This window comes from Cnephaeus nilssonii (genome assembly GCF_951640355.1).
Source record: "Cnephaeus nilssonii genome assembly, chromosome: 1".
Classification (NCBI taxonomy): Eukaryota; Metazoa; Chordata; class Mammalia; order Chiroptera; family Vespertilionidae; genus Cnephaeus; species Cnephaeus nilssonii.
Window position 1 is genome coordinate 59,301,965 of NC_137072.1, and position 144,179 is coordinate 59,446,143.

Consider the following 144,179-nt stretch of genomic DNA (forward strand, 5'->3'; position numbering starts at 1 on the left):
ATTACACATATATGGTTGTTAACAAAATATTGTACACATTAAAACACAGTTGTAAGGTCATTAATTATTTCAAATGTTGACAGCCAAGATGTACCTGGCAATACTGATGCAATCTGATAGGGATTTTTTGAAGCTATTCTAACTGCCTTTTCTGAAAGAAAAGGGAAGATAATTATTTTAGACAGAAGAGATGTTAATGCTTTCAAATACTGTCATCTCTGATTTAACTTTGGCTCTTCTAATTTGTTTCAAATATTCACACTTGCTTAGATTTCTAGTTGAACATATGATGGCGTATACTGTATACTATAAATGATTGAATTCTACCTCTTTCAGCCTCACATTTTGATGCCAATCATTTCTTCAGGAGTTGTAATTTTAAAGACAATAAAATTGAATGTTTTTAAACAGATTATTTTGAGAAATAAGTAATAGATACGAGATACACTTGTACCAATTCTTCTTTTAGGTAGAATCTTCTTGATGTATGACTTTTCTTCTTGTGTTTTTCTACCTAAATGAAAGTTTTTATAACTTCACTCTTTTTTTATCCAATAGTAGCTTTTCTGTATCCAGAACTAAATCCATCCTTTACTTATACAAGCATTATTTTGTCATATGAAGCATTTGTTACAGGAAAAGAGCAGTAAAATAATTATTCTTCTTGTTTCCCCCCTAAAATATGTTTTATAAGTTAAGTAGAATTAGTTCTTTCACATGTCATCATAATAGTTATTTACCTACATTAGTTCCATCCATTTTCACAAATTTATGAGGTAGATATAGCTAACCTCTGTCTCTTAAAGAGCAGAGAGAAAGTGGAGAAAAGGTCAACTGCAAGTATTTGCAGCTGTATTGTGTGCTGTTTAGAAGAAAGAGTACGGGGAAAGTGTACCTCATCATTTACCAGTTGTGTCATATATCACATAAGGAGTAAGTGGCCACAGGTAAGTACTTAATCAGGAACTTTTGCACTGCACATTAATAAAAGCATTTTATAGAAAATGCAGGAGCATTCTTAAAACTGCATTTATAAAATACATAAAATACATCTTTAAGTATATAATGTTTTCTTTGGATATATTTCTAGAAGTGAAATTGCTTAGTCAAAAGGTATGATAAATTGCATAGTGAATTATTTTGATACATATTTTTAAATTAATTTTTAGAAAATTTAATTTTTAATAAGAGAGTCAACAGGTTATCACATGTTGCTGGACATACTGATATTCTACAGGCATACCTAGTGGCTTTTTGTTGTTGTTTTTAAATATGTTTTTATTGATTTCAGAGAGAGGAAAGGAGAGAAAGAGAGAGATAGAAACATCAATGCTGAGAGAGAATCATTGATTGGCTGCCTCTGGCACCCCCCAATTGGGAATCAAGCCCATAACCCAGGCATGTGATCTGACCTGGAATTGAACCTCCATCTCCTGATTCGTGGTTAGATGCTCAACCACTGAGACACACCAGCCAAGCTATGCCTCATTTTATTGTGCTCTAATTTATTGCTCTTCACAGGTGTATTTTTCACAAAATATAGGCAATACCCTCCAAAAAATATAGATCATGACTCACTTTATTACAATGCTTGCTTTATTGCTTTGGTTTGGAATTAAACCTGCAATATCTCTGAGGTATGCCTGTATTTGTTTTTTTTTCCTTTTTCCCATATACGTTTACATACTTTTAAAAAAAATGAGCATGTACTACTTGTGTAACAAAAAATAAAGGAAAATAATATTTATTGAATGTTATTTCAGTCAGTCCTGTCATGGAAATCCAATTTAATTTTTAACATATCTCAAGAGTGTTATTTTTAACAATTTAAAACGGTCCCTACTGGTTAAGACCATAATCCAAGATGATTAAGGAGATTAAATGCTCATTTAATTGATTGCTGATACTCATCCAGAGAAAAACTAAGCCAGTAAACACAGGCTCCTCTTACATTTGAAAAGTCTTGGCAAATCTTTTCACTACTATTCTTCATCTGCAGTATATGTTTATGTGTGTATATTATATTCTTTTGTCTGTATCTTAATGATCATGTAGGCATATGCTAGTTCCTTACTTGAAAATCAGCAGTACAATTTGAGTAACATCAGAGAGATTTTTTATATGAATTAATTTTTCTTTCTTTCATTTAACCTGTTGATTAAATGATGTGATATTTAAACACTATGTTTTCTTTGTTATAAATGTATTTAAAGACATATCTGTGAAATATCAAGTTAAATTTTCCTGTAGAAATTGGAAACATATATTTAACCAAATCTATTTCTAAACTTTAAATATTAATAATATAAAATAAAAACTTAAAACTTTACTTTTTGACCATTCTGAATACTTGTAATTTCTCCTTATCCTGACCCAAAGTACCCAAAACAAAACAATTTTTAGTCTAACAGATAATTTAACAGGAATTTAAATAGGAGTAGACTGACAAAAGAATTAGAGACACTTAAAGAAAGATCATGGTTTATCATAGAGAACTTGATTTAAGGGGAACTCAATAATATTTAAATATTTTCAAGAATAATTTGACTGAATATATAGGCAAGCTTTTGTCCTATTCTTGTGAATATAATTAAAAAGAAATTGAGCCGAAGCCGGTTTGGCTCAGTGGATAGAGCATCAGCCTGCGGACTGAAGGGTCCCGGGTTCGATTCTGGTCAAGGGCATGTACCTTGGTTGCAAGCACATCCCAGTAGGGGGCGTGCAGGAGGCAGCTGATCGGTGTTTCTATCTCATCGATGTTTCTAACTCTCTTCCTCTCTGTAAAAAATCAATAAAATATATTTTAAAAAAGAAAAAAAAAAAAGAAATTGAACTCAAGGAATTTTCATAAAATTTAAAAATAAATTAAAAATAGATAACTGATTAATTGTCTACCTCATACAATGTAATGTTTTATTGTAAAACTAGTAGCCCTGCTCACAAATCCGTGCGCCAGTAGCTCTCTGCGGGGCCTGGCCACTCTGCGCCCGCTGCCCAGAGGCTCTCCGCAACCCAGAGGCCCATCCGCGGCTGGGCACGGAACGCTTGCCTCGTCGCTGGGGCAATGACACAAGGGTTCCCTCCCAACCCCCTCGCCACTCTGTGCCCGCTGCCCAGAGGCCCTCTGCAGCCAGGGTGGAATGCTTGCCTTGTTGCCGCCACGACGAAGCAAGCATGCTGCCAGGCCGCTCACGCTGCCCACTCTCAGCGGCCGCCCCCCGGGACTGGGGGACTCTGGCGGGGCTGAGAGGACTGGGTGCCGCCATCTTGTGGCTATAGGCGCTGCCATCTTTTGTGATGGAATGATGGTTAATTTGCATATTACCCTTTTACTAGATAGGATAACACCACAAATCTGTATTTGTTAATGTGGATATGTTTTAATATTAAAGTATTTATCAAGTAACCATTAAGAAGTAATTTCTTCTCTGAATAATTTCCTTTTCTTAATCTCTTAATAATAAGGTGGCGTAACAAGCTTTCAAAACATTAATGATATGCTTTTTAAATAGTGTTGAAGATAATTTCTTAAATGCCACTTCATGCTCTCAAATATAAAGAAGGAAATACATTAGATGCCTGGGTAATTGTGATATTATATAAAACATGCTCATGTTATTAAATTGTCATGATTTCCCTACTTACAAAGGCATTATAATTTTAGTTCAAAATACTACACAAAATATTATAAATTTCTTTGAAATTATTTTTTTATCAATTTATTTTTCTGCCTTTCTGAACACAAATGCAATTAAAAGAAGAATTAGATCTGTCACTCTCTTATCAGTCTTTCCATTCTCCACGCACCAGGAACATTAGAGGCTGGTTTATCTCTGAATTGGATATTCCTTCTGAAGCCTTTCAGAGCCACTGTCACAACAAGTCTGGCAAACTTGGGATGCCATTTGTTACATCCTTGATTTTTCTACCTTGACAAATAAACAATTCACAAGGAGCTCGGCTGCTGCCCCTTTAAAGAAACTAGGTTCCAAGACTGTAAAACAGTTAATAAATATAAAGAATGCTAATTCTATCACTGTCTCTATATTTCTTGAGGCTACTGATGCAAGCTGCTGTGAGTGATGTTACTGAAATCCATACATTAGGGAGAAAAAGGAATAATTAGCAGATTTTACATTAATAACTCCTACCAATGCTCCTTGAATCTCCCCACTCTATCTCCTCACAAATTCTATCCCTGGTTGGAAATATTTTACCTACCTAGGAAGCCAAAGTTATTGAAGGAGAGGCATCAGATCCCTGAAGTATGTTTGGGGTGGGATGGGAGGTTGGGAAGGGCTGGGAATAAGGTTGAAAACTACTTCCATGTGGAAAGCATTTTCTAGGGCACCTTGGAACATGGGGGCTAGGTTATAATGACTACTTGTACTGAGAGATTACACTGTGCTTGTTCTTTGCTAACATTGTATTTATTCCCTAAAACCATATTACATATTCCCTACAACAATCACACACGACAAGTAAAATATTATCCCCATTTTACAAATGAGAAAATTAGAGATTAGAGAGGTTAGATACTTGCTCTGAGTCACTGCTACCTAGTTTCTCCACTCAGAAGTGTCTATGATGCTCCCCAGAGTTTAGTGAATTTCTTGAGCTCAGAAATATGTGTTTCCTTTTAATATTAAAGGCATTTTGAACTTTTTAGATCCTAAACTATTTAAATATATTTTCTATCTGACTTTAAAGTCTTTAATCTTGGAATCTTACATGTCTTCATATTTTTAGTACCACAAAAGTCACAGGGATATTTAAAATTATATACAGTTTGGCCAAGGGACATATAAAAAGATGCTCAACATGGAACAGACTGTTGAATCTCAGGCGGGGGGAGAGTGGGTGGATGGGAAGAGATCAACCAAAAAACTTCTATGCATATGTGCATAACCCATGGACACAGACAATAGGGTGGTGAAGGCCGCGGCGGGGCGTGAATAAGTCAGTGGGGGGGAAAGGACATATGTAATACTTTCAACCATAAAGATTTATATTAAAAAAGAAATATATAAAAAAAAAAGATGCTCAATGTCATTAATCATCAGAGAAATGCCAATTAAAGGCACAATAAGATATCACCTCACACCAATCAGGATGGCTGTCATCAATAAGTCAACAAACAAGTGTTGGTGAGGGTGTGGAGCAAAGGGAACCCTCCTGCACAGCTGGTGGGATTGCAAGTTGGTGCAGCCACTATGGAAAACAGTACAGAGGTTTCACAAAAAATTAAAACTATAACTACCTTGTGACTCGGCTATTCCACTTCTGTGTATTTATCTAAAGAAATCCAAAACACTAATTTGAAAAGGTATATGCATCCCTGTGTTCACTATAGCATTATTTACAACAACCAAGATGTGGAAACCTAAGTGTCTATCAATAGATGACTAGATAAAGAAGAGGTGGTACATATATACAATGAAACATTACTCAAGCATAAAAAGGAATGAAATCTTACCATTTGCAACAATATGGACGGATCTAGAGGGTATTTTGCTAAGTGAACTAAGTCAGACAGAGAAAGACCATATGATTTCACTTATTTGTGGAATCTAAAAATGAATAAATAAATGAGCAAACAAAACAGAAACAGAGAATAAAAAAACAAAAACAAAAACAGAAACAGATAGTTGCCAGACAGGAGGGGGGTTGGGAGACTGGGTGAAAAGGTGGAGGGAATTAAGTACAATATGGTAGTTATAAAACAGTCACAAGAATGTAAAGTACAGCATAGAGAATATAGTCAATAATATTGTAGTAACTATGCATGGTGCCAGGTGGGTACTAGATTTACCAGGGGAATCGCTTCATCCTATATAATAAAAGTGTAATATGCAAATTGACCAAATGGCAGAACAACCGGTCAGTGGGGGATGGGGCTGGCGAGCAGACGGTGCCAGGCCAGCCAAGGAGCATGCCAGCAGGTAGAGGGAGGGGATGGCGATGGGGGGGCAACAGTGATCAGAGGTGGTGGAGGGGCAATCAGGGGGTGGCAGGGCCAGCCACTCGCCGGCCAGTGCTTTCCCTGAGGTGGCGGTGGCAAGGCAATGGGGGGTGGGGCTGGCTGCTCACTGGCCAGCGCTGTCCCCTGATTGGCCTGCAGGTTGCCTCTTGCAGAGGGAGGCCAGACCGTGGCTTAGGCCCACGCGGGGAGCAGGCCTAAGCTGTCAGTCAGACATCCCCTGAGGGCTACAGGAATGCGAGAAGGCGCAGGCCAGGCTGAGAGACCCCCCACCCCAGTGCACGAATTTTCATGCACTGGGCCTCTAGTAAGTTATATAAATGTCTACCCACTATGTTACATACCTGAAACTAATATAATATTTAATGTTAACTGTAATTGAAAACTAAAAAATATATAAAATGATATGCAACTTAATTTTACATATTTTGCATGGCACATTCTTGTCACAATTTCTACATTGCTGAGCATATACTAAAGTACTATTTGCTAAATTACATTGTACTGTAACAAATGTCCATTTACTTCATGCTGCCAATGAATGATATTGTGGGAACATGAAGTTGTCCATGGGATCAAACCAGAGAATCTTTTTTGAAAACTATACTCCCTTATCATTGCTCTTCATATTTCTTTGGAGTATTTGGAGTAATCCTATTGCCCTGTTTGAAGCTCAGCCTCTTTCCAAGATTGTACAAAATGTCATCTCATCTGTATGCATTAGGCTTTCCCTCTGTGCCCACTATGAAATTACAGGAGCAGCCTGCCGAGATCTCACTACCACATGTTTTTCATACATTTGCAGAAGTGAGAGGAAGATGCAAATAGAGGATAAGAAACAGATTAAAGCCTCTTTAATCACTTGGTCATATGCAGCTTCCTTATTTTTATTTATTTATCTTTAGTGTTGAAAGTATTACAGATGTCCCCTTTATTTCCCCATTGACACTTTCTAGCTTGGTCTCACTCCCCACCCCAGGCCTTCACCACTCTATTATCTATATCCATGGGTTATGCATCTATACATTTAAGTTCTTTGGTTAATTCCTTCCCATCCACCCACCCACCCCAGCTTTCCCTCTGAAATTCATCAGTCTGTTTCAGGTTTCTATACCTCTGGATCTATTTTGTTCATTAGATTCCACATATGAGTGAGATCATATTGTCTTTCTCTGGCTGGCTTATTTCCTTAGCATGATAGTCTCCAGGTCTCTCCACGCTGTCTCAAAGGGTAAGAGATCCTTTTTTTTTTACTGCTGCATAGTATTCCATGGTATAAATGTACCATAGCTTCTTCAGCCACTCATCTATGGATGGGCACTTGGGCTGTTTCCACATCTTAGCTATTGTAAATTGTGCTGTTATGCACCTAGGGGTGCAAACATTCTTTCTGGTTGGTGTTTCAGGTTTCTTAGGATATATTACTAGAAGTGGTATCACTTGGTCAAATGGCAGTTTCATATTTAAGTTTTTTTGAGGAAACTCTATACTGTTCTCCATAGTGGCTGCACCAGTCTGCATCCTAGCAGTATACCAGGATTCCCTTTACTTCACATCCTCGCCAGCACTTTTCATTTGTTGATTTGTTGATGGTAGCCATTCTGACAGGTGTGAAGTGATACTTCATTGTCCTTTTAATTTGTATCGCTGTGATGGTTAGTGACAGAGCATTTTTTCGTATGTCTCTTGGCCAACTGTATGTCTGCTTTGGAAAAGAATCTATCTAGGTCCTTTTCCCATTTGTTAATTGGATTGTTTGTCTCCCTTTTGTTAAGTTGTATTAGTTCCTTATATATTTTGGAAATTAACCCCTTATCAGATGTATCATTGGCAAATATGTTCTCCAATACAGTAGACTCCCTTTTTCATGTTGCTGATGTTTTCTTTTGCTGTGCAGAAGCTTTTTATTTTGATGTACTTCCATTGCTTTATTTTCTCCTTTGTTTTCTTTACCCTAGGAAAACATATAGCTATGAGAGATGTCTGAGATTTTGCTGCCTTTGTTTTCTTCTAAGATTTTATGGTTTCATGACTTATATTAAAGTTTTTATCCATTTTGAGTTTATTTTTGTGTACGGTGTAAGTTGGTTTAGTTTCTCTCTCTCTCTCTCCTTTTGCATGTATCTGTCCAATTTTCCCAACACTGTTTATTGAAGAGACTATCTTTACTCCATTGTATGCTCTTGGCTCCTTTGTCACATATTAATTGAGTGTAATACCTTGGGTCAATTTCTGGGGTCTCTGTTGGGTTTCATTGATGTTCCAATGCCTGTTCTGTGCCAGTACCAGGTTGTTTTGATTACAGTGGCTTTGTAGTATAACTTGATATCTGGTATTATGATCCCTCCAACTTTGTTCTTCTTTCTTAAGATTGCTGTGACTATTCCGGATCTTTTTTGATTCCACATAAATTTTTGGAGTATTTGTTCTAGATCTGTGAAATATGCCACTGGTATTTTAAGAGGGATTGCATTGTATTTATAGATTCAGTGGGTAGTATGGACATTTTAATGATGTTAATTCTACCAATTCATGAACACAGTATATTCTCCCATTTGTTTATATCTTCCTCTATCTCTTTATTCAATGTCTTATAGTTTTCCAAGTACAGGTCTTTTACCACCTTGGTTAAGTTTATTCCTAAATATCTAAGTGGTGAAAGCCAACATCCCTGTCTTGTTCCTGTTCTTAAGGGAAATGGTCTTAGTTTTTGCCCATTGAGTATGATGCTGGCTGTAGATTTGTCATATATGGCCTTTATCATGTTGAGGTATGATCCCTCTATTTCCACTTTGCTGAGAGTTTGTATCAAAAATGGGTGTTGGATTTCATTGAATGCTTTTTCTGTATCTATTGATATGAGCATGTGATTTTTGTCTTTCAGATTGTTTATGTGATGAAATCACATTTATTGATTTGTGAATATTGTACCAGCCCTGCATCTCTGGAATAAATCCCATTTGGTCATGGTGTATGATCATTTATTGATTTGTGAATATTGTACCAGCCCTGCATCTCTGGAATAAATCCCATTTGGTCATGGTGTCTGATCATTTTAACTTATTGCTGGATCCAATTTGCTAATATTTTGTTGAGGATTTTAGCATCTATGTTCATCAGGGATATTGGCCTATAATTCTCTTTCTTTTTAGTGTCTTTATCTGGTTTTGGAATTAGGATAATGCTGGCCTCATAAAGAGTTTAGAATTGTTCCTTCCTCTTGGATTTTCTGAAATAGTTTGAGGAATATAGGTGTTAGTTCTTTGAATATTTGGTGAAACTCCATCTGGATTGGGCTTTGGTTTGCTGGGAGTTTTTGAAAATTATTTCTATTTCATCAGTTGTTATTAGTCTATTCAGATTTTCTGATTCCTCCTGATTCAGTGTTGAGAGATTGTATTTTTCTAAGAATTTGTCCATTTTATCCACATTGTCCAGCTTGTTGGCATATAGTTGTTCACAGTATTTTCTTACAATACTTTGTATTTCTGTGGTGTCAGTGGTTACTTCTCCACTTTCATTTCTGATTTTGTTTATTTGGGTCCCCTCTCTTTGTTTCTTGATAAGCCTGGCAAAGGTTTATCAATCTTGTTTATCTTTTCAAAGAATTATCTCTTGGTTTCATTGAACTTTTGTATTTTTTTTTTAGTTTCTATGTCATTTATTTCCACTTTGATATTTATTATTTCCTTCTACTTACTCTTGGCTGTTCTTATTGTTCTCTTTCTAATTCTTTAAGTTGTAGGGTTAAACAGTTTATTAATAATTTTTCTTGTTTTTTGAGGTAGGCCTGCAATGCTATTAACTTCTCTCTCAGGACTGCTTTTGCTGTGTCCCATAGATTTGGAGTTGTTGTGTGTTCATTTTCATTTGTTTCCAGGAAGTTCTTTATTTCTTTCTTGATCTTATTAGTAACCCATTCACTGTGTAATAGCATGCTATTTAGTCTCCAGGTGTTTGAATGTTTTTGAGTGTATTTACTATAGCTATTTCTAAATTTATGCCCTTGTGATCTGAGAAGATACTTGATATGATTTCAATCTTCTTGAACTCGTGGAGACTTCTTTTTTGTCCTAACATGTGGTCTATCTTTGATAATGACCCATGTACATTTGAGAAGAATGTATATTCTGCAGCTTTGGGTGAAATGTTCTGTAAATATCAATTAAATCCATGTAGTCTAGTGTGTCATTTAGAGTCACTGTTTCTTTGTTGATTGTTTTGTCTGGGATATCTATCCAGTGAAGTGAAGGCAATTGCTCCCCCACCTCTTCCCCACCCTCCCCACCCCCGCAACCTCCCAGGCAAAAGCTTCTTGGAATGTAAAGATCTGCCTGAGAAAGATGTCCTCTGCAATATGGGTACGGTGACCAGAAGTCCCGCTTTTGGCGGGACAGTCCCAATTTTTAACAATTTGTCCCGCGTCCCGCAGCGTTTTAAAAAAGTCCCGATTTTTGGAAAGAATGCATGACAAGCTAAGGAACGGCGGGAGAACGGGAAGGGAATATACGGTTTTCGGTGGCCATGTGGCTATTTAGCCAGGATATGAGTTTTATATTATTTTTGTTAATTTTATAATGTTAAACTTTAATAATAACAAATAATTGTTGAGAACTGATTATTGAGAACTGCTTATCAAAGTTCGCATTGTTGATCAGTTGTTAGAATTCGACCACCATTGTTTGGACTTAATGAACAATGGCATTTTTGGGGATTGGCAACGACGAAAACATTTTGTAACTGTCTCTCAGACGATACACATCGTACTGCGTGCTAGTAAGCTAGTTAAATAAGTGATGTCATTACAAATCAGCTATTCAGATAATTTAGGTAAGTTATTTATTTATTTCATAAATACATAAATTTTCTTGAATTTAGCAGACAGTACTCGTATTATTTATATTTTATAGTGGCAGCAAAAAGTCTAGCGCTGGCCTTGAAAGTGACACTTACGACTTACGTTATGGCAAATTCAGAGGAAAAATAATACAAGTTAGTATTGTTATTATTTAGAAAGAAATATAGGATTAAAATAATTTTTAAAATATAGTTACTTTATAACAATCAATTTAATTTATAAACTAACAATAAAATATGTTCATGTAATTATGTACCTACTTACTGTGTTTTTAAGCAATATGTATATAATAATTTATAATATAATTTTAAATTATTTTTTTTAGATTTTTAACATAATGAGTAAGAAAAGAGGATGCAAATTCAACGATGATCTAAGAAGTGAATTTCCTTTTATTAAAAAAACCAAAAGCGATTACAATATAGACCAAATTTTTAATCAAGAACTCCCCCCTGGGCCGAAACCGGTTTGGCTCAGTGGATAGAGCGTCGGCCTGTGGACTCAAGGGTCCCAGGTTTGATTCCAGTCAAGGGCATGTACCTTGGTTGCGGGCACATCCCCAGTAGGGGGTGTGCAAGAGGCAGCTGATCGATGTTTCTCTCTCATCGATGTTTCTAACTCTCTATCCCTCTCTCCTCCTCTCTGTAAAAATATCAATAAAATATATTAAAAAAAAAAAAGAACACTCCCCCCCCCCCCCCCCCCCCGGTCAATGGTGTCCCGCTTTACCAATGTTAAAATCTGGTCACCTTAAATATGGGGGAATGTTTCAATACAGGAAACTGGGATGGCTGCCTTCGGAGCTCTAACCCCAGAGCCCCCAACCCTGAAATCTCCTCCCACAGCTCTTGTCCACTCTGCCCTCCTTCTGCCAGAGCTCAAGGTGAGTGTTTGCACACAAAATTTTATGTATTGGCCCTTTCAGAGGCCCTGCATTTTCAGCTGTCTCTCCCTGGCAGACAGCAACCCCATTGGTTTTCACAACCAGATGCTGTGTGGGCACCTTTCTCAGTTCTGGTGCTCTGGGCTGGGGATACCAGCTTGGGGTTTAGACCCCAGAGTTCTCAGTGGGAACTCCCCATAGCTGAGATATCCCTCTAGAACTTTAGCTGCTGCCTTTGGAATCCTGGACAGCCCCCTCTCTTGCCTCTGCACTTCCTACCAGTCTCTATGTGGTCTCCACTTTCTGTCCTTGGTTATAAGGGTTCTCTCCAGTCAGTCTTCAATTCATTACTCAGGATGGTTTTTATTTTCCCTATATTTTTAGTTGTAATTCCAGTTTTATCCTAGGAGAGTGTCAGTGTAGCTTCCACTTACTCTGCCACTTTTTTTTCTCAGCTTCCTTATTTTTTATGCCATTTTATTCTACAGCGCAAGCTTACCTCATGGCACATCTAAAAATCAGTTGTTTTATGAGGAAGACAGAGAGAGTTTAGGTTTAATCATGCATTTCATAGAATGTTGCTCTGTTAGCTAACTGGCTGTATTAAACACAAATAAAATAATACTATGAAAAATAGCAAAATATTCAGAATTTGTTTATCAAAGAGAAAACCAAACATGTATGATTGTGATGCTGTTGTAATAACCCAGTTATTATTTAACAGCAAAGGAAGAAAGGGAAGACTGGACACAATCATGCTATTTATACAGCTTTGCCAAACATTCTCAAAGTCTGTTCCCTGCTGATCGATGGCAGAAGGGACTGGACACAGGCAGTTTAGAGGCGTGCCCAGCCAGGTCTAAATGATGTGGGGAGATGCCTACCTGTTTGCCAGTCACACCTAGGAACCAATTAGTGACCATGATGGGCATGGCTACTGCAAGCCAGCTAAACGTAAATATTTAAAACTTCCAAACAAAGGAAGTTCCTGCTCTTCACTTTCTCTTGGCTCCAGGGCCCTGGGCTCCTGTGACTCCTGTTGCAGTGGGCTTTGCCCCTGCACCCATGTAGCTCATGGCCATGTGGGGCTCCACACATGGACTAATGGACTTTAATTAGCTTGGATGCTGAACCCCACCTGGTGGCAACATGGAATGGAAGCTCTGCACACTGGCCTGGTGTCTGGCTTTGCTGAACACCCAGCTGCCCCTCTTTCAGGACTGGCTTGAGGGAAATGGGACATTGCAATCTGAGGAATATAACTCCATGCCAATAAAATCACCTCTCATTCTCCTGTGGGGACTTCTGAAAGTGCCTATTTCAGCAGTGCCCTAAGAACCCCACTCACATGAACAATGGAGGAGTCCCACTCGTGTACTCCTCTGGTAGCAATTGCCTTAACAAAATGTGCACATTAGTAATACTTCCCAATAGGTTGTTCTTCCATATACCTTATGAAGTACAAACTATTCAATGAGATTAAAGTTTAAAGTTATATTTAGAGAGTTAAAATTTACTCAAGGACATGCTTTTAATCGATGAAAAAAAAGATCTTTATTAATTTCCAGTTCCCCTCTTTGTTCTTGAGTAGTTCTGCCTCCTTAAGAACACAGAGCTAACAGACTACAGTTAGAACAAAAGCAATGTCATTATCAGTAATTAAAAGTTTATTGAATGCTTACTGTCTGCAATGTACTTTAAAGGGTGAAAAGAAGAATAAAACATAGAATTATAATTTAAAATGACAAAAATTATTTTACAATTCTTCTTTTTTTCCCCTTTGCTGTGGGTGGTAAGAAATCATCTCCCCCTACTTTGATTAACAACATTGAAAAGGTAAAATTTAAAATATGAATGTACTGTTTTATAATAAAATAAATTCTTGATTTTCATTGCCATATCCAAATTAAAAGGTCAGTTCTAACACAGTAAGATCTCACATTTTTTCTTCTGTCTGAAATTACACCCATTCTGTAAAATTTCAGAGAGTAACAGCCAATTCCAGAGATAAATATGCCTTCTGGAACAGTCCCTGCTAGATTATCTCAGCTCTGCCACTTCAGAGCAAGAGAGTCTAGGCCTGTTACTGAAATTCTTTGTGCCTCAGATCCCTGTCTATAAAAGGTACATGATAAAACTTTACTTACCTATTTGTTATGATTAAATGATACAGTATGTGATTCCTTTGCCAAACATGAAGTACTATTTAAAGGTATGGAATCATGTTATCCTATAACAAACACAAAACAGTAACTGCTCAAAATCATATTTTCACTAGTCTTCAGTGAGTGGGGCCTAAAACATCTATTGTATTCCCCTCTTTGTTTTAATGCCCTGGGTCTCAAGGAGGTCCCTGTTATACTATAAATATGCCATATGAAATAATATATTAAATACTTGTCATAAAAGTCTGTCAAGGTACCTAGTCATGATGGGCCACAGTGGAAACCACTTATTATTGGCAGTAATAAAAAGAAACAAGAGCAATAAAAGGAAACAAACTACTGATACTTGCAGCAACATGAATGAACTTCATAAATATTATGCTAAGTGAAAGACACCGACAGATACAAAAAAAAAGTCCATACTGTATGATTCCATTTTTGAAATTCTAAAATACATACAACTAAGGAGGGCATTGAGGGAACATTCTCCAGTGATGAAAATCTCCTATGTTTTCCAAATGATGTGGGTTACACTAATGCATGTATTTTTTAAAAACTGATGTAAAGGAACTACTTAAGACCTGAGCATTTCACAGTATATAAAATTTACTTAGCTTTTTAAAAAAGACCATCTAAATTATTATGGTTATTTTTTATTAATTCTTATATTTTATGGGTGCCTGCTGAAATATATACAAATGAAAAAGATGTATGTAATTCTTGGAATTTAGTAAAAAAAAAATGTAGAGGGGGTAGTGATAAAAATTGGGAAGTGGGTGGGTATAAAGATGAAACATGATTAGCCATATGATTAAAAATGCTGGAAGTTGGGAGACATACACAGGGAGTCTCTATTCTCTCTACTCTTGTATATTTTTGAACATTTTCCATAATAAAAAGTTGAAAACAGAGGCATCATCTGGGTTCATCGCATTATAAGCGAAAACTGAACAGAAATAGGACAGAACTTGTTCAAGGTCTCAAAGCCAGACAATAAACCCACTTTCAGGTTTAACCTTGAAACAAATGAAACAAAACATGAGTGTTTTGGAAAGACTATTTTTAGAAAGGGCAGGTCAATAATAGAAGGAATTGGTTAAGCATATACTTATTTCCTGTCCCTGTTGGTTTCAAACGGGTTGTTTTTTAGATTTCAATTGCATATGATTCGAATTTCAGACCCAAGTCACTGCAAGGGTCAGAGAAAGCATCCCTCCACCCCCAAATAAACACAAAAACAAAATAAGAACACAGCCAAGAGTTGTTGTTGTTGTTGTTTTTTCTCCCAGTGCTAAAATCATCCTCCCAGGCAAAGCAAGCAAAGGCATTGGTGAGAGGGAGGAGCTTGGTTCTCCTGCTGGTGTGATGGGGAACAGCTGTGTTCCCGCCAGCTCCGAGGGAGGTGAAAACGTGGTAAGCGAGGCAATGATCGTCCTGAAACCCGCGCGTGCGTGCCTGTGGGTCTGTGGGGGAGAAGGGATGGGTGTCAGCCCGAGGCAACACTATTAGGAAGTCAGGAAGGTGAGAGGTGTGCCGCTTTCTCGGTTTCCGCAGGGGCGAAGGAGAAACTGGATGCGATGGTCCAGGAGAATAAACCCACGCCGGATTCGTCTCCTCCACGCAGGCACTTGAGTGTGGAAAGTCAATCCCATTTCGAGAACGAAAACCCTAACGACCGCTTGGTTTCGACGGCTGGGGAGCATTTATTCCTGGTTCAGCTGATGGGGAAAACCGGTGCCTGGCAGCCCCTGATTGGTGGAAACGAAAATGGTGACGGTGGGGTGGAAAGAGGATTTGACCAGCCTCCTCCTGCCTCCTCCACCTGTAACCCATCCCTTCGGGTCTCCTCTCCACCCGCGGGACCCTTTCGGGCGCAGGCAAGGTCAAGGGCAAACACAAATCTGGAATATGTTTAAGCCAAAGCAACCTTAACCTTGGGTCCCACGACCGTTCATCAAACGGGAGCGATCCGAGGGAAACGTGCTCCAGGTGGTGCGGCTGGGAGCGCCTTTCGGAGCCTCCTGCCGCCCCGGCAGCTTCCCGGGCGATCGATCGGCTCTACCTTTGGTGGCGGATCCCCAGACCCCGCGCCCCCAGGTGGGCTCTGGCGCAGGGGTCCCCGTGAGGAGCCAGACGCAAAGGCAGCGGGGAGGAGGGGGTGGGAGAGAGGGAAAGATGTCAGCCCAATCCTAGCCGCTCCATCGCCACCCGAGGCCCCGCGACCCTGAACTTGAGGTGAAGCGCAGAACACCCCCACCTTTCTGCTGGAGCCGAGGTACAGCCTCCTCCCCCCCCCCCCCACCAGCCCCACCCCCACCCGAGGAGAGGAGTGAAGCGCACCCGGCGCGGAAGGCAGCTGGCGCGGGGCGAGGGGCGGGGAGAGGCGCTGACAAATCAGCCGCGGGGGTGGCGAGTGGAGGGGAAGGAGGAGGGAAACGAGGAGGAGGAGGAGGATCCCGACGACCAGAAGGGGACCCAAGAAAGGGGGCGAGCGACCGAGAGCGGCGGCGACGCGGGGTGAGGTGTGTGCTGGCTTTAGAGCAGACCCGGGTCCGAGGCTGGCCTTTAGCATCCTTCGCTTTCTCCCCGCCTTCCCTTCCGACCCCCCCCCCCCCCCATCTGTTTCTCTGGGGTCCTCTCGTGCTGGGGACAGGGAGTGGCCATTCGACGACAGGTTCGTGGGTTCGCCCCCCCCACCCCCACCCCACGACCCCAGCCTCTCATCGCTGGGTGGTGCCGCCTGCAGCCTCCTCTGGGGACCCCCCCCCCCCTCTCCGGGTGCGCCTTCTGCCCTCCTGGCGCGCTCCGAGTTCCCCCTCTTCCCACGGAAATCCTATTTGGGAATTGTTTCAATGTTTTGAAGAGGGAGGGGCAGTCGGGCGTCTGAGCCGCAGAGGGACGGAGGTAAGCACCCCGGTTCTGAAGGGGCAGCCTGGGAAACCCCGGCGCACCCTGGTGGGAGCGGGGTCGCCCGGACCCCTGGCCGGGGCGGCGCGGCCGGAGGACCCCCGCGGGGAGTCCCTCTCCGAGTTGGGTGCTGCTCTCCGCGCCGAGCTGGAGGAGAGTAAGTTGACCAGGCTTCCCTCCGGCTTCCGACATTCCCTTCCTCCCCGAGGCTGAGAAGTCCGGCTGCTCCGAGAGAAGCTTCTCCTTTGGGAAAAGCGAGGATGCTGGAGGGAGCGGGAGCACCCAACTTTCTCTCTCACCTTCCACCCCCCCCGCTCCTCCCTCTCGGTTCTCTCCGAAAACGAGCTGTGTTTTCGGCAACTAGTGAAATGGAAGTGCAGACCGGGCAAGTCAACAGGTGAAGGGGTTAACAGGTGCGGGAGCGGGTGGACGCGAGCTCGGAGAACGCCCCCTCCGGTGGCCGGCGCGCGTCTCCGGAGTGCGGGCGGGCGGCGGGGCCCCGCGCCTGTGCTGGGTAGATAGCCAGGGACTGGGGTGGGTGGTGGGGTGGATTAGAGCTGGTGCGGGTGGGTTCCCGGTTGGCCTGAGGTTCAGCCACACCCAGGGTGCGCAGTTCTCTTCCCTCCCCTTCCCCGATCTGCCCATTAGACCTCTTCTAGGATTCATTTTCAGAGCGTCCCTGACCCCATGCCTCCAGCTCCCTTTCTCTTCCTGGGATCTGTCTTCTGCACGTTACTTCTGACTGACACCGTCACCGTGCGGACCCTGGGAAGTTGAAAGAGGGGTCCATCTTTTCATGCAACTCCACTTGGGAAATGCAGTGAGAACAGCTGAGATGATTCATCCCGATCCATGTTTAGGCAGCTAGACTTGTAACTAGCCAAGATGGATGGGGTATGCTCAATTTTTAATGCAAAAGCTAAAAAAAGGCTTCTTTGTCCAATGGTTGAAATAAGGGTACACTTAAAAGAGCCTCAGACTTTGGGGAGTTCTACTGATCTTTCAGGGTGTTCCTAGTTTGGTTTTACCCCAAAGTTCTCATTCCACATGTATTTTGTGTTCTGCAGTGTGGTGTAAAGGAATTCATTAGCCATGGATGCATTCATGAAAGGACTTTCAAAGGCCAAGGAGGGAGTCGTGGCTGCTGCTGAGAAAACCAAACAGGGTGTGGCAGAAGCAGCAGGAAAGACAAAAGAGGGGGTTCTCTATGTAGGTAGGTAGCCCCGAGTGTCATTTTGATATTTATTTATGACTGAGGCGTTAAGATGATTGATGCTCTAAAGGCTGATATTTCTCCCTTGATTCATTTTTGTGTCATCACTTGTCAAAAGGATGGATTGAGTCAGTTATGTGTGGGTAGGTAAATGTGTATATTTGAGCTAATAGTAAAAAGTGAATGTAATCTTTTGGGGTTTTTTTCCAGAGTACTGAATTTTGCAATAATTCCAAGGACTTTCCTTGTTTTGTTTTTTTTTTTGTAAAAAATGTTTATGTGCATAAATGACTATTTTGGAGGATTTTTAAACATCAGTATGTTAATATATGATCAAGAATATTTTTAAGAACCAAAATCATTCAGGGGTTTTTTTGGTTTCTTTTGTCATTATGAAGAATATTTGCTGATCTTAGAGTATTCTTTTTAAAAAATAAGACTTTGATACGGTCCTGGGGTACCTGACAGACCAGAAAAGGAAAGGACAGAAATGTCTTTGGTGGAGTGATTCCTTGAGGTCACTTGGCAAACTGGAGACTAAGAGCTCAAGAAAGTACTTGAGGGCTGCTATTAACATCTCAGAGACATTTATATAGTTCATTTCTCAAATGATACACAAAATAAGTAATGAGATTGATGCTTATCATTTATACCTTTCCCTAAAGCCCCACCTTGGAGTATTCATGAAGACCTTGACTCTCTTTTTCTTATCTTAAACTATGTTAGATTGTGTATTTTACAAACTTCAGGTTCTTTGGGGAAGGAACAGACACACATATATACACACGCATCCACAGGGACACAAACGCATACATGCACATGAGTGCACACATGCACGCATTGCCCATTCTACCTCTCCTCTTTCTCCTCTGAGCTCCCCCACAGTCTCTGGTGGGCCCGGTAGCAGCAGTATCCACAGGAGGAGCAGGAGGGTGGGAGATAAGCCTATGGGGTGGTGTAGGGTTCTCTGCCACCTCTGTGGGGTGAAAGAAAGCTACGCTGTCTCCAATAGGGATGGGCTGGAGAAAAGCTATTCTTAGGATGATTTTTATGAATGTTTCTCATATTATTTTTTTTCTCATGGTTTATAGACTCTTTTATATTAGTTGATCTTAACACAAACCTTCAGTTTAATTACTTACATGATCTTAGAACATATTTTCAGGAACTCATTGAATTAAAGTGTTACAAGAGAACAAAATTGATAAGTTAACTTCAAGTCCTTTCTTGTGAAGTGTAAATTATGTCTTTTTAGATGGAATTTGTAATACTGAATCAGTGACATGCAGGTAATCACTATCTTTACAGTTGTCCTCAGTTTTCCAAGTTAGCTACATGCGTACAAATATTCTTTGATTTCAGTTACTTTATAACTTAGTAACTTTAAAGGTTTCTTTTTAATAATAACATTCACTTGATTAGTTTTTAGTGAGTCCAGAAACTATTAAATATTAAAGTAATACATTTGCTCTTTTCTAGGTAATGAACAGGTTTTTCTTATCTGGAAAACTTTTTATTTCTTTTCATTGTTAATTATGAGTTTGGACAAATAAAATTTTATTTTCAGAGATTCTGTTACTCACTCTAAGATTATTATATAAAATTGTAATTTGTTTACATGTCATATTTTTTAAAAAACCATCTTCAATGTCTATTATGGTATTTAACATATAATATGTTCTATAAATTATTTATTAGTTGTCACCTAATTAAAAGTTGAACTCAAACACAGAATTTAGAATGAGAAGTAACTATGAGAAGACATAATGGTATTGCACAACTGTTGGTAAACTTTTTATGTAAAGGTCTAGATAATACATTTTTAGGCCATAATATCTCTGTCTCAACTGCTCAGCTCTGCTATTGTCATGTGAATGAAGCCATAGACAATACTTAGTGTGACTGTGTTCCAAAAAAACTTTATTCTTACCAAAACTGGTGGTGAGTTAATATAGCTCATAGAAAAAAAAATATATAGCTCATAGGCTGTAGTTTTCTGACACCTGGTAAAGTAGAACATAAACTTTATATTAGACAAAATTGAATTCTAGTCCAGACTACACTACTTATTACCTCTAGGATACTAGGGAAGTTATGTACATTTCTCAGTACCACTTCTCTCATTTGTAAAAATACAATTTAGACAAATGTAATTACCTTGCAGATTTTTTGTGAGAATGTTATGTTAAAACATAACATATGAGTAACAAAGCCTACTTTAAAAAATTTAAACACTTTATTATTTAGAGCAGTTTTAGGTTCAGAGCACAATTGAGAAAAAGGAACAAAGGTTTCCTATGTACCCCCTAACCCTACCCATATATAGCTTCCCACATTATCAACATCCCTCACCAGAGTGGTACATTTGTTACAATTAATGAATTAATTGACAGAGCATTATAACCCAGAGTTCATAGTTTACCTTACAGTTCATTCTTGGTGTTGTACATTATATAGGTTTGGGCAAATGTATAATGACATGTATCTATCATTATAGTATTATACAGAGTAATTTCAATGCCCTAAAAATCCTCTGTGCTCTGTTTATCCCAGGGCAGAAATTTTAATGAAGCCTAGTTAATTGATTGTTTCTTTCATGGATTGTCTCTTCAGTGTTGTATTTAAAAAGTCATTGCCATACTCAAGGTCATGGAGGTTTTCTCCTATGTTACATTCTTGGAGTTTTATAGTTTTGCATCTTACATTTGAGCTATAATACCTTTTGAGGGTTTTTATTATTGTTGTTTTGTGAAAGGTGTAAAGTCTCTGTCTAGATTCTTTTTTGTTTTTTTTTGTTTTTTTGTGTGTGTTTTTCCATGTAGGTTTCCAGCTGTTTCAGGATCATTTGTTGAAAGGATTATTTGTGCTCATTGTATTGCCTGCATGCCTTTGTAAAAAATCAGTTAACTATATTTATGCAGTTCTATTTTGGGGCTCTGTTTCATTGATCTATTTGTCTATTCTTTTGCCAGTACCACTCTCTGGCATTAGAGTAAGTCTTGAAGTCAGACAGTGTGAGTCCTCTAACTTTGTTCTTCTCCTTCAATATTGTATTGGCTATTCTGGACCTTTTGTCTCTCCACATAAACTAGAATATTTTTGTTAATATCCACATAATAACTTGTTGGGATTTTGATTGAGACTGAACTGAACTATAGATCAAGTCAGGAACATCTAACATCATATTGACAATATTGAGTCTTCCTATTAATGACCAAAGAATATATATATATATATATATATATATATATATATATATATATATATGTGTGTGTGTGTGTGTGTGTGTGTGTGTGTGTGTGTGTGTGTGTGTTTGTGTGTGTTTGTGTGTGTGTGTGTGTATGGCTAAGCGACCAGCCGACCTGCTGACCAGCCAGTAGGTATGATGTGCACTGACCATCAGGGGGCAGACTCTCAATGCAGGAGCTGCTGAGCGACAGCAACTTTGCAGAGTTCCCTCTTGCACTCCAGGACCCCTCAGGGGATATCAGAGAGCTGGTTTCTGCCCGATCCCTGCAGGCCAGGCTGAGGGACCCCACCTGCTGGAGGGACCCCGCTCACTCCACAGATGCCCTTCAAGCCGTGGCATCGCTCCAAGTGCGGCCAGCCAGGGAGGGACCACCGGAGGTTGGCTCCAGGGCATGTCTGGCTCGTCTCTCCCAGTCCCGCCCTGCAGGCCACCTTCTAATTAATTTCCTTTCAATGTGCATGAATCCATGCACCAGGCCAATAGTATCTCTATATTAATTTAGTTATTTGATTTTGTTAATCAAAACTTATACAGATATTATATATATTCTGTTAAATTTATACCCAAGAATTTTATTTTTATGGTGCTAATGTAAATGGAATTGTGTTTTTAATTTCAAATTACTCTTGCTCATTGCTAGTATATAAGAGAGTAATTGACTTTTATTTATTAACCTCATATCTGCAACCTTGCTAAAATTAATTATTAGTTCTAGGAGTTATTTTTTAAAATTATTCTTTTGGATTTCTACATAGACTATCATGTTATCTGTGAATGAAGACAGTTTTTCCTCTTCTTTCACATTCTGTATACTTTTTATTTTGTTTTCTTGTCTTACTGCATTAGCTTGGACTTCCAGCATGATGTTAAAAAGGATTGATGAGAGAAGGATTTCTTTGCCTTATTCCTGGTCTTAGTAGGAAAGCTCTTTGTCTCTCACCATGAAATATAATGTTAGCTGTAGGTTTCTTATTCTGTATCAAGTTGAGGAAGTTACCCTCTATTTCTAGTTTACTATAAGTTTTTGTCATGAATGTTATCATATTTTTCATGAATTTTGCATTTTGTCAAATATATTTTTGCATCCATTGTTGTCATTATGTGATTTGCCTTTTAAACCTGTGGATATGACGAATTACTTTAATTTTCAAATGTTTAACCAGCCTTGCATACCTGGAATTAATTCCACTAGGTTCTGGTATTTAATTCTTTTATACATTGTTGTGTTTAATTCACTAATATTTTGTTGAGGATTTTTGTAAAACATACTTTTATATGAAGGAGCCATAGTTATTATCAAATTAAGTTCTCCAACAGAATAATTACTTAGTCAATATATATATTTTTATCCTTATAAAACCTATTATTGATTACTAGTTTGGAAAATTGGAAGTGACTAAAGAAAAAATTCTGATTTCACTGTGGCTAAAAAAGTTTTGCACATTATTTTTATATACTTCATGAGAAAGTAATTTTTTTTCCTTTATAGTATTATACTTTTGGCAACTAACTTTTTAATAATATTTTTATTGATTTCAGAGAGGAGGGGAGAGGGAGAGAGAGAAACATCAACGATGAGAGAGAATCATTGATCAATCATTGGTCCCCTACTGGGGACCGAGCGCACAACTCAGGCATGTGCCCAGGACCCTTCAGTCCACAGGCCAACGCTCTATCCACTGAGCCACATCAGCTAGGGCAGGAACTATCTTTTGATTAATTAAAGAACTATCATAAGGATCAGTTTTATCTTTATGATTTTCCTTTTTGAGTGATATACACAAGTTTTCAATCAATATATTTCAATTTAATAGACAAAGATATTCTCAATCAAATGGCTGAGAAATTATACATTGAGAATCAAATTCAAAAGCAGATGGTTCTCTTTATATAATGATAAGTTTTATAACAGTAAAGGAAGAAAATAATCTTTAAAAGTAGAAAGAACATTTCTTTCTACTAGTCATTTTTAAACATATGGGTTGCAAAGAGTGACAGGTGGTTAGTAATTAGAAATATTCTCTCAAATACGGGCTGTTTTCACTTAATATAGTTCCAGGATACATGGATTCAGTAACCACAGTTAATTAAATAACACGAGTCCCTAACAACACAGTTCAAATTTCTGTTACCACAACACATGAACTGTGAGTGACTGCATAAAATACAAACCCTGCTCTTAGCTCTTCAGTCCACAGGTCACTACATAAATAACAAACCCACTGTGATACATGACCAAATCACATTGCTTCTTTCAATGCTTATTGGTTATTGGTCACATCTGCTAGTCAGTTCATATAGACAGCAAAGTTCACGGTTATTTTATATCCATGTGATATTTTACAAAAATGCATAATTGAATTAGGAAATTGGCCCTAAATGATGCATGTGTAGCAAAGAAAGTGAAAAATGCTGGAAGTAAAACTTGATTCAAACATAAATTTATTTATGGATGAAGTAGCTGTCTGTGGGAATATTGACATCGCTATAGTTTACGAGACTGTAGATGTGCAGCCAGAGGAACTTATTGAAGCTGAAAGTATCGACATGCACATAAAAGCGGTTGTGATGAATAAGGTGAAGATGCCCCAGAGGAAGTGGTCCACAAAAACACCTCATTTTAAAAGAACAGAGACATATGATGACATTAAAAGTACAAAGGGTAACATTTTAGAAACTGATCCAAATTTACAAATTTACAAATAAGGTTTAGGAGAGATGTTGCTCCATATAAGAAGTTATACAATGAGAACAAGAATACATGCACTGTTTAAACTACTTGTTAAATTTTTTACAAATAAAACATTTATTCTCAATGTATTAAATTACAATATACAAAGTAAATATTAGTTTTACTAATTTTATTCCTCTGTGCATTTATAAATGACTAAGAGCTTTTAATGTTTTAACAAAAAATGGTAAAAGTAATGGAACAATGGTAATTTTTACCACTGATTAATTGATTAATTATAATTTTTATCATTGATTTTTAAGATCACATTCCACAACTTCAATTCAGCTTGTGCAGTCATTTTATGATCTCATAATACTATTCAAAGTGAGCATTGCCTGAAAAATACACACACACACACATACACACACACAACATCATATATATATATAGAAAATGTATACACACACTTTGAATAATTATAAAGGCAGTGTTTATTAAAATACATTTCATTTTCACAATTAAGCTATCAGCTGTTAAATGTGTATACATTTTTTGGGACACCCTGTATGTATGCATGTGTGTATATGTATGTATTTGTATATACATAAAATACTATCCTATATTCTGTAACATATTTAACATCTGCACAATTCCATTTATATGAATTTATAATCCAGAAAATCTGAATCCAGAGCTTATGTTCTTAAGTACAAAACTACAGATTTTGGGGTTTTTTTGAGAATTTTTATGGGTCTATTTGAGCCGAAATTGATGACATATGCTGGAGAGCAAGATCTCAAATGCTCCTTTATGTTTTATTTTTATTTTTTTATTTTTATTTTTAAATATATTTTATTGATTTTTTACAGAGAGGAAGAGAGAGGGATAGAGAGGTAGAAACATCAATGAGAAAGAAACATCGATCAGCTGCCTCTTGCACACCCCCTACTGGGGATGTGCCCGCAACCAAGGTACATGCCCTTGACCGGAATCGAACCTGGGACCCTTGAGTCCGCAGGCCGACGCTCTATCCATTGAGCCAAACCGGTTTCGGCTATGTTTTATTTTTATTGGAGATCTTAAATATTCAAAAATTAGAAGTTCTTAAATATATGTAAATAATTTTATTAAATGTAGAAACTTTCCTTGAATGTTTTGCATAATGGGAATTTAAATATGATGCATGCAAATTTTACTTAATGTCATATTGATATATTTTCATAAATATATTTAATGAACATTTTCAATATTTTCCTGTATGTTCATTTAGATCAACTTATTGATCATCATATTATTGAAATCATGAATGTGTACTTCTAAAATTTTACATAAATTTGGAACTAGAAATTGTCTCAAAACAGTGTTTCTCAGATTTGATCTATGAATTACCTGCTTTAGATCATGAAGGTTGTTAAAAATGCAAATATCTGTACATGATATTTACTGAGTATTTGAGGCTCTGACTCAGTTGTCAGCATTTTTATCTATCTTCCACCCAATTAATTCTGCTATACTCTCCAGTTTAAGAACCAGCTTCTCAGAGATTATTTCATTAATCTAAAGAATGAATTTTATTGATAAGGAAACTGAGGCTCCCTTACACTTGTTCCTTTGATTTGAAATGTGTTTACAGGTATTTCCAGCATACTTAGTAAGCGTTTGAAAAACAGTGCATTTTAAAAGTAAAGATTGGTAAGCAGCTTAATATCCAAATATAAGTTTAAATATTCACATATTTTGTCTTCATTTCTTTATATTCTTCTATGTCTGATTGAATTACATTATTTGACTTACAGTAGTATAGTATAGTGAATCTCCAATCCATTGTTATTTTTCTCCAAACATATTTTATTAAAAAACTGGTATGAATTACACTGAAAATGCTAATATTAGAGAACTTATAAATAAAATTATTAACAAACTTAGTTTTAATAAAAATATTAATACATTATTTGTATAAAAGGTGGTCAAAATTTGGAGGAAGTTCCTCTCTTTTGCCATCTTGAAACTAGTGTTAGTAATACTTGAATGATAAAATACTCATTCCTTCTAAAGGTTTACCTGGCTTAGTGGAAAGAGCATGAGAGTCATTGAGACCTTGATTTGAATGTGTTTGTAGCCAGTTATTACCTATTCAACTTTAGAAAAATCATTTAATGTTTATTTGTAATTTCTTCATATATGAAATGAGCATAATATACCTATAAGAAATGTTACAAATATCAAATAAGATGAGATATAAAATGACTTTTACATAATAGGTGTTCGATAAATGTTGATTCTTTCTTTCCCTCCCCCTTCTACTTGTGTTTCATGGGTGAACTAATCTTGGTTGTGCTGGACTTTAGTAAAGCTGCCACAGTTCTGAATCCAAAATAATCTTTCCACTCATCCTGTGGTGTCTCACTCCCACCTCTGTAAGTTGATATGTGAAGGGGGACACAATGGGATAAAAAGTCATCATATGTGCTAAAAACTTAATTGGAGAGAACCTCCTGTTAGCTTTCCTTCCTTCTTTTGTGGTGATAGCTGAATTTCCTTGGTTTAGGTCTTTTGGCCCCGAGGATATCTTTGTATACGGGCTTCTACAGATTGAAATTTTGTTTTGATTAGTTGTATTTAAAATGAGGTATTAGCGATGTAAGTTCACTTTGAGACTTATGTTTATGCATTTGTTTGATTTTATAGGCTCCAGAACCAAGGAAGGAGTGGTCCATGGTGTAACGACAGGTAAGCTCGATGGGCTGTATCCAGGGATGATGTGGAAAATGCCTTGCAAGCTGTGTAGCCCCAGCACTAATCATTCAGAATGTCAACAACCACTATATCTGTAGAGGAGCAGTCTAAGGAAACCTCAGCTCTGTTTAATCTTAATTATTTATTAAATATTTTAAATAGGTAAATATTTATTATCTATACTAATAAAAGAGAAATATGCAAATTGACCATACATCTGTGACGCCCATCAGCCAATCAGGAGTGGGTATGCAAATTAACCCAACAAAGATGGCGGGTTAATTTACATACACAGGTGCAGAGTGGCCGGATGTGGCGGGATGCCTATTATGAGGGTGAGGGTGGGGAATGGAGGGAGCTACAGGAGTGGTCCTCCGGCCAGGAACAAAGACTTTGCTCCCAGGCGACCAGGAGCAAAGCCAGGGGAAGGAAGGCCTATTCTTGCATGAATCTTTGTGCAACGGGCCTCTAGTAAATAAATAAAACAATATATTTAACTGTCAAGAATGGTGAATCTGAATTGACCAACTATGTTTAATTTACAAAGTAGTATAGAATATAAGTATTCTGACTTAGTTAGGCCAGGAGTTTTCTACCTACAATATCCAAGGAAAATAAATTCTTCCATTTAGCTAATCCCAAGATAAAAACCTAGAAAACTCGACCTTTAACTCTGTATTTTTTAATCTCAGGACATTATTATTTCAGTTGCCAACTTCATGTATCACATTATAGGGAAATATGATAGTGTACTTAATCTGGACTTATGGAATGATATCTTTGAAGGTGCTTTAAAGATCAAAACATACATTATTATATAAGCTTACTCAGTTTTTCCTTCCTGAGTATATGGTGTAAAAAACTTCCTATTGAGATTTTCTGAAAGCGTTGATTCTTATAAACTGAAATTTACTACATGATATCGAATACACTTAATTTTCAACATGTTCTAATTTAAACTTTCTTACTAAATTGCTTTATAATATAAATTTCTTTATTTTTCTCATTTTCAATTTGTATGCCAATTTAAAACTAGATCTTAATTTTATAATTTTGCTTAATGTCAAAGGTTAGATTACTGTATCTATTCTAAAAGTTGGTGCCACATTTCCTTCCTCGAATTTTATTAAGTTAGCTAAAGTCAAATATAAATCTAATTAATGTATTAATTACAGATATACAGATAATTCTTTATAATGGATTAAAAATTATTTGTTGAGTACCTATTGTGAAATAATATAAAGAAAAATAAAACAGGATCTCTGATTTTAATGAACTCAAAATACACTAGTGGAGTAGATAGACATACTGGGAAACAAATCATAGATATATTTGTTTATTTCAGATAATAAATATATCTGAAATACTGAATTTGCTGAGTAGACAGGGCTACTTGGTTTAGGGATGAAGGCTTCTGGTCAGATGAAGCTGTATGAGCCAAAATGGGCCAGACTGGTATATTTGGAGGAAAACATAAGCAACTTAAAATATTAGACTATAATTGGTTGGGAGGAAGGTATTCTTTTTGATCCTGGTAATAATATATTTTCCCTTAATACAAAACATTTATTAGTCCTAGCCAGTTTGGCTCAGTTGATAGAGCATCAGGCTGCAGACTGAAGGGTCCCAGGTTCGATTGTGGTCAAGGGCACATGCCTGGGTTGTGGGCTCAGTCCCCAGTAGGGGGTGTGCAGGAGGCAGCTGATTGATGATGTTCCTCTCTCATCAATGTTTCTATCTCTCTATCCCTCTCCCTTCCTCTCTCTCTAAAAATCAATAAAAATATATTTTAAAAAAACATTTATTAGATGTAAAATGTACCAATTTGAATGTGTTTCATTTTCTTTTGTCTTTTGATCTTTTGTTTAAAAGACCTTATTAGGGGAGAAATAAAGGTTAAGGTTAATGGATAAATTTACTAGATAAATCAAGTCCTACAGAAATCTTTTTAAATGTATCTATTATTGTTACATGTCTACTCTGTCATTTTATAATGTAACTAATTTACTTATTCTGACAAAGATAAAACCTAATGAAAATATAATAAAGCACAAAATGCATTTTACTATGCAGTTTATATGTATTAAAATAGGTTAAGGTTTATACATCTATACTAATAAAAGGGTAACATACTAATTATACCAGACATCTTCCAGATATCCTTCCGGACATCCTTCCAGACAAAGCCACAGTGGCTGGGGCCGAGGATGAGGTGGTTAGGAACGACCAGGCCAGCAGGGGAGGGCAGTTATGGGCGACCAGGCCAGCAGGGGAGGGCAGTTAGGGGCGAGCAGGCCGGCAAGGGAGGGTAGTTGTGGGTGATCAGGCTGGCAGGGGAGAACAGTTAGGGGAATCAGGTAGGCAGGCAGAGTGGTTAGGGCAGGCAGTTAGGTGAGCGGTTAGGAGCCAGGGGTCCCAGATTGCGAGAGAGATGTCCAACTGCTGGTTTAGGCCCGATACCTAAACCAGCAGTTGGACATCCCCCAAGGGGTCCCGGATTGGAGAGGGTGCATGCAGGCTGGGCTGAGGGACCCCCCCCTCCTGTGCACGAATTTTGTGCACCTGGTCTCTAGTATATAAATAATTACCTAGGTGTTGTAAAAATAAATGTGATTTGTTTCCGGCAGTTTATGACTGGCAAAAAAAATTTATGAATCTGTAAAAAGATCACAATTTACGTTTGTCTTTGCTCTTCCTTGAACAAAGCAAGCATGCCCTTGCCCTGGGCTCTCCCTCTGTCTGAAAAGCTCTTCCCCAAGATCATATACTTGGTGAACTCCCTCATCTCCTCCAGCCTGTTAAATGACACCTTCTTAAAGGGAGCTACCTGGACCTGTTTAAAATTGGCACCATTCCCCTCACCTCTGGTAGGCCTAACCCCACCTCTTATTTTTTTTTTTTTTTGCCAAAGGATTATCACCTCAAACTAGTAGATAAGTTATAACATGAAAATGTTCATTATCAAGCAAAATTTTCTATTCAGGTTCTTGGTGGTTACGGAGGAGGGGTGGGTGATGACAACCCAAAGCATATAATTCACTCTTTTTAATGGATCGACATTCTAGAAATGTTTAAAAACATGAAATTGACAGTACAGCTTTTCACTGGCATTTAAATTTGAACTTTGCATTGCGAATAGCCATTACTCCTTAGGAGGCATCAGTCATGTCCCAGAAGTGGCAAAAGGCAAATATCAAGCAACACCTGCTGTGTGCTCTTCCTGGTTTTAGACTCCAGGGTCACTTGTCTCCCTCCCCCATGCCCAGGACCAGGAGAAAGCCTCTTTGTCCTTACAGACCACCGGAGCTTCCATGACCTACAGAAACCCAACTGCTTTGTCCACCCTGTTTAACCATTGCTTCTCCCAACTGGTGACATGAAATCTGTGCAATAACCATACGACTAGCACATAACACTGAACAGCTGACATGGTGTAACTTCCTTGGGTTCCTAGACAGGGACTTATCTGGAGAGGGTCTGTACAGGCACAAAACATAACAAAAATTGTGTCTCCATTTGCTTAGGACATAGCCTGAGAAAAAATATCACCTCAAACCCCAAATTCCTGAAGTGTGGGAAAAAGGCAGACAAAAAATGCATTTGTGGGCCAAAAGAAAGCAAACATTGCATAGATAGAGATAAGAGATTCAAGGCCTACGTTTTATGAGCATAAACGTTACAGGGTTTAGATGAGGAGGGGTTGTTTTGTTTCTTCATTGTCTTTGAAATTATTAAAAGAGCAGACTATCTTGTCTTTTGCCACTCTTTCATAGAACTCTTTATTTAATCAAAACAAACATTTTTATTTGTGCTTTCTTTAATTGGTAAAATGCATAGAGAATATGTAAAGTTCAGCAATATGAATATGAATAGTTCATCAATTATATTGGATAGTGTCTTGGAGAATTTTTGATATTAGATTAAATCTCTGCTTTGAAATAGAATCTTAAACTACTGATACTGTTTTCTAAATATTTAACCTATTTTTTAAAATCTACTGAAGAACCATATTCTATTTTGCTTTGTGAAAAGAAATTTTCAGTGTGTTCAACAAACCTCTTCATTTTCATATTTTACTTATGTCTGACTCTCTTGTTCCCATTAAAATTATTGAAAATTAATCATATTAAAAACCCTTCTGTTTTAACCACCTGAAGTTTTATGAAAGGGCCAAAGTTTCCTCATAACCATCCCTTACTCCACTGTTTATTTCTGATAGTAACATGTGTACGCATGGATGTGTTGTGTGAGTCGGAAGGTATGGTGAAAATGAACCTCTTGAGTGAGATAACAGAATTGGCACTGAGCCTTGGCTGGCATCACTAAGTGGTTAGAGCATTTCCCCACACACCAAAGGGTCGTGGGTTCAATTCCCTGTCAAGGGCACGTAACTGGGTTGTAAGTTTGATTGGGCACATGCAGGAGGCAACCAATCGATGTATCTCTCTTGCATTGATGTTTCTCTCCCTCCCTCCCCTTCTTCCTCCCTCTCTTGTATTCTTTCTAAAGATCAATGGAAAAATATCCTAGGTGATTAACCAAAAAAAAATGGCACTGAAATTGGAATAAAGAAGTAAATTTCATGCCGAGTCTGATACAACTGTGACTGCACCTGTCACCATAGCTTTCTGCAAACTTCCTTTAATAAAATATAAAGCAAACTCAAAGTGCTCATGGCTTTAAATTTGTGATCATAAACTTCAAGCACCTTTTAGTGATTAAAACAAAATATCTTAGCAAAAATTCAATATTTGGTTCTACGCTCACTTTGAAATCTCTACAGCTTTCATTTCTTCTGGCTCTTCAGCTGTCTATGGTATGTGTAAATATAGGTCCTGAGAACTGGATAGCTAGTGTAAGTAAAATTAGTTTTAAGTTGCTGTTGTTCCATCCACCTCTTAATCTGTTGTTGCTCTTGATGTATCCCAGTGGCTGAGAAGACCAAAGAGCAAGTGACAAATGTCGGAGAGGCGGTGGTGACAGGGGTGACAGCAGTTGCACAGAGGACAGTGGAGGGAGCCGGGAACATTGCAGCCGCTACTGGCTTTGGCAGAAAGGACCAGTTGGGCAAGGTATGGTTACATACATTTCACGTCATACTTGAAAGCTTATGAGGTCACGGTGCCTTTCCACGCAAGGCTCTAGACAGGAATAAGATGCTTACTTGGGGAGGGATGACTGACCCTCTCCATTCAAAAGTACAGCCTTTATATGGGTATTTTTTTGTGAGGGATTAACCCAGATAAATGCCACTAGGACTGCATAATGATCATGATTGTTTCATTCTATGGAAGAAAGTTCATGAAATGAACAATGGAATAAATGCCAAAGGAAGAGTGACATTTCAGAAAGAATGGGTGCTTTCATGTTGGCTATGAATCTTGGAATGTCTCTTTGTCAGAATGTAACAAATCACTTTGTGCCCAATTTCTAAATGTTCAAAATGAAGGTCTTTCACTTGGTTTCTTTCTAATGACATCGTCTCCGTTTAAATGACATGTTTAAATATCATGTGACAGCTTATCGCCAAAAATATGTTTGTGGGAACTGAGCTACTTGAAGTGCGTAACAACCAGACATCATGGTTCTGGGGTGATTTGAAAATTCTCAGAAGAATTTTGACTTTGCATCTTTGATGCAGCTGTGACTCTAGTATGAACATGTAAACGATATTACGACTTTCGTTTTAACCAGGTAAGTAACAGAAAACGAGGTGTCAACTGGAAGATGACATTTTATAGATTTCATGACCACAGCAGCAGAATGAATTTTGCTTTTCCCCTTGCTCTTCCTTGAACAAAGCAATCATACCCTTATCTGGAGAGCTCTTCCCCTATCCTAGTGGTTGGCAAACTCATTAGTCAACAGAGCCAAATATCAACAGCACAACGATTGAAATTTCTTTTGAGACCCAAATTCTTAAAACTTAAACTTCTTCTAATGCCACTTCAAAATAGACTCACGCAGGCCGTGGTATTTTGTGGAAGAGCCACACGCAAGGGGCCAAAGAGCCGCATGTGGCTCGCGAGCCGCAGTTTGCAGACCACGGCCCTAGAGCTTATACTCGGCGAACTCCCTCATCTACTCAAGTCTTTGTTAAATGACACCTTCTCCATGGGGCCTGCCTGGACCTGTTTAAAATTGGCAACATTCTCTGCACCTCTGGTAGTCCTATTCCCCCTACTCTTTATTATTATTTTTTTCTTTTTTGCCAAAGCATTATCACCCCTAACACAGTAAATAAGTTGTTATTTTTTATGTACGTTGTTTATTTTATTTCTCCCCTTCTAAAATACAAGCACCATAAGGGTAGAATATATGTTGTTCGCTGATATTTCACACATGTCCAGAAAGTACCTCTATTTTCTGGCAAACTTCCCTGAGTTCCTCCACTCCATGTGATCCTGTGTGCCAGCTTACCTTGATGGATCATGAAAACATTGATTAAAAAGGACAGGACTATACACCTATGCCATATTTAGATTTTTTTTTTTTCGCATGGAGTTCCATTGTCTGGGGCAATTGATGCTAATTATGGAAAATCTGGACTGGGCTTTTAGTGAAGTTCTTCAGCTAACACTTGAATGTATGGTTGATGATGGTACTTCTTTGTGCAGAACATGTTTTTCAAATAATCTTATCACTTGAGCTAATAGCTACAACAATCCCTATTTTGTATCTAAAATCATAATTACATTTATTGCTTTATTACATTTCAAAACAAGGGAGACTTCAGATATCAGTACGGAGATAATTAACCTGTTTGGTGTCCCAGACACTTTTGCCAATCTCATAGAAGCGATGGACCCTCTTCCTTCCAAAAATGTTCACACACACACACACACACACACACACTCACACACACACACACACACACACACACACACACTCACTCACACACACACACACACACTCACACACACTCACACACACACACACAAAGGCTTAGTGGGGTCATGGAAGCCCTAGACTGACAGAGCCCATGATTTAGACCACCCCCTAGTTACACAGGTGGGGAAAGTGAAATCTCCAGGGGGAAGTTAGTCCAACATCACAGAGCCAACTGTAACAGGCTGGATACCAGTAGTGCTTTTCCATCCATTACGTCCCTTCCGCATAACCTAGCATCCTTTGGGTTTTTATAAACTGATTTATGGCAAGCAGATTTAACTGGAGAAATTCTCAGCTCTAGAATATTAAGAAACCATGGAAACATGTACCCCTTCCCCATTTAAAACATACAATATAAATTGCAAATAAGGCATGAAAGTGCTTTATTTCTTACAAAATAGGACTTGTGTTTTACTCTCCTAAAATATTGCTATTTACTTTACTATTTTTAAGCAGAAATTTAAAATGATGTGACAGAATTAACCATTTGGAGATATTCTCTTATGGGAGCTTATAGGTTCTCACAAATTTCTAATATCAATAAAGCCATAAAACCTAGAAATTGCAGCATAGTTGTAGGGAAAACAACATTGAACTGGGAGTTAGAATGGCTGGTTTTCATCCCTGCTCCATCACTACTGACTGGCTGGGTGACCTTCTGCAGATCTCCTAAGACTCTTTCTCGCCTAATGAGGAAACTATAATAAAAATTGGGTTAAAGCCCCATTTAGCAATAAAGTTTTGTATTTCTATAACTTAAGGAAGACACCAATAAACTGCTTTCATTGTGGTCACTTCCACTTCTGTGAGATGCCAAAAAATCTGGGGAGTTTAAATACAATGGTTGGATTTGCTCATTATAAAATTTGAAATACTTTAATTTTATCATTCAAATTCTTATCAAAGTGATTCTGGTGAATGGAAATAAGCAATTTATTGTTGTTTAATCATTTGTTACTGACCCATTGAGAACTTATTCTCATTAAAAAAAATAATAATAATGTTTATTCACTGTGTGCCAGAAATACACACAGTGTCATTTTGTTAGATGTTGAGGCTAAAATAATGAGAAATGTTCTAAAAAACAAACAAACAAAAAAGACTGGCAATCAATAAACAATCAGGAGTTGAAGGAGTAGCATTCCAGGCAAAGGCAAAAACATGAGGGCTGTGGCTGGAGCCCAAAGAAACTGGAGGAAGAGGCTGGAGGAGTATGCTGGGGCCACATCATGGCTGACCATATTAAGAATGCTGGTCTTTATTCTAATAATAAAGGAACCTATCAAAGCTTTTTAAGCAAGGATGCCAGGTTACAGGTTTGCATGTTGAAAAGATGTCTCCGCCTTAATGGGAGGAATTAGATTAAAGGAGTCAGAGTGGTAGCCCAGAGACCAATTAGTAGATTGTGATGGAAAGAGGAGATGACTGCATATACCAATCAAATACAGTGCTGGTGGGGAAGAGGAAAAACATAGATCAATTCGAAGACTATATAGAAGGTAATAGCAACAAGATTTGGTGGTGTATTTCATGAGGTTTGGGGTAACAGGGATGTAACAAGTAGGGCTACTAGATGTTAGAGTGTATAGTAGAATCATGTTAGTACTATTCTCTTGGTGGTTGGTGCCTTTCTTGAAGATCAGGAACACAGCAAGAGGAGTAGCTGTGTTAGTGTTCAGCTTTCATGCATTTTAAGGATATTTGGCCCATTACTCCCTGATTGAGGAGACAAAAGTTCCTTCTTCCCTTCCTCCCTCCCTCCCTCCCTCCCTCCCTCCCTCCCTCCCTCCCTCCCTCCCTCCCTCCCTTCCTCCCTCCCTCCCTCCCTCCCTCCCTCCCTCCCATTTTGTGCTTTCCTGGTTTGTGTTTAAAAGAACTCTAGTAAGCTCATCTCTCTCTCTCTCTCTCTCTCTCTCTCTCTCTCTCTCTCTCTCTCTCTCAAGTTTATCTTTGTGACATGCTGACATGCTAGATTTGGTGTATTTTGTCTCCTTTTGATGTTACCAAGGAGATATGACAACAGATACCTAAGTGTTTTTGTGAATTTGATTATCATATAAATGAAGCCACTCTTAGTAATCATTTCTAATGATCAGATATCAGATTAAAGGACAAATAAGATGTCTTGAATTTTAAGAATTTGTTTTATCAAATATTAGTAGCTTCTTTGATTACTACCTCAGAATAATACATCTTCTGATCTGTATTTTTACCGGTGAGCACACAAGTGGTTATCAGCCATACAATTCATTTTTTGAAGCTCATTCATTTGATTGGCATGATAGAAACAGACTACAAATGCATTGGCAGAATATTCAAGTTAAGTTCAAACAAACAGTGATGTTATACAAAGAAAATTTGTTTCCCACGTCTATTGAGAACAAGTGATCTGCTAGTTCCAATGATATTATGTATAGAAAGCTGCTTGCATAAGATTTGTTCTGTAGTGCCACTGTTTAAAGTGTACAGCTTGTCACTAGAACATTTGCTCCATCTCAACCACGAAAGTGCTTTGCATGTCCTTCTACTCAAATCCTTGCTGAACAAATGAGTTTCTTTCATGCTATCTGGAACGCTGGAGAAGAGTTGGATCCTCAGTATCCCTGAAGTTTATAGTTTTGTAATTATCTGGGTTCACAGAGAGTGAAAGTCTTGAATAAACTACAAAGCCACTACCTGACAAATAGTACAGCAGTCAGCTTCATTATCACATTCCAGTTAGGCACTGACCAATCTACAAATATTAACTCTTTTTGTGCAAGAAAAAAGTTTGAAAATATTTTTAGCCTCAGATATTCCACTTCATCTGTTTTCTCTATTTTTTCTTCAGCATCAGAGTGAAGTTTTCTAAACAGTGCCAATGTGGAAAAAATAGATCAGATTATAAAACACTTTTTCTATCCCCAGCACAGGAAAATGTTGATTTCAAATGGATAGATGTCCGCATTCTCTGTAATCCTGCCATAATTCACAGGAGAATAGCTAACCAAGTGTGTGCTCAGTGACTAAAACCAAGCAGGACAGAAGCATGTCAGGTTTGACATTACGATCTATGGCATTTAAGCATCCTTCTGCTTAATTCCTTTGACTTACTAGAGCTATCATGTTAGCTTGATGCAATTTTATTTTTAAGCACTTGAGTGTTATGGACATTTCTATTAAATGATTAATCAGATGATGGATGTTGCCATCAGCTAAGTCATTTTAGATTAACTTCACAAGTAAGCCAAAGGTCACAGACAACCTTTCAGATTTCTTTGAAGAAGCATACACAGATCATAGATGTAAACTTCGCATCGTTCATGAGAAGGTAATTAGAGATGTCAAGATTAGTGAAATATTTTATAGTAAACTTTCTCCTTAAATGATTAATAATGATTGATATGCTGTCTTAAATAATTAAAAGTTTGAGTGTTGTCTTTGTACTTGATCTCAGAAGATAACCAACATGACTATTAGTCATATTTACACCTAAACTAAAAGATCTGTGGCACAATGAATTACCTGATTTGTATTTCTGGTGGGAGTGGTATATACTATTAATAACATTGTATTCTTAGATTAAAGCACAATGTGGTAATTAAAGAAAAAAACCTAATTGACCAAATCAATTTATAGTCTGTAACATTTTGACATGTGGTATGTAAAATCAATATTTTATACTCATGTGAGAGTCAACTAATGTAGATACACTGTCTTCACTTAGAAACACGTCCATTATGATGGGCTTTCATTGTACCTAATATTTCAAATATTTCACTGGCTCAGGGATGGATGAATCATGTTTCCTAATGTCCCTTAATCTTGCAAGGTAGTAAATAGGAAAGTACATCTTAATTATATACAAAGAGGTAAGGAAGACAGGCTTATGGTTATGTTTTTTTATTAAAATTCAGTAGCATTCAATCTGTTAATGGGTACTTTATATGTGCCGGACACTCAGCTGGGCACTGTGGGGGATGCAGAAGTGCATAGCTTGTGGATGGCTCCTGCCTTCAAGAAATATACAGTCCAGGGATGACAACTGACATATTTGCCCTTGGGGCAAAAGACCATCTCTAGTCTTTGAGAACAAGTATGTATTTGTAACAAGTGTACATCCACCATAGGGAAAGCAATGGTTTTTGTTAGAAATGAGAGAGATCTATTTTCCAATACATATTATACTTTAAATTTTTTGTCAGTATACTATGAAATTACTTTATACACATAGAGATAAGAGCCATAATATTTTAGCTGTTTAGACAAAAAATAAAAATAAAATAAGCACTTCCATGGAGTCCTAAGACCAGTGGTTAATAATCTGTTAGCATTATATCCGTGCAGTATATACATGAGTGCAAATCCAATTTCAGTCTTCAAAGAACTGATCATGGTGATAGTTTTATTTGTTAGAGGAATGTATTTTAGCAAGAGTATGATAAAACTGCTTCAAGGCATACCATCAACAGCTTTAAGTCATATTTGTGCAGTTGGTTTATTACTTCATAGATGCTTAATGTGGATTAAAATTCTGCTGAATGCCACTTGAGAGAAATGATCATACTTATATGAACCCATCTTTTTTTAAATTAATTATTTATTTTTTTCTTAATCCTCACCCGAGGATATTTTTCCATTGATTTTTAAGAAGAGTGGGAGAGAGAGAGAAAGCCCTAGCTGGTTTAGCTCAGTGGATAGAGTATCGGCCTGGGGACTGAAGGGTCCCGGGTTCGATTCCAGTCAAGGGCACATGCCCGGGTTGTGGGCTTGATCCCCAGTAGGGGGCGTGCAGGAGGCAGCCAATCAATGATTCTCATCATTGATGTTTCTATCTCTCTCTCTCCCTCTCCCTTCCTCTCTGAAATCAATAAAAAATATATTTAAAAAAAAGAGAGAGAAAGACAGAGAGAAATATCAATGTGAGAGAAACACATTGATCGGTTGCCTCCTGTACAAGCCCTGACCAGGGCCGGGGCTGGGGACGACCCTGCAACAGAGGTACGTGCCCCTGACTGGAATTGAACTCGGGATCCTTTGGTTCACAGACTGATGTTCTATCCACTGAGCAAAACCAGCTAGGGCTGAACCCATCTTCATTGTGTATGTGCTAACATCTATTGATAATGTCCCTTCACATACAAAGATAACATGGTATTTTTATAGTGTTTTGTTAATCAGATGCTATTATATGAAGGGTGATTTCAAACTTAGGTGGTTCTTCTTTTAATCTCTCTTATCATCTGAGCTATTTTTATTTAGGTGATATACATGCTTTCATATTATAACATACAAGAGTCTTATCACAAACTTCAATGATAATCAACTTGTCTGTCCCTAAAAAGAAAGAAATAACTTGATTTTTTTTTTCTGTTTCAAAAATTATCTTTTAGTTGATTTTTTAATTTTCAGGGAGACAGTTGATGGTATGTTTACTTTAATAAAAAAGAGGTTCTATGGTTCTCAAATATTCAAAATATACAAAAATCTAGGACAAAATATGTTCACTTGAATTAAAAAATATAAGTAAGGTAAATGAGATACCAATTATGTTTTGCATGCAAAAACATAAATATGGGACGAAAGTTAGATGACCCATCTCATCAACCTAATTGTTCTTCAGTGAGGGTAAAATAAGCAGTTTGTCAACTCCAGTATAAAGTAATTATTTTATAAGGAACTTTATTAAATCTTCACCAAACATTTGAATATTTACGTTACAATTTAAGTACTTCTCTAACAGGTGATTCTGGAGCCACTAATAGATATTTATGAACATCCCCAAAGTAGTATTTACATCTTATCAAGACTATTCTATAAAAGCATAATATGCAAATCGACTGAACTGCAGAATGATGGCAGGGGTGGGGCCAGCAAGCATGTGGTGCGAGGACAGCTAACGTGTGTGTGCCAGTGGCCAGAGGGAGGGGAAGGTGATGTGGTGAGGGGGGCGCTGGTGACCAGTGATGGGGCAATGGGGGCCAGCGCCATCCCCTGATCACCTGCCCGATCGCCTCCCTCAGAGGGAGGCCACGGGAGGTGGTGGCGCAATGGGGGGCGGGGCCGGCGGCTCTCTGCCCAGAATCCTCCAATCAGCCCTCCAATCCGCAGAGGGAGGCCAGACTTCGGCCTAGGCCTGCTCCCTGTGGGGACTAGGCCAAAGCCGTCAGTTGGACATCCCCCAAGGGCTCCCAGACTGTGAGAGGGCACAGGCCGGGCTGAGGGACCCCCTGAGTGCACGAATTTTCGTGCATTGGGCCTCTAGTAATATATATTAATGCAAAGAACACTGAACCATAAATTATGTTGGCTGGATAAATGATTAAGTGAATAAGTGAAAAAATAAAAAGAAAGAATATGTATTTTGTCTTTCTGATTAGAGGTAGACACTGTCTCATCTTTCTTTTGGGTCCTTCATTCTAATACAGTATGATGGATCTATTTGGAATTCAGTTTATAGGAATAAATTCAATTGCAACTTGATGGATTGTGAAGAATAATGTGAACTTTTAATTAAAGAAAATCAAATAGATTTTAACTATCTATGCTTACAAGGAAATGATTTAAGTCTGATAATCCATAGTAGCAAATCACCTCCAATTCATATATATTCCTATTTGATTATTGGAAATTCTAAAAAAATATATTCTTTCATTGTACATGAATGCCACACAGGTTTTCTGAGTATGTCCATATAGCTTTACATGAGGCTCTAGTTTTTGCTCAGTGGATTGTATATTTTTTGCTGTCTCTGGGAGAATTGGAGAAGATATGCACTTCCTATTATGTCGCTGAGTTTTGGGATTCACATAATTGCCTTGCAAAGCATATAATATCATTTAAAAATATTTTATCTTTAATTTCTAATACACTGAGTTATGTAGATTAGGCCCGTTTAAAAAATAATCTCTTTTGGGTACGAGCACATCATGCAATATACAAATCTTGTAACACAGAAACGCACACCTGAAACCTATATGTTCATGTTGACCAATGTCATCCCCATAGATTTAATTTAAAAAATAAAAAATTTAGAAACAAAAATAACTAAATACATTTTAAAAAGTAAAAATAATCTCCACCAAATACTAATAGCTGTTTCTAATAATAGTCCTTCCACAGTAGTCTTCCTGCAAAGGGGAATTAACATTTTTTTTGTTTGTTTGAAACCACACCAGTTCATAAGTATTCTGACTAAAGCTGCTCTATATCTGTTTTGATCCACCATTATAGCCAGCTGGCCTTTATCTGCCTATGGGGCTTCTAGTTTACCTGCACCATTTGTTTCGATCATCTATTGGGAAAGTATGGCTTAGTGTAGAGGGCATGTGAGTTTCAAGTGAGGGAACATGAAGTTGCTATTGTCTCTCTCCCTGTGCTCGATTTTGTCATCACACCTCTTTGAGCACAGATTTTCTCATCTGTGAAATGAAAGTGTTGGATTAAATGAGTTCACAATGTTTCAAGTCTGTGTTTAATGGCTTGGGTTTTAGGTTCATTTGTTCAATTACACATTGCCAGACCTCTGGCAACTCATTTAACCTTTCCAAACCAAAGCCACTCATCTATTACTGGCCAGCCACGCACAGAGTCAGAGTGTGAATTAAATGAAACAATGCAGACAAAAGATAAACTATCAACTGTAATGCATTAAACAGTTAAAACATTTTGCTAAGAAGAGTCTGCCTGTTCTCTAAAAGTTGTGTTAGATAAATGATGGTAGAAGATCTTTTCCATATTTGTTGACAGTTTGATGACTTTTAGTATAACACAAAGAGGGAAAAGCTATTCCCTAAGAATTCCACTTTAACTAAATAAAATGAAGTCACACTACCATTTGTCCTTAGAGTTTCCCAAAGGAATGTGGTTTCATTGAATATTATACTCATGTTGTAATTAGAAAGAAATGATTTGGGGAAACACTGGAATAAACAAAGTTAAAGATTTTCTCTTTTAAACTGAAAAAAATTTCAGAGCCCTAATATGTTAGGGTTATAAGTCTTCCCTAATGCTTTTTTTTATGCCAAATCCAGGGAGAATAGTTCTGGGTGTTCAGTGAAACACAGGTTTGACATACCCTGGGCTGACTAAAACTGTCCCCAGCCGCTCTTTTCCTCCTTCTCTTTCTTTCTTTTCTTTTAAATACGTTTTTTAAATTGATTTCAGAGAGAGAAAGGGAAAGATGGAAACATCAATGATGAGAGGGAATCATTCATTGGCTGCCACACACACACACACACACACACCCTACTTGGGATCAAGCCTGTTACCTGAGCATGTGCCCCAATAGAACTATGACCTCCTGGTTCATGGGTCGATGATGCTCAGCTATTGAGTGATATTGGCCAGGCCCCCCTTTTCCTAATAATGGTTAGAGATATTTAGAAAGATTATAAGGACTCAGCATCCCATATCCTACTCTTCTATAGCCATTTTCTGTAAGATCCCTTGGGACAAGGCTAAAGAAACAACCCTCTTCATATGAGGCTTTTGTGCCAAATCCCATAAAGCTCCTTTCTGACCCAGACAGAAGTAGGTCTGAACAGTTGCAATTGTAAAAATTGGCTGAGGCGTCGTCCTGGCCCTTCTAGTTAATCCAAAGGCAGGGAAGTGCTTAATTTGAAGGAGGGTAGAGGGTTTCTCCTCAAGCTGATTTTTCATGCAAGAACTTTCTAGAAGGGGAACAGTTCCAGATGAACAACCCCAAGGTCATCGGAATTTGACACCTCATGATAAGCACCAAGGCTTAGTTTATAGTCTTTAAGACCTTGTGTTTAATCTTATTTTAGTTATTTCCAGTGTAAGAGACTTGTTATATAAATATTCGATCAAATTCAAGATTTATTTGTTGCCAGAGCATAACAGGAACTCAAAGTTTCCTCTCCCAAGTTCACTTGCAAGTGGGGTGGTATGTCTACAAAGGGTAAAACAGGAGGGATCAGAACAAGAGTATTTATGTTCTCGTTGGGGTCTGGTTTTCATTGCACACAGCCACTAATGTCCTGGGTGGAATCAGATGTGGTACATTATATGGTCCAACTGTGCTTGGCTGGTCCCCTCCTAACCTCAGGGGTCCAGGATAACCACACTCTCCCCTCACTCACTGCCTTTATTCTCATTTCTGTTGGCTAGCCCCTGCATACTCTTTTTTCCAAGGCCTGATCTAGGCCCATGAGAAACCTAGGAATTTCCAGCACACCAGCCTCAATTCTGTGGAATCTGAGTGTGTGGGGGAGTGAACTTAAATTCTCCAACGTGGTATATCAGCCTCCTATGCCTGGATGGTTGTTTGCTCACTCCCTGTTGGCGCTGGGAAAGATCAGCAGGTCCTGCTCTTCAAGCAGCATCCCACCAGGAGATGAGACATGAGTCTGCCCTGTTCACAGACATCTCCAACCTCATGAGTTACCACTTGCCTCCACAGAAGCAATGATCCACTAATACTTACCTTTAAATCTCTTTGTCTTAAAATTTATTGAAAAGACTGCCTTTACTCCATTGTATGCCCTTGCCTTCATTGTCAAATATTGAGCATAATGACTTTGGTTAATGGTGTTGGAAAATTAGACAGGTACATACAAAAAAAAAAAAAAAAAAGAAACTAGACCACCAACTTACACCATATATAAGGATAAACTCAAAATGGATAAAAGACTTAAATGTATGTCATGAAACCATAAAAATCCCAGAAGAAAACATAGGCTGTAAAATATCAGACATCACGTGTGGCAGGATTTTCACAGATATATCGCCCAGGGCAAGAGAAACAGGAAAAAAAATAGACAAATGGCACTACATCCAACTAAAAAGCTTCTGCACAGCAAAGGAAACCAACATCAAAATGAAAAGGAAACCCACTGTATAAGAACATATTTGCCAATGATACATCTGATAAAGGGTTAATTTCCAAAAAGGAAGACAAGTAATCCAAATAAAAAATGGGCAGAAGACTTGAATAGACATCTCCAAAGAGGACATACAGATGGCCAGGAGACATATGAAAAAATGCTCAAAGTTACTAATCATCAAAGAGATGCAAAGTAAAATGCCACCTGCCAGAATGGCTATCATCAATAAATCAACAAACAACAAATGCTGGCAAGGATGTAGAGGAAAAAGAACCCTAGAACACTGTTGGTGGGAATGCAGACTGGTACAACCACTATGGGAAGTAGTGTGGCGTTTCCTCAAAAAATTAAAAATGGAACTGCCATTTGACCCAGTGATCCCACTGCTAGGAATATATTCTAAAAAGCCTGAAACACCAACCAGAAATAATATATGCACTCCTATGTTCATAGCAGTGCAATTTACAATAGCTAAGATCTGGAAACAGCCCAAGTGCCCATCAGTAGATGAATGGATAAAAAAAAGAAATCTGTGGTACATATACACAATGGAATACTATGCAGCTGTAAAAAAGGTCTCTTACTCTTTGAGACAGCATGAAGGGACCTGAAGAATATTATGCTAAGTGAAATAAGCCAAACAGAGAAAGCCAAGTATCATGGATGTCACTTATATGTGGAATCTAATGAACAAAATAAATTGCAAAATATAACCAAAGACATTGAAGCATACAACAGACATATTTCAGAGGGAAGGTGGTGGGGGTGTGTAAAGAGATTAATCAAAGAACTTATATGCATATATACATAACCCATGTACAGACAGAGGGCAGTGAACACCTGGGGGGGGGAGGAGGGAGCAGAATGGCGGGGGTTGATGGGGGAAAAAAGGACATCTATAATACTTTCCACAATAAAGATACATTTAAAATAAATAAATAAATAAATAAATAATAAAATCTCTTTGGCTGAAAACCTCTTTTTCTTCTTCCTTTTTATACTTTACTGAGGGAAAAATAGAGAAAGTGTCTGGCTAAGGATTTAGTTTTGTTGCCTCAACTGTGAGCTTATTTCCCAGCAATCCTTGCACTTGCTACTTAGATGTAGGATAGGGAAGGGACCAGCTATTATCCAGGGTTTCATATTTTCATTAATTTTTGTTACCCATGAGATGTCCACTCAATCATTAATAATGTAGTTGAAGAATAAATTGATACAAATTATTTTTGTAAACATAGTGAAAATCTATATTGAAATTATACATATCCTTTGACTCAACAATTTTACTTCTAACTTTAAATGATCATAAATTTAAATATAAGGATGTTCATCTCAGCATTGAAAATCAGGGTGGGGGGTGGGGGTGAAAGCTAGAAGTTTGACAATAGGTACTTAGTTGAATGCACTATGGTTGATCCATACAGTGGTGAGCAGCCATTAAAATGTTGGTGTAGAACAATAATTAATGGAGTGGAAGGATGCTCTTGCTGCATTAAGTGAAAAGAACAGATTATAAAACAATATGGACAGATTATATAGTATAGCCTATTTTAAAAAACATCTGAATGTGACATGTGTATGTATAAAGATCTGAAGTAAGTGCACCAGGCTCTTGGGTTTTTCTCTATTAAGCTCTGTTTGCATTTCCCACTGACTAATTCTTTGCTTTGGGGAACTGTGTCATTCACTGTGGTTTGGTTCCCAGCCCCAGGCCTTACTTGTTAAGGGCCAGTAGTGCTTCCCAGGCATTGTATCAACCACAAAAAGCCCTCCCACATTGTCCTTGAAGCAACACTGCAACTAAGTGACTATTTCTGAGTCATGGATCACATTTTATCACCTCCCTTTGCTTACTTATATTTTATAAATTTTCTTTAATAAACATGCATTTATAACAGAAGCCTAATAAATAGCATTTATAATATTTCACCCTATTCAACATTTATGTGACTAAGCATTCTACTGCTTTAACTATAATTAGAACTTGAAGATGCTAATTTTCTTTTTTAGTATCCCAGTTCCCACTCACATTTATTCAACTGATTCAGAAAATTATCTTAGCTTCATAGGTACTTAAAAGTACAGGTATAATGGCCCTGGCGGGGCAGCTCAGTTGGAGTTCGTTAGAGTATTGTCTTGATACACTAAGTTTGTAGGTTTGATTCCCAGTCAGGGCACATATAAAAAAAAAAAAATCAACCAATGAAGGCATATATAAGTGGAACAATAAATAAATGTTTCTCTCTCTCTCTCTTTCTCTCTTTCCTCCTCCTCCTCCTCCTCCCTTCCCCTCTCTCTCTCTCTCTAGAGTCAATAGATAATAAGATAATGAAAATAAAAGTACAGGCATAGTTATCTATTTTTCAATTCATTCATGTGACCCACATTTGTTAAACTTCACTATATGTAAGACCAAATTCTTGCATTCTAGGCATTGATATCTGGTTGTTAATCATGATCAGTGTAGTAATGGGTTAGTCTGTTAATATTATATTCTTGCTTAAAGATTTCTTCCCCAACCTCCTTCTTTTCCAAGTTTCAAGGAAGGCTGTCTCTGAGTGAGGTATCATCTCCTAGCACTCATAGTCTCTTATAATTTCTCAAAAAAAATGTGGTTATAATATATCTCTCTCATTTATTCCTTTTGGTCCTAATTATCAAACCAAATTAAATACCATTTCATGCTTTTGGTGCATATTAGTAACTTAGTATATTGTAGAATATGAACCTATTCTAATGAAATTACTTGTATCTTTCATATTTATAATAGTTCTTGTTTTTCCACAATTTTATAACAATTGAGTTGATCATATATGGATACATGAAATTAAGAACAAAGCAAACATTTCACTCATGACATAAATGTTGTATTATCTTAAAACAACATTATCACTACACACTATTCCTATTCCATTAAATATTTTCTCAGTAAACCACATAAACTAATTCACTGTTGGACAGATGGGCAGAACCACATGCATCCAATATTAGGCAGTTGGTGAGCATAAAATGCCAGAAAGAAGATTAGGAATATCAAGACAGAAAGCTTCCGATTGCTCTTTAAAATGAAGATCCTTTGCTCCCGACTCTCCACTCTGTGTTTACCTTTGAAAGTAATGCCCTACAACTTTTCATGTTTTATATCCAAACTCATGCTCAATGCTTTCTTGTTAAGTTATATATTAATAACAAAATGAAATGTTTAGGCAGATTGAAAAAGGAATTCCCCATTTCTCTGCCTTTTATGCATGGATTATCAGCTATGAAATGTATGTTGTCTCAGCAAGGAATGTGATAGTGTTCACTTGCAAGGTGAGAGGGAGAGGAAGGCTGCAATCTGAGGAACAGCGTGGCATTTGTCACTGCCAGGGCTCATCAGCTGTGAGGGCCTCTGGGAAACCAGGCTCCTTTACTTACTTCTTTTGGGATACTTCAGCAATAAAGGTTTCATCAGAAGCAGAGAGAAACACACAAACTAGTTAGCTTTTGTGAGGCGGAGTGGTCATCTCTAAACCTTGATCGAGATTCAAGAGGAAGGGTTTGTAATTCTTTTATCCAGAGGCTCTACTGCTGTATCTAAAACATTCTAATTTCAGAAGCTCTTTTGAGGTGTGACAGATCTTGTTAACAACAAATGAATATCCATTCAAAACAACAGATAAATTCTGCCTACTGTAGCGTTGATCTGGTTGAAACGCTTTTAGTCTAACAATTCCTCCTTTGTAAAGGGAATTAATAGACAACTTACAGCAAATTATGTAGTAAGGGCCACTAGCTTGACAGTCAGTGAAAATCGTGCATATATTTGCTCTTTCTTAATGCAAAATATATCTCCCAAATCAAGATGGCAGTGAACAGCCTTAACTGGTTTGTCTCAGTGGATAGAGCGTCGGCCTGCGGACTGAAAGGTCCCAGGTTCGATTCCAGTCAAGGGCATGTACCTTGGTTGCGAGCACATCCCCAGTAGGAGGTGTGCAGGAGGCAGCTGATCGATGTTTCTCTCCCATCGATGTTTCTAACTCTCTATCCCTCTCCCTTCCTCTCTGTAAAAAATCAATAAAATATATTTTTTAAAAAAAGATGGCAGTGAACATTGTGTGAGCAAGATGGCTTGAGGGCCACAGCTCTTTTCACTTCCTATTCTCAGACCTCTTCTAATGAATAGAGTAAAATTGGAAGAGCCCTCAAGCAGCCCGTCGCAGCCCCATTCATTCAGCCTCACAAAGGAAGAAGTAATAGCAATCACAGTGATGGTGATCAGTCTCACTTTTTCATGCTCAGTATGAATATTTGCTTGGAATTAATGCTTTCCACCACATTAAAAATATTGGAAAATTGTTAATGTAAATTAGCATGCCAGATTATTTATTTATTTATTTATTTATTTATTCATTGTATTTTGTGTGGAATTATTTCAGCCTGAAATTTTCATTTCCGTTGTTCTCTACCCAAACTTTTAACTGAACCCAAACCAGCTAAACACACATGGCTTTTACTGTCATGCAAGTTAATCCATCTTTTAAAATAAAATTCTTAAGTGCTGGTAAAATATGCTTTTGAAAATTTTATCTCCTTTTTTAAAATTAAATTTACTGGGATGACATTGTTTGATAAGATTATATAGGTTTCAAGTGTACATTTCTATGCTACACCATCTGTAAAGTGTACTGTGTGCCCACCACCCAAAGTCAAATCATCTATCACCATATAGTTGGCCTCTTTACTATCCCTTCACTATCCCTCCCACCCTTCCTATCCCTCCCTTCACTATCCCTCCCACCTCTCTTCCCTCTGATTACCACCATACTGTTGTCTCTATCTAGAGTTTCAGTTTTACATCCCACATGTGAATAAAAACATATGGTTCTTAGCTTTTTCTGACTGACTTATTCACTGAGTGTAGTATTCTCAAGGTCCACCCATGTTGTTTCAAATGACAGTATTTCATCTTTTCTTATGCTGAGTAGTATTCCATAGTATGTATATATGTACCATATCTTCTTTATCTACTCCTCTATAGAAGGACACTTTTTATTCATGATTTTCACAAACTTATCTCCCTTTATTTAAATTCTTTATTGTTTAAAGTATTATATTCTCCCTTTTCCTTTTATTATGTCTATAATCTCCATTTTTCAAATTGATTTTGAACCTGCTTTTAATGTTAGTTCTTATGAACTCCTCTCTCAATTCTAAATATTCCTGTCTTAATTTGTTTTCTATACATTCCTTTTCACATTCTTGAAGAATATTTATTCATTTGTTAGAAGTATGTTTGTTACTTAAGGGAATGCGTTTTAAAATATATACAGTCACCAGTTAACACAGCATTGGAGTTTTCCTGTTAGAGATGCATTGTTTTCTGTATATCTCACTGGGAAGAAGTTGGCGTGACACCACTATAATGTACTTGATTGATATTAACTTTTCTATGATGCATTGTTTCTGAGAATGCCATTGTTTTGTTTCATTCAGGTGCATTTCACACAAGCTGATTCTTTTAGATACTTATTTCAGTACTTATTATTGCATAGGCATTAAAACTTGTCATCTTTCATCTGTCCAGTTCAGATTCTTCATGTGACTTAAGTTAGACACACATTTACATTTTAAGTTGTCATTTTTTTAAACATTGTATTTTGAATAAAGGTTGAAGTGATCCACTAGAGAGCAATCAGTAATAATTTCTAACAGCAATGCTATTTAAAAACCTTATAGGTAAATACAGAACATAAGTGAGCCCACAAAAATTACACTCAACTAATATTTAATACATTTCTATGCAATATCATATGCTATGATAATTCTAGGATACAAGAATGAATAAGAAATATTCTTGAATCATTTTTCAAATGGAACACAGCATGTCTGTGTAAGAGTTGCTCCTACAAATCTCAGTAATGCTAGAGGAATCATTTTCCAAGAGCTATTTTAGACTCTAGACACTTAGTTCACTGTCTTTCTCTCCTTATCAGGCTGGAATCATTCCAAGCTTTTTAAATTCTGGGCAGCCATGAAAATAAGACAGAGAGGATACTGAATCTGCCACAAATGTGACATTCGTTTCAGTCTTGTTTGGTACTGAAGGTCGCGAATAGAATGAGGTTTTGTGTGTCTTGTGTTTTTGTGTTTGTTTTTTTTCATTGATATAAAAAAGGATTAATAAAACCAGCAACATGATCACTAGGCCAAAGACTAAAACTGATTCTTAAGTAAATAGGAATCTTCTTCTTAAGGATCGCCATGTATTTAAAGAGATTCCACGTTTTCCCACTGTCAGTGAACGGTGGAGTAATCTATTATATGTGGCATAGTTTGAGTTACAGAAATCTGAGTTCTGGAAATGGCCCCTGCAGTTATATAAGGATATATAATGTAGCCCTCTCCAACTTTCCATGAAAAATGGAACTGCACTAAGTTCACTAGCTGTGTGACCATGAATAAATAGCTTCACTATTCAGTTACATCATCTGTGTATGAAGAGAAACATAAAATTCATATCCCAAAGGTGTGGTGGAGTTTACATGTGATAAATGTGGGCTCAGAGCCTGGCACAAAGAGCTCAATACTTGTAGTTCATCCTATTTTTCCTCAGTATTCCAAAGGACATTAGTCGTACAATACCAATCCAATTGTATTCTGGTTAGTGTACTTCCCTGCCAAATTGTGGGATACTTTGGGATAAGGTCCTTGCTGACACCCCCCATATTTTACATAGTGCTTTATGATTTTAAAATTGTTGGCATAGTGACAAATATACAGCATAGTTTTTAGGTGCTTGTTGTTGTCATTGTTGTTACAACAGCTTCCCAGTAAGATGGGCAGAAAAAAGAATATAGTTTCCATTTTATTTATTTATTTATTTATTTATTTATTTATTTATTTATTTATTTATTTATTTTTAATTATTTTATTGATTTTTTACAGAGAGGAAGGGAGAGGGATAGAGAGTTAGACACATCGATGAGAGAGAAACATCGATCAGCTGCCTCCTGCACACCCCCTACTGGGGATGTGCTCGCAACCAAGGTACATGTCCTTGACCAGAATCGAACCTGAGACCCTTCAGTCCTCAGGCTGATGCTCTACTCTATCCACTGAGCCAAACCAGCTATGGCTATTTTTTATTTTTTTTTAATGTTAAGTATATTCCAAATCTTTATTTTTAAAAAATCTTTATTGTTGAAATTATTACATATGTCCCCCTACCCCGCCATGCACCCCTTCTAGCCCACCTCTGCTCCCACCTCAGGCCGTCACCACCCTATTGTCTGTGTTCACGGGTTATATATATACTTTCCATTTTACAAACACATTTTCAATGCTCAAAGAAATCAAGTGAACTAAGGTCACATGTGTAATGAGTGGCTCAGATGAAACAAACTGAAGTCCACTGTTTTTAAGCTCCGTGCTTGCCCTGCTGTATCCTGGAGACTCCTACGTAGTTCTCATCTATATACGTGTACGTATCAGAAGAAAGTATCCTGCTACTCGACACTGCTAACAGCTAACAGGTACTGACAGTCATTGGTACTTAAATGTTTACCAAATGAAATATTGATATCAATGCAGGAATGGGCAAGTTAAGATTTATATCCCATGTATGTCACAAATCAACTTTTTTCAACTATTCATTAAACAGCTTACCTACTAGAAAATTCTTTATATTTAGCATACAGCCTTTTTATAATTTCAACCCATTTCCTCATAACTTCAACATAAAAGCAGAATCTCTGGTCCTCTGATCTTTCCTTGGCCATCTGCCTGTCCATAAAATATCTATCCAATTGTAAACCACAACACACTATTAGAATTCAGAACACTAGCAGCACCTAATGTTGGCGAGGATGTGAAGCAATAGGAACTCTAATTCACTGCTGGTGGGAACACAGACTGTTACAGGCCCTTGGGAAGGCAGTTTGGCAGTCCCTTATAAAACGAAACAAACTTTTACAACACAATCCAGCAGTCTCATTGCTTGGTGTTTACCCAAAGGACCTGAAAGTTACATGCACACAGATGTTTATAGACCCTTTGTACTTAATTGCCCAAACTTGGGAGAAACCAGGATGCTCTTAAATAGGTAAATGGATAAATAAACTGTGGTGCTTCCAGACAATAGAAAATTATTTGGTAATAAAAATAAATGAGCTAACAAGCTGCAAAACACATGGAGGTACTTTTAATGCATATTTCTAAATGGAATTAGCTAGTCTGAAAGGTCTACATACTAGAAGATTTCAACTTGATGACATTCTGGAAAAAAACAAATCAGTGGAGGCGGTAACAAGTCCAGTGGTTACCAGGAGTTCGGGGAAAGGACAGAGGGATTAATATGAGAAGCCCAGAGCATGTTGAGATCAATGGAACTCTTCTTTATGATACTAGAATGCTGGCTACATGACATTATCCATTTGTTGGAACTCATAGAACTGGACCACACTAACAGGGCACTCTAAAGTAAACGAGAGCAGGTTAATATTGGTTCATCGATTTTAACAAATGTACCACACAAGTAAGATGTTACTAATAATTCTCTGTAAATCTAAGATGTCTCTAAAAAAAAATAAAGGCCATTTAAAACATTGTAAAGCCCAGATTTATGGGGGAATTATTTGAATTTCAAAATAACCCTTAATTAAAGTGCTACTTCTAAAGTAAGCCAGAAAGGAGCAGTTAATGCTCATTTAATCAAAGAAGATTGATGTACGTCAGATACTCCAGAATGCAATTAGAAACTGAGGGAAGCATGCTATACTGATAGCGCCCACACAGCACTGTGAGGCAGCATAGTGGCTTTTTTCTTCTTTTCCTTCTTCCTTCCAATTCCATTTAATCACACAATTCATAGTTAATGTAAGCCTATTATGTGGCCTTCGCTAGCACTGAGGATACTGTCTTTGTCATCATGGTGATTCAGCATACGAATGTCATTTTCACCTATAGTCTTCCTGGTTTTTCTTCACCTCAGGAGAGTATAAATCCTTCTAAGGTATTGTACAATGAAAGCCTTTAATCTGCTATATAGATTCCTGACTCATTCTCTGACTTTTTCTTTTTTTCCTGAATAACATCGTATGTTCTCATGACTACTTATCCCTTTATTCATTACGAGTTGGATCTGTTACCTAATATACACTCTCATATTTCTCTTTATACCCTGCACATTTTTACTTATACATAACACTTAGATTTCAACCGGTCTAAAGTTGAACTTAATCTTTCCCTCAGGCAAGGAGCCCTTCTATATCAGTTATCACCACAGACAACTGAAATTTCCCTATGACCCACAATATTGCTCTTTAGTGTATTACAATCCCCCTCTTTCTCACATTTAGCCATGAAATTATTCTGGGATCCTTTTTTTTTTTTTTTTCCATTTTCCCATCTCTCTCCCACCTCTTCCATTATGTTTGGAAAGGACTCCCATCAACTCCTGCCTACTTTAGTACATACAATAGGCTCACAGCTCATCTACCTGTGGCTTATCTTTTTCTCCCAGTAAGCTTTCAACTACTGTGTGTACCACTTTATACCTTACTTTCCATTCAAATGTATTTAACTGGCTCCTCATTTATTAGAAGCCAACGTTTATGTCATTAAACTATCTACATTATTTTTTAGTGTCTACATTATGTCTTTTGTCATTTGTTTATTTGTACATTTTTTAGTTGGCTAACCTTTGAATACCAGGAAACTCAATATCTATCATATAATATCTCACATGCTGGCTCACTCATTATTATCATATCAAATTGTTTTTTTCTGCTGAAACTGGTTTGGCTCAGTGGATAGAGCATCAGCCTGTGAACTGAAAGGTCCCAGGTTCGATTCCGGTCAAGGGCATATACCTTGGTTGCAGGCACATCCCCAGTAGGGGGTGTGCAGGAGGCAGCTGATCGATGTTTCTCCCTCATCAATGTTTCTAACTCTCTATTTCTCTCCCTTCCTCTCTGTAAAAAATAAATAAAATATATATTTTAAAAAAATTGTTTTTTTCTGACCTTTGTATATGTGTATATAGTCTCTGCCTAAAACATACCCTTAAATCTTAAATATCTAAGATACATATTTTTGTCCAATATCACAAAAATCCTTACTATTACTATAATTCTTACAGCACCTGTTGCCTATACTACTCCTGTTGAACCTGTCAGAGATGGCCACACATATTAATTATCTTTTCAGTACAAAAATCTTTATTTACATCTTCATTGTAATTACTTTAGCATTGGACTGTAAATATTTTTTCCTCTTGTGTTCCTTAGTACAATTTCTTGCATATGATAGGTATGAAATAAATGTTTCCTGATGATCTCTACACCTGCATTGCCCATGTGATAGGCACAAGACTCATTACTATTGAGCACTTGAAGTGTAGCGAGTCTGAATTGATGTGTAGTAGGAAATAAGGTAGGAAGTGTCTCAGGGCGGTGCAGCCCTAAGGAAGCCTTGGCCTCCAACAGGGAATTCTAGTTCAGAGATTGCTTGTGAAGGAGAAAGGCAGCAAGCAGAAAGGGCCAGGCCCTGGTTATATTGCTGTTCTCAGTCGCTGGCAGAGGCTGGCCTTGGTTCATAAACCCAGCGGATCCTGTAGCTGCTGCAAGTTACATACTGCAGCTAATTGGCTTTTGTAACTTCATAACGTCATGGCTACTATCCCGGGTCAGGGCAGAGGTTGCAGTGGGGCTTAACAAGAAAAAGGCACAAAGGAAATTTGGGGGGAGATAATGAAAATATATGATTTCATGATTAGAGTGGTGAAGATAGGGATTTTTAAATGCATCGAAATTCTAGAATTATACATTAACAATGAGAGCACATTTTTTGCAGGCAAATTATACCTCTGCATAGTTGACTTTTTTTAAATCACAGGCTTCTCTTGGTGTATGAGAACAAGCTTAAGGCCACCTCCCCTCTAAAACTTAATTGTCTTGTGATCAGCAAAGCAGAAGGTACCTTGTAGAAGATGAAACCCTTGACATTTAGCAAAGGAGGGAAAATGGGCCTTGTCCTAAGTTTCCCTAGTATAAAATTTTGGATCTATGAAGGGGCTACACTATTGGTTCAGGTGAATAAAATATTGAAGATCTATGAAGGGGTCTGGAGAAATAAGATGCAAAGGAGCACTTTGCTAGATGACATATTTAACTTTCAGAACATGTGGGAAAAAGTTGTGTAGGTTATGCAGGGTCATGTGATGAATAAGTTCTTCCCCTTAAACTTGCTCCTCCTCCCGTGATGTTTTTTCAGTCATCTCCAACTCTTCCCCTGCCTCACCCACTTCCCTCACTTGTAGTCAGTCACCAAGTTCTGCAATTTCACTTTCTATTCCATATGCCTGTAATTCATCTCTTAGGTGGGCAATGGCAGTTATATCCAACCGGTTTATTTTTTCCTCTCTCGGCTGCCGTCCAAATCCAGGCCTCATCATTGTCAGAGTTGCCCCCAGCATCCATGGGCAGCTCTCGTTGTGACAATTTCATGACACAAGCCTCTCCATGTGCCAGCTCAGGTTCTCTCCCACCTCCTCTCTCGCATCTGTTGGTCTATGTTTTGCCCTCTGGTTGGGTGTGCTCCCCTAGCATATGTTTTCATGAATATTTTTTCATGAATATTATGGCTTAGGATACATAGTAACTTTTTTTACTAACTTATCTCTAAAATTGGACAAAGAACTTCTTGAAAGTAATGATTGTCTTTCTCATTAAAAAAAAATTCTCAGCATTTTATAAACTCTTTGAACATAGTAGAGCCCCAAATGAAATAAATCAGTTGTTATTTAGTGAGTTACTTCTCTTTTGCTTTATGTGGTTTTTAATAAAAAGTAAGTTATAACCTTTTTATTATGTAAGATAAATAACACTGAGTTTGACATAGGCGTTAGAAAAGTTGGATATACTTCTTAAAAGTTTTCTTTCTATAATCTCCCTATATATTTTTTCATAAGGTGCAAAATAATAGAAAAAAATTAAGGCTTTCAGTATCCATCCATGAAGTGATGTTATGACAAATAAGGCCTGGGAGCTATTTGAATTCTCTACACCTTCAATGGGGCAAATCTCATTCTAGGGTTTTCTATTCTACTGTAAATTAGTTTCATTGGAATATCACCCAAAGACTTCCAAATAAGACTTTGCTTTCTTTTTTTCTGGGGTAGTTTTTTTTTTTTCTTTCTCCTCTTGGAAAATTACTGAAGATGACTTAATTAAAAATCAGTCTATCCCTCCCTATATATTTGAACCAATTTTAGGTGTCAATCCTCCATCCAAAAAGAATGAGACTTCCTGTGACCTGTAAGTAGTAGTGGCTACTTCATGTGCAGTGAGTAGCTGCATTTTATCTCTATCTGAAGGTCAATTAGCTCAGGGTTCCTTCTAGCACCCCGACAATAAAAGAAAGAATATTATGTCCATTGTATGACTTGGTGGTATTTCTGATTATAATACTGAATTGCAGGGGTAATAGAAGCTGTTCCATGGGAACACGTATTATGGACTTTTTAACAGTTGTTAAGTATACGCTTTATAGGTCAAGGAATCCCCAAGTAATAACCGTGGGGAAATGAGTCCTAGATTATAGTGATGAGAACTAAAATAGCTCTATGTTTGTTATGTGGGAAATAAATGTAGTAGGAAAAGTACATTAAAGTGTTCTGGAACTTCTATTCCTTTCTTCACAAATTCTTCTCATAGTCATTACTTTTCTACTCTTCATTTTAAATAACACACACACACACACACACACACACACGCGCGCGCGCGCGCGCGCGCGCGCGCGCGCTTCCTCACACTCTAGATCTACAGAGGATACAGATATTGAAGTCAAGAATGATTTATTCTCCCTCACTCTTTAATGCACCCAGACTACTGACTTGGCCTTGTTTAAGTGTTCTCTCTCACTCCCTCACTTGAAAATAGCTCACCTGGCCTGTAATAACTTTCTAACTGCTTTCTGTCACTAAAGCATATTCCTGCTACACAACATACTCTATTGTATTATAAGTCACACACCGCAACCTCTAGGAAAGAGACTGTCCTGAGGGTCTAAATCTGAGACTTGTGAACATCTATTAAACAAATGGTCAGTCATCAGATTTGGACATTTAAGCAAAATGCTGTGACTAGGTAGGGATATACAATTTCGGGGGAAGTATTCATGGCTTTTATTGGGTCCTAATAGGGTTAAATAAAACATAGGACATTAGAACTTTTACAGTGGGCAGAGTTCAAAGCTTCTTCCATCCCTATCACCAACTCAACCACTGTTCTACATCTCATATTGAATTCTGAAACAAAATCTTTAAGAACATGACAGCCATCAAATAGTGGGCACAGCTTTACATGGTAGAATAAAAGTCCCCTAAGGTTCTTTTCTAATTGCAACTTAGTTCAACAAACATTTCTCCAACTCCTACTCTGAACCAATCACTGTTCTAGATACTAGAGATACAGAGTGAAACAAAGATTTTGCTTTTGTTGATTAAGTAAGAATTGACTAAAGAAATAAACAAGCAAGGTAATTTGGATAGCTATAGGTGACATCCTATCTAATAATAGAGTAGTATGCAAATTAACCATCACTCCGCGACAAAAATGGCGGCGCCCATAGACACAAGATGGCGGCGCCCAGGCCCGCAGGAGTCCCCCAGTCCCAGGGAAGGCTGCCGCTGAGAGAAGGCAGCGAGCAGCCCAGCCTGTTGGCCTAGGAGGCGGCTTTGCCCTCCAGCCAGATCCTCTTCTAGCCCTGAAACTGGCCTTGGGTCCGGGAGGCGCCCACGCTCGGCCGCCATGATCAGCTTCATGCCCGACCCGGGCCGTGGGTCTGGAGGCGCCTGCGCACGGCCGCCTCCATCGGCTGCCCTCCCGGACCCGGGCCGTGGGTCTGGAGGCGCCTGCGCACGGCTGCCTCCATCGGCTGCCCTCCCGGACCCTGGCTGTGGGTCTGGAGGCGCCCGCGCACGGCCGCCTCCATTGGCTGCCCTCCCGGACCCAGTCCGTGGGTCTTGGAGGAGCCCGCGCACGGCCGCCTAGATCGGCTGACCTCCGCGACCCGGGCCCTGGGTCTGGGAGGAGCCCGCGCACGGCCGCCTCCATCGGCTGCCCTCCCGGACCCGGTCCATGGGTCTGGGAGGAGCCCGCGCATGGCCGCCTCCATCGGCTGCCCTCCCGGACCCGGTCCGTGGGTCTGGGAGGAGCCCGCCCACGGCCGCCTCCATCGGCTGCCCTCTGAGACAGGCTGCCTGGATCAGCTGCCCTCCGTGACCCGGGCCGTGGGTCTGGGAGGCGCCTGCGCACGGCAGCCTCCATCAGCTGCCTGCCCAGACCTGGGCCGTGGGTCTGGTAGGCGCCTGCGCTGGGCCGCCTCCATAGGCTGCCCTCCAAGACCGGCTGCCTCCATCATCTGCCCTCCGAGACCAGCTGCCTTGATCAGCTGCCCTCCGCGACCCGGGCCGTGGGTCTGGGAGGCGACTGCACAAGGCCGGCGCGATCAGCTGCCCACAGTGGCCTGGGCATTGGGCCTGCGAGGTTCCAGTGCATGGCAGGAGCCGTCTGCTGCCTGTCCCAGCCTGGGCTGTGGGCCTGGGAGACCCAGGCTGCCTATACACGTCCCTCCCACCCCCCCACCCTGCCCCCTCTGAGATCAGCTCCCATCTGCAGCTGGGGGGTGTAGGCCTGGGAGGCAGCCGTGCCCCCCAGAGCTATTCCCTCCAAGAGGCAGCCTGGGGTGTCAGGGTGCACCCCCATGGAGTGATCCCCCACACACACTATAGCCTTGGAACTTCCCTTGCCGCCAGCCGAGTGATTGGAGAGGGAGGGGGTTAGTAATCTGGGCGATGCTGCCCAGCAAACCTCTCCCATTGGGTAGAAAGTTCTGACCAGGTTAGGGAGGTAAATGGGTTTTGTTTAAAATCTTTAGGAACCACATGGAAATGTCTGAGATAGGCTTTCACATCAGAAGTAACTTACAACTAATTTCTGAAGGCAAACCTGGACATTGCAGTTACATTACTGGAGAGTACCCCGAGGTCCGGAGGTTGGCTCTGCAGAGGTGGTGCAGAGTGCTCCCCACCCTGGTTCCTCAGCACCTTGGGCAGGGCTTGAGCCCACCCAGGAAGGCCTTTTCCCCTACAGTTTTCACCAAGGCAGGGAGGTTTTGTAGACATGAATAAGAAGTGCCCATGCACAAGTCCTGAAGATGCCGGGGCCGGCAGAAATGACAATCAAACCGGGAAAAGAGCAAAACCAGAAACACCACCGATCCCATCATAGATCATCTTTTTCTTCAGATGACTGTGTGTTTCCCTCTTCTTTGTCTTCTGGAAGCAAGACAGATTCAAGTACTGACAATTCTACCAACGGAAAAGTTAAGAGAAAGAGAGGACAGAAAAGGAATAAAAGGAAAAAAGAAAGAAAGGACAAAAGTTGAAACATCAAGAAAAAGAAAGAAAGAAAAAAGAAAGAAACAACCACATCATATCACCTTTCTAAGGTCTCATGAAATTCCTGTTTAAGTTTATTTTATGACACTTTTAGTTTGGGTTTACATTTTTTACTGGTTTGTGAAGACCACGGCAGGTACACAGTCCAATATGTTAAAGAAAAAAACCCTATCTACTAAAGAGGTAATAGGAGGGGAGAGCATTTGGGGGTGACCGGGCTGTCAGGGGAAGGCAGTTGGGGATGACTGGGCTGGCAGGGGAACAGTTAGGCATTGATCAGGCTGGCAGGAGAGTGGTTAGGGGGTGATCAGGCTGGCAGGCAGGCAAGCAGTTCGGAGCCAGCAATCCTGGATTGTGAGAGGGATGTCCGACTGCCCGTTTAGGCCCGATCCTAGGATCGGGCCTAAACGGGCAGTCGGACATCCCTTGAGGGGTCCCAGATTGGAGAGGGTGCAGGCTGGGCTGAGGGACACCCCAACCCCGTGCACGAATTTCGTGCACCGGGCCTCTAGTAAAGTATATAAAATAGAATACTTTTAATAATAACAATAATAGCATAATTTTTCATACTGTTTCAGGCACTATGCTACTGGGTATTCACAAATATAACCTCAATTAATTTTCAAAATAATATCTTGATATTAATACCCCTAGTTTACATATGTGAAAACTGAGGCTTAAAATGGCTATCTTCCCACAGGTAACATAGTTACTATGTGACAGAGTAAAATAATTGGTTCATTTATTCATTAATCCAAGTTGACTGAGTGCCTATTATGTGTCAGGCATTGTTTTGAGACACTAGGATATAGCTATGAACAGAACAAGTAAAAATCCCTGCCCTCAAGGAATTGACATTCTCACAGAGGTTAGGCAAACAGTAAACATAAAATGAATAATATGTAGTTTTCTGGCTCATGGTAAGAGCTATGAGTGGCCTTGAGAAGCTAGAAAAAGCAGGAAAACAGATCCTCCCCTAGAGCCTTGAGAAATGAACAGTCTTTCCAACAACTTGATTTTAACCCAATGAAGCTCCTGTTGGACTTCTAACCTGCAGAACTTGAATCTCATAAATTTGTGAGCTTTTAAGCCATTAAATTTGTGGTAACTCATTATAGCAGGAATAGAATAATAATATATCAAACATATTTACATCATAAGGTAATAAAGTATAAATGTGACATAATATCTAAGAAATTGTAAATGCTAAAGATAACAGATTTAAAACACTAAGGACAATGCTTGACATAAAGTAATGCATGCTATAATGTTATCATTATCAAAATTTAGGGACTGAAATAAGTGGCATATAGGTAAAGAGATATATGGTTTCCTGCTGAAGTAGAGGTTATACTAGAGTGTACACGGGTAGATAACAGCTATCAAATATGGAAAAACAGTGGGCTTTTAAAAGTAAAATGCAAGCTAAAGGATAGTTTACTCTGAGTACTGTATATATAAGAATAAAGAGATGATAGAAACATAAGAGACGAGGTTGACATACTTTCTATACTAGTCATAGTCATGACCAGGGAATGAACTATGGGAGTAAAGAACTATACCAGAAGTAAACCAAAGCGATTGTATTATTATGGGGGAGTGTGCACAGATGGCCAGTATTAGGCTGTTATAAAGGAATTTGGTGTCCATTACATCACTAGTTTTCACCAGGAGAAATTGAACAGGATGGGCCTACTAGCCCTGCCCTCCCACTAGCTTAGGCTTAGGCAAGTCACTCAGAGTCCTGTACCCTATTTCCATTTATAAATACGAGGATGTGTGTTTCAGGATCTCTGAGGTGTTTTCCAGCTGTAAATTAGTATAAATTTCTATTGTCTTCAAAGCAGAAATTTACTTTTGTATTCTAAATATTTGGGATGTCAGGAACACTCGTTTTAAAAACAAAATCTAAAAAATAAGCATTCTAGAAATAAACACAGGTAATGTTTAGATTTGTATGTCTATTTATTTTCAAAAGTGTCCACAATACCAGTCATCCAGAGAAGAGAAAAATGCCATGATGGTATTAATACAAGTTGGAAAGATCTGATTTCCTGAAGTTTGGAAAGCACTTTTCATTTTTGAACATTTTTTTTTCCAATGAAAGCCATTTGGAAGGGTCAATATCCATGTTTGAGGGTAGCCAGGTCAAAATGACTTGTTTGCAAGACATTTTCACCTGTAGGAACCATTGCCACATAACACATAGAAGTAATCAGTTCAGTAGTAGGTATATTTATAAGGAGCTGGACATTTTTAATCAGCATGATTTCGAAGCAACAGTATGTCATTAACTTTGAAATCGGTTGGGGTTAAAAGCACTTCAACAGGCTAAGTGGTGATGATGGGGGCGGGTTGCAAAGGGAGGATATTTCCATTGTGTTATCTCTGCTGCGGACAAAAACACATTCTTCATTTTTGTCACACCACTAAGTGGCAGCTGTGCTGAATTTATTAATGTATTCTTCTGAGGTGAGCACAAATCACCAAAGGAAATCAATGACGTGTTCTCCTCACACCTGCAAAACAGGGTGAGAAACATATCTATCACTGACTTTGGTTTTGACCTGTGGAGTAACTCCTCTTAAGAAAAACAAATTAATCCAATGACTCTCCTACTTAATCTTTGACCTTTACCTTACAAGAGATTTTTCCATCTGACACGCTGAGTTGTCTCAATTATGTCAGTGTTTCCCCTGAGGCTGGTGAGATGAGATTACAGCTACTACAAAGCACAAAATCTTTAATAGCAGCTAGATAGTAAAACATCACTTAAATATGCATAAGTACACATAATTCTCATGTCAGAGAGCATGCTGTAAAATACTGCTTGAGGCTTTTGTATAATAATTATTATTTTAAACTAGCTTGCAATGCTCCCTTTAGTATATTAATACCCGATGGATGTGTGTGTGTGTGTGTGTGTGTGTGTGTGTGTGTGTGTGTGTGTACATGTGTGTACATATATACACAGAAGAGGTGATTTCCTTTTCCCTGAGGTTGGGATTCAGTTACTCACATAGAGTGCTGCTGGAATTGTCCTTTACTCTTGCGTTGCGCTTACCTATTGCTTATACCTCTTCCCACTCTTCCTATGACATCACTTGTCACCAAATATGTGGTTCCCACACCCCACACCCCCACCACCACCAATCACTGCTGGAGACCTAGGACAGAGATCTAGCATTCACTCTCTCCCAAAAACTGGACCAGGGGTACAGCCCAAGGTTGCTCAGTCCCTTTCTGCAGCAACCACTACTTTACCCAGGATCCTCTCTCTTCTTATCTTACTATTGAGAACTAGAAAAACTTACTGCCGAGAACTAGAATAATCAGTACAGTTAGAACTAGTAGAGAAACCTGGGTCTTGAAAATGGGCTTTTAGTATCTCTTGGTCAGATGTGTAGTACTGGTAATATTGTGTTATAGTTTCAGGACATGAATCGATAAGAGAGCCTGTTCTGTACTTGCCTGGGGAATAAAAATCATCCTTAATGTAATTTGTATGGTGAAATAAGGTCTGTGTTTTAGCAAAAGACTTACAAACACATTTTTCGAGGAAATGCATTTATATTTGAGGAGACAGTGCCACAGGTAACAATGTTCTCTTACTGTAATAATTGTAAGTCATAATTTGTTTTCTTATATATCCTCACATGTATTGGTTCTTTTTAGCCCAGTGTAGTAGTAGTATTGCATATATTGGAGAAAACTTTTACTTCTCTGTTAATTTATAAAGAGTACATTAATCAAGATTTTTACAAAGTTATTTAACATAATGAATAGATGTTAAGAATCTAAAAGATTATTAAATAAGATATTGCTAATCAGCTCTGTCTCTTTTTTTTCATTTGTGAGAATTTTTGGCATCTATTGTGAATAATCGAAAAAAGGAATGTATTTTTAGCAGGAATGTTATACCTCCTACACAGAAATGAAGCATTTACTGAAACATCTATGAGATAAAATGTTTTTGTATATGTACTATACACCTCCTATAAATCCATTTTCCTCTGTAGCTATACTTCAGAGAAAAGCTTTGCTTTCACAAAAAGAAATCTTGTTGGCTGATACATATTTTAGAAGTTATCAGTTTTTAGTTTATGATAAAGGAAATAAAAAGATAAAAGCATTAAATATACATAAATAAGGCCTTGTTTGATAATCTTGAGTTATGCTATTGGACAATTGAAATGGATGTTAAGTGTTCAGACAGCCTTTAGACTGTCAAGAGCCTAGGAAGATATTCTATAACCCAAGGGACGAGAGAAGATTTAGATTCGAGCTGAGTAAAGAATTCAGCCTTGCATGCTGTTCAAGATGCCGGTCATCCAAGACTTATAAATCTAGGCAGCCAACTCTGATTTCTCACCCTCTCAACTATTCTTTTCAATTCAGACAGAATTTTAAGTGAAATATAAATATCCACATTAGGTGGGGATATCCCTGGGGGATGTTTTTACTACTCAAAAATATTACTTTCTGGCATTTCCTTTCATGTAGCATTATATGAAAAACGAATTAATTCATCCATCTTCCCTTGCTCTTCCCATTTGCCTTCTCATTTTTCATTTCCCTCTCCTGGTGGCATGGAGACATGCAAACATGGGTGCTTGATGTCTGAACAAGCCTGAAGTCATCGGCAGTGTCTCAGCAGCCAAGGAAGTGGGAGGGGAAAAGGAGGGGTGCAGAGATGGTGAAAGAGGCAGCCAGAGTGCTTATAATATTTGACACAGTGAACAAATAATTGCTTTTTTAAAAATGGATTTTAAAAAAATGAATGACAAAAATAATAAATTTATTCATTCAGTGACATTTGTATATTAAATACCATAGAATAAGTTTACTTGAAAATACTTAAACTCAATAAATTTATTTCTTATTTATGTAAGTCCATGGTAGGTGTATTGGGCGGGTAGGTGAGTTTCCTCCATAGGGTTATTGAGGGACCCAGGCTCCTTCCATCTTGCAGCCTCGCCATAATCCAGGCAGGCATATCAAACCTGTTTGAAGTACATACATTATATCCATTGGATATGGCTATAGTCAATTCAAGGTAGATGGGAAAATGTGGTATATAGCTACATGCCCTGTTAGGAAAGTGAAAACAGATTTTGGTGGACAGCTGGCAAACTGGTACAACCTATTATTAAGCATTGCTTGTGGTTAGATACTAACTAGAAGATTCTCTTTTCTTCAGCAAACATATGTGAACACCTTTTCTTTGGTTGGAACTAAGCTAAGTGATGGGGATATGGAAATTTTATAAGCAGACATAGTCACTTCTGTCAGTGAGCTCAGAAAGGATGAATATCTGTAATATTATCATACCTACATAGGGCCTGTGTCACTTAAGTAAAATGAATATTCATGAGCATAATTTTAGCAATAAATTTCTGTGGGATGGTTAAAAGTCATATTTGAATGTTCTTATGTCAGGGAGAGGAAGGAGATGTTGTGGGTTTGTGATTAATAATTATCGTTTAAAAGTCTTAATATTTTTAGTTTTATATGTTTAAACATATTTATGTCTGCTTTTCCTAAAACTGTTGGCCATGTGGATGTCTTCTTTGGAAAAAAAAATCTATTTGGGTCCTTGGCCAATTTTTAATTGGCTAATTTTGTGTGTGTGTGTTTTTTTTGTTTGTTTGTTTGTTTTGTTTTGCTATTGAGTTCTACGAGTTTCTAATATATTTTGAATATTAACCCTTTAATTGGATATATGGTTTGCAAGTATTTACTCCCACTCCATTGGCTGCCTTTCAGATTGTTGATTATTTTCTATGCTTTACAGAAGCTTTTTAGTTTGATGTAGACCTACTTGTTTTTTTTTTGTGCTTTTGGTGTCATATCCTAAAACAAAAATAGTTGCCAAGACCAGTGTCAGGATTTCCCCCTATGTTTTCTTCTAGGAGTTTTACAGTTTCAACTATTACATTTAGCCTTTAATTCATCTCAAGTAAACTTTTTTGTGTGTTATTAGATAGGGGTCCAGTTTCTTCCTTTTGCATACAGGAATCCGGTTTCCACAGCACCGTTTAATGCAGAGATTATCCTTTCCCCATGGTGTGTTGTTGAAGCCTTTGTCAAAGATTATTTGATCATATAGGCATGGGCTTATTTCTCTGCTCTTTGTATTGTTCTATTTTCTTTTTTTATTCCAGTACCACACCGTTTGACTACTCTAGCTTTGTAATATAGTTTGAAACCAGTAAGTGTGCTGCCTCCAGCTTTGTTTGCCCTCGCCCCCCAAGATTACTTTGGCTATTTAGGGTCTTTTGTGGTTCCATAAGAATTTTAGGGTTATTTTTTATATTTCTTTGAAAATTTCCATTGGAATTTTGATAGGAATTGCATTGAAGATATTTATATATGCTGCTAAAATTATTGAAAGCTTCCAATGTACAACAAATGTATTATAGCTCATAAATATTTTTCATTTTGATGTATTCATCTTTTTTGCTTTTGCAATAGTTTCCTGAACAAACACATATAAGGTCACAAAATAGAGCAGACGTTTACAGTCTTATAACTGAATATGTCTTTTGAAGTTAATGGAAGTAGCTGATCTTATAGAAATAATTTAAGAGTTATAATTAATATCACATAATTTAAGAGGTCTGTGACTTTATTCATGCCATTTACCCTCCCTGAATCTTATGTGCAAAGAGAAGATAATATTATCTATCTACCAGGGTTACTGTAAGAATCAAATAGAAACGCATGTGAAAATGCTTTGCAAGTGGTAAAACTCTATACAAATGGTACCTGAATTATAATAGTTGGATTTAAAATTTTTCATTGTTATGATGGTGCAAAAGCAATATACATAATAGATTACATGATAAATTCAACATTTTATTATAAAATAAGCTTTGTGTTAAATGATTTTGCCCAATTGTAAGCTAGTGTAAGTGTTCTGAGCCTAAGATAGGTGAGGCTAATATAATATTTGGTAGGTTAAGTTTATTAAATGCATTTTCAAATTATGATATTTTCAACTTATAATGGATTTATCAGGAGGCAACCCATTGTGAATTGAGGAATACCTGCATATTTTTATTACTGTCATTTTTTATAATAAAATAGTCAACTTTATTGAATGACCTTTAATTTCAATTTCAGGTTATATTGGTTTCTCTCTACCATTTCTTCAGATTAATGAATAAAATATTTCTATTAAGAAATATATTAATCACTGTTTTTCTATGAACATATTGGATATATTTCTACAGTAATATTAGAACATAGTGAAATTTTGAAGTTTTTTAGAGGACAGATTTATGAACAAGATTATAAACAATGCAATGAACAAATGGACTTACATGAAACATCTCCAAAAACATTTAATTTCAAGAAAAATCTGAGTTGTTTTTCGTGGACATTTCAAAATAAACCTAGCTTGTGTGGTAAGTTTAAAGAAGAAAAAGGGAAAAACCATCTGAGAATCTCTGGCATCCTGCCAAAAGCATAATTTGGCATTTTATCCTGCCTTCTGGATGCAATTGATTGGCAGCAATTATATGATGCTAGAGGCATGGTGGGACTAGAAGGAGAAAAACCAGAGAATTCAGTGTTCTTGCTTCTGAAGAACAGCTTGTTTCTTTACTTAAAATTAAATTCTCCCACCCCAGGCTCTAAACCTGTATGATTTGTAGATCAATCTCTTTTAAGTTGCTAGACTTTCACATCCTCTTCCCACACTATCTCAGAAGAATAAACATTGCTTGATAAATATTGGTTGATAGCCCCATTCAATATTTCCTTAAAAAAGTTAAAGGTGAATTTATGCATATAGATTAAAATGATGAACTCTTCAGATATTTCAAATAAAATATGTTGTTATTTTAAAAGGAAAATGGTTGGGTTCTTAAGTTTAATAGTCACATAGAATGATTACCAATTCTAAATGAGTAAGATGTGTTCAGCTCCCATTATCTGGGAAGGGAAACAAGAGAAGTTTTAATAAAGACATCTTTTCACACACATGTCAGTGCTATGTTTAAAAAGTACCACCCAGTTTGGCTCAGTGGATAGAGCATTGGCCCGTGGACTGAAGGGTACCGGGTTCAATTCCGGTCAAGGGCATGTGCCTTCGATGTGGGCTCGTTCCCCAGTGGGGGTTGTGTAGGAGGCAGCTGATCAATGTTTTTCTCTCATCAATGTTTCTAACTCTCTATCCCTCTCCCTTCTTCTCTGTAAAAATCAATAAAATATATATTTTTAAAAATTACCATCATAGATATTTTATTAATGCATATTGAGTTCCTGATACTCTTAGAAAGCTTCAGAATTGTTAGGGGAGTTACCAGATGTGACCGTGACTGCAGAATCTCCAGACTTGGCATTGGAAAGAACCATCTTGGCCCCTCAACTGTGAATTTATCTTTAGACCTAGAGTCATTAACTGACTAGGCCAACGTCACAAAGCTAGAAGGTGGTAGGACAGGCAGTAGGATAAATATTCTTTCCCTAGTGCTAACAATGACCTATGCATAATAATTTTAAAATAGTATTTTCCTATTTTATGCAACAGATTTAGAAAGAATTTTGAAAAACAATTTGTATTATTACTAATTAATGGACTTTTACAAAATGATAGGCTAGTGTAGTGTTTCTTAGGGCCATCATTACAAATAATAAGTGAGACACTTGTTACTGGTTTTTTATTGACCAAATATCCTTTGCACTCAGAAGACTCCTCTAGAATTTTTGTCATCCTTAACATTTGTTATCTTTATGTTTGGATTTGGACTAGGAATGGACAGCTCATAACAAGCAGAGAAAAGAACCAGTAGCCAAGGTATATAGCGTAGGTCAGAAAACCCAGTGGCACCAGAGGTCTGCACTGAGGGTTTGCCTAAACGTGGCAAAGAATGTGGATTGAGATCCATGGAAGGTCTTGCTCAAGAAGCCAGTGAAGACAACACACACGCACACACACCACCACCACCACCACCACCCCCCAAAACCCCCCAAGCCCCCCAACCATAGTGGGCATCTGTGAGGCAGAAAGGGAGGACCATGATAGTACAGAAAGGCATCCCGTGAGGCCATCAGGGAGCAGGTTTCACTTTTCACAGAAACATGGCATGGACACAAACTGGGTGAGCACAGGTACTTGACATGGAGAAGCAGGATTCTAAGCAGGAGGCTAGTTTTACACATTCAGGCACCATGGCCAAGGGAATTACATCTCTGGAATATAGGCTTAACAACACCTCGCTCGGGACAGGGCCTTGTATGTCTTCCAGGGGTTTGTATGTGTGCTGTGGCACACAGATGGCAAGGAGATGATTCTATGAGCCAGGTTGCTGTAAACAGATAAATATTAAGGGGGATTTTGAGAAAAAGGTAGACACCGGCCCCCAGTGATCAGTTCTCAGGCACTTCCACAATGAACCTAATAGGAAGGTGACTTGTTGTCTATTGGGTGTCAGGTCTTGACTACCGAGAGAAGTAAATGAAGGACATATTATGGACAGAGAAATAGGAAAGAGACAGTGAGATCTCAGACAGGCATTTTAAGCTTCTAAGTGTGTAGAGCTATAATTTAGGCTGGTTCTAGAATTTGAGAGGTGGCTGAGTCTTGTGGGAAGTCAGTGAGTGGTCCAGCAATTACAAGCAATTTCAGAGAAATGGTGTTGGTTCTTTTATTGTCTTTAATTGTAAAATCTCACAGTAATTTGAAGCCCCAAATATTAAATTATTGATAATATATATATTTTTTATTTTAGTCTTTTTGCCTCTAATTTTTAAACACAGGTGTGTTTTTCTTTGTTGTTTTTTTGTTTGTTTGTTTTTAGATTTAATATTGGTTTCAAAGATAGTTCCAGAACACATGCTTCTTAACATATGGGACTTTTTGTCTCCTAGTTTCTTTGTGATTCCACAGCAGAAAGTCATACAATATTCAGATCCACTTAACCCTCCAATCCTATGCACCCATATATTCACAGAACATTCGTGCAGTCACACTATGGGTTGGAGATACAAAGATGAACAGAGGTTGTGGCATCTCAATCAAATAATTATAATACAGTGTGATAGGTACAGTGATGGAATTAGGCGCAAAGTGATGTGGAAACACTGAGAATGAAGAATTGAACTCTGGACAGGAAGACTGTAGAAGGTGTCACAGAAGTATCATTGAAATATCAATAGCTTCTAACCAGGCCTTTCTTACCTTGGTGCCTTGGGCTGCTCTCTCCTTTGCCTTCTTTCTCTCGGCCAACTCTTTCCTACACTTTAGGACTTTCTGCTGGCATGGCGTCCTCCAGAAGTCTCCCTTCACCCTCTTTTCCTCCCAGCCTCGTTTATTATATATCCTTCCTCTGCTCCCCTGGCACCTGTGCACATCTGTCATTACACTTGTCTGTCTCCTCAGCGAGGTCATTGAGAGCAATGGCCCCTGTACTCACCCTTATATTCTCAACACTGTGCTGGGCCACAAGGTGAGTGGCTCTCTATGCCACATGAATTTGAACTCTAGCCAGTAGCAATATGGATACATTGACAGTTTCTCAGCAAATTTTATAAAGGAAAATTCGAATGGTGTATTTAGAATTATGAGAGGAAATTAGAGATTTAAATTCCAATTAAGAAATTTAAGCACAAGTCTAGGTGAGAGATCACTGAAGGTCTGAACCAGACTGGGAATGTGAGAATGGAAAAAGTTTAATAATGTAGGTGTGAGTGGCTGAGCGAGAGAGATGTGAAGAATGACTAAGTGTGGAACTGTTTTTAAGGAGTGACTAAACATTTGAGTATGTGAGCTTATCAGGCCTAATATTTTGAACAAAGCCAAATGCTTGTAACTTTTCAGTTCCGCTATCGACTGAAAAAATACAAATCTTCACTTCACAGCCTCTTTCATATACCTGATTTGACTAAGGAGTCCAGCTAACCCCATTGCCTCCAAACTCCAAACAATCTTAGGCCAGCAAAACAAGTGACTTCTACTTAACTCCAGAATCCTACATGAAAAATGTATTGCCCTTTTTCTCTACTTCTGTCTGCATGGATGGAACTTTTACCCATGTTTTAATAAAGTTAAGGTTTTCCTATAGCCATTGATCTTCATAAATATTTTAAGTAAACAACCTATTTTCCTAATCTGAAAAATTTGCAATTGGGTAAAAGTATTTGCCCATTAAAAAAAAAACAAAAAAAAAAAACCCAAAATCAATATTTTTAGAATCAGCTAATTAAATATATTTTTATTTTATTATTTTAAAAAATATTTATTGTTGAAAGTATTACATAGGCCCTCCTTCCCTGCCCCTCCCCCCATTAACCTCTTCCAGCCTGTTCCCATCCTTCCACCCCACCAGCCTGCCCCAGGCCTTCAGCACCCCATTGTCTGTGTCCACGGGTTATGCATATATGCATACAAGTTTATTGGTTGATCTCTTTCCACCCACCCTCCCCTGCCTTTCCTCTGAGGTTCAACAGTCTGTTCATGTTTCTATGAGTCTAGATCTATTTTTGATAATCAGCTTATTTGGTTCATTAGATTCCACATATGAGTGAGATCATGAATGCTCTCCAGGTCCATTCATGCTGTTGCAAATGGTAAGAGTTCTTTCTTTCTTATTGCCACATAGTATTCCATTGTGTAAATGTGCCATAGTTTTTTGTCCACTCATCAGCTGATGGGTGCTTAGGCTGTTTCCAAATCTTAGCTATTGTAAATTATGCTGTTCTGAACATAGAGGTGCATATATTCTTTCTGATGAGTGTTTCAGATTTCTTACGATATATTCCTAGAAGTGGGATGACTGGGTCAAATGGGAGTTCTATTTTTAATTTTTTGAGGAAATTCGATACTGTTTTCCACAGTGACTTTGAGCATTTTTTCATATGTCTCTTGGTTTTCTCTATGTCCATTTTGGAGAAATGTCTATTTAGGTCCTTTGCCCATTTTTTAATTGGATTGTTTGTCTTCCTTTTGTTAAGTTGTATGAGTTCCCTACATATCACTGGCAAATATGTTCTCCCATGTAGTGGGCTCTCTTGTTATTTTGATGATGGTTTTTTGTGCTGTGCAGAAGCTTTTTATTTCCATGTGGTCCCATTTGCTTATTTTCTTCTTAATATCCATTGTCCTATGAGATATATCGGTAAACATATTGCTACTAGAAATATCTGAGATTTTGGTGCCTATGGTTTCTTCTAGGACTTTATGGTTTCACATCTTACATTTAAGTCTTTTATCCATTTTGAATTTATTCTTGTGTATGGTGAAAGTTGGTGGTCTAGTTAAATATATTTTTAAAAGTATGTAAAATATTTCAGATCACTTTAAAACTGATAGAATTATAAAAATACTTCAACTTTGCTACCTATTTCCAATGATGCTCTTCATATAATTTCACATTCTTATGTCACTACTATTGATCTTTTCTCCAAACCTTGATCAGGCATACTTCTGTGCACCCTTAGCCAGCATATTGCAATCTACATTTACATCGGAATAAATACTATTAGTTTGAGGTTATTGCTAACATAGTTGTAAGATTATGCATAAATTTTTACCTTCAAGTAAAACTTTTAATTATATTTTATGCACAATCACACAAATATAAAATTCATTTTCAAACCTGTAGAACAGTGATAAAGGGCAGAAGACTCTGTGTTGCTTATGACAAATTTCAAACCTTTTATTGGTGACTTAGTAAATACTATACAGGGAGACTATGAATAACAGCATTTGAGGCTGGCTACGCCATCAGGTCAGAGGGACATCTGTGCTCCCCTGTAATATTTTCCTGAAACTTTAAAAGACAAAGAAGAAAACTTGGGAAGCATGAGGCATTTACACCTCCAGATCTTGAGGAATAAAGAAGGAAATGGTCAGGGTACTGGCACCTTGTCCAGGCAGGCTGTCTTGGGACGGCTTGCAATGCTGGCTGGCTGAGAGTGGTGAGAGAAAGGGACCCTTGCTGTTAGCCCCTTTTGTCCTTGTTCCCCTCCCTCGCTAATATCACTAGGTCTGAAGCCTGAGAAAAGGTGTCCATCTTATTTCTCTTTCTCTCTCAAAACCCATTATGAAGTTACAATGGGGAAATGTTACTTAATGCCTGCTCTTTTGGTGAGTTAGCTTTTTTCATTTTCTTTTATTCCACAGTATTGTTGAGCTGTCACTCAGTAGGAGGTGCGATAACACTTATAAGTGCTTTTCCTGGGTCCATTTCCTAAAGCTCACAGTTTAACAAAAAGTCCATACATGAAAATTATGAGTTCACTTATTTAATCATCAAACACTTACTGACCATCTGTAATGGAAGTTGATTCCAGGACCTGGTGCACAGAAGCAGGGTGAGGCTGAACAAGAGCTGGGCCTTGTCTTAGCCTTGATGGGTTCCCCCTGAAAGCAGAGTCTGGCACAGAGTGGAGAAGACAGGCAGTGTATTTGGGTGATATGGAAGACATAAAATTGGAAAACTATTTAAAAATCAGATTTTGCTCTGTGGGTGTGTGTTTTTTTTTAATCCTCAACCTAGGATATGTTTTTTATTGATTTTAGAAAGAGAGTAAGAGAGGGGGACAGAGAGTGAAACACTGATTGGTTCCCTCTTGCACAGGCTCAGACCAGGGATGGAACCTGAAACCTAGGTATGCGCCCTGACTGGGAATCAAACCCACAACCCTTTGGTGCATGGGACAGTGTTCCAAACAACTGAGCCACTCGGCCAGGGCCAGATTTTGTTTTTCTTTTAGAATGATATATTAATGTGGTGGGCAGAATAATGCCCCCCTATTCCTACTCTTCCTCTCCCAATGCTTAAAGATGCCCACATCCTAATCCCTGAAACCCATGACTATGTTATGTTATGGGAAATAAGGTGCAGATGGAACTAAGGTTGCTAATTAGCTGACCTAGAGGTGGGGAGAGTACCCAGGATTATGCAGATGGGGCCAATGTAGTCACAAGGGTCCCTATAAGTGAGAGAGGAGACACGAGAGGCAGTGTTAGAGTAACGCTGCTTGAGAAAGACTCAACCAGTCATCACTGGCTTTTCAAGATGGAAAGGGTCTATGCAAAGGAATGTGGGCAGAATGAGGAAGCTGGAACAGACATAGAAATTGTTCTCCTATAGAATCCCCAGAAAGAAATGCAGCCCTGCCGACCACCATATTAACCCAGTGAGACCCATTTCAAACTTTTGGCCTCCAGAATGATAAGATAATACATTCCCATTGTTTTAGCCACGACATTTTTGGGAATTGTTTTAGCAACAATAGGTAATTAATATAATGAAGTTAAAAATCGTAAAAGAAAATTAAGTAGTCATAATGCTGAGAGAAATTAGAAAAGATTATAAGAATTGTGTTACCAAACTAAGAATTTAAAATTTGTTTGTGTAAAAACATAGTCCTTTCAACTACGTTTTTATCTCACAGAAATATGAGTATTATGTGTTGACTTGTGAAAACAGAAGGAACTCTAATAATTTAAAATGTAAGTAATGCTACTTAAAAAAAGAAACAGGAAGAACATAACACAGAGAAAGTTGGTCTAAAGGATCTTGGTAATTATCTACTTGTATATGTGTTCATGGATTCAGAGGTAGGTTATGAGATATGAACATAAGATAAAACTTTTAAGGGAAATATATATTTTATTCAATGAAAATGCAATACAACTGTTATAGGCCAATATACACTACATCGTTTGAATATTAGGCCATGTTTATTATTGAAATTTTAGTAGAGACTAAGTTAATGATGGATTCTAACTTCTAATTGAAAATATAGCTAAGATGTGGAACAGCTGTTTCATGTATAAGGAAAAAATAAAGGTGTTTTTTTGTTTTTTCCTTATATCTAATTCTCACTACCTAATTTGGCTACATAGTTATACCACGAGATACTCCATAACTCTTAATTAAACTTTACTAATTATACATTAAAGGAAAATGATTTATTTGCATTTGGAAAAAAAAAACAAAAGTTTTGTATAGTGTTAAAATAATTGAATATCAGTATTAAGTGTATGAAAGAGGCAAAGTACTTTTATTCATTTGTCTTGCATCTTTTAGAAATAAAATTCAACTTTCTTTTTCTTGTGTAAAACATAAAGACTCAGTCTAAGGAAATCTAAGTTTTCCATTTTAAGTGATTCACTATTCTAGTAGTTTAATATTTTGCTTAAAATATTTGTGCTCACCCTAGCCGGTTTGGCTCAGTAAATAGAGCATTGACCTACAGACAGAAGAGTCCTGGGTTCCATTCCGGTCAAGGGCATGTACCTTGGTTACAAGCTTAATCCCTTGCCTTGGTCAAACGTGTGCAGGAGGCAACCAATTGATGTGTCTCTCACATCAATGTTTCTCTCTCTCAGTCTCTCTCTCTCACTTCCACTCTCTCTAAAAATCAATAGGAAAATATCCTCAGGTGAGGATTAACAACAACAAAAAGTTTATGCTCTGCCTTCCACCAAGTGTAGGTTTAAAAAAAAAACCCACAAACTTATTCACCTGAACTTTAAGATGTAATAAACCAATTAAATGGATTGAAAACATCACACTTTCTTCCCTATATGCCTTTTTATTTTTAATGCAGAAACAGAAATTGTATGGATTTAGTTTGTTTTGGAATCCCACAAGTGTCAGTATTTTACTCTCCCCTATATATTTTTTTAAAATATTTTTTATTGGTTTCAGAGAGGAAGGAAGAGGAGGAGAGAGATAGAAACATCAATGATGAAAGAGAATCATTGATCAACTGCCTTCTGCATGCCCTACACTTGGGATCAAGCCTGCAACCCAGACATGTGCCCTGACTGGGAATCGAACCCTGACCTACTGGTTCATAGGTCGATGCTCAACCACTGAGCCATGCCGGCCAGGAACTCTCCCCTATCAACATAAAATACAATTTCAGTAGCTGAAGAAAAATTGGTCTCTGAGATTTGGTTAAAGATTATTTGTCTGGGAGCCCGTTGCTGAGGGAAGAAGTAACTAATACCAAACATATTTTTAGAACCAAATGCCAAATTGTTTGTGCTTAGTATCAACACACCAGGCTTATCCTGCAAAATGATTCCAAACCAAACACCACAAATCTTCAGGTTCTGGCTGCAGAATTCTAGTCACAGATAATAGGAAGTGAGAGGCAGCATCACTATTATGTGACAATCTTATTGTTCAGAATCAGGGTCCTTTGCTTTTATTATCATTTACCATTCTGGTTTTCTTCACATTTTAAGATGATTATTTCAATAATAAGATATATATATCTTTAAAAATTCTGAAAGTACTACAGATCTTGTAAAATAGATGTGGGGAAAAAGGAACTGAAAACATTATTTCCCTGTACTACTCCACTTTGGTGTCTGCTTTAAAAATTTTTCTGTCATTAACAATCTGGTGACAGTAGCTGTTACCAAGGGAACACTGGAACTCCACCCAGATAAAAACAAATCTTTAATCTTGACAATGAGTTTTTATGCCTCTGAGCTTAGATTTAGGGCTTAAAATTGATTAAGGTAGAACAGATTTGAAAATACACAACCATAAATATATATATGAAAAGAAGAAGAGAAGGGTTAAAGATAGCAAACTTCTAGATATTGACCAGTTAATAGATATGTGCTTATTGCTAAGCATTTTTATTCTTTTAGATAGGTAACTTTGTAAAACAATAGCTTCTTCATGCAAATATCAGGTATACTTTCAATAGACTGAGACACTTTATAAGGTCATTTTTGTAACCAGCTATTTGTTTTCATTATTTCTTTCCAAATCCCACTACCTAATATTTTGGTTTAAATCTTTCAGCAAATATTCAAATGTTTGTGACATCAATCTTACCCTGTGGAAATACTGATAATGACAAAAATGCATGCGTCAGACTATGATGAAATAGAATGCCAATTTTCCATGGAGGAAAAGAATCTACTTTTGTGCTTAAAATAATTCCTTTCATCTGTACTTTGAAATTTGCTCTTGTTTGATCATTTGTAAGCATCTTGGACATACCTAATTTATATACCTAATGGTAACGCATAGAGAAGTAGTGATAACTCAAAAGAGGATATCTACAAAGAATTAAATGAATTACAATAAATTCTAATCACTTTCAAAAAAGAGGAGTATCTAGCAAGAAATTTAGTTCTGTAAGCACTTCAAATGTTATGATTCTTACCCACATGGGCAATAATCTAAGTTATCTACGTAAAATGTTTGCCCCTTGGCTCTGTGCTCGCCAGCAGAAGGGGTAACAGGGCTCCTGAGTACAACCCCTGCTTGGTCATCTGCTGCTCTGACACTGGGGATAGTCTTAGATCAGCAGATCTTTCCTCCACATACTCATCTGTGGCTCATGGAGATTATAGGAGGCAGGGGATTTGCAATTGGGAGCAGCACCCCTTTCCTGTAAAGAATTAACACATTACCACGTTAGAGTGAGAAAGGCCATCGATATCTTCAAGACCAAGAGGGTCACATGAAGTGTAAAATCATAAATTTGTCTCCTGCCAGTGGCTAAGCACTTTACACTCAACCATGCAACAAAAGTTGCTCAAGCGAATACCTCCCTCCTCCATATTATTTTCATCCCTTGGAACCCCATCTGTTGCTACAGACAACTATGCTGTAAGGATGTCTTCGTGTGTGTGTTACCCCTACTCGACTTTGAGATCCTGGTTTAGGTCAGCGGTAGCATCTTATTCTTCGAGATTCTCCAGCACTTCCCCCTGTCTGGTCACAGGGAGATATTTGCTGAAGAGTTGAATAAAAATATGTACAAGGGACAGATTTAGCTTTGGTAAGGGAGATGTAACAAGGTAAAGAGTAGCTTTGGCAGGTAAATGTTCAGAGAAACCAATAATATCTCCTCATCTCTCACTTAGTTGCACTTAGATTTCTGCCATTGAACCAAACATATACCATAAGACTATTTCCATAGGCCCTTGAGTCTAACACCTAATAAGAAGATGTACTATGGATTTAATAATATTTTTTGAAGAGGTTGGAGAGACAGGCAGAGAGGTGAATAGGATATATTATATTAATTTTTTAAATTACCCCAATATCAAAAACAAAAAAATACGGAAAATTGTGGGTCATTGAATAAAAAACAAACAACGGAAAAACTACAGCACTTTAAACTACTGAGTTTACTATAACTTGATAGCTAATGATTACAATCACTGACCTATACTGAGTATTTAATATGTTCCATGTACTGGGTTAAGGCATTTACCTTCATTATCTCATTTAATCTTCACCATAAGCTAGGATGTAGGTATTTTGAGAAGTTAAATAACTTGCCTTTGATCAAAGACCTAGTAATTAGAATGCACAGATATGCTAGGCTCCAGAGCTCATGCCTTTAACCACTATACCCCCTACATTAGCTCCCAAATTTATTTCCAATCCAATTGTTTAAAGGCAAGTCATAAACTTAGTCACACCAATGTATCCACTTACTAAACTTTATCTCCAGTTGGTGGTTTTATCTTAGTTCATAGATTAATGAGCATGACATTTTTCACATTATATGACAAGGACTTATTTATTGATATGCAAGGGCATGGTTACAGATATATCTACTTCCTGTGCTTCTTCACAGTGGTGGAACATAACAAAAACTCAAACTTAATATGCAGATACCATGGGCCTGTGGTGTCTGAATAGTAATTAAGCACACCTACAACAGAGAGAGAAAGCATGTGAAATATTCCAATGAACAAAGGCCATTCAGTCACAGACTCTGGAAAACAAAAACCAAAAGACACTGAAAATTCCTCATGCAAATTTAAGAAGCCTTCTTTAACAAACTATGCGCTATAATTACTTAAAATACTGTTTGTCAAATATTTGATATTTTTTCCTGAGATTGATTTTGCCTGTTTCTGGTTAATAGGACATAGTATATTTTTATTTTTTATTTCATTATTTTTTAAATATATTTTATTGATTTTTTTACAGAGAGGAAAGGAGAGGGATAGAGAGTTAGAAACGTCGATGAGAGAGAAACATCGATTCAGCTGCCTCCTGCACACCCCCTAATTGGGATGTGCCCACAACCAAGGTACATGCCCTTGACCGGAATCAAACCTGGGACACTTCAGTCCACAGGCCGACGCTCTGTCCACTGAGCCAAACCGGTTAGGGCTATAGTGTATTTTTAATTAGCTTGGGTTTCTTAGGAGACATACAGTCAACATATTAAAACACCAGTCTCCGGGTTGGGTTGCCAGCATTAGTCTGCTTCCCATTTGCCACCTGTGCCATCGGGGGCAAGTCATTTTGCCTCTCTCCCAAATCTCTCAAATGGAGGACAGTAGGAATACCCACCTCAAATAAACAAGCTGTAATGTGTTTGGAAAAGTGCCTCATAGCACTCAATGAGTGTTGGATTGTATTGCCTCTCTAGAAATGGAGAGTGGAATTATATAAGTTAAGGCTCTAAAATCCATCTAAGTGACAGAAATGAAAAAATTACAGCTCTGGTTAAGAGAGTTTTTTGGAGTCTTCGCATGTGCTTTTAGTACAAGACAGTTCAATTCCAGCTTCAAAGGAGAAACCATATTTGAGTTCCTGCCTGGGGCTGCCAGGCTTTTTGCCTCTATCTTGAGATAAAGAAGCTTTCATGGGGAAGAGGGAGAGTCTGACCCACCCAGGCACCTAGCCAAGTGAAAGCAATTGTCTCCTCTAAACAGTCAAAATTCTTATAACTTGCACATATATTTTTTAAGTCAGGGAATTCTGTGTATAGTGGGTTTTTATGACATACACCTGCACTTCCTGGGGAATAAAATATCCGAAGCCAGGAACCAGAGTCAAAGCCACATCTTGGATCAGCATCTTGCCAAGTCAACTGTGTGTCACTTGCATAAAAGCCCTAACTGCTCCTCCCCTGGCTCCCGGCCTTCATTTACTGGTTATTCATGAAGCACCTGCCATGTGCCACCCTCTGTGCTGGTCCCTGCTTGATCTGCCTTTCCTTATATTGTCTTCTTCCGCTCCTCATACTCCTCAAACCATAAACGATGAGGTAAAAATATGAAAATCTTTTTCTTTTCATCAAAACCAGTTTTTAAACAAATGATATTTTTATTCAAAATAGTTTTATTCCTAATAAAACTACTATTAAAAATTTTGAGTGTACCATTCTAGAAATTTTTCTGTATTTGCACATTAACAATTATATGTAGGTACACAATTTTGGTTTTTTTCTTCCACTGCTATGTTGTTTTGTACTCTGGTTTAGGTCAGTGTGCTTCTTGCCTGGTCCCTGGTGTTGTCTGACCTACTTGAGCATTAGCCTAGGTGAGCATTATGTGACTCCAGGGTCCTCCTAACCTGGGCTAACCTGTATGCTATGAAGCATGGCTTGCCCAGGATTTCATAAGCAGATCTAAGGAAGATACATTTAAAGTTAGCTTTTCTGTTGAAGTAGTAGAGGTAAAGAGTTATCATACCTGTTTTATTTTTGCAAGTACATGTCTTGCATATCACATGATTTCAATTATATGGTATCGTGTGTGTGTGTGTGTACGTGTGTGTGTGTGTGTGTGTGTGTGTGTGTGTGTGTGTGAGTGTGTATGAGAGAGACTGGGTTATGGACCTCCTTAGGTTACAGAAAAATAGCCACAATAATTTGTCATCTAAATTGGGTCAGCTTCCATGGTTCTCTGAATGCTGCTTCAGTTCAAAGAGGAGTTTTACTTGGAAATATAAGAAACCATTTAAATCCCCCCCCCTTATTTTTTTACCAGAATTTTGTTGTAAAGAACATTATGTGAAACAAGTTTGTCAGTGACTAAGATATGCACCAATACCAGGCAACACGTAGCCCACCTGTTGAGTCACAGCCCAGTAGCCTCAGACTTCATTTTCTCTCCTATTTCTTTGAACCACATATGTGGCGTGACTGCGAAGTGGGAGTTCTATTGCTTGGGCAGCAGCCACAGGGAGGGCTGAGTTCAGGCTGAGAGGGACTGAGAGCAGGGCCAGAGCAAACCACCTTTCCAGGGCAGCCACTGTGATCGTCCTACATGTTGGAGATGCAGCAGTCAGCAGCCCCTCCCCCCATCCCTCCCTCCAATCAATCACTAGGGCCTACCTATAGATTTCACTTCCTAAATATTTTCTGATTCTGTCCCTCCTCCCAGTCTTAACATTAATGTCGTTCAGGGCCTCCTTCTCTCTATCCTCTTCTTCAGTTAGAGCTCTTTAATTCTTCATGTTCCCAGCTACACCTCTTCAGTGATTTCCTACCCAGTGTAAAATAAAGTCCAAACCTCTATTTAACACACACAGGTACTCTATGGCCTAGCTCTATTTTCTTCTGTAGACTAACTTTCTATAAGTTGACTTTCAATGAAAATGGACACCTAGGGCCATGAGTGCATGATAAATAAATTTTAGACTGAAGATCCCAAATGAAAAGACTATGCAATGAATGAAAGGCTCATAGAGATAACACAGGCAGCCTTATAGTATAGTATTTGAATGCCTAACCTGCTGTTAGACCATTTGCCAACTGTGAGACCTCAGGCAACATATGCCTCAGGTTCTTCTTATGTGAGATGAGAATAAAAGTTACCCCTACTTCATAAGATTTAAATAAAGTGTTTAGCATAATATACTTACTAAGGGTTAAAAAACTGTGTAGCATAACAATTACAAATTTAGTGGTGGTTACTTATTATAAGTGGAAGACTATGAACTTTATATCCATGTTTAATGTATTCAGATATATGGATATCCTCCTATATAATAAAATGGTAATATGCAAATTGACCCTAATAGTGGAACAACCAGAACAACCACTGGACCAGTCACTATGAGGTGTACTGACCACCTCTCAGTACCTTTCCCTGGCCAGCAGGCTCCAATCACTTGATGGCAAATGAGGAACAGGGGGGTGGATGGCAGGAATGCGGGCAGCGCCAGGCCAAGGCCCACGCCCCTCTGGTCACCCCACACACAAAGGTGGGGGCAGGGCCAGCGAGCGGGTGGGAACAGCTAACCTCTTGGTTCCTTCCCCCACCATCGGGCACTGATCATCCGATGGTGAAAGGGGAACCGGGGGTGGGTGGTGGTGGGGGTCAGGGCTGGCTGTGGGCAGATGGAGAAGATGGCCCTGATCGCAGGCCAGGCCTAGGGACCGTGCCCATGCATGAATTTCGTGCACCGAGCCTCTAGTCTACACTAATAAAAGAGTAAGATGCAAATTGACTGTACCTTTGTGACGCCCACCAACCAATCAGGAGTGAGTATGCAAATCAACCCAACAAAGATGGAGGGTTAATTTGTGTACGTATATGCTGAGTGGCTGGGGGCGTTCTGCACTGTCCCAGCTACTCCAGGCCTCTGGGCAGCATGGGAAGGCAGAAAGGCAGCTCTAGGTCGGAGTGAAAAGGCGGTTCCGGCCGCCGAAAGTGGTGCCGGCAGCCAGGGGAAGGAAAGCACATTCTTGCACAAATCTTCGTGCATCGGGCCTCTAATATATAATAAAACCCTAATATGCAAATCAACTGAACAGTGGAACAGCCAGTCACTATGATGTGCACTTACCACCAGGGGGCAGACACTCAATGCAGGAGCTGCCCCCTGGTGGTCAGTGCACTACAAAAGGGGGAGCACCACTCAGCCAGAAGCCAGGCTCATGGCTGGAGAGTGCAGCGGCTGTGGCAGGAGCCTCTCCCACCTCTGCTGCAGGTGGGTGGTAAGGAGTGAGGGGTTCAGATTGGGAGAGCCCTGGACTGTGAGAGGGATGTCTGACTGCTGGCTTAGGCCCGATCCCCATGGAGATTGGGCCTAAGCCAGCAGGTGGACATCCCCCGAGAGGTCCCGGACTATGAGAGTGCACAGGCCCGGCTGAGTGACCCCCCTGCCCCCAGTGCACGATTTTCGTGCACCGGTCCCCTAGTATACCTATAAAATAGAGGCTTATACTAGTAGAAAAATCAGGAAGCCTTGGCCACAGGATGATTAAAGATAGTAATGGAAGAATAAAAGAAGACTGCAGGAACTGATGTAGGGGAAAGATGGATCAAATAGCTAATCATAGTTTGTTTTGGGGGTTTTTTGGCCTCTTTTGCCAAAATGGAAATGAGAAATTTGGGGCTTAAAAATTAGGGCAATTGTACCATCTGGTTTCCACATAATTCTTATCCCTAAAAAAGAATCTATAATAAACCTATAGAAAAAGAGGCAGTCATGGGTAGCAATATATTTCTAATAATCTTTTAATTATTAAAATTATACCTAAGTTTCCAATATGAAAAATAGTTTGAAAATTTTTAAAAAGTGTTCCAATCTTGTCACCAATAACATAAGAATAAACCCTATTAAAAGATGAATCCCATCTCTTTAGAGATCAAGTACATGATTTATCAATGTCCAATCAAATCTTCAGCAAGTACATTTAAACTCATCATTTCAAAATGTTACTTAATGATGCCAATTAACAGTACAATGTCTCTGAGTACTACATAGCCTGAAAATGATCTGTGCAATTTGATTGTCAGTAAAACTAAGCCATGAGAAATGTCCATATTCTGTATGAATGTATGTAGAAATTGAATATCAATGAAATAATGTCTGTTGGGATTAAAAATAAGTGAGAATTTTATATATTTCCATTTCCTTTTTCCTCAAGGTTATGGATCTTGTTTAAGATAGCTCTGTATAGTAAGGTGTGTATAAATAACCTTTAACAAAGGTTAAAAGAAATAACATATTGGTTCCAGCATAGCTTTTAAAATAAATTAGTTTGTAGTTAGGCAGCTACTAGTATCCATAGCTTTAGTCCTTTTATCATTTTCCATTTGACTTTTCATAGTGGGGTTTTTAGGGTTGAATGTCTTTTGGTACCTTTAAGCTTTATTGAAAGACATATTTATATGTTTGGGTCTGCTGACTTTTATATATTTGTACAGGTTTCTTGTGAGAGTAGTACATATGATTTATATTGTATTAAATTTTGTACATTAATAAGCTTTTCCTATGGAAAGCAAATACTGGGTGGGGCAAAAGTAGGTTTACAGTTGTTCATTTGGAGAATATTACAATAATTAATAAATAATAATACAAAATTAAAATCTTCCACATTCACCTATAAACCTACTTTTGCCCACACTGCATCATTCTGAAGTTTCTTAAAAGACTAGTCAAAAGTAATATAGTTTTAAATATTGTACAACATATTTTAAAAGTGAGAGTATGGTAGCTCGTGTTCTGTAGTTTAAATTAGAAGCTATAGATAATACATGTATGACTCACCTTTCCTCAATGAATAGTAAGAAATTTAGTAGTGAAAATATAGCAATGCATTAACCCCCCATAATTCAGCTAACTTAGAGATTAACTCTAAACCCATTTTAAATTTAACAATATAACTTCTAATTCAAATTTTACTTATTTATTGAACATATATTAGTTAAGTTCCTATTAAATAAATATTTGTTGTGTGCCTACAATGTATGAGGTATTGTACTTAGTTGAAAGTTTACACTATTATGTAGGCTTATCCTTGAAATATTATTGAATACTAGTGCCCCGATACACGGATCCGTGCACATTGAAAGGTAATTAATTAGAAGGTGGCCAGTGGGACAGGACTGGGCGAGATGGGTTGGACACACCCTGGAGCCAACCTCCCGCGGTCCCTCCCTGGCCGGCCACACCTGGAGCTGCGTCTGCAGAGTGAGTGGGGTCCCTCTGGCAGGTGGGATTCCTTGGCCTGGCCTGCCGGGACCCGGCCGAAACTGGCTCTCTGACATCCCCCTATTGGTCCTGGATTGTGAGAGGGTGGTTCTTGGGTGATGCACCCCAGAATCAGGCTCCCTCCTCTCTGGTTCCGGTGTGTCACCCTAGAACCTCCGCTGCCAATATCACAGTTCGGCAGCTCCTGTGCTGAGCATCTGCCCCCTGTTGATCATTGCACATCATAGCTACCAGTCGAATGGTCAGATGGTCGCTTAGGCTTTTATATACTCTATAGATACTAAGAAGAAAAAGAAAAGGTCTGAAGTAAGACTGAGGGTTAATTCATTTTTAAAAATGACATTTGAGTCCTGGCCAGTTGTTCAGTGGTTAGTGTTGGCTTGTGCACTGAAGGGTCATGGGTTCGATTCCCAGTCAAGGGCATGTACCTGGGCAGCAGGTTTGATCCTCAGCCCCAATCCCCAGCCCCAGTTCATGTGGGAAGCAACCAATCAATGTGTCTCTCTCACATCAAAGTTTCTCTCCCTCTCTCTCTGTCCCCCCCTCCCTCCCTTCAGCTCTCTCTAAGGATCAATGGAAAAAATATCCTAGGGTGAGGATTTAATAAAAGACATTTGAGGACTTTTTTATGCAAAACATGAAGTTACCATCTTTATTAAGAATAGATATTTCAGAAATAGGATGTGAAACTCAAGATCCAATAAAGGTCATTGAACAGCAGCTAGCTGCACTGATGACACTGTTCCATGATCGCCGAGCAATGTTGCATCCTAGCTGCATGCTTCAAATTTCATGATGGTTGATTCCTTCTATTCTCATTAGTGATTATCTGAGCTTTGGGATTTCCCATAGTACCTGGGGTATAAAGGCCTATTTATTTATTTAACTGGGAAAAAAGTAACAAGTATTCAAGAAATACAATTGGCTTTGTCACTTTATTGTAGCAAAAAAAAAAATGTATGTTTGAGACTATATAATTGCTTTTTAGCCCGAAAATACCTCATGCCAAGTTTTATATATTTTCAAGTTGAGAAAGGAATGGAACTTATATTTTAACCAATGTCATCTGTTTTCTCACAAAAGCTCCCTGATGAATGAGTGCATTGTAAACATAGTAGATATATAATTATAGGCTTTCTTGACCCAGTTGCTAAATAGTGAATGTCATTTTAGGAGTGCCTCCAAAACTTGTTCTTTTGCTGCAAACAATATCTAGACACACATCTAGTCTGCTTTCCACTCTCTTTCCTAGCTACTGTGACCACACTGTTTCAGCCAGCACTTCTGGTCCTCTGTTCTATAACTCGTACCAACTGGACCTGAGGGTAGTAACTGGTTGTGCCTACACATGTTCATGGCACCTGTCAATTATTATGGCTTTGTGAGGAAAGACAAAAATTCTAGGTAAAGTGCCATGAGGAAGAATAACCCACAAGACACCCAACTGACCCATTCATTTGCCCCCTCTTCTAAACCCTCTCCTAAAACTGGCACGGGTCAAAGGCCAGTTTAAAGAGCTGCTGGTTCTTGACAAACCACTATCTTTCTTTGCATAAAGGCTCTTAAATGTTTTCTGCCTAATGCACCTAGATTATTATGTACATGTCTTATTTAACACAGTAAATATAGTTATCCCAGAACATTAGCAAATAAATATGGATAAAATGGTAAATTAAATGGGAAATATGTGGAACTGTAAATATGCATCTATAGAAATATCCCATTAATAGAAGAGAGGGTCTATGTCATAAATAAAATCATTTTTTTAAAAGAATGATTTTGTTCACCGGTCTAGAAACGTGAATAAAGGAGAATGTAATGTAGATTGTTCCCTCTGTGTGGATATAACCTTTGTATTTTTCTTCTCATAAAAAAAAAATGCTGAAGTAAGTGACCTGATTTTTTTCTATAAATGTTTCTGAATGGATTCCTCAAAAGAAGAATTATTGATGAGCTTTACTTACTGTAGGAGAACATCTAGAGTCCTGGTGAGGTCAGCATTATTTATTTCCAGGGGCCTTAAATGAGGGAGCCATTCCCAGTGTAAATTCCTCCAAATTCCCAATGTTGACTTGTAGGCAGAAATGCTGATGTCGCCTGGTGAAGTCTTTGCCCACTGGTTTGTGAGTACACAAGCACAGTTAGAGAGGTGGGTAACATATGTCTAAAAATTCTGTTACAGGGATGTTCACATCTGGCGTCAAACAGATTCGTGCACTGGAGCATGTCTGTTTTTCATCACACATCTGTTTCATGCATTGGCCCCTTATTTCTGAATCCACTTGGGATTCTGGTGGCTAGAGAAGATTCTTTGCCTGGGATAACATTTTGTCCTCTCATACAGTGTTACTAGTAGTGCACGGAACAGCATTGAACAGTGGTCATTTTCCAGGGCTTCCCAGACATCTCTTTCATCATCCTCTCTGAATGTTTTCAAGATCATTCTTAAAGAATAGCCAAAGACCATCCTCCAGGGTGCGACTCACATAGACAAATTTAAAAGCAGCTTTAATTGAAGGTCACTGTATAGTTCTCAGATAATGTTAATCAGATTGAAAACAAACCTGCCACTGCATAGAACTCAAAACACCACAGCCATTTGCCAAAGGAGATCTTTTTAAATGGGAGTGCTGGCAGAGAAGATGAATGTTCTGTCACGCTTGAGAGAATCCGGGTCCCTGAAGATTTATAGGCATGCTTAGCTATTATCAAACCATCTCTTCATAGATGACTTAGTAAATGTTTGTTTTTGCATCAGATAATGGCTTACAAGTTAATATCTTCTAGCTCCTTGTTACACACACACACACACACACACACACACACACACACACACACACACACACCTTCTTCCCAAACAGTTTATAAAGTGGAAAAAGGGATTTTGATTTCTGACTGTGAAATTCGTAATATCACACAGGCCACCTGCTCATCATCTGCTAGTCACATTGGCAGAGTTTACAGTTTCAAAGACACTACAAACAGTGCATATATTAGAAAACTAGCAGTTTTATGAAACAAGTTTTATTGTAACTTTTAAATCATCTAATTTATTTTTACTTCATGTTTTATGATATTTGATAAAAGAATTGGCCAATTCAATTTGAACTCAACTCTTTAGGGGTTTGCTATGATAGGTATTCTAATACCTAAATTTCAAATCTTCCTTTTCTCTCATAAACATGTTTTACTGGAAGTATTATGGTCATCTCTAACAAATTCCATGTCATATTCATTACATTAAAACTTTGTTTTAAAGGCTATTTCAAGCCAACTGTCAGTTGTGAGTTAAGCTCACATAACAGCCCTGGCCGGTTTTTCTCGGTGGTTAGAGCTTCAGCCTGAGGACAATAGGGTCGAGGGTTTGATTCCCGGTCAAGGGCACATACCTCAGTTGCAGGCTGGATGCCTGGCCTGGGGTGAAAATGAGAGGCAACCAATACATGTGTCTCTCTCATATCATGTTTTTCTCTCTCTCTTCCGCTCCTGCTTCCTCCTCTCCATTTTCTCTAAAATAAAAATCAATGGGCAAAAATATCCTTGAGTAAGGATTTAAAAAACAAAAGAGGTTGGAACAATAAATTCCAACCTCTCAAAACACACATGTTTTCACTTAAAGATAACATTGTTCTTTCCTGATATATTGCATTATGCATGTATTCTTTATAATCATATAATGTTTACAAACCATTTCTGCATCCATCTTTGAAATAAATATCTATATTTTAATCTTTTAATCTTTCTCATTCCATAAAAAATGTCCTGTGTAGAGATATTGCTGCGCGTGTGTATACTTGTGTTCAAGAGACTAGGGGTGAAGAGAAGTAATAAACCAACCATCAGTGTCAATATGTGTGAAATATTTAAGGACTATAGACTGAAATGGTTTCAACAAGAAACAGTTGTCCCTCAGTATCTGTGAGTGTTTCCAGTACCCCAGCAGGTACCAAAATCCACAGATGCTCAAGTCACTTATATACTAGTAAAACAGCATGGTATTTGCATATATAACCTATGCACATCCTGCTGTATACTTCAAATCATCTCTAGATGACTTACAATATTTAATACCATGCAAATGCTATGTAAATAGTTGTTATACTTTATTATTTAGGGAATAATGACAAAAAGGAAGAATTCTGTACATATTCAGTGCAAACATAACCATAATAGGCCATAACTACATAGTACACATCAGCAACAACATAACTTTTTCTTTTGTTATTTGGATTCTTTGCATTTTTAACATAAGTGCAGCAATGAATTATCTACAAAAACTTCCCCCACATGTTTAATTTTATTTTCCTAACTAGAGGCCCAGTGTATAAATTCGTGCACCAGTGGGGTCCCTCGGCCTGGCCTGCAGGATTGGGCCAAAACCAGCTCTCTGACATCCCACCAGGGGTCCCGGATTGCAAGAGGGCACAGGCCAGCCCGGGGGACCCCACAGTGCACGATTGGGGCCGGCGAAGGATGCAGGAGGTTGGCCAGCTGGGGAGGGACTGTGGGAGGGCTCCAGGGCGTGTCTGGCCCATCTCACTCAATTCCAATTAGCTGGACCCCAGCAGCAAGCTAACCTACCAGTCGGAGCATCTGCCCCCTGGTGGTCAGTGGACATCATAGCGACTAGTTGACTGGCCGACTATCCGCCCCTTGGTGGTGGTCCATGCATGTCATAGCCAGCAGTTGAGCAGCCTTAGCATATCATTAGCATATTATGCTTTGATTGGTTGAACAGATGGTCAGACAACAGGACACTTAGCATATTAGGCTTTTATTACAGAGGATTAGAGGTTCAGCTGATCTTAGCATAGATCTAACTACACATTGTCAAATAACTTTACAATGAATAAGAAATACTGTTTCACTGAATCTTGGCCTTGGTCACATCTTGAACAACTGATATGCAAGTAATAGAAGTTAGGATGATTTATTTGACATTACTAAGGAATGAGATTTTTCACATATGCGCATTTTTAAAAAGATAACCAACACATTGTCAACACAAAGGTTTAGAATTGTAATCTTTCTGAATATTTTTGCTATTGGTTGATTCCATGGATGCAGACCTACAGAAACAGATGGCTGACTATATATTTTCCCAGTCCAGAGTGCCTTAGCCTCAAGATGAAAGTATGTTTCTGGTATTATACACCTGAATTTATTGAATGACTACCTGGGTCTCTTTATTATATACATAGATTTTATATTTTTGGTCATCATTGTAAATGGTGCCTAAAAGGTATTTGTGAAATACATGACTAGCAAAAAGAATAAATGTCTATACCAGTTATTTTCAACCTTTTTCATCTCATGGCACATATAAACTAATTACTAAAATTCTGCAGCACACAAAAAAATATTATTTTGCCAATCTAACAAAAAATAGGTATAATTTTGATTCATTCACACTGGATGGCTGTTGTTGTGTTGGCTGTAATCATTTTTTTATTTGACAACCTGAGGGAAAACATGTCAGTGCCTCTGACTAAATAGTCAGATATTGCATGTTTTAAAAAATCTTATAGTACACCGGTTGAAAAAATAAATCACTGGTCCATACTAAATCACCCTTTATTTGGGTATAATCCACTACTTTGAATTGCTAATAGCCCCTAAGGATAATTACCACAATTATTTGAATAAAGTATTATGTTAATTATTAGAACATTAGGCAATTTATAAGTTCACATAATGCATAAAATTTCTATTTCACATTACTGCTGTTTAGGTTATCAGATACTGATTTATTTAATGATTCTTTTCAATTATTTCTCTTACATGTTTGCTTACCCATTTGCTGAAGTCAAGATAAAACAATCAAAAAGGAGGAGGGTATTCAAAATTCCAAACAACTACACTTAAAACAAACAAACAAAATGCATCATTTGTAAATTTATTTATTTTTATATTGTATGTCATCTATGGCTCTTACAATGAAATGTATTATTTTTATAATATGCATTTAGAGTTGAATAGTTTAAAAATATAGTTGGTTTTAATTTGCCTTTGAAAATATTCAATTAAAAGTAGGGTCAAGCTGAAATCGGTTTGGCTCAGTGGATAGAGCATCAGCCTTCGGACTGAAGGGTCCCAGGTTCGATTCCGGTCAAGGGCATGTACATTGGTTGCGGGTACATCCCCGGTGAGGGGTGTACAGGAGGCAGCTGGTCGATGTTCCTCTCTCATTGATGTTTCTAGCTCTCTATCCCTCTCCCTTCCTCTCTGTAAAAAATCAATAAAATATATTAAAAAAAAAAAAAGTAGGGTCAAACTCTGCCTTCCACATTTATGTCCAAATGTTTATTTTAGCAATTTTTCTGGCTCCCTAGAAATTTATATACCATTTAATTATTTAATATAAGGGATATGTGGCAAAGGACATCTTTAAATTTTTCCTGAACTCTAGAGATATGTTTGCTTCTTTTCTATAGCATTGTGTCAGGTGATCGGAAAGATGTATCTTTTCTTAAGTCTCACAGAGCATTTAGGAGAATATTTAAGTTTAAATTCTTTATTTTCAGGACAAATTTACATTTTATGCTTTGAGGTCATATTTCTATTTATGATTTCAAACTATTGAGAAAGTAATATTTTTTCTACTTATATCTATATATATAAAGAGGTAATATGCTAATTGGTCCTAACGGTGTCCCACCGGTCAACAGGCTGCGCACGCACAGGAGCTGGTGGATGGGGATGGGGGCGGGGACTTCCGCCCCCAGTGGAGGCGTGTGCAGGCCTGCCCAGCACTAATGTCCTGCAGCCTAGGAGGCGGAAGCCGCTCCCAATGGAGGCACGTACAGACCGGAGCCGGTGGGCAGGGACACAGACAGGGGGACCTGCCCAAGCTGCCACAGCGTGGCTTAAGCAGGCCCGGAGCGGACACAGACATTTTTTCATGGTGAAGGGACTGGAGTCCATGTTCATGAAAACACCTTGGTGGCTGCAGCAGCTGGCAGTGGCAGCAGCAACAGCAGGGTGATGGGGGTGGTGCCTTCCCCTGATCAGCCCAGTCGCCTCCCACAGAGGGAGACCAGACTGCAGCTTAGGCCTGCTCCCTGGCGGGGGTGAGGGGTGGGGAGTGGGCCTAAGCCATCAGTAGGACATCCCCTGAGGGCTCCTGGACTGTGAGAGGGGCCAGGCTGGGCTGAGGAACCCCACACACACACCCAGTGCACAAATTTCATGCACTGGGCCTTAGTATTTAATAATTTAAATTTATTAAAAGTGTATTTACAGGGAACTCTTCCCCCTCCCCACCTGAGAGTCAGTTCAGAGACTCTTCCCCCTCCCTACGTGGGAGTTTGTACTTGTTCTTCAATAAATCTCCATCTTTGCTATACCAAAAAAAAAAAAAAAAAAAGAGTGTGTTTACACTTTTCCCATGCTAACAATCATAAAAAAATTTACCCTTTGGTCATATAGAATACATTTTGTGCAGGTTCATTCATATATTTGCCTTACTTAGTAGCACTGATGAAACGAAAATAGGTTGACAAATATATGCTGAGATTATTTTCTACTTACATCTCATGATAATTATATTGAATACAATATAATTGTGTTCAGAATCTTCTACATTAATTTCTCTTTCATGTGTGTATCTGTGCCTTTTCTTTTCAAAATAAAAAGGTGACTTTTTAGTTCCACTGAATAATTTTTAACATGATGAAATGGATGAGTGGACCTTACTAGTCTAAATCCCCCACTGCTATGCAATATGGCCACAATAGCGAGTTTACATACTGGTCTCTTACGTGTTTGATTCAGTGCTGTAAATGCTTTAATAATTTTCTTGGACTATGAAAATGGAGCTGTCCACAGATGATGCTTCTTCCTTTGAGTCTCATTAGTATCACCATTACAAGTTAATTAATAAGACCTTAGATATTAAATTAGCACTTTAAGAAACCTTACATAGTCTTGATATTTTGATTCTGTGTGTAAATAAAAACAGTTGGAGAAATGAAAATCTTGATCATGTGCAGGAATACCCACAAATATAAAATACATTTTTAAAATTTAAAAACATTTACTGTTTTTTAAAAACATGTTGATATGAGTTAAATATAAAATATCATTCGCTTTAATTATTTTCATATTAAAAAGTATTTGCCAACATGTTTAAATGGTGATCCTAGTGATTAAAATAGTTATCTGCCTTTTATATCTCAGTTAAAAATAATCTATAATTTCAGTTAAGAACATACAGTTTCTTCATTGACTGAGGTGTTGTTTCAAGTAGGCAAATTCGTTAAAAAAACCAAACATTGTTCCCACGCTTTGTTCAATTTCCATATGGCTGATTTGTGTCATATTGTAAAAAAATTTAATCACTAGCCACGAACTTTCCCATATTCACTTTCCTTTCAAATGCATCCTAAGAACCATAGAGGAATGGGAGAGAGATAAGATGGCCTGTGACAGTTCATCAACATCACAAGGGAAAAACTGATATGAAAGCACATGTTGTATTAGCAGCATCATATGCATGCGAGAGCATATTCATAGTGTCAATTCAGTTGTAATTTCTCACGGTTGAGAGTCAAATGAAATGCTTAAATGTGTTTGCGTCATTGGCATTAGGGACTAATTATAGCTAGATTTAATGGCTGTGCTAAAATAAAGCTAGTTAGAAAACAGATTTAGTTCCCTGATGATACCAAGTCTGACTGATGACTCACCTTAAATTTGGGGAACAACATTTTGCCCTCACTTCTTTGTCTATTTGACAGCTTGCCACTATCCAATAAGTAGATACCAGGAAAGGGAAAAGCACTACCTGGGTGCATGACAAGACACTGGGATGGGTTCGTGGCTTTTGATCATTCCTAGATGCTGCCATCTGGTTCAATATAGAGACAGGTCTGTAACTGGTGAGAATCACTCACTGTTACCATCCCAGGGGTCATTACTTAACCTGAGTATCTTCACACCTGCCAGCCCGAGAATAAACATGATTCCCTTCCATTGCAGAACTCCGGCTGCAGGGCCTAAGCCTCCCTCGGTCTCCCAGTGATGTACTGCCGTCTCCAGGGGTATCTCACATGTGCTCAAGAACAAGTCTGCTCATTTTCATCTGCTTCCTTTTTGAAATCTGCTGCCCTCGAATTACTAAGGGAGGCATCATGCCACCGCCACCCTTGCCAGTGACCTTCTTGTGCCCTAAGTACTTCACTTACCTCAGTCAAAACAGTGCCTTCAACATAGGCTGCAGTTCTCTCTCTCCCTCTTTCCCCCTCCCCGCTTAAGATCCTAGAGCCAAAATGGAGAACAGGCACTATTTTCCCTCTCACACCTCTATTCCAGGACTTCATTCTCCTGAGACAACCTCCCTCTCATTTTATTGCCAAGCAATGCATCATAAAATAGATGCAGAGAGTATGTAATGAGAACAAAAATCCACTAGACAGTTAGATTCAGTCAGGCTGTCCAATATATGGAAGTTAATACAGGAAGGTCAAATTGAGATTAGAAGGGTGAGAAGGGGCCATCCTTGTAAGGAGAGAGGGCATTTGGGGAATGAGGTGATTAGAATGCAGAGCAGAAGCAACCAAAGCAGAACAAGATCACCTGTGAAGGCCTGGAGGATGAGAGAATCTGGTGTTTTTGATGGCATGGAAGTGGTCAGAGTAGCTAGAATATAGGGAGTGAGAGAGAGCAAGGGAGAGGCGGAGGCTGTAGATGCAGACAAACTATTCCAGGTCTTTTCTATAATTTATATTCCAGATTATAAATTATAGAAAGATGTTTGGATTTTATGTGTAAGCTTGTAGGACAGCATTGAAGTTTTATATGATGAGGATTATTAACATTTCCCTATTTGCTTTTTATGGTTAGTAACCAAAAATATGTAAGAAACAATCCCTCTCCCACTCCCCCAAAAAGAGCAACAATAGAACCAAGGTGATGATTTTCGTCACAAAATGTCTCTATATCCATTTTCACAATGTAAACCATTTATTATTTTAAATTTTATTACAAATGTGAGTATGCATGAGTTTATGAATATCAAAGTTTATTAGGGAATATTGCTTAACAGAGTGTTTATTGCATGAACACAATGCACTATTGGGAAACATCTCAATACCTTTTGAGATAATGCATGCATATTTTTAATCTTCCTGCAATGCTATGAGAAGAAATTGCCAGAAAATGTCCATGAAACATTTTGAGTTTCTTTGAAGAAAGTAACTCTATAAACACAAAGATTGTAACTGGTAGGTCTTGACAGCTTCCAAAATCGTCTCTCAAAAGTTAATGTATATTTACTTACTAAAATGGGCTTAGATTCAGCCACGTTCTGAAAAATATTTGCTGTCATAGATTTCTACAAAAAAACAACAAGATATTTTTAATTTAAATAGTCAGGTCCATCCCGGAGTAAAGAGATTTTAAATCTGACTGTATTTTGTTTTGAAAAAATATTATATTAACTGTTATATAAAATGATTCATAATACATGTAAAAAAATTCATTCTATTTGTGCCTTTATGTGTCTGCCTGTAGCATCACAACCACCAATCTATCCTCAGATTCCCAGAGCATACTATAATACTAGATGTTTTAGGTTCAATTTTTATTTTGTGTAAGCCTCTTATGGTAATATGATTTCCACAAATACAGTAGACACTGGGTACAGAATTTCATAGTTTTGTTCATACTTTTTAAAAGTGTTTATTCAGACTGTTAACCTCATATACCAATCTCTTTTGGCTTTAAACAATCAAACCCAATACTTTTTTCTTCTCTGAGTATCTCCCTCCCCTTCCATCAGTTTTTATATTTATTCACAAAGGACTAGTCTAACATCGGATGCTATTGTCTGTGTTTCTTCCTGGAACCATTGTTAATTAATCTCTTTGGGTTTGTATGTACACTGGGGAAGGGGAGGGAGAAAGTGAGTAGTTGTCTGGGGAGTTAACCTCATCTCTGTAGAAGAGTGGACAGATGTTCTACATGAAAACCTTTTGAAAAGGAAATGAAGCAGCCACTTCCCCAGGGCTTCCTCAGAGGTCAGACTCCCTTATTGCTTCAGATCCCCTGGCCTTTGTCTTTCCAAGGCCACTTATTGGATGGGTAGCGGTTGTTTGTTCATGTTTTGGCACGCTGTCCTGTACTCTTCAGAAAAGATGCTTGTTCAGATACATGCCTTCTCCCAAACCGCCAAAGAACGGAATGTACTCCAAATAAAAAGGGAAATGAAGAGACAATATAGTTTATAAAAATAATTAACAGCAACACCCCATGGGACGTGTGTTTCAAAAAATCCACCTCATCTTCTTGTTGAATGTGCTGTTTAGGAGTCATTATATAGAGTGTGGCTTAGAGGGCTGGAAAATAGTTTTTACTTTTTCATGTGTTTACCTTTAAGATTTACTCCCTAATTTATGTAACAGATTATACTACTTAGGAAGACTAAAACCATGAGCCTAAAATAAATTCTGTGTTTTTTAATAATCTAAAATTGTATGGAATGTTAAAACTAAGAGAGGAAATATAATTCAACAATGCTTCAGTTGAACCTAGCAACTGGTTTTTCTATAGTGTGTTAAAGTATAGTTTTCAAAACATAAACACTTATGACTTTCACACAAAAATAAAATGACCATATGTCAAATATTTTATTCACCTAATTAATATGAAAATCAGTAAGTTGGTAAGACTGGTTCAAAGGAGAACTTTAGGAATAAAGATTTATAGAAGCAGTGAATCAAAGGAATTCTGAAATTAATTGGCTAATAGATAGAAAACTGACTAACATTTTACTAGCCAGTAACCTTTGGAATTACCTTTAATACTGGACAGAAGTCTACAATTCAACATATTACTTCAAGGTGTTTGGGCGCCAATCAAAAAAAATATCTAACTCAGCCCTGGCCAGGAGCTCCATTGGCTAGTGCATCCTCCTGATACGATAAGGCAGGTTTGATCTCTGGTCAGGGCACATACAAGAATCAACTATAGATGCCTAAATAAGTGGAACAACAAATCAATGTCTGTCTGTCTCTCTCTCTCTCTCTCTCTCTCTCTCTCTCTCTCTCTCCCCCTCTCCTCCCTCTCCTCTCTCTGTCTCCCTTCCTCTCCCTTTCCCCCTCTCTCCCTTCTTCTCTCTCTAAAATCAATCAATAAAATAAATTTTAATAAATTTTCTCCTAGATAATTTAATAATCATTGGGTGAGCACGTTAAAAGTAATTGGTAGTAATCTTCTTTATTACTAAGTTGTTAATAATTTTTGTCATGAGTGTTATAAAATTTTAAATTGATGACAATGGAGACATCACATAGGCCCCCAAAACCACCTCCAAGAAAGCACTCTAGTCTATTATGTATGTGTGGGTGCATGTGTATATATATATATATATATTTACATGCAATATATATTAACCTAACAAAACATACTGAGAGACTGTTATGAACTGATTTTAGAGAAAGTGGTATGCTCTAGAGAGAGAGAGAGAAAGAGAATGGAAGAAGAATCAGTATTATAACGATTGCTTGCATTGTAGTCAATCATTTTTCTTTTTTTAAATCCTTTATAGATGTCAGTTAGAAGATACTAGTTTCTGGGAAAAGTGGCAAGGTTTAAAGCCAAATTCAGAGGGAACGAGAGACTTATGAATAGATGTTAAAAGGAAAAAGGTTTCTTCAAAATTTCTTGTACTTGTCTTTTAATCATGCAGTTATAAAAGTTCCACGTAACTGATACACTTCAAATGTACTACTAAAATACACAGGGATAGAGACTATTACTGAATCCACTAAAATTGTAATGTTTTTAGAATGCAGAAATATTTTCTCATTTACCTGGAATTCCAACCAATGGTAGTGAGCACTGGCTGACATTTTCAACATAAATAGCACCATGGGGCGTGCATATGTGCCTGCACTGGTGCCCAGGTGTCCACACACCCAGAGATGCTTTAAGAGGCCATGTGGCTGGTAGTTCAAAGCATAGCTTCTTTGGACCAAGTTTCCTGGTTCCATTCCTACAAGCTGAGAGAATCTGAGTAAATTAGTCATGTCTGTAGATTTGATCTTATCCTAGTACCTGTCTCATAAGGTTATAGTAAGCCCCCAAAGAGTATCTAAAAAGTAGTAAATATTTGCCTTGTCGGTGTGGCTTAGAGTTGAGGATTGACCCAAGAACCAGGAGGTCACTGGTTCAATTTCCAGTCAGGGCACATGCCTGCATTTCAGGCTCAATTCCCAGTGGGAGATGTGCAGAAGGCAGCCTACTGATGCTCTCTCGATGTTTCTCTCTCTATATCCTTCTCCTTTCCTCTCTCTTTAAAAATCAATAAAAACATATTTTTAAAAAGTAGTAAATCTTCAAAAAATATTAACTACCATTGTTATCTAACCTATGACTTCACTTTATAATCAAGATACTTTCAATTTAATTATTGTTTATACTCATTTATATTTTTGTAGTTCTGAAAGATTGCTCTATTTAATTACTTAAGTTCAGTGCATTCCTTCTTTATCCAGATTTCTAAGTTGCTGGGAGAGTCCCATAGATAACTCGGGGAATAGGACATGGGCCAAATGGCATGGGATTTAGGAGCTTCTTTTGAAAGGAAATAAGGGCTAGGGGTGGCGGTCACTGTCACAGTCTTTGATGATAGTGTCACAGTGATCAGGGTTTTTCTAGAATGTGTGCTTTCACAAAAGTTGATTACCTTTTTATATTTCCCAGAGAAGAGTCTTTGTTTTGTTTTGTTTTGATCAGAAAAAGGAGACTTACCAGTTAATGCTTATATAAATTTCACAATAACAGATAGAAAAAAATAATAATCACTTATAATCTTTACAAATCACCCAATGAAAAATTTAAAAATTCAAATTCCTGTTGTTTCAACCCCAAATATTCTAAATAAGCAGTTAAGGGACAGAGCCTGGGGATCTGCATTTACAACGAGTAGCTCGGGTGAGGCACATGCATATTATTCTTAATGTTCTATAGTTAGTTATACAGAAAAGACAGATAAACAGAACTTCAATATCAGACATTTTTACCTATTATATATCAAGTTGTGATATCTTTATGGGCAACAGTATTTCTTCTTATTTGGTTCTGAATCCTAATTTCTGCTATAAGTCACTGAGGGATTCCTATTTAATAACAACTCAATTGAGTCTAGTTTTTAGTAAATTTTTATTGTCTCTTTTTTTCCACTGGTATCTTGTATACATTTATTCATTCTTTTTTTAAAAACTTGGCATTATTTAAAGTACCAGGCAAAGAACTCTAGAGATAAAGATGGATATGTCACCCCTCTTGTTAGGAACTCACAACCTAATAGAGGACATTCACCTACACTAGTGATCTAAAAAAAATGGCCATTTATGCTGAACTAGATCCATGGGGTGAGTTTAGGGGAGCACATAGGAGAGAGATTAGCTCTGATGGAGGATATCATGAACTCAATACACAAGTGGTAGTCATTCAATGAGTGCTTATAAAGCACTGACTAGGTGTGTGCATTCTTCTAATATCTAAGGATTGAATGATGAGGAAGACCTTAGGTTAGTCATCATGTGATTTTGACTTTATAGGATCCTCTCAAATCCCTTCTCTTCTAGTGGATATGTGAGTTGGCCTTAGAAAATGGTAATCAAGGAAATTGGTGAAAAAACTGAAGCAGTTCTTATCACTCAGTTTTCTTGCGTTTGCTTATTTTAACACAGCACGATGTAACAAGACACCTTCCAGAGTCTAGGAGTGTATATATGTTGTTTGGCATTCCTGTAACCAGGAGCCTGGTTCTCCCAACATCAATGATGAGGCACCTGTAGGTAGATGTATACTGCTCTCAGGCTAATCAGTTACTGTTTGCTTCTTGTCTCCCTGCTTTCACACCTTTGAGTGTGATATAGTGTAAATATAACTTTAGCATCTTCATTGCAAACACTTGATTCCATATTTCTTTACTAGCTCAATTGAAATCAGGTAAGTATCTTACAGGTTATGAACTATGTACAAAATCCTTAATGGCCTCCTTTTAAAAAATGTACAGAAATAAGTTCTAGGCATATTTCAGAGACCTATTTGAGAATATCTGTATATCAGAAAATTTGGCTAAGAAGCAACCTTATTATATACATATATATATATATATATATATATATATATATATATATATATATATATACTAGAGACTCGGTGCACAAAATTCGTGCAAGGGTAGGGTCCCTAGACCTGGCCGGCGATCAGGGCCGCTCTGTAGGGAGACCAGCGGGGCAATTGGGAGGCCCCTGCTGGCACCCACCTTGGCTGGCCTGGGGCCTGCAGGCTGGGGGCAGCTCCTGAATTGAGCATCTGCCCCCTGGTGGTCAGTGTGCATCATAGCAACCAGTCATTCTACTGGTCGTTCCACCTTTTGGTCGATATGCATATTAGGCTTTTATTATATAGGATATATTGATTTCAGAGAGTAAGGGAAAGGGAGAAAGAGAGACATCAATGAGCAGAGAGAATCATTGATCAGCTGCCTATTGCACATCCCCTACTGGGGATCTAGCTGCAACCTGGACATGTGCCCTGACCGGGAAATGAACTATGATCTCCTGGTTCATAGTTTGACACTCAACCACTGAGCCATGCCGGCTGGGCCAACCTTATTCTTCATGTACTATTTTCTCTTTTGACAATGAAGAACTAAAACTACTTTAAGATGCAGAGCAGCAACCCATCTCCAGTGATTCTCTCTTAATTAATGTGGTGATCTATGTAGAAAAAAGGAACAATTGCAAGAGTCCTTTAATAATTATCTAGCCAAGGACTTCAGATAATTACAGCAGGAAGATTTTCAAAAAACAAAACACTCTGCAGAATTTGACCTCTCATTTTGATTTGGGCAAATTAATTTAAACCTCTTCTTTCATGTTGATGTGTATGCTTCACAAAGTCAGCCTAATGCCAGACAGATTTGTAGAAATGAAAACATTACTGAGTCACAGTTGGAAGATTTCAATATATTTGCCCAGGCTTTTAGAAATCCCATAATGAGAATAAGAGGACTGAATGGGGGAAAAAATCAAGAAATTTGTGGGTAGAAATATAGAAATATAAAGTGGAAAAATAAAACCTATTTAAAATAAGAAGTATTAATTCTTGGCAAAGAAAAAATAGTATCAGACAAGGATATGTTCCATTTGTAAAAATGATCATTAACTAGTGGTCTTGCCGTGGGAAATACTGGAGAAAACGCTGAGCCATCATATTCATGAATATTAAAACTGCCTATTAGCAAAACTTCCCATTTGCTTAATTTCATAATTGATAGTACAAATAATATTCAGTTTTTTTCCATTGAAATAAAAAAATAAGCTTAAGTCTTCAGGTAAGTTTCTGGACTTTATAAATTTAGTCAGAAACTGTATAAAACTGCATAAAAAATCTTTGTTTTTGTTAAAAGCCTGCTTGCCCTCAAGATCTTTCTAAATTTTTAAAAATCTTCCATCAGCTCTCTCTCTTACTTGAAAAATGACAGTGTTTTCTGAAAACGATGAACTCTATTTCCTTGGAGTCCCTCAAGATAGAATATATAAGCCATCCTTAGTCCTTAGAGATTGAGCTCTAAATTGTCTTTTGTGATACAAGCAAGGACACTGCTTTGTATTAATGGCCACAGTGTTAACTATAGCTGGAGGCAACACTATATTTTTCTAAACACCATATATTTTTTTAAATGACTGACATATAAATAAGATCATAAATAGACAAATGCATAGATGCTATATTTTCAATATTTTCAACAACCTATCCTTTTTTTCTGAGTTACTTCCCTATTTTGGCAGCCTTTTCTCTCGGTGGCTTGTGGCCCATGGTAGTGTGTGTTCACACGTACCACAACAGTTGTCTTACCTCCAGAAATAGCTGTGACATTTAAGAGAGAACCAGGGGAGAGAGCAGAGCTTAACACCCAAGGCTGACTATCTAATAGTAAAATTGGGACATCAGTGAGAGAGAGATTTGGGGTGAATGGATATGCAGGTTTCTCTGTAAGTCATTTATGGAAATGATTTCTGTTCTGAATATGATCAAAACTAGCCCATGTCAAACTCATTTATTCATTTATTAACTCATTCAGTACATGTTGTGCGAGGACGTGAAGAAAATAAAACTAAAAGTCTAAGCTTTTGCATTTAGGTACTCCCCGAATACTTGTTTTACAACACCTGTGGGTAACTGGTGGGAATATGTGTTTTGAAGGTATGCAGAGAAATGTAGGTAATCTTAAGAAATTATAATAATTTATCAGTATATTGAAAGTAGCTTCAAGTTTCATAGCTAGTGATACTCTATTATAGCATGCTGCCCTTTTCTTGAATTAACATGTTTATATTTTTCTTTTGATGGAAACAGTTATTTAGTTGATCATTGTGGTTTTCACACTTGCTCCAAAGATTCTGAATTCCATTGACATGCCTAAGTCTCCTACCCCAGGGAGCAGGGGAAGGATGGGCAGGAACCACTTTTAGCTGCTTACACAGATCCTTCTTTTTCATTTCTTAAGAAGCCATAGTTACTTTGTACTTTACAATCATGCCATGTTAATGGTGATACATATGTTTAAAATGATTGGATCATCAAATCTGGGCAAGAATTGCTATGCTGTAATAACAGTCATAGAGAAACTCCAACCTGTTATTTTCTGGACATAGCCCATGAGCACAGCAACACGATTCTACCACCTGGCTTTGGACCATTCAGTGGTTTTCAGATATTCCATATGCCTAGGAAAATTCAACAGTCAGACATCATTCCCCAGGTTAAATTTGCTGAGTCTGCTAGGAAAATAAATTGTGTGCACTAGTTCTGCTCTAATGGACTTTCTAATAAAACCATCTTTGTGCGGCCTACGTCTTGGTTTCCATAGCGATGGGGTGCATGGGTACCCCCACACCAGATTATGGTTTGAGATGTGAAAAACAGGATAGGAAAGCCACAGCTCTGAAAACAGAATGCCAGCAGTGGAAAAGTTAGGGCTAGAGAAGACTGAATAGTTCCCAGACTTAAAATTCTAAGTACTTGGAAACAAGAAAAAAGTCACTTTGACATAAAATTGACATGGATAAAGGAGACTGTGCATGATGCATTTTTAAATGAGGAAAAAAATTAAAAATTGGTCTTTAATATTAAAAACAATTTTATATAAATCAATTTAATTATTTTGACTAAATAAGTTTATTTTGCACCCTCCTTCTATACAAATTTTTACTGTTTTGCTTATCTTCATTTTATGTTCCTCTGACTTAGGAATTTGATTGAATAGAAGGCAGTTTTCTACATAAGTATGCTTTGGATTTAGCTTTTAATGTAACACAGATAGGCCACCTAAAATTACTTGTTTATGAACTAGCTATGAGGCCTGGAGAGTCACCCTAGAGAAAAAACTGACAGTAGAGCTCTCTGAGGCAGAGGTGGTGTTGGGTTTTTTAAATCTTTATCTATTGAACATATTACATTGTTGCTATAAAACAGTTCACAATGAACTCACCCCATGTGAAAGAACCAAAACGTAGTCTAAATCCTTTGTCTGCCAAAAAAAATAAATCGATGGTACCCACATTTCACTTGGCACTCATTGCTTCTCGGTAATGGTTTTATTTTTTCTAATTGATATTTTATCTTATTTTTCAGAGTGTCCATTATAAAACTTTTTCACTTCCCTTAAGACCACAACCGTACTGGAGCAATTAAAAACTTATCTTTAGCATTCACTGATATTATTTTGAACCCAGTTTGACTATTAATCATTTTTTTTTTTACTTTAGGCAAAAATGCAATCTCTGACATTCATGTTTCTTATCAATATAATGGGATGATTAGCTACCTACAAGATTATCCAATAAATAAATATTTCCTCCCCTGCCTTTCCCACTCCTAAAACCTTCATCTTTATAATCGCATCACCTATGTTACTTAGAAATTAGCGACTGCTGCAGACTCCTTTCTGTTCCCTTGTCTCCAGATGTATGTGCATGTTGACACTCCCCACCTCTCCTTAAGGAAACATCACCTGCGTTCTGGATTCCATCCCTTACCCCCTCAATTGAGACCTTTCTCTATTAGCCCACCCTTCTCTGCCTTGTATCATGAAACTCTGCGTGTACTGATATCATTAACAAGTCTCTCCATTTCTGTAAAAAGAAAGCAAAACAAACAAACAACTCCAAAACAAAAAGCCTACTCCTCACAAATTGCCACCCTCAAAATTAATGGTCCCAACAACAGCTTTCTCTACTCACAACTTCTCAAAATGTTGTCACCCTCACAGCCTTCAATAGTCTTGCTTTTATTCGTTTCTCCCCTGAAATCTGATGTCTCCCTCCATCTTTTTCTGGACTCTTCAACAAACGTAAACATTTATTAAACACATATGTATCCCCCATACACAAAATGCTTAGTACTAAAAGCGAACTGTGTGACTCCCTTCCTGATGTTCTTTTTTCAGTGTTTGAAATTGCCGGTAGTATACCAATCGCTAGTAAAGGCCTTTTTCTTCTGAAAGATTGTGGATTCCTAATTCTTTTTTTATCTTCTATGGCTTACTTTGCCTTTGCTTTTCCCTCTTGTGTCCTAACTGAAAGGGTTGTTTATGTGATATCACATTGTTTTCCTTCATTTACCTCATTTTCTCTTAGTTTTGCAAACTCTGATGACTTCCTAAAATATCTCTAATGCAGTAAATATTCAAAACATATCTATAATTCTGAAGTCTCAATTCTCATCTCATATTTTCAACATATATTCATGGGGGTACCTCAGACAACATAAAAGTGACTTTGCCCCTAAAATCTATTTTGTCTTATTTTTCTCTGTTGCTAATACTAATAGCCCCCATCTTCCTAGTCAGTCAAACTAAAAATCTAATTGTTTTTAACACTTGTCCTGTATTATCTACCCATGTTTAAGCAGAGATGAGAGACCAGGGCTCTCACGTTTCTGCACATTTACAAGCAAGGCACTTACTACCTTTTGTTTGAAACTGTATTTCAAGGATTTTTGTATAGTGAACAGCCTTGCAAGACAGAAATAGTTTCTTCCTTTAAAGTAAAGGACAAGTGTGCTTATAGCCTGGGTTAGAGATAATGTTTCTGGAGCAAAGGGAAGATATGGTTGCTACCTACTACAAAACATTCAGGTTTCCTAAGCCCTGGATTCCTCTTTTATACAACAACTCATTGGATGTATAGGTCTCACCTGAACTTCCCTATGGGAATTGGGGCTTAGGGAATCAGCTCAGGAAAAATGAGGATACTCTAGCTACTGCTGTTATTATCTATATATATAAAAGCCTAAGCGACCATCACAACTGAACGGATGACCAAACAGGCTGTGTTGGGCGACCAGGCCAGCAGGGGAGTTAGTGAGGGACGACCAAACGACTGAGCAGCAGGCTGCATGGAGCAACCAGGCCAGCAGGGGGGTTAGTGAGGGGCAACCAAACAACCGAGAGCAGGCTGCGTGGGGTGAACAGGCCAGCAGGGGGTTAGTGAGGGGCGACCAAACAACCAAGCATCAGGCTGTGGGGGGGGCAGTAAGGGGCGACCAGGTCAGTGGGGGGGCAGTTAGGGGTGACCAGGCCAGTGGGGGGTAGTTGGGGTTGACTAGGCTGGCAGGGAGGGCAGTTGGGAGTGACCAGGCCAGCAGCGGGGGCAGTTAGGGGCGATCAGGCAGGCAGGTGAGCAGTTAGGAGCCAGTGGTCCTGGATTGTGAGAGGGATGTCCAACTGCCAGTTTAGGCCCGATCACCAGGATCGGGCCTAAACCGGCAGTCAGACATACCCCAAGGGATCCCAGATTGGAGAGGGTGCAGGCTGGGCTGCGGGGACCCCTCCCCATGCACAAATTTTGTGCACCGGGCCTCTAGTCTATAATAATAAAAGCATAATATGCTAATTAGACCAGATGTCCTTCCGGATGAAGCCGGGGCTGCGAGGGAAGCCTGGGTCCCAGGTGCCTGCTGGTGGCCGGAGGAAAGCCCAGGTCCAGGGTGCCAGAGGGAAGCTGGTGTCAGCAGCTGGGGGAAGGAATACCTACTCTTGCATGAATTTCATGCATCGGGCATCTAGTAAGTAATAAAGTCATTTGTCTCTGCCCCAAGACTCTTGTGTCTTTGTCCTGCATCCATGAAACTGGCATGCTAACTTTCTAGTTTGCAAGAAGTAGAAAATCTATGACTTATCATAGTTCTTAAACAATAGTTGCTATATTCTGTCCATTCATCTTCTACAATATCTTACAACATCAATCCCTTTGCTCCATTTACACTCCCTTCCTCTAGTCACCTCATCACTTCTGTATGGGATTGATTGCCTACATGACCCATTCATCTCTGCTTTCTTTCCTTCTAAACTGTCTTCACATCATTGCCAGAACATTCTTCCTACAACAAAATGTGTACCATATACCTTTTTCATGTGATAACACAGAACAATTCTTAAATGTTCAAACTTCACTTCGAAGGGCACTTCTCTATCTCCACACCCTATTCTCCAGCCAGATAAAATCACATTTGGCCACTGTGTTTTTGTCCATAATGTGTCCTCTCTCTGAAGTTTCCAGTCATCATGAAAACATTCAGACCCAGTTCTAATGATATTTTCTCAAACCAGAAGTTATCCCACCCCATTCTGAACATTTTACTTTTCCTTCCTTATGCCCTGTATTACATTTACTCCCTTGTGTTATACCAGCTTTAATGTATCTCTTATTTAATATGTATCTATATTTGAAGTTGCTTGAGGTGAAGGGACCATGCCTTGTACAACATAGTATACTCTACAATTCCTGGTATAATAGATTATTTATATATATAAAAGCCTAAGCCACTGTCACAACCGAAACAACCGAACGGACGACAGAACAGGCTGCGTAGGATGACCAGGCCAGCAGGGGGGTTAGTGAGGGATGACCAAATGACTGAACAGAGGGCTGTGTGGGGCGACCAGGCCAGCAGGGGGGTTAGTGAGGGACAACCAAATGACTGAACAGCAGGCTGTGTGGGGTGACCAGGCCGGCAGGGGAGGCTGTGAGGGGCAACCAAACGACCGAACAGCAGGCTGCATGGAGCAACCAGGCCAGCAGGGGGGAAGTTGGGGGCGAACAGGCCAGCGGGGGGTGGGGGGAGTTAGGGGTGACCAGACTGGCAGGGAGGGGCAGTTGGGGGTGACTATGCTGGCAGGGGGTCAGTTGGGGGTGACCAGGCCAGCAGGGGGGGCAGTTAGGGGCAATAAGGCAGGCAGGCAGGTGAGCAGTTAGGAGCCAGCAGTCCTGGATTGTGAGAGGGATGTCCGACTGCCAGTTTAGGCCTGATCCCACAGGCAGTCGGACATCCCCCGAGGGGTCCCAGATTGGAGAGGGTGCAGGCCAGGCTGAGGGACACACACCCCTCGTGCACGAATTTTGTGCACCGGGTCACTAGTTAATATATAATATCAGAAAAATAATCATTATTAGGTCAATTCTTAGTATAAAACAATGTTAAATTTATTGTCACCTCCAAAAATCTTATAGCCCCTTAAACATAAATGTATTACACATTTTTGGTAGCAAGCCAAGTTGATACCAGTTATTGTGATATATTGTCATATATACTAATGTGACACTGTTTATATTTATTTCTAAGATCTTAGTCCTCTATATTTTCCTCAATGTTGTGTTTCCCATGGAAAGACTATAACTGATTGATATAGCAGCCTAGAGTTTCATGAGCTCAGTACTGACCCATTTTTCAGGCTGACCCCAAGAGTATACAAAAGAGAGGTCATGGATTTTAATATATATCTTGTTTTGCTTCAATTATAAGAATTTAGTTACTTCAAGGATAGAATGCTTCTTTACCAGCATTCTAAATACCAAGGAAAGTACATTCAGCCTCAAGTACTGTGCTGTGGTCTAAATATAACACCACTTCTGCTTATAAGTCTTCAATTTAAAACAGACACTGTATTTGTAGCATTTGCACTGATGGCTCTGCAGCATTTGCTTCTTATCTATGTCACTAGGATGTACTCAGGATTTAGCAAGGTCCATCTATCATTTAGTACTAAAAGCTTTCAGCTGGCTTTCTAGACAGCCGAGCGAAAGGGAACAAAGAGGAGGACCTAAGTACCAGATTGAAAAAAGCAAACTACTAAGGCTCATTGGAGAGTCAAAAGTAGCTAGTCAATGACATAAGGTAAATGCTTCTATTCTTAAAATGCCTTTGGTTCCAGTCTTTTCCAAGAAAAGCTTTATAAAAATAAAATTAACAATAAGATGAAAATATAACAATGGGTACTATACATGATATACATTTTTTTGGATACTTAAATAACTAAAGTAAAATGCTAAGACAGCCTAGCACCTAGTGCATGCTCAGTACATATTTGGTTTTATTATAACTGTATGCTGGTCATTATATGCTATTTTATGTATATCATCTCATTTAATATAAGGAAGGTTTATTATTACTGTTTTCTAATTCAGATATCTAAATTGCTCAAAATCTCACAGAAACTATCTTCTATTAGGTCAATTGGCCACCAAATCCCATGCTCTTAAAAGCATATTTTCTCCTGGACTTCCAAACAACAAATAGTCTATAAAACTGGGTAGGGACTATGATCAAAATATTTAGAGTGATTGTGTAACCACAGTTTTAGTTTCTCACCAGTGACAGAATCAGGAATGATCCTCAATATATAGTTTTCCACATGCATGAATCCCAATTTCTTTTGTAACCATAGAGACAGTTGCAGATCTTACATAGAGAATAGTCTGAGTGTTCTTTGTTTTTGTCCCTCTGATACAGAGATCAGGAGTTCCCACTCAAAACCAAAGGAAGATATAAATGAATCAAAGAAGAAAGAATGGTTGAAAAAAATTAAATAGAGCGCTCCATTTTGATTTACTGAAAGTTTAATAATGTAATCCAGAAATAATGTGTGATTTAAAAGTAATTAAATGAACATGGACACTCACTGCTTAATTAAAGAAACAAAATTTAGACAAAGCAAAGGGTGTTCATTTGTTGTGATGAGGATATAATCTTTTATCCCCCTTCTGTGGAATAAGACAAGGTATATAAACAAACATGACTAAGGATAACACCTGCCCCGTGGACTTAATGGACCATTATGTTTTATTGTGGCAATCCAAATGAACTTGGTGCAGGAGCTTGGGGGAGAAGAGCATTTCCAGCATGAAGATAAGGCCAGTGACACAGGCAAAAACTTTATTGGTTCAACCAAAGGAATGAAGAAACCCAAGCAATTTTATTTTAAACCATTCTAAAAACTGTAGTTCCCATGCCACATATTTAGAGGCGGGGGAATGAACAATTTATTTCTGACAATTTCATCATCTCAATTCTGTTTAAACACACTCTAATGAAAAGGTCTAAACCAGAACAATGCTATGCATTGAATTCATAATAAGCTATTTTTCCCTGTAACAAAAAGTTAATCAGTTTAACATTTACAGATTTAATAGCCATGTGATAAAAAATATATATTATCTCCAGTTTTTGTCCTTATAAATATATCACTCATGTATGTGTGTGCATATATGTATGTACATATATGTATATATCTTTTAGCCTCTTATTTTTTCTGATACAAATGACAAATTGCTACATGGTAGAGATAGCTAGATATTTAATCATAAAATATTTCACATTGTGTTTTGAGGTTAATTTTTTAAAACTTAATTTTACCTTGTGTAGCTCAACTTACTGTTTTTAGTAAGATTTTTTTTCAGAAGCTTGACCAATAATAATTGCACAATAGCTAAGAGTGCTGGCTTTTTGCCAGGCTGGTTACCTCTGTTCATTCATTGATAAAATAGAGATAATAGAAGTAACTTCTTCAGATAGGGATTTTTTAAAATAAATCTTTATTGTTGAAAGTATTACATATGCCCTCTCCCACCCACCCCTGACCCTCAAGACTTCACCACCCTCTTGTCTATGTCTATGGGTTATGCATATATACATATGAATTCATTGGTTGATCTCTTTTCCCCCTCCACTCTCCCCTGCCTTCCCTCTGAGGTTTGACAGTTTGTTCAATGTTTCTATGTCTCTGGGTCTATTTTTGTTCATCAGTTTATGTTGTTCATTAGATTCCACATATGAGTGAGATCATGTGATATTTATCTTTCTCTGACTGGCTTATTTCGCTTAGCACAGTGGTCAGCAAACTCATTAGTCAACAGAGCCAAATATCAACAGTACAACGATTGAAATTTCTTTTGAGAGCCAAATTTTTTTAACTTAAACTATATAGGTAGGTACATTGTTATTAACTTAATTAGGATACTCCTAAGCTGGCCTTTGCTAAAAACTCAAGGGGCCAAAGAGCCGCATGTGGCTCTCGAGCCACAGTTTGCTGACCACTGGCTTAGCATAATGCTCTCTAGGTCCATCCAAGCTATTGCAAACGTTAAGAGTTCTTTTTCTTTAAGATCAGTAATGCATGTGAAACTCTTGGGATAGTACCCAGTACAGAGTAAGCACTAAATAAACCCTAGCTATTATTGTTATTTAATGTCAGAAAAAGATGAAACATTAAACATTTTAATAATATTTCATTTGAATGACCTTCCAAGGAAACACCCAGCCCATTATCTTTCTTGATAATCTTGTAAATAGATTCACTTTTATCTCCGATCTGTTGAGACATGGATAGGGATTTTCCCAGGAACTTTTTCTAAGTCATCCAAAGGAAGTAATAACCACGACTTTGTGACAAAGCTTAAAGATGAACGAATTTATAGGGTAGAATAATTGCAACAACTATTCAGATTGACTACTGTGGTCTGTGGGGCATCGTTCCTTTCTCGCCTCCTGTCTGCCATGGATGCTAAGCAAAGAAATTCCAACTTGAAGGACTGAGATCCAGATCTTGAAAGCCCTTCACACTTGATTGGCATCTCTTCCTAGTACTAAGAAGACTCTTGCAACCTCAGGTTATCACATGCCTCTCACTGTACGGGGCTCCTGCTCTGCTTTCTCATGGCCTTTCCTAGTCTTTATTCTGAGATGAGGAAGACATCTTTATCTTGCTCTTTAAGATTTTTTCACTTGGGTTTTATAGCCACTGCTCTTGAATCTATTGTCTTCATTTTCTGCTTCACAGCCCTATGAGTCCTATTCACCCTTTGAGTACTTGGTTTTGCCTGAAGTATTTTCCTCCAGATAGATATTAAGACCAATTTCCCAACTATTTTTGAAAGCAAATGCCTGGACCCTGACTCACTAATATCTTGACAGCAGATTTCCTCCTTCCAGGAGCCTTTTAGCATTCCCTACATTCCCCACTGATTCTAGTTTTAAGACTTGCCTCCATGTATTAGTGCATTTGCAAAGATGAAATGACTGTCTGCTTCCGAACTCTACAAGAGTAGATCTTTCTCAGGTTGATCCCCTTTCACTTTGATGTCTTAGTCAATCACTATCCGAGGGGCTGATATCCAAGAATACAATGGGATGGGGGGACTGGGGTGGCATGGAAGAGGTCAATTGGAGAGAGAGGGGGACTTATATAATACACTGAGTGGCCAGACTATTATGATCTCTGAACGCATAATAATCTGGCCACTCAGTGTGTGTGTGTGTGTGTGTGTGTGTGTGTGTGTGTGTGTGTGTGTATGTATTAGAGGCCTGGTACATGAATTCGTGCATGGGTGGGTCAGGCCAGCCTGGCCAGGGGGAGGGGACATGGGCGGTTGGCCGGCCTGCCTGCTGGTCGAACTCCTGGTCGAGGGGACAATTTGCATGTTAGCCTTTTATTGTATAGGATATACACTGAGTGGCCAGATTATTATGCGTTCAGAGATCATAATAATCTGGCCACTCAGTGTACTTTCAACAATAAAGATTTTTTTAAAAAATCCTATCTATACAAACTTAAAATAACAAGCATATATAATAGTGAACATATATGGTATTTTTATTGATGGAGGAGGGGCATTAATCTTTAGACGTGAAACTGAAAATAGTTTCTTTCCAGAATTCCCACTGTGTATTAGCATTTGCAAGTAGGTCTATATCCAAGTGAGGGGGGAATAGTTGGCAATGTTCCTGTGCTGTGAACTCTCATTAGATGAGTCATCTAATTGCATGGCACTATCACAAATATTGCAGCCACTGAGCTGCTGGTTTTGAAGATTTAAGATAGAATACCACCTCTTTTCTTTATAATGAAAATGTCTTCTAAAAAAATGATTTCACACTGACTCCTGACTTATAGACCAATTATTTTGTAATTTCTGGTTGAATGTATTTAAAACTGTGTTCATAAATAATACTGATAAATAGCCTACAAAAATAACCCCCAAATAGAATAAATGTATTAGCTTTACTCTCTCCTCCATTCTCAAACTTTTCAAAAACAAACTAGTTTTCATTTTATCTTTCTCTCTGCCCCCTTCTTCTCTCTCTTTCCCTCTCTCTCTTTTTTACTTTTTGTTGTTGTTAATCCTCACCCCAGGATATTTTTTCCATTGATTTTTTTAGAGAGGGAGGAGGGGAGGAGGGGGAAAAAGAGAGAGAGAAACATTGATGTGAGAGAGACACATCCATGGGTTGCCTCCTGCACACATCGCAACTGGAGCTGTGGGTCAAACCTGGAACCAAGGTACTGCAACCCAAGTACATGCCCTTGACCAGGAATCAGGCCCAAGGCACTTTGGTATGTGGGCCAATGCTCTAACCACTGATGAACAGCAGTTCTCTCTCTCTCTCTCTCTCTCTCTCTCTCTCTCTCTCTCTCTCTCTCTCTCTCTCTCCCTCCCTCCCTCCCTCCCTCAATCCCCCTCAATTGCCAAGACCAAAGAATTAGAAATAGAGACAAAAGACAAAAAAATAACTAAAATGGTAATAGATTATCCTTAGTAGAGTATGAATAGCTATGTAAGACTGGTTTCTCTAAAAGCATTTAATTAAAATAGATTTGCATTGTTACTCTGAGAATGTTTCGTTGTATGCATGAACTGTGTATAGTCACTATATGACGTATGGTGTTCAATTTGACTCTTCTCAAGTGATTCAGATTGTTGATGACGTAGTCATTTGTAAACTGGCTGAGACACAATCTGAACAGACATATTATACAGCTAATGAGGGGAGGAGGTCAATTTACCAATCAGAAAGCCTAGCGGATGACCAGGAACTATATCTTTATTCAGCCTTGTTGCTAGGTTTTGCTTGTTGTGACATATGCAATTTATGATGGAAATCATATGCTATAGTTAACATTTCATTTTAATTAGGAGATTCAAGGTAGTTTCAGGAGGTAGCCCAGAGATAATCAGTAGTCTAGTGTAGTGTGTGTGTGCGTGTATGTGTGTGTGTGTGTGTGTTTTCCCTCATGAGCATATCTTATACAAGGGAGTAGTAAATGTTGGTAGAAAATTATAAATAGGACTTCTAAAACACAATAGGACACTACATTATCAAAACTTGAAATGTTTTATCTTCTTGAAAGTTAATAGAATCTTAAATATTGCTACATTTAAATAGCAGTGCAAAAACACTCAAAATACCATAATTTTAGACTTGTTTCTATGACTGTACCACTACTATCACTCTTTAATTCCTACTGATGCCTTGCCCTTCTACTTTTACCTCTATCTCACTACACAAGTAGATGTTGCAATTCTTTGCCCCTTGTCTACATAATTGCCTCCAAAGAAACAGATTAATCCAATGTCCTTCAATGGACTCCACCCACAAGGCCCCTACACATTAATGCTGGTTCTGCCATATTTGATGCATTCCTAAAGGTATAGAGCAGTGAGTAGACCAATTCCATTCATCACTTTATTTCTGCCATAGATCTGAACCATAACTGTATTTCACTCAATAATAAAAAATAAATTGTAATTAAACCATACATAACTGGGAAAAGAGATGGGGGTTTATGCAATGCCTCATTAGCATGATTATTATTCTTTGGGTGTTGGTTATATCAGAATGTGCCAATTTTCATTGTTTCTCATGTCATAGCATTTAATTACTAGAGTGCATTGGAAAACTCCTTAAATCTTTTACACAGTAAATGTGATTGTTACATTAGCATTTTTATCTATAATAACATTAAGACTCAAAGTATGATGACATTTCTAAACTACCTATGTTGTTTTGGTTTGAACGATTAAGTACTTGTCCTTGGTTTTTGAAAAATTTTATTTATTTTCTTTATAAAATTACTTAGCTGTTTTAAGAAAAATTGAAATTAATCTGATTTTGAATCAGATGCTTTTTGCCCCCCCAACCCCCAAAATTTGAATATATCTTAAGCTTACTTTTAAATAAGATTCTCAAACCCACCTACTTCATTTTTTAGTTTTTCAATAAAATAAAGGGTACTGCTCTTAGTGACATACACTAGCTACACCCATCATATAATCTCCATTTTAAAGGGGGTTTTGCACATTCTATAAAAGTCTGTGTTATATTCACTTGAATAGGAGTTCTGGGCTTGATTTCCTGTCAGAAATGCTGGATTACTTAAGATGATAGTGGAGCCTTTTTTCCCTCCTAAATTAGAGTTCTTTAGGTAGTTTCTTAATTTATTTTTAGCGTTACTATCTCTCTCCTCCATCCCCATTGTGTGAACTGTTGAGTTATTAGGGGTTGATTATCATTGTCCCACAATGCAGCTAAATAATGGCTCCACGCAAAATATCTCGCAGTGAGAAAGCAGTGGGGAAGAGTGCTTCTACTGCTGTGAATGTTTAAGGTGTAGATGCCCTGTAGTGAGTGGAGCCCTGTTATTATCAATATCACCATGGATTGTGTCCTAGAAAACCCTGACCATTTGCCAGTAGTCTTTTACAAACTTCAAAATGGGAGACTTCAAAAAATTTGATTCTGATCTATTCATACTGACAGCAAGTACATTGCTATATTCTGTACCAAATGATGCCACAGGGTTTACAAGCATATGGTAATACTGGGTAGTGATTTCCAAGGAACATATCACACATTCACTGGACCCTAGGATGCATCTTTAACAAGGACCACAAACAATTGTAGGTGTTGGATAAAAAGGTGGTTTGGGAAGCAATTTTATCTCCATTGTGAGTTACATTAAATATATCTTATAAAAGGCTAAGCGACCATCGCATCCGAAACAACCAAACGGACGACCGAACAGGCTGTGTGGGATGACCAGGCTGGCAGGGGGGTTAGTGAGGGGCGACCAAACAACTGAGCTGCATGGGGCATGGGGCAACCAGGCCTGTAGGGGGGCCGATGGGGGTGACCAGGCCGGCAGGGGAGGAGGGCAGTAAGGAGCGACCAAACGACTGAGCAGCAGGCTGCGTGGGGCGACCAGGCCGGCAAGGGCGGGCAGTAAGGGCAACCAGGCTCACAGAGGGGGGCAGTGAGGGGCAATCAGGCTGGCGGGGGGGCAGTTGGGGGCAACTACGCTGGCAGGGGGCGCAGTTGGGTGTGACCAGGCCAGCAGGGGGGGCAGTTAGGGGCAATCAGGCAGGCAGGTGAGAGGTTAGGAGCCAGTGGTCCCAAATTGTGAGAGGGGGACCTCTAGTCATGCAATTGAACAAAAGTAATTTTGTTATACAAAGTATCATCTAGTTTTTGTTGGTTTTTAATAAAAAAAGGTGACAGGGGAAGATAACCTCTAAACTTCTCTGCCCAGTTAACATAGGTATTAGCTTTAGTTTGACCTTTTCTCATGGTCAGTGACAGCCATTATCTTACCCTTCTTCCTGTCACTTCCACCAGGAAGACATGAGGAGATAGTATTTACATCAGGCATATTTTTAAACATACGCTACGCTGGTTGAGAAGCTACTTGATCTCTTCGAGTAAGTCCATTTAGGCTCACATTGCTTCTCTGCTTTGTAATTTGCAATGAACTTTATCTTTTTATAACTACTTTTGCTGGAATAAATGCAAAGCAAAAAAAAATGGTGTTAAATGAAGAACACTGATAAAACCATAACCATTTCAGGTTGAGTTTTGTAGTATCCTATTTCTAAGGGAGAGACCTGGAAAATTGTCTATGTATTTGATTTTTCCCCCTCCAAATGTATATAGTTTAAATCGTGAAATTTCAGAAAAATATTATTCACCATAATTTAAAAATAAATTACAAAATATGTATGCTTTTACATAGTGGTTATAACTTAAAACTTATTTTTAAAAAATACTCTTTTATTTCAATTGTTTTACCTTTGTATCTGAATTCTACACAATTGTGTCCACAATGTATATAATACTTGATATCCTGTCAAACATTTTATCATAAGTACATTTTTATTTTGTTACATTCTCATGTCACATTAATATATGTCTTCATAGTTATCTATTGAGTATTTGAATGATAATTTTCTTAGCTCTTCTTCATCCATTGAACATTTAGATTAACAATGTTTTACTGTTGTCACTGATCCTGTGAAAAATATTTTGGGGCTATTTCCTGGACAGTGAATTACTTAGGCAAAAAATTTGTTTATGTTTAGGGTAAGTAACACATGTTGCCACAGTGTTTCCAACAGCATAGAATAGATTAAGATGCCAGCAGTAATATTAAGTAGTGCCATTTTGGGGACATCCCTGCCAGTATTGTATATAGGATGTTTTCAAAATGTTTGTGAATTTAAAAACTAAAAAATGGTATCTCATCATATTCTGTTTGTGCTTCCATTTACATATCAGAGTGAAGAAGGAGTGCCACAGGAAGGAATTCTGGAAGATATGCCTGGGGAGCCGGACAATGAGACGTATGAAATGCCTTCTGAGGTAAAAGTTTATATACATAAAACTCCAAAAGTATCATTTAGGAGTTTCAGTTAGGTCTTTATAATAAGCGCTACCAAAATCTGTCACTCTCAGATTTCCCTTACGTTTCTCCTTGATGAGAACAACTTACTCTCGAGTCTAGATGAACAAGTCAGCCAAATCCAGGATATGTTTTATGAGGACAACTCGCAAGCTAAAAATGGTTTTCACATTTGTGAAGGGTAGTTAAAAAATAAAAGTAGCAGCAGCAACAGAAACCATATGTGGCCCACACCCTAAAATATCTACTAGCTGGCCCTTTACAGAAAAAGTGTGCCAACTTGCATTAGAGAATTATTTTATTAGAAACCTTACATTCTAAAATAAAAATTCAAAATGGAAAGCTAGAGAAATCAACTAAATGCCAAAAGAAAGCAATTATTGTTTGTCATACATTCCCAGTGGGGTGTTGGCATAGTACTGTAAAAGAGTTTACCAAAAAATAATATAGTAGAAAGATGGTGAATGAATAATTTGCAACGACTGGTATAATTTAGTATAGCAGTTTATTTAACTTGAGTAATTTTATTTTAATTTGAAAATAAAAGTTTCTTTAATAGAAAGTGCATCACAAGGGAAATTAAGAAAAAATACTTGTAGATGAATGAAACTCAAAAGAACACAGAAAATCTGAAAAGATGTGTAACAAGGTAAAGAGGCTGAATTATTGTTAAAAACCTGCCCACAAAGAAAATCCCAGGACCAGATGCCTTCACTGGTGAATTCTGCTGAACATTTAAAGAATAATTATAGTAGCACCAATTAATTACAATTAATACTAATTAAATCCTCTTCCATAAAATGGAAGAGGGAGCATGCTCCAACTAATTCTATGAGGACAGTATTACCCTGATTCTGAAACCAGGTGTGTTATTGTTTTACTAAACATTGAGTTCAAGGGAATTGTAGTTAGAAATATACATTATTCTTTATGGCATCATTAAAAGGCATATTGATAGTAATCCCATTTATAGAAATTGAGATTCAATTGCTTCTTTCCCTAACTAGATTTCACCAATATTGTGGGGACTTTTTATGCATGGCACAATGCTGAACACTACAGAAAATACAAATAAGAGTAATAGATAGTACCAGGACCCAGAAGTATGCACTCCTATAGGTTTACTAAAAACAAATTCATTCTTTCATTTATTTGTCATGATTCTTTTAACAAACATGATTGACTGTCCTCTATGAACCAGGTATAACAGTTTAACAGGTCTGTTTAGATCAGTTGGGAGAAGTTTTATAGAAGAAGTGATGTTGGTCTGGGTGGGAGATATGATAGGCCAAAATGAAGAAAGGACATTCTAACACAGGGGGTATCAGAAGTGAAGGCACGCATAACTGAGAATGCATAAAGATGTGTCCAAGGAACAATGAGTAATTAAACATGAGTCAAGCTCAGGGAGCAGAGAGAGAATAGTGACAGGTAACACCTTCAGCAATGGGCCAAAGACAAATTGTAGCGTACTAGAACAACCTTTTGATTTAAATTTGTATTTATTCAGAAAGCAGCTTGATATATTAAAGGTATATTTGTTTGGTTTTGAGCAGAATCCTGATATCAAATTGTTCTTTAGAAGGACTAATCTGATCATGCTAGTTAAGGCCATTAATATTTTTATTGTGGATGTATCCATATACTATATGGCTGGGCTGGGTTGGGGGAACAGAAGTAATAATCAAAGCCATGAATGAAGATGAAATTTCAAATGGGAGAGTAAAAGGAGAGAAAACATAACTTGCCTTTAAACATCTTAGTTTCCTTCTAAGAATTAGGGCGTCTTAGCATTGAAAAAAGCATTATAGGACACTTGATCTGATTTTTACAGTTTGGAAAACTGAGAGCCAAACAGAGCAACCAATTTGTCCTGCAGGACGAGATCACGTGATCATTCAGTGGCATAGGTACAAGTAGAGCTCAGCTACCCTGACCACCAGCATGATTCACTTTTATATTTGACACGAAGACAAAACTATCAACAATATTGTATATAGCAGAATAGTTCAGAACTGTTATGAGTATGACTTTTATTTAAAGTGGCAAGTCATATCCTATCTCATTCACCCTAAGTCCCTGATTACTGATCACTTACACTAACTCTGCATGTTGTCTTTCTGATTCTCCTAATATTAGGGAGCTTATCAAGACTACGAACCGGAAGCCTAAGAAATACCTTTGCTCCCAGTTTCTCGAGATCTGCTGACAGATGTTCCACCCTGTACAAGTGCTCAGTTCCAACACGTCCAGTCATTTTCCCAAAGTTTTTACAGCGTATTTTGGATTCTTCCATCAGCAGTGATTGAAGTTTCTGTACCTGCCCCCCACTCAGCATTTCGGTGCTTCCTTCTCACTGACGTGAATATATGGTCGCAGGTCCCTGTGTGCTGTGTGAACATTGTGGCTTCAAATATAAAATGTTAAAACAAATTAAAAACACCTAAGTGACTACCACTTATTCCTAAATCTTCACTATTTTTTTGTTGTTGCTCTTGTTGAGAAGTTGTGACTTACTATCATATATTTTAAGATTTTTAGGTGTCTTTTAATGATTCTGTCTAAGAATAATGATGTATTGTGAAACTTGTTAATATATGTAATACTTAAAAATATGTGAGCATGAAACTATGCACCTATACATATTAACTATGAAATTTTACTGTTTTGTGGTGTGTTTTATTTGTGTTTGTACATAAATGGTGAAAATTAAAATAAAATGTTATCTCATTACAAAAACCTTTTTATCCCATCTCACTCTAATAAAATCATGCTTATAAACTGGCACAATTAACTTAAATATAGAGTTGTTGAGAGCTGTTTGAAAGAGGAGAAATTTTCGAGGAGTTAAACAGATGAGATGGAGCACTAACCCTCTACTCTGGAAATTGCCTGAAGCATCGCTGCCCAAAGTATGTTGCACTGGTGACTTCAGAGGCTAGACTGAAAAAGTGGTTCCATGAAAGGATGAGTGTAAAATTGCACTTTTACTGCACCGCCTTTAGATATTCACAAGACACATTAAAGGCTCTGAGGGAAGCAACCCAATTTTGTTTAGCTCAGAATTTTCTTTCTTAAAAAAAAATAAAGATCTCTGGGACCTCCCTTACGAAATGTTTAGCTCAGAATTTTCTTTCTTAAAAAAAAATAAAGATTTCTGGGAACTCCCTTATGAAATGTTTATTCTTCAGATTTATAAAAATATCATAGACTGCTTTTAATTCTACTAAATTTATTAATTCCAGAATACTTCTTTAGGAAAGGTTTTTCTATGTAGGAAAGATCCATTAACTCCTCATGCGTACTGATAGTAAACTTGACAGTGAAAAACATATTTAAATTAACTTATTTGGTTGTTCATTTTAATTTTTCAGGAGAAAAATGGCATGGTCACTTTTAAAGGTAGTTAGATCAATGCAATAGAATAGAGCCCAGAGATAAATCCTTGCTTATATGTTAAATTAATCTATGACAAAGGAGGCAAGGATATCCGGTGGGGTAAAGGCAGTTTCTTCAATGAGTGGTGTTGGCAAAACTAGACAGGTACATGCAAAAAATAAATAAAACTGGACCACTTTCTTATACCATACACAAAAATAAACTCAAAAGGGATTGAAAACTTAAATGTCAGACCAGAAACCATAAAACTCCTAGAAGAAAACAGAGGCAGGAAATTGACATTGCTCTTAGCAATATCTTCTTGGATATATATCCTTGAACAAGGGAAACAGAAGAAAAAAACAAATGGGACTACCTCAAACTAAAAAGATTTTGCACATCAAAGGAAACCATCAACAAAATGAAAAGACAACTGACTGGGAGAAGATATTTTCAAGTGATACATCAGATAAAAGTTAATATGCAAAATATATAAAGATCTCATACAACTTAATACGAAAAAAAAGCACTCCAATTACAAAATGGGCAGAAGACCTGAAGAGACTTTTCTCCCAAGAGGACATACAAATGACCAACATATATTAAAAGATGCTCAACATCACTAATCATCAGAAAAATGCAAATCAAAACCGCAATGAGGTATCACCTCATACTGATCAGACAGAATGAATAAATCAACAACAAGGCTGATGAGAATGTGGAGAAAAAGGAACCCTTATAAATATTGGTAAGATTGTAAATTAGTTCAGCCACTATGGAAAACAGTATGAAGATTGCTCAAAAAATTAAAAATAGATCTGCCATATGACCCAGTAATCACACTTTTGGGTACTTATCTGAAGAAAATAAAACCACTAACTCAAAAATATATATGCATCCCATGTTCATTGCAGAATTACTAGTAATAGCCAAGATATGGAAGCAACCTACAAAGTGTCCATGGATAGGCAAATGGATAAAGATGTGGTATATAAAACAATGAAATATTATTCAGACAAATGAAAATTATCATTTGTGACAACATAGCATAATACCCTGTAGGTCAGAGATGGGGAATGTATGGCCCTCAAAATCATTTGATCTGGCCCTGCCCAGGCATTAGGGGTGAGTTAATTAAATGTTTGACCAAATATAGCAGGCTAATTTTTAAGTTGATAATTTTGTATGGCTCACCCCTCCACCCCTGCTCTAGGTTCATCTAAATGAAAAAAAAGTCAATGGAGAAATATAAATAACATGTTCTCACTTATATGTGCAATCTAAAAAAAACCCAAAAACCTCACAAAATTAATGAAGAAACAAAGCAGAAACAGACCCATAGATATAAAGAACAAGCTGATGGTTGCCAAAGGGAAGGGAGTGGGCCCTAACCGGTTTGGCTCAGTGGATAGAGTGTCAGCCTGCAGACTCAAGGATCCCAGGTTCGATTTCAGTCAAGGGCACGTACCTTGGTTTCAGGCACATCCCCAGTAGGGAGTGTGCAAGAGGCAGCTGATTGATGTTTCTCTCTCATCCATGTTTCTAACTCTCTATCCCTCTCCTTTCCTCTCTGTAAAAAATCAATATATTTTTTATAAAAAAATAAAACAAAGGGAAGGGAATGGGAGGAGAGAATAAAAAGTCACTAGTAGAAAGTATAATTTCATGAAAGAATATTCTAAAAGTTCTAAGCAGATTATATGTAATTGTGAGTAATTAGATGTAGATTAGGCACTGTTAAGGAAGGAGGAATGCATACAATGACTAGAAGTAAGAATGTTCTACATAGAAAAGTCCTTTTCTTGCCTAATTGGAAAGAGACTACTATCAGTGTTATGCTGCCTGTGTCTTCTCAAACTGGAGAAGTCTCTTATTTCATTTACATACATAATGAGTGTTACTAATTAGGAAAACAACATGGAAAGTTAAAATATCTTTGTTCAAAAAGCATTCTAGTACCAACGTGTGCATAGAAAATACCATGGGAAGATATACACCAGTATTGGTTATTTTTGTGCCAATCACTTAAGTGGAGTTGTGGAAGACACACAAGACTTTTCAGTAAGATTATCTCACATCCACTGCTGAGATACCAAACTGGCAATGCCCTGAGGGTCAGTCTAGTCTTGTTTATTTTGCAGACATCATTCCCTCAAATCCAAGTTATTCAGCTTCATCTGACTCCAGGAACGATTTAGAAAACAGGCCAGGGTAGGCTTTGGCACACAATTGGCAGCACAAGAACCTATTGTATGGTTTGGCATTTCAACTTGGGTTTTTATTTAATACTAGAAGCCCAGTGCACGAAATTCGTGCACGGAGGGGGGTTGTCCCTCAGCCCAGCCTGTACCCTCTCCAATCTGGGACCCCTGGAGGGATGTCCGACTGCCCGTCGGACAGTCGGACATCCTTCTCACAATCGAGGACTGCTGGCTCCCAACTGCTTGCCTGCCTGCCTTTCTGATTGCCCCTAACCACTTCTGCCTGCCAGCCTGATCACCCCCTAACCACTCTGCTGCCAGCCTGTTTGCCCCCAACTTGCCTCCTCTGCCGGCCTGGTCACCCCTAACTGCCCTCTCCTGCAGGGTTGATCACCTCCAACTGCCCTCCCTTGCAGTCCTGGTTCTTCTCAACTGCCCTCCCTTGCAGGCCGGGTGCCTCCCAACTGCCCTCTCCTGCTGGCCATCTTGTGTCCACATGGGGGCAGGATCTTTGACCACATGGGGCAGCTATATTGTGTGTTGCAGTGATGATCAATCTGCATATTACTCTTTTATTAGATAGGATAGAGGCCTGGTACAGGGGTGGGGGCCAGCTGGTTTGCCCTGAAGGGTGTCCCGGATCAGGTGGGGGTTCCCTTGGGGCGTGGGGCAGCCTGAGCGAGGGGCCTGTGGTGGTTTGTAGGCCGGCCACGCCCCCTGGCAACCCAAGCAGAGGCCCTGGTATCTGGAATTTATTTTCCTTATACAATTGAAACTTTGTAGCCTGGAGCGGAGCCAAGCCTGGGGCTCCCTCCTCGGCAGCAGCCATTTCTGTTGGGGTTATAATTGAAACTTTGTTTCCTTAAGCGGGTGGGCCCGGCCAGGGTGTGCGGAAAGCTTTGCTTCCCCTGTTGCCGGTGGCAACACTGGCCTGCTCTCTCAAGCTCCATTCTGATGCCATTTCTGTTTGAATTTGTTTACCTTCTATAATTGAAACTTTGTAGCTTGAGTGGAGGCTTAGGCCTGCAACGGCTGGTGGAAAGCTTGTTTCCCTCTGTTGCCTGGGAAACCTTGCTCTCTGTGGCTGTAGCCATCTTGGATGGGTTAATTTGCATACTCACTCTGATTGGATGGTGGGTGTGTCTTGTGGGCGTGGCTTGTGGGTGTGTCAGAGGTGTGGTCAATTTGCATATTTGTCTATTATTAGGTAGGATATTTTTATTGATTTCAGAGAGGAAGGGAGAGGGAGAGAGAAAAAGAAACGTCAATGATGAGAGAGAATCACTGAATGGCCTGGCATTGCCCGCATCCACCGCCACCCACCCACAGTTCCCCATTTAGCATTGGGCGATGGGAGCCTGCCGGCCAGGGAAAGGGATCAAGAGGTGGTCAGTGCACCTCATAGTGACTGGTTGAGTGCTCGTTCTGGTCGTTCCAGCGTTAGGGTCAATTTGCATATTACCTTTTTATTATATAGGATTATTGACTCTATTCCCTATGCTGTACAGTCATTTTATACATGAGCAAACTGAGGTACCCACAGGCTAACTAGCTTTCTCATAGCCACACAGCTAGTAAATGGCAGAGCCAGGAGTTCCAATCAATATAGGGATAGAGTCTGTGCTCTCAGGTGAGTGTCTCTCAGAGTGAGGGCACACAACTATGTAAGAGAATCTTCCAGAAGCCTAGGAAATGAGTAGTAACCTTAATTTTCTACATATAATTATTTGTATACTGCTATTTTTCTTCAGATGACTTTTTTGGAATAAGCGATCTTCATATATATGGAGATATATTTCTAATTCTAAGAGAAATTAGCCAGCCCCTGATTCCACTGATTGATATTTTATTATTTCTAAACTGTGCATATACTGACCATAGAACTAATTTATTTTCAGAAGATAAAAATGTTAATATAATAATAGCAGTCCATAGTAAGGCAGATTTTGTCATTTTTTTATGTAGAATTATGGGCACTCGGTTTCTGTCAAATGATATATGGATATGGATATACATGGATATATATATATATAAATAAAGTTTAATAAGATATTTACTTAATGTAGTAATGTAGTTACTGAATTTAGAAATTAAACCAGAAAAGGCATGAATGAATTAAGAATTTATATTTTTAAATGCTATTAACACCTTAACCTTTTATAATAACCTTTAATTTTCTTGGAATATTTTTGGATATAGTAATGCTATATTTTATTCTTTGCACAAGCATGGATTTGAAGAATCCAAATACAATACAATAGCTATAACACAAACTACTTCAAAATATGATTTTAGTTCTCTAAAATCATATTTTGAAGTAGAAAACAGGCATTTCTTGTAGAAAACAGGCATTGACCCTATATCTACTATAGAATTATCTAAGATTTCCTTTAATGTTTTTTGCTGCTACATTAGTATCTTTAATTTTTTTAAAATCCAATAGCACAGATGGTATTTTGGAAGCAGTTAAAAAATTTTCCTTCTAAAAGCCTGAGTTTGGGCCTTTAGTAATTTTGCTGATATTCCTCTAAAGTCAGGTAGGATTGCATAGGAGATTTCCAAAGTTCATCCTGCAACTATAGATTATTGCACTGGGATAGCTTCTCTTGTGAACCTTATGAAAATGTATCCTCAGATTCCCTTAAAGGTCAGTGACCAGAAATCACCACTGTTTCTATGGTAACACAGCAAGATATGGTGCCTTGGAAATGTGCTGCATTTTAATTAGGTTCCTCTAGGGCTTCCTCACTGCCTTTTGCAGGTAAACTAAATGCCAGGTTGTCTTATAACTTGCAGTAAGATAAAAGCTAAACCAAGTCTGCAAAGATCAAAGCTAAGCTGGGCTCTAGTAAAGTCAATCTAAACAAATACAGTAGCAAGTCTTTATGTTTATCTTAGAAGAGAATACAATACTCTTTATCTAGAATAGTCAGGGATGCTTGGCTTGCTTAACTAGCCTGGCAGCAGTAGGAGTGAGGATCCTGAATTCTAAAACTAGACTATGTAAGTTTGATTCCCAATTATGTCACTTACTACTATTTTTACTTTGATCAAGTTAATTAATCTCACAGTGCCTCTGTTTTCTTGTCAATAAAAATGCAGATGATAATAATAATATCTCACTGCTTTTTTATATAGATTAAATGAGGTAATATAGAACTAGTGCCCCGGTGCACGGATTTGTGCGCATTGAAAGGAAATTAATTAAAAGGTGGCTGGTGGGGCAGGACTGGGCTAGAGGGCCTGGACATGCCCTGTAGCCAACTTCCCTGACTGGCCACACCTGGGGCTGTGCCGTGACTCGAAGGGCATCTGCAGTGTGAGCGGGGTCCCTCTGGCAGGTGGGGTCCCTCAGCCTGGCTATTTGTAGTAGTAATACCAGTAATGGTGGTAGTAGTCATAGATTACACTGTATTTATAAAAATAAATAAGAAATAACAAACATTAAAATGTTTAGAAATATTCATTTATATCTTCTCTTAATATACAAAAGAAAGAAAAATGAAGCTGGAGGCATCATACTTCCTTATTTCAAACTATATTATAAAGCTATAGTAATCAAAACAGTATGGTATAGGCACAAAAACAGACACATAGATACATGTAACAGTAGACATCCCAGAAATAAATTTATGACAAAGATGCCAAGAACAGAAAATAGAGGAAAAACAGTCTTTTCAATAAATGGTGTTGGAAAAACTAGACAGCCACATGCAAAAGAAGGAAATAGGACCAATATCTTATACCATACACAAAAAATTGGCTTAAAATAGATTAAAGACTTGAATGTAAGACCTGAAACCATAAAACTTCTTGTAGAAAACAGGCATTAAGCTTCTTGACAATAGACTTGGTAATAATTTTTTGGCTCTGTCACCAAAAGCAAAGGCAAAAAGAAAAGAAAAAAAATAAGTAAGACTTGTAACATAAAAAATAAAAATAAAAACTAAAAATGTTCTTTAGAGCAAAGGAAACCATCAACAAATTAGAAAAGCAACCTACTGAATGGGAGAAAAAATTTACAAATTCTTTATCTGATAAAGAGTTAATACCCAAAATATATAAAGAGTTCACACAACAACAAAAACTTGATTAAAAATAGATAGAAGATCTGAATTAGATACATCCAAGAGGACATACACATGGCCAACAGACAAAAAAATGTTCAACATCAGTGTCCTCAGTGAAATGCAAATCAAAACCACAATGAGACATCATCTCACACCTATTAGAATGGTATTATCAAAAAGACAAGAAATAACTGTTGGCATGGATGCAGAAAAAGGAAACCATCTCTCTATATAAAAGCCTGAGCAACCAGATGACCAGACAACCAGCCAGTAGCTATGTTGCGCACTGACCACCAGGGGGCAGATGCTCAATGCAGGAGCTTTCCAGATGGTCAGTGTACTCCCACAGTGGGAGTGCCGTTCAGCTGACAGACAGGCACCAGACATCGGGCTTACAGCTGGCGAGCTCAGCTGTGGCAGCTTGAGCCTCTCCCGTGGACACCCCTGCGTGCCTGAGCAGTGGCGGTGGCAGGCGCAGCAGGCCAGTAATCTCCTGGAGCAGTGTGGCACCCAGCCGGGACTTGGGCTCCTCCTCAGCCACCTGCCGTTTCGTGCACTACTTCATGCTGTGCGGGATCGACGTGGACAGCGAGCTGGAGCCCGACGAGCTGGCGGGTAAGGCCAGGCTGCGGTGGCACGGAGGTCCACTGATCCCTGCAGGCCAGGCCAAAGGACCCCACCAGTGCACAAATCTGTGCACCAGGCCTCTAGTTGAAATATAAACTGGGAATGTAAATTGTTGTAGCACTATGGAAAACAATATGCAGGTCCTTCAAAAAGTTAAAAATAACTACCATAAAATAAAGAACTTCCACTTCTGGGTATTTATCAAAAGGAAACAAAAATACTAACTTAAAAAGATATAAGCATGCCCATATTTGTGGTAGCATTGTTTACGATAACCAATACATTGGAATAAACCTAAGTATCCATCAATGGATGAATTGATAAGAAAATGTCATACATACATGCATACACACACACACACATACATACACAATAGAATATTATTCAGTCATAAAAAAAAGAAGGAATCTTCTTACTATTTGCTACAATATGAATGGGCCTTGAGAGCATTATACTAACTGAAAGAGAAAGACAAATACTATATGTCACTAATGTGAACTCTAAAAAACAATGGGACTCATAGATACATAGAATACATAAGTGATTGCCAGAGATGGGAGCAGGGGGGGGGGTGTCAAAATGGGTAAAGAGGATCAAAAGATACAAATCTACAGTTATAAGCCCTGGGGATGTAGCATACATCATGGTGACTAACTACTAGGTGTACCAGTTAATAATGTGAATTTTTTTCAATAGATGGAGTTACACATATGTTGATATATATGTGATTTGATATGTATGCTATTTTGTTGTACTGACAGCAAGCTTCAAAACTTCATATGTCAAATTTGCTGAAGGTGTTAACATCATAAGTATTTTTACACTTAAAAATAGGCCTGCAGGGGAGAGCAGTTGGGGGTGACCAGGCTGGCAGGGGAGGGCAGTTAGGGGGGACCAGGCCTGCAGGGGAGAGCAGTTAGGGACAACCGAGCTGGCAGGGGAGGGCAGTTAGGTGTGACTGGGCCAGCAGGGGAGGGCAGTTAGGGGCAACCAGGCCTGCAGGGGAGGGCAGTTGGGGGGGACCAGGCCTGCAGGGGAGGGCAGTTGGGGGGGACCAGGCCTGCAGGGGAGGGCAGTTGGGGGCAACCAGGCCAGCAGGGTAGAGCAGTTAGGGGCAACCGGGCCAGCAGGGGAGGGCAGTTAGGGGTGACTGGGCCAGCAGGGGAGGGCAGTTAGGGGCAACCAGGCCTGAAGAGGAGGGCAGTTGGGGGGGACCAGGCCTGCAGGGGAGTGACCAGGCTGTGGTGACCAGGCTGGCAAGGGAGGGCAGTTAGTGGCAACCAGGCTGGCAAGGGAAGGAAGTTAGGGGTGACCAGGCCAACAAGAGAGGGCAATCGGGGACGACCAGGCCTGCAGGGGAGGGCAGTTAGGGGCAACCAGGTTGGCAAGGGAGGGCAGTTAGGAGTGACTGGGCCAGAGGGGAGGGAAGTTGGGGGCGACCAGGCCTGCAGGGGAGGACAATTAGGGGCAACCAGGCTGGCAGGGGAGGGCAGTTAGGGGCAATCCGGCTGGCAGGGGAGCAGTTAGGCGTTGATCAGGTTGGCCGGGGAGTGGTTAGGAGGTGATCAGGCTGGCAGGCAGAAGCGGTTAGGGGCAATCAGGCAGGCAGGCAGGCAGGCAGGCAGGCAAGCGGTTGGGAGCCAGCAGTCCTGGATTGTGAGAGGAATCTCCAACTGCACCGGGATTGGGCCTAAATGGGCAATTGGACATTCCTCAAGGGGTCCTAGATTGGAGAGGGTGCAGGTTGGGCTGAGGGACATACCCCACCTCACCCCCATGCACGAATTTTGTGCACTGGGCCTCTAGTATCACATAACAGCAAAAAAAGGTAAAAGCATATTTACTAAGAGGTGAATATGCACCAAATCTATAAATACTATCTTTCCTTAGACTCAACTATACTCATCAAATCAGGTATCTTTGCATCTAAATGAGACATCTTTGATATTTCTATTTATACAATATATTCACTAAATTTGGTTCTAGTCACTAGAAGAAAAAAAAAAGGACACATAAATAGAAGCAAAACTCATGGTCTAAAACAGATTATTATCAACCATAAAGAAAAAAAAAAAAAAACAGCCACTTGAATCTCCATTAATTTCCCAAATGTCATTAATTTCTCACTGCCTTCCTCCATACTCCTACCATTTGGCCACTTGGTAAATCTCATTTTGATCTAAAAGAAGGAAATATTTTACATTGACAACTTCTGCATTACACTAGAAACAACAGAAATATCAGCAATTACAATTGCTCTATACCAGTGGCCGACAAACTCATTAGTCAACAGAGCCAAATATCAGCAGTACAACGATTGAAATTTCTTAACGCCACTTCTTCAAAATAAACTCACCCAGGCTGTGGTATTTTGTGGAAGAGCCACACTCAAGGGGCCAAAGAGCCGCATGTGGCTCGCGAGCCACAGTTTGCCAACCACAGCTCTGGTCAATGTACTGTTTATTTTCCCTCTAGCGTTTGGTGAGTCCCTGGAAATCATTGCCAAAAAAGAATGAGTGAGCTGATAAGACACTTGCCATGGTTCTGTTCTGTTCAATCATCCTGCACAGTAGGCATTGAAAGTTAAGCAGTAGGACAACACACACTTGTCCTTTACCTTCTGGACTGTAAGAAACAGCCTAGAGTAACATAGAATTATTATTCCATATTCTTTCCTAATAAAGATCAACTCTGTGGTATAAATAACCAAAACTAAATCCAGACAAATGAGCATCTAGACCATATTATTTGTCACATAAAGCCTTGACCAAATCTTTAATGACATGGTCAGGTCACATCTTGTGAGGCTGCCAAGCATTTGTAATTCAGCAGGTCTGATTCCTGCTGTCCAAGATGGAATGCCATGTTGAATGATGACAAATCTGGCAGATCTTCTTGGCAAACTTCCCTGGCCATCAGCCATGGGTATCCTTAGTGGCTTGTACCAAGCTTTTAGCTAGGCCATTTGCTTGAGAAGGATGAGCAAAAGGGTGAGGCTAAGATAAAGACCTTTTCCACAATTTTCTTAACCTTGTCTAAACCAAAAGTTAACACCTGATTTAAAGCAATTGTAAATTATATCGTTAATAACTGATGCTGAGCTTTGATTATCAGGGCAATGTTTGGAGATGAAATATTGGTAGATTCGTGGTGCCATCCTAAAAAGGAATCCTGCACAACTCGAAGTCATGTCTGGGAGCAGCTCTTCAAATTAATATTAAGGAGTTTTGATCTGGCTGTTTTGACACTGCCCATGCTGAGAACGGACATTCAAATACTACACTCTGTTGGTTTTTCACTCTCAGACCTAATTCCAGGCCATTAGACACAGCTTTTAGTTATAGTGTTCCTGCCAACAATCCCTGGATGTACTAGAAAGTAGGCTAAAAGCAATTCTTTCTAGAATAGCAACAATTTCCACATAACAGGAACCTCTTCATAGATGATAACTCATATTGACAGTTTGTAACTCACTTGACTTCCTCGAGCAGTTTCTTTACTGACAAACCTCTCCATTCCTACTTCCTCACATACTCATCAAATGCTATCAGATCAATCTTGTAACCTTGAATGTTTAACTGTGAAATGCCTTAAATACGAAGATGCTGATATTGTAATATTTAGCACTTAATATCTGTATAATGTTTCTGACTTCTGAATGCAGTTTTTATTTATATCCAACTTACACCCCCAAAATTCAGACCTGATTTACCACAAAAAATCAAACCACCAAACAAATAAACCAAAAATCGCACTGGACTGTACAATAAAGCTGACATTTTTTAAAGTGAGAAATAATTTATAGAGACTGAAAAAATAAGTCTACTGAGAATCTGTGTAGAATAAAACATTTAAATCCTAATTTAGATCTAGATTTCTTGGTAGCTATATCTGAATGGGAAACATAAATATTATATAGTTTTCAATGTCTACAGAAAAAAAGACATTTTCTTATTGTTCTTGTTTTGATTATTTTTATTATTACTTTTCAGAGGAGCAGAAGAGCCATTCTAATTTTTCCTATTTTTGTGTCTGGTAGAAACTAATCAAACAGCTCTTTTATGTAATTTTTTATTATTATTAATTTTTTAGAGAGAGAGAAAAGGAGAGGGAGAGAGAGAGAAACATCTATGAGAGAAATATCAATCCGCTGCTGTGGATTGAGCCACAACACAGGCATGTGCCCTGACCGTGAATTGAAGCTGTGACCTCAGTGCATAGGACAATGCTCAAACAACTGAGCCACAATGGCCAAGGCTCAAACAGCTCTTTTAAAAACATAACACAGTCAATGGAAGCCTTGCAAATCATAACTTCCTATAATCAAAGACATATTCATAGCTAAGCTCTTTGCTGAGAAACAGTAAAAGTCCCAGGCCATTCTAAGTATGAAAGACTAGACAAACTGCATTGTCTTCCCCTTTAATGAAGGTCCACATTATGACCAGAATAGACAGGGGTAGATGTTTTAGTTTGTCATCTTTCCTAGGTTTCCAGAAACAGTGAGTCAAAGACCCAAGTGCCACCTACCCAGTGACATAACTAAAAGCATTACTTTTCCTTAAGGTAAAAGCCCAGTGGAGTAATCTGTACAAATAGGGAAGGCATCTCATAACATTCAGGTATGGAAGGCTCAATATTTGTAATACAGCATACATATATTGGAAGAAAAAGCATTTTGAAATTTCCTTATTGTGAAAAAAAAAAAAAAAAGGAAATACTTTCTCTCTAGTGCCTACATATATAGGCACTAGAGAGAAAACCATCCAACAAATGACAGTGCACTAAAGGTCCATCAAGAAGTAGCTAGAAGCATATGAGTAAAATTCAGCTCTAAGGATACAGGAACAAGAACTATTTAATGAGGCAGCATCAGGGAAGTCTGATAGCAGGCAGCAGCATAGCCCCACCCCAAGCCAGGGGTGAGTCACAAGATTCCGGAGCCTTCGGTGAATTGGCAAGGTCAAGGTCAGGCCACAGACCAAAAGACCAGAGTTCTGAAGAGATTAACAATAATCTCTACTTAAAATGCCGTATTACCATTTCAACTAGGTAGCCCAAAATGTCAGCCTTGAGTCAGAGGCATTTGGCAGAATAAAAAGCAAAGTTCTTACCATATTCTTGATGCGTTGAGAAAGTCAAAGTTTTTAAGAAGGATGGTGTTGAGAATTTTGTTCCAAACCAAATGGTATCACCATTAGGCCAAGGTGAAGCAAAAATATGAAAAATGCTATTTGGGCCTCATGATCTCTGAGAAACAATGCACACTTTAGTTCATTCTTTGCTTTGTTTACTTTCAGGGAAAGATAAAAAACAAACAAAAAAACCCTTACATATGAATTCTAGGAAGCAGATTGATTGGCATTGTGCTTTCTGAAAATCCTCAGGTGCACATTTGAAAAGTTCAAATTCCTAGGCAGAATCTTAACTAAACTTATGTTGCCTGTGGTTATCTAGTGAGCTTTCTTTTTGGTGGATGCCTTCATCCTGTTAGGTTGCTACAATGATATTCCCCAAATACAGCACAGAGAGAACAAACAGTTCAAAAGAGTCTAAATTGTTAAACAGTACAAAATATTCAGTCATGAGACCAGGTCAAGATTCAGATCTAACGTGGATGTAGGAGGAAAAATCAATCTCAGCAGTTCCCTACCTCAGAGTCTAGCAAACAATTCATGCTGACAGCTCTCCCAGAAGATCGGCCCCACCCTCCCTTCCATCAGCCCTCCCACAAGTTAGCAGCCCTGCCCCAGTGTGATCACAAAGAGACTGGCTGAGGCTCAGAAAATCACCTATCTTTGTAACTGTCCAATGCCTTCAGTTTAGAAACAAGCAAACACCCAAGAATGCATGGTCTTGACATGTTGGGTAGACTTAAAACAAACTTTTCAAACAATAAAACCTGACTGCTGCAAAAATTATTACAAATGAATTCCACCCTATCACATGACAATATTTCAGTAATTTCTCTAGAAGGAATAAAAAATATCAAAACTCAAATCCAACATACACTGAAAGCATATAATGCCAGAAATGTTGACAATTCTACACAATAGATTCAGGATTCAATAATTCTTGTTCCTTTAAGCCACTTTATTCACTCTTACTCCCACACCCTTCTTATTGCTTGTAAGGAGAAAAAAAACAATTATAATTTTAAATAAGCTAAGAGCGGTACAATAAATTTATATGTAAGAGTATAAGAAAAGAGACATAAATTCCATGTCTTAATTTTAAGCACAAAAAAATAAGAATATTTAAGTTAAGGATGACCCATATACTCACACACATATAATTTCAGCAAGTTCCTTACTGAACATATTTTGGGCCCTCATGGTACAGTTCCAGGTAGAATCTTGCTCAGAATATATACATGTCAATGATTAAATCAAGCTATTAGATAGTATTCCTAAACATAAAATATCTTCTACCAGGTATATTAAGATTGAGATGAAAAGAAACCCATTTGTACACTGGCTAAATATGGAAACATGACTAAAACTTACATCATTCTGGTGTGCAATTAATATAAATATAGCAAAGATAACCTATCATCAAGTAGAATGACATTTACTTTTGAAATGCTATTTCTCTGTTCTGTAAGCCATGACCAAATTGTCTTGATCCTTTAAATAAAGAAATACTAGGTCATTGGGAAAAAAAAAAGAAAAAAGATGAGTGCTAATCTTTAGGTAAAAGCAAAAACCTCAGTCATCTCAGGACACCAAGAGTTTGAAAGACAGCACTTTTTTGGGAATATGGTTGACATTTTCCACATATTTCAAGAAGGTTTTACTGATCTAAAATTGTAGCAGATGGAGAAGCAGCAAGTGTGAATTCAGCAAATATACAAGATACAAGATTCCAAACTAGGCCAGCCACATAGGCCTCTCACAACTGAGGTTAGGGGATGGAAATACTTTAATACTTCAGAAAAGATAGAACAGATTCATTAAACATGCAATGAACCTAAGTCCCAGATTGTGGGACAGAAACAATAAACATGGGAAAACGAAGGTAAGAGTCAGATACCACAGTAAAAAGAGGAAATAGTTCTCCATCACTTTGCAGGCTAACTCAAAGGTTCCTATGCTATTAACCAGGGGTCCTCAAACTTTTTAAACACGGGGCCAGTTCACTGTCCCTCAGACCGTTGGAGGGCCGGACTATAGTTTAAAAAAAAAAAACTATGAACAAATTCCTATGCACACTGCTAAGTCGGCTGCTAAGCAGGACAGGCAGCGGCAGCAAAAACACCCAGCGGGCCGGATAAATGTCCTCGGCGGGCCCGCATGTGGCCCGCGGGCCGTAGTTTGAGGACCCCTGCTATTAACCAATATGCTTCTCTAAAGGCAACTTCTTATTTATTTTGACAATCACATTCCAAACATTCATCTTGCCAGTTGTTTGGGAATTGTAAAACACACACACACATTGAATATTTATAAAATCAGAATCCATGGGTTCAAATCTTACTTCTACTGCATCCCAGTCATGTGACCATAGGAAATATCTTAGTCTCTAAATAATAGATGTAAATTTGAAATAGTGGTATTTACATATTTTGTTGTAAAGATTAAATGAACTCTACTATAATTAAATTACTCGACATTTTCTCATCTTCATGGTTTCCAAAAATCTAAGAATAAGGTGTAATAAAATTAAGTGATATAGATATTTTTCAAATAAATATGCAGTCCAAATAAATATATCTGTTTGGGCTAAAAATGTAGTAATTCCTTCTTTTACTATGGTGAATATTAGAAAAAGAAAAGGGGGAAATGGGCAAAAAGAAAAAAGAGGAAAATGTTTTAAATCAAGATTCCAATCATATTACCAATCCAGAAATATCGTTCTGTACATTATGTTGGAGAGAATTTGATAATTTCCCAAAATGTCTTTTGATTCAGTAAGAAGTACACAGACAGAGTGATTTAATTTAAATTGCAAATCAAGATCTGTTTGTTTACTTATACCATCCTAACTGCATGGAGAAAAGAGGAAAACTATGTGCACACCAGCCTTAGACATATATTTGAAGTAGACTGCGCTTCAACCAAACACAGTGTGTGTTTGTGTGTGTGTGTGTGTGCTTTTGGCTACAGCACAGCACAGAAATGTGTTTACAGACTGTTGAACGAACTCAATGTTATGTTTCCAAATATCAGTAATATAAACAGAGTAAGAAAATTCCAATTTGTTTTTGAACTTTATCCATTAAAGAAACGCACTTAAAAGTTTGTGTTCTAAATTCTGTATTTTAGAAGACATAAAAGGGGGGATATCCACCATGGCTTTCTTGTTCTTGGTTCTTTGATAACATCCATTATCTTTCCACTTGCAGGTGATTCAAAGAGTCACAACTGAGGCAAAAGTCACAGATTACCCTGTATAAGACACAACAGTAAAACTCTGCAAAAGTTAAGTGATGAACAGATGAGTAGTTTCCATGGAAGCAGCACAAAATGGAAGTTTGATTTGTGAGTGAACCAAATGGTCGAGGTGTCCACAACATGGTGCCAGTGGTGGATTTTAAGTATCACTCTCAAATAATATGCATTTTCTTGAAATGTAAAATTTAATATCCATATGTCTACATAACTTTACCTGGCTAATAACACTTACAACCTTCATCCACTTTTAAAATGGATGTGACTCAGAAGAAGTTAAAAAACTGAAAGAATAACATGTAATTTCTAGAGGTATCTCAGCATTACTAATTAAAACCTTATTTTCACAAAATCTATTCTATGAATCACTAGTTCATAGGGAGTTAAATAAATATAAAATTATTTAATGGATAAATTAAACTTACATACTGTAATATTTTTCAGAGCCATTAACATCTTAATGAGCATTGTTCATCTCTAAGAGTGTGATGCAAAAGGCAGAGCTTCAAAAACTCGCCTACCCAGGGAGACTTCTTTATCCAGCTCCAGCTCCAATATTTTAAGGAAAACACTTATAGAAATAATGTAAGATTGAACTCCCTGGCCAGACATTCAGTGATAGATAACACAGGAGATTTTTATAATTCAATTCAAATCAATTACTTTTTAGTGAGTAACATAATGACTGTGCCTTTGACACTATGTTATTTTCCAAAGAGCAATAACCATGTAAGTTGACTGGTGGGTCCCAATTGGATGAATAATTTTCCACATATTTGTTTTAATCATCTGGGCAAATTACCTTTGGGGGAAATATATATATGGCTTGGCTCTGTTGTCCCAGATACCCCTAACTAATTAGCAGGTATACAGAAAAAAAATAGAGATAAGAACAGTAAAAGACAGGGAAGAAAAAAAATAAAAAGGCAGAGAATGTTTTACCTACAAGCTCCAGAACATAGTCACTGGTGAAACTGTGCAAAATGTGGTAAGTACAGCCAAGAGCTATATTTTATATGTAGAATTACTAGGATTTTCAGTTTAATCCATTCTAAATCTATGTCAAAATAAACAAAACCAAAAAGAAAGAATCAAATACTTTTCTAATTAAACTTGAATGACTGTGAATCTCCATTGTCATACTTCCTAAGACTCAAAGTTTATGTGACTGCTTCTAATATCATAAAGGCCTATAGGATTGATGTTCTTTATGAATGAATCAGAAGCATACTTTATTTCTACAAGAATCACTGCTATAACCTACAGAGAGAAAATAAGATTGAGGTCATCTTTTCCTTCCTACCTACTTTATCAGCTGTTCAATTATATCCTAGGACTATATTTAAGCTGACAACTGATTATTTCTCTTGTATTCCCTCTGCTCACACTGTTTTTTAGCTTCCTTACTCTTCCATTAGCTGCACTGTCTTGTTTTTGCCTGCATCTGTTTTTCATTAGCCTCCCAGAGAGATAACTTTTCATTCAACAATATTTATGAAGTACCCATGATAGCATGAGACTGAATATATGTATTTGGGAAGATCTGTTTCAAGATTGGAAGAAGCGGACAATCTCTCAAGGGAGCAAAGGACAAAAATAGCTGCTACTTTATCAGCCAATAATAAGATTAATTTTTTGATAAGTGGCTTTTTGCGAGAGTGGTAAATGAGATAGGGAAACTCTTGATTCCTAGTTCGTGTAATGCTATTTTGATATTACCTAAGGATTGCTTTAGAAACTATTGCTCCTCATTTGTAAAATGGCAAGAGGTTGTACATTTTAAAAAGAAATATGAATATTCTTAATGAATCTCTGTTGTTCAAAAGCTCTGTGTTAGACATGTAACAATATTTTAAATGCTGAGCTGATTTTTACTTCACTGTCTCCTTTAACAACTATTTTTTACATGGCTGTCATTAAAATATTGAATTATCAAAAATTAATGTAGTATACTGTATAAAATAAATGAGCTAAGAATGTAGTTGTTCCAAAAATATAAAACTGAATTTATTTAAATTAATTAGATTTTTGACTGAATACCTTCTGTATAGTTAGGTTAAGGGCATACTCTGTCAATGGTGTTATTTCAGTAAACCACAATATTAAATGTGGATTTTCTAGTATGGAATCCTCGACATTTTGTTTCATTGTGGTTAATGCAAACATTCTAATTAGAGTACAAATTTTCAGAGAAAAGTATTTATCATACATTTGTTATTAGGCAGGAGATATGTAAAAGGACTAATGTTTACAATGGGAAAAAATGTATATGCATGATAGAAATAGACTTTAATATATTAGCTGAGTTTCATTGGGTTGCAAGAATAGCCACCATCTAGTGCTAGAATAAATAAAAAGCATACTTTTAGGAAGATACTGGCACATCTCAGAGAAGCTTAGCCAGAGCTAAGCAACTGGCTCTCAGGTAAAGCAAGTATCATAGCAGGTAGAATTCAAAGACCTCAGGGGCGCTGCCATTAATAAAACTCAACTACCAGAAGCTCCCAGCCTCGGTGTCTCTCAGTTCAACTTCCTAAATCCCTGGGATTATGTGATGGCTATTGTTTCAATGAAGTTTTCACCTCTGACCCCATCAGCCGCAGTAGACCAAGGAGTGCATATAGCACAGCCATGACTGATGGAGAACCACGCCCCAAACACCCCTCTTCTGAATCAGAGGTAATTTCCAGAGAGGGAGAATGGTTGTCACGAACCAAGAGCTATTCATTGTCTACAGCCAAAAAGAAGCCTGATAGTTTCCTAAATTAAATTTTAATGATTATCAAAGTTGATTATTCTAACTTTAAGGATAGCTGTTGTTGTTATCACTTCTCAGCCTTTTGGCTAAGATCAAGTGTAGCATCTGTTCTGATCAGTTTAATATCTGATGCGTCCTCTATCCGAGGACAATATATTAAATGGATTTTTTTTGTGGGGGGGAAGCAATACAACTAAACTATGTGCTCAGTCTTCCTTTGTAGTACACAGAGAGAAGTATTACAAAATGCATTTAATTTTATTTATATACGTAAACACAGGGGAGGGGGACAAACCCTAATAGGCTTTAATGTTTCTTTTTTCTCCCTTTGTGCTTTTGCAGTCTTGGATGCAAAATGTAATTATTCAACTGTTAAATTTTATAAAAAATTGAAAACTTAACGGTATGATAAAAGAATAAAGTAGCTTTTCTATATACTAATGCGTATATCAAGAATATAAGGGCCTGATGCCTTTTTAGAAATAGGGTTTCCTTTTGTGCATTCAAGACATTACAGCTTCTGACTACTCCTAGATCAAAGGATTTTACTCTGTTACTGCGGAACATACTTCATGAAGTTAGCAAAGTGTTTTTTTTAACCTGCCCTTTAGGAAAGTTAATAATCAGCCTTACTTGCTGTAACATTCAGAATTTACCAAGGAATTCACTGACTAAAAAAGTGGCACATAAATAAGCAAAGATAAAAAGAAAACACTGAATTCTTCAAATAATTACATAACCTCCCTTGATATTAAACCACACAAATCATAGTTACTCTTCTGCCTATTCTATGGTGGCATAATGAGCTGAATAATAAAACTATAGGTAGTTCTTTATGATCATGGTGAGGGAAGAACTGACTTCAGTGGCCATTGTGAAAGGTCTGTGGTCAAAAATAGCTAAATTTGTTTTTCTCCCTCTGGTAATAACCAAACACTTAACTCCTCTAATGAATTCCTTTTGTTGGATCATGGGAGTGGGGAATGGAAAGCAGGAAATTGCAAGATGCAGAGACAGGCTCTTATTGTCTGGCAGCTGACTGCTGAGCCACAGCAACATCAGTGAGGCTCAAGCGAGAAGAGAAATGACAGAGTACAATGGATTCCTTTGTACGTTCAGCAGTGTGTTAGATTCAGGGCCAGATACCAGCAGTGCACGGAGATGGCAAACAAGCATGGATGTCTGTGAGAAGATGAAAGCCTTGCTGATTTGCACACTGGCAAATGACATGCGGGCACACACCAGGGATTTTCCACAAGGCTCCATCTTTTTTCTTTCTTTCTTTCTTTCTTCGGAGGAAGAAAATCAATTAAACTTGGAGCCTTTGACCTTCACCCTCAAGGACTCAAACTAGCTAGAATGGCAATCCCTCTATGATAGCATGCTATGTTGCCTTGAAAGAAATTGCACTGAGAATGAAAAGCAGAAGTTTGTGAGTATAGATAAAGGAAGCTATGAAAACTGATTCCCTTTTGTTCCACGGGTTCAGGCTGCATTACCAGAATTTTGCTGATATATACTGTGAATCATAGCAATTCAATTTTAATAGGAAGTGTGTGTATGTGCGTGTGCATGCGCACGTATGCGTGTGTGTGCATCTGTGTGTGCATGTGTGTGTTGATAACGTCTCCATGTAAGTAATATGATTGATGCAACTAACATTGACACAATAGATTCTAAAATTAATCTAGAACTATGTATGGCTGTAGCTTATTTCATTATTATATGCAGAGAAGACTCCATCAAGAATCCTAGGGTCTCCCTCCAAAAAGCTTGAGCAGAAGCTGTAGTCTGGAGCCATCTAGATCAGACCCCAACACATTTGGTTGGCCTGACCAGGCCAATTTTCAGATCAATAGTAACCACTGGCCTAGCTGCAATCTATTTCTTATTGTGAATCACATTACAGTAGACAGAACCCAATTCCAATCTATACTAATAAAAGGGTAATATGCTAATAGACTGGGAGACCTTCCAGGAGACCTTCTGGACATTCTTCTGGACAAAGCCATGGTGGGGGGACCAAGGTAGAGGTGGTTAGAGGCCAAGAGGGTAGGGAAGTTGTGGGTGATCAGGCCAGGATGGGACAGCAGTTGTGGGTGATCAGGCTGATGGGGGACGGGGCCATTGGGGGTAAGCGGACCAGCAGGGGGGCCTGTTGGGGGTGAGCAGGCCATCAGTGGGGGTCAGTTGGTGGTGATCAGGACAGCAGGGGGCAGTTTGGAGTGAGTAGGCCAGCAGGGGGGCAGTTGGGGGCGAGCAGGCCAGTGGGGAGGGAGGGTGGGGGCAAGCAGGCCAGTTGGGGGGGGGGGAAGTTGGGGGTGAGCAGGCTGGTGGGGGGGGGGCATTTGGGAGTGAGCAGGCTGGCAGGCAGAGTGGTTAGGGGCAATCGGGCAGGCAGGTGAGCAGTTAGGAGCCAGCAGTCCTGGATTGCGAGAGGGATATCTGATTGCCGGTTTAGGCCCAATCCCTGTAAACTGGCAATCCTTCAAGGGGTCCCAGATTGGAGAGGGTGCAGGTTGGGCTGAGGAACACCACCACCCCCCACCCCCCCATGCACGAATTTTGTGCACCGGGCCACTAGTATATAAATAATTAAAATTAGCCTGGTTCTATTTCTTCTACATTAAAAAGAAATAAATTTTGGACTTAGTGAAAATCATCACATAAGCCCTAAAAAATCTAATATTTACATATTTAATAAGTCTACTAACTATGCTATGCCAGACACTAAAGTAGGAGTTTGCAACTCATTTTTAATTTTGCTTGGTGGAAAAGAAAAGCATCAAACTAGAAGATAGAATGAACTTTAATGCAAGTGATCATTATTCAACAGTTTCTAGTTGAAATGGATGAAACACCAGAAAAGGGAACTGCACAGGCTGGTACAACACATTAGGCTTTTGGAAGGTTCCGTGGAAGCACTAATTATAAAGACAATGGAATCAAATGGCTCTTGCTAAGCATAATAGATGCATTGGAGAAAGACACTGAAAGGCTGAGGGTAATTTTACAAATCAAAGGCAAAATGTAAGACAGAGTTTCTCCTAGGCTGTATATAAAGTCACTCTTATTTTTTAGTGTAGGACAAAAAGATCAGAGGATCTGGGCCAGTAGCAGAATTCCAAAGAAAGTTGGTATTTCAACTACATTGTCAAGGCTCTGGGTGGATAGCAGTGGGACTCTGAGACATGGGGCCATGTGGGTAGAAAATATTGAAGCCTCAGATCCCTTTGAAACTCTCTGTGGCAGAATATTCTGTTGGTGGAAATAGTTATGTCATGAAAGTGAAATAAATTTTTAGGGGTGAAATAGGCAGGTTGAGGATATTTTAGGAATTAAGGGGTCCATGGAAAAAACACAGGGCTACAGAGTTGCAAAAGGATACATTTCCATAAGACAAGGGAGCTGGGAGTGGCAGAAGTTACATTTCCACAAGATAAGGGAGCTGGGAGTAGCAAAAGGTACACATTTACAAAATAAGAGGGAGGAAGAAAAGCCCAGAGGGAATAGGAGAACAATAAGGGAGAAGAGGGAGCAAACCTCGCTAGTTCACCTGAGACTTGAGCTCAGGAGTTGCTATAGTGACCAAATCAAAGGGAAATAGTGACCAATCAGAGGGGATATTGAGGCACAAAAAACTGCAGCCTTTATAAACAATAGGGAAAGGGACTTGGTGGGACTCTTTCCCCCTCCCCACGTAGGAGTTTATGCTTGTTTCTCAATAAATTTCCCCCTTTGCTATACCATCTCCCATCCATGGTTTCATTCTTTGACTCCACCAGACAAAGAGCCTGGGGAACCATCCTACCCAGGGGAATACCACTGTTCCAGTCCAAATTTCCCATTTCAAAAGGCTGCCATATGTGAGTAGGAGGGGTGAGGAACCTTTCTTCTGCCAAGGGCCATTTGGATAGCATCATTCACGGGCCATACAAAATTATCAACTTAAACCTTAGCCTGCTATATTTGGTCAGTCAAACATTTAATTAACTCACCCCTAATGCCTTGTCAGGGCCAGACCAAATGATTTCACAGGCTTTATACAACCCATGGGCCAGATGTTCCCCACCCCTGCAGGAGAGGAAAATGTCCTACAGCAGGTCCAGGCTGCTATAAAACTAGTTCTACCACTAGGGCCATGGTCTAATGAAACTACTACTATCTTCACGTTTCTGCAAGATCCAGGCTTTCTGAGTAAAGAATGATTGAACAGGCACCCTGAAGATAGGTCTCCCCTAGAGCCATTTGTTTATATTCCAAAACATTGCTGGGGTGGGGGGGCGGGTGTAGGAAGGCTAGCGTCTTTTTCTCCTCCCTAGAGACAATTTATTTATATTCCAGAGCAAAAGTTTCTCTCTAGAGAGGAGAGAGCAGATGTGTCCGCAACCCTATAAGCTGTAGCTGTTATAACTTCAGGGTTTTTCTTTTATAGTGTAACCACTGCGTACACAAGTGATATTTGACCCTCATTCTGTTGCCTCATGGGAAGTTAAGACACTACTAAGATGCTCTGTGAATAAATTGTTCTCTCATACAGAGATCTGCAGTTTCCCTTAGAAAATGAATATTTGGTAGGTAGATAGATACATAGATGATGATAGATAGATAGATAGATAGATAGATAGATAGATAGATAGATGATAGATAGATGATAGATAGGTAGATAGATAGATAGATAGATAGATAGATAGATAGATAGATAGATGATAGATAGATGATAGATAGATGATAGATAGATAGATAGATAGATAGATAGATAGATAGATAGATAGAGGCCAAATAATTTGTTTACTTACAAGTAAAGTAACATCTCAGATCCTTCAAAGTTTTAAACTTCAAAATGTGACCCAGCACTCATGGTGGAGAAAAAGCTGTTATGTGGGATTTCTGGCAATTCCCAGTAGGAATTTCACAGAATAAATCCCAAGGGTTCTGGAGCAAGACCATGTCATCTATAGTAGAGAGTGAAACACCATTTAAAAACCAAATTCTGAATTGTTCCAAATTCAGAGTTGGCAAGAGCCATGAAGGAGCATGAAATACTTTTCACAAGAAGGCAGAAGGCTAGTCAGAATCTGAAAGGGACAGGGGAGGGCAAAGAGTGTTCAAATGCTGCCTCCTACCCTGAGCGATATGAAAAAGGAGACTATGCAGCTTTGCTTACAAAAAGAAAAGGTTGATCAAGGTCTTCAAGAGGAAACAAGATTTCATTTAAATCCTAGGTGTAGAAAGTATTTTGTAAAGAGTTTTGAGACCTCGGGAGTCCATTAATAATGGAATGGTGGACTTAGGACTGGAGTTTCAGGAGAATAGAAGAAAGAGAGGATGGGTCAGAAAACAGAAACATCAGGTGGTACTGATATGAGAATAAGACAAAACACCACTCAGTCCAAGAGTCTACATTTGAGGAATGGTTGAAAAAAATAAGGATATGAGGCAGGTAGACCTTGAGTCCCCAAAATAAGCACATAATGGTGAATAACAGGCATTTGGGTCAATGTATTGATTAATTTTATGTGTCAACTTGACTGGGTAAGAGATGCCCACAAAGCTGATAAAACATTATTGCTGAATATATCTGTGAAGGTGTTTCTGGAAGAGATTAGAATCAGTAGGCTGAGTAAAGAAATCCACCCTCACCAAAGTGGGCAAATATGATTTAATCCTTGAGGCCCTGACTTGAATAAAAAGGCAAAGGAAGGGCAAATTCTTACTCCCTCTTCTTGAGCTGGGACATCTATATTCTCCTGCCCTGGGATATCAGGTTGTTGAGATATGTGTTGGCCATTTGTATGTCTTCTTGGGAGGAGTGTCTGTTCAGGTCCTCTGCTAATGGTTCAGGTTGGATTGCTTGTTTGTTTGGTGTTGAAATTTATTAGTTCTTTATATATTTTAGAAATTAACACCTGTTGTTTATGAATATCTTCTCCAATTCAGTTGATTGCTTTTTGTTTTGATGGCAGTTTTTGTGTTGTTGTTTTGCTGTGCAAACCTTTTTATATAGTTTGATATAATCCCATTCATTTATTTTGCCTTTACTTCCCTTGCCTTAGGGCCAAATTAATAAAATCCTGTCTTAAGACAAAGGTCTGTAAGTTCAGTAGCTAGTTTTCTTCTATGTAACTTATTGTTTCAGGTCCTTATAGTTAGGTCATTGATCTATTTTGTGTTAATTTTTGTAAGTGGATACAAACAATAGTCTAGCTTCATTCTCTTGCATGTTACTTTACAATTTTCCCAGCACCTTTTATTGAAGAGGCTTTCTTTTCTCCATTGTATGTTTTTGGCTTCTTTGTCAAAAATTATTGGGGCCCTCAATTCTGTTCCATTGGTCATTGTATCTGTTTTTCTGCCAATACTATGCTGTTTTGATTATTATTGTTTTGTAATCTTATTACAAAACAAGAGTGTGATACTTTCAGCTTCATTCTTTTTTCTCAGGATGGCTTTGGCTATTTGGGGTCTTTTGTGGTTTCATACAATTGTATACATTGTCATATGTCTTGTGAATTCCTCCATTATGCATATCCTAAATAATAAAGAGCTAATATGCAAATGGTTGTCATGCCCTTATGCCATCATGCAGTAATGGCTCAGACACTCAACACTGAGAAGAATGGGGACCAGCCAGGCACAAATGAGCTCGCGAAAGAGGACTGGGGACCAGCCAGGCACAAATGAGCTTGCGAGAGAGGAATGGGGATCAGCCAGGCTGAGGTCCAGAGTGCCTGCAGCTGCAGCCCTGGCAAAGCCGCCTGCCCACGGACCCCTGCTGCTGCAGCTGGCCCAGGCAAAGCCAGCCTGGGTCCTAGGTGCCTAAAGCCAGCCAGAGGGAGGGAAGCCCGGGTCCCAGGTACCTGCAACTGGCCAGAGGAGGGAATCCTGGGTTCCACGTGCAGGGCGAGGCAGAGTTGGTTAGGGGTGATCAGGCCAGCAGGGGAGAAGTTAGGGGCAATCAGGCCAGTAGGGGAGCAGTTAGGGGCGATCAGGCAGGCAGGCAGAGGTGGTTAGGGGTGATCAGGCAGGCAGGTAGAGGGGTTAGGGGCGATCAGGCAGGCAGACAGGTGAGCGGTTAGGAGCCAGCAGTCCTGGATTGCGAGAGGCAGTCGGGACATTTCCTGAGGGGTCCCAGATTGGAGAGGGTGCAGTCCACGCTGAGGGACCCCCCCCCACTCCCCTGCATGAATTTCATGCACCAGGCCTCTAGTGAAATATAAGTGTATATCTCTTTGAATAATTATTCATTAAAATTCTGTCTTTCCCACCCCCTAAAAAAAGGGGTGAACAGGACCTGTTTTTGGTCCACCATATGTCCCTGGTGTTCTAAATCTGAAACTTAGTAGAAATTTAAAACATAGTGTGTAAAATAATTGATACAATAGTGTACTTCTAAAGGGCTCAGGCATTAATAGTCTGAGAGTCCCTAG

General features: G+C 38.4%; 1 protein-coding gene across 2 annotated transcripts; it reads left to right on the top strand.

The window, feature by feature from the left end:
* Window positions 1–16,323: 16,323 nt before the first annotated feature.
* SNCA (synuclein alpha) lies at window positions 16,324–118,013 on the top strand. Of its 2 annotated transcripts, none has more exons than XM_079775484.1 (6): window positions 16,324–16,408; window positions 17,861–18,006; window positions 26,619–26,660; window positions 31,596–31,738; window positions 115,202–115,285; window positions 117,465–118,012. In XM_079775484.1, the coding sequence occupies exons 2-6, from the start codon at window positions 17,886–17,888 to the stop codon at window positions 117,495–117,497; spliced, it is 423 nt and encodes a 140-aa protein (XP_079631610.1). In that variant the 5' UTR covers window positions 16,324–16,408; window positions 17,861–17,885; the 3' UTR covers window positions 117,498–118,012. The 2 variants fall into 2 exon arrangements, with proteins under 2 accessions (XP_079631610.1, XP_079631611.1); XM_079775485.1 differs by having other exon boundaries at window positions 16,350–16,403; window positions 117,465–118,013.
* Window positions 118,014–144,179: the final 26,166 nt, after the last annotated feature.

What these genes read in the sequence shown, in the direction of transcription:
- SNCA (XM_079775484.1), top strand. Translation starts at nt 17,886, where the DNA reads ATGGATGCATTCATGAAAGGACTTTCAAAGGCCAAGGAGGGAGTCGTG. An exon ending in GGTCCATGGTGTAACGACAG is followed by an intron (nt 26,661 to 31,595) that starts GTAAGCTCGATG and finishes GATGTATCCCAG; the next exon opens with TGGCTGAGAAGACCAAAGAG. An exon ending in GAAAGGACCAGTTGGGCAAG is followed by an intron (nt 31,739 to 115,201) that starts GTATGGTTACAT and finishes TTTACATATCAG; the next exon opens with AGTGAAGAAGGAGTGCCACA.